Source organism: Balaenoptera acutorostrata, chromosome 5, assembly GCF_949987535.1.
Source record: "Balaenoptera acutorostrata chromosome 5, mBalAcu1.1, whole genome shotgun sequence".
Taxonomy (NCBI): Eukaryota; Metazoa; Chordata; class Mammalia; order Artiodactyla; family Balaenopteridae; genus Balaenoptera; species Balaenoptera acutorostrata.
The window spans coordinates 138,993,616-139,137,794 of record NC_080068.1 but is presented as its reverse complement, the minus strand read 5'-3'; the positions used below and the strand labels follow the sequence as shown (position 1 = coordinate 139,137,794).

The 144,179-nt window shown below is 42.1% G+C and overlaps 2 pseudogenes; one reads left to right on the top strand and one right to left on the bottom strand.

Moving 5' to 3' along the window:
• Window positions 1-25,568: 25,568 nt before the first annotated feature.
• Window positions 25,569-25,656, bottom strand: LOC114236490 (U6 spliceosomal RNA; annotated as a pseudogene).
• A 4,496-nt stretch (window positions 25,657-30,152) lies between these two features.
• Window positions 30,153-132,195, top strand: LOC130708211 (60S ribosomal protein L32-like; annotated as a pseudogene).
• The last annotated feature ends 11,984 nt before the right edge of the window (window positions 132,196-144,179 follow it).

The window sequence follows — 144,179 nt, the reverse complement described above, 5'->3', positions numbered from 1 at the left end:
GAAGATCATGTTACCTATACAATTATCTGGGGATAAAATGGGGATGTTTCATAACCTAAAATCTCCTTGATGTGTGAGGTGACACTTCAACCTCATCTAGAGACCCCCATATATTATTATTCTGTCCAGAGGGCATGTGTCTGATGTGGGAAGGAAGGACCGGAGCAGTCAATAGGACATCTCAGACATCACCCTGCTTTTGCCTATGCCTCCTGATTGCTTATATCCTTAAAATCACTAGTACAGCTTGATTTGGGGTAAAGTCTCAGATTTGTGTGAGTGTGATTTGACAACCTGATGCTTTAGGCTAACTCACTGGGGTTGCTCACAAGAGATTATAGGCCATCCTAGCCTTCTGACCCAGTCACATGGTCCTGTGACCTCTAGCTCTGTATCTTTGTGTCGTGGGTAGATGGAGTTTTTCAGGAATCCTACTGATGACTAGACACGGAGAGGACAAACAACTTCCCAGGTGGTACTGATATTGTTGTTCCGAGTTCCACGTCTTGAGAACCACTAGTTTAAAACCACTGATTGGACTCTCTGGGTCCCAGTCCCATTTTGGGGTCTTGCTCTGACGACAGTCTGGGAGACTTTGAAACCTCACTTTCCAACTACTGCTTACGGTTGCTTCTGGGTCTTGCCTTTTAGTACTCAAGTATAAATCTATTAGATTCCACAGAACCACTGAATTACCAATTTTCTAGTCCCAGCCTCTCTCAATGTCTTTTAGCACAGTTTAAGCCAGAGACATTTAATATCCAGGAGACCCACTTGGAACAAGCACTTGACAGACACTCAGCAAGCTTCTGCTGTTTAGAGACACTGATTATACCACAAGGCTGTTGAAGACACAGAGGACCCAAAAAATAGCACCCTTTTCCCTACAGCCCTGTTGTTCAGCACAGCATATTAGAGAATCTATAAGAAGAATTAATTATGCCAAGATCTAATAAAAAAAGACCAACCACATAGAGATACCCCAAAGTGGATATAAAGTTTCTCCCATGATCAAATTCCTAGTAAGAAATTAAAATTCAGTAATCAAATCTTGAAATTTCAAGTCCAGATATGTTAAAAGGCCAAGGATATAAAACTAGAAAAATATATTTTTTACCCTTGAGTTAAACATTCTGATGTTAAAGCCTCCAATTTCTTATTCTGCTGAGTCACTGGAACCTCCATCCCAACCCAGCACACATGTTAAGTACAATCCAGTTCAAGTAGCACCACCTCTGCTGAGACCTCCTTCATGGGCCAGAGCCTCAGCTGAAGGCCAAGTGGACTAAACTTTTTGTAACTGAACAGGACTGTATGGGGCCTTCCCGGGGCAGACCCTTCCCCCATACCCTCTGCTGTAGCTCCTCTCTGAAGTACCTGGATAACAGTATCTGATGCCCATTTCCTGAGTTGTTTTACAGGTGATAAAACCCTCACCAAATGGAAGAAATTAACTACTTGATGATCATGAGCCTGTAGCCCCCAGACCTACTGGCACCTAAGGATTGATAATGTTAACCCCTGTGACGCCACCCTGTTACCTCACCATCAGCCAATCAGAGAACTGTGCACGAGCTGATCACATACCCTGGGACGCCCCTCCCCCACCTTGCCTTTAAAACTGCTTTGCTGAAACCCTTTGGGGAGTTTGGGGTTTCTGAGAACGAACCACAAGCCACCCTTTCTCCTTGTATTGGTGCCTTACAATAAACGCTGCACTTTCCTTTGCCACAGTAGATTGGCTTTACTGCACGCAGGTGAGTGGACCCAAGTTTGGTTTGGTAACACTTTTCCTAGTGGCTTATTTGCCTCGGCTAAAATCTGGGTGTCTTTGTGTAAGGCCAGAGTGGAGGAAACATTTGCTTGAAGCCATCATGCAGGCAGCCTTCCTTTCGTGGAAGCAGTCACTTGCCTAAGGATGAAGCCACCTTAACTGGCAGGAGGGGCAAAAAGCTTTCCCCATTAACACAGCCCAGTGGGCTTTCATGTGGCTTCAGAGGCCCGCAGATCTAAGGTTCCATCTCTAGAGATTCCGATTGATTAAGGTTTGGGGCAGGGTCTAAGAACTGGTAGTTCAACAAGCACCTCAGGTGATTCTGATGGAAGTTGTGTGTGGCATTTGGTTGCAAATTCCTGGAATGTATTCCCAGTTTATAGCGTAGCATCTGGAACTTATTAGGAGCTCAATGAATATTGTGTACTGAGTAAAACACTTTCTGAAAGGTGAGAAAGGATGGCAGGGGATCTGAGGAAGAATTTCATAAAACTGTACTGATCGTCCAGCTTTGTCAAGGCTAAGAGATTCTTCTTCTTAGAACGTATTTGTTAGTAGGTTCTTGGGTTTTAGGTTTTGACAGTGGTGGGACTGGGAAGGAGGGGAGGAGGGGACATTAGAAAGTCAATTCCTTCTAAAATTACTGGGACTGTATATGTATATCACATCATCATGTTGTACACTTAGAATATGCTACAATTTTATCTGTCAATTATACCTCAATGAAACTGAAAAGAATTACTGGGACTGTAGGACCCAAGGGTATGTCAAGTTGTTTGTCAATGAATGTCACTTTCTATACAGACCAGTGCCATTAAATAGTCAGATAGAACCTGTCTTGGATGCAGAATGTCATTTATTGTCTCTAGAATGCTTTATAATCCTAATGTTGTATAGCTACTTCTGATTTTAGTGCCACCTTGACTTCCAACTCTGTTCTGTTAGCTCTTATCACTTACACCCTGATTTTTAAAAACTCAGGTATTCTGCGCAAAATTCTTTTCTCCCTTGAAGTTCCTTCCTTCTTGTTATGCTTTACTTTTTCTCTCTGCATCTCTCTTGCACATCTCTAAACTAGACAGTTACATCTCTGCAGCCAATTTGATTCTCTGAGAAATCACTGAAAATCCTTTGGTTAAGGAATTTAGCCACCAGTAATCCATATAGAATGAATTTCCAACTTTTACGTGCTCATACTATATATTTTTCAGAAAGTCACAGATTTTGCTTAACTTGACCTAGCCAGGAGTCCTCAAACGTAGGCTGAGGCATGTTTTTCTACTGGTAGGAAAGCTGTCACCAGGCTTAACGAAGATAAGAAGTAGTTGTGCAGCAAAACGTGACCTGAGTTGCTTGGCCCTCGGGTGTCCTGGAGGTTGATAAGGTAATCCTATTGCCTGTGAGAGAGCGTGAGAGCATGTGGCCTCCAGCTGCCATTGCAGGGGGGTCAGGTGAGGCTCCTGAGCCCCCCAGCTTTGCGTGCTTGGATACGTGCAGATGAGGCTGGCTGCTTCCACTGTAGCGTGAGTCTCGGCGCTCAATCACTCTGTCCCTGCCTTTTATTTCGGAGTCTCCCACTGTGAAAAGACAACTGGAATTCTAAGACGTTTTAGATACTGCATTCTTCGGAGGCACTCTAAATCTTTCGGACTAGTCTTCTTTCACCCGTGAAACAAAATCCCAGCACTAAAAAGAACTCTGGGTGCTGACGGTGTCCTGTTAGGACACGATCCCTATCTCCTTAGTTCCAGAGTAAACAGATGCATATCTTGTACCTTGGCCGGTCACAGAAGTTGGGTCTCAGCCACTCTGCTATCTGCTCTCTCTGCTGGGCTCCTGCAAATCTGTGCAAACCCTAACCCAGGAATAGTTCATTTTCATCCAAAAATTTGTTTTCCGTCTTCCCTCTGTATTACCACTTTATTTGCCCAGAAACGATCTCACTCTGTCCCTTCACTAGTGGGTCTCAAACATTAGCCTACCTCAGAATCACCTGAAGTTCATTGAAACACAGCTGACTACACTCCACCCCCTGAGTTTCTGATTCAGTAGGTTTGGGTTGGGGGTCTGAGAATTTGCATTTCTAATAAGTCCCCAAGTGATCCTGATTCTCTTGCTGGTACAGGGACCACACTTTGAGAACCACTGCCCTAAACCAATTTTACTGATTCTGATTAACTACTGGACTGGGATAAATTTAAAATACCATCAGGTTAAGTTAAAGAGCATCAGGTGGAGATGATGTTTAATTAAATTCTATTAAATGAATAAATTAGATCAATTTAAAATGCCAGCAGATAAATTTAGATACCACTGGGTCAATTTAAAATACCATCACTCATCCCTGGTGGCACAGTGGTTCAGACTCCACGCTCCCAATGCAGGGGGCCCAGATTCGATCCTTCATCAGGGAACTAGATCCCAAACGGATGCCACAACTAAGGAGCCCGCATGCCGCAACTAAGGAGCTGGTGAGCCGCAACTAAGGAGCCCACCTGCTACAACTAAGACCCGGTGCAACCAAATAAATAAATAAATATTTTAAAAAAATACTATTAGTCAGAGATGATAGTTCACCCACAGGTCCTAAGAAAAGGGGCAAAAAAATCAAGAGTGAGTGAGCGTTTTGAGAACCTCTTGCTTCCATAAATTCTTCAAAAATATATGGGAAGAGATGGCAGTGAATTGTGCACCTTTGCATGTTGATACAAGTACACCAGAACATAAGGTTATGGTGCATTATTATATCAGCTCAGCTAAATTATGAGTTGGAACATAACCCTTACAGTGTGATATAGGGCCAAGATGCTGATGAGTCCTAGCTCTTAATTCAGAAAATGGTTATTGAGGTTCTATTATGTGCATGACACCAGATTAAACATAGGTGCAGAAGTTAGATGACAAGATACAGTTCTAAGAGCTTGCAATCCATTAGGTAAGATTAGTCAGAACAATAGTACAAGGCATGGAAAGTGTCACGAGAGAAGTACAAATATATTATTTTGGATGTTCAGAGGAAGAAAGGATCACGTGAAGCTGGGGTTGAGGAAGGGAGAATGAGAAAAAGTGTAAAAGAAGAGGGGCTCTTTTGAGGGGACAGTGGACATCTTAGGTCAGGGACTGGAGGCTCTTTGTGTATTTGAGGACACTAATATAGCACCTGGGCAGGTAGGTGGTCACGGCGTGTTTGTGGGTACACATCTTGAAGGATGAGTGTGACTTAGGTAGGTGGAAAAGGGTGACAGTCTTCATCAAAAGAATGGGAATTTTTTTTTTTTTAGTATTTATTTATTTGGTTGCGCCGGGTCTTAGTTGCGGTTCGAGGGCTCCTTAGTTGTGGCTTGCCGGCTCCTTAGTTGTGGCTTTCCAGCTCCTTAGTCGTGGCTTGCGAACTCCCAGCTGCAGCATGCATATGGGATCCAGTTCCTGACCAGGGACCAAACCCGGGCCCCCTGCATTGGGAGCTTGGAGTCCCAACCACTGTGCCACCAGGGAAGTCCCAAGAATGGGAAATTTTGCGGGGGAAAAGTGAGAAAGCTGAAAGGTACAATTTCAGATGCGAAATGCCAGCTTGAGGAGTTTATTTCAAAGGCTTTTGGGGGACTGGGTGTTGTTTTTTGAACTGGGCAAACAATCTGGTAAATAAGAAGGATGAATTGTGGTTGGGTGGGTGTAACAGTTATGTTCAATGAACGTTTGCTAATGTGCTAGGTTCTGTGCTAAGTACTTCAAGGGGACTACCTTTACTCCTCGTAACAACTGATGGATAAATACATCATTGTTCCCATTTTACAGATGAGGACATGGGGACATAGAAACCTAAAGAGAGTTGCCCAAGGTGTCATAACTAGTAAATGGTGGGGAAGTAATGAGAGCCTGAGGAAGGGTGACGGTGGCAGGAGTCCTCAGCAGGGGACGTGCTCTGGGGACATAACAGTAGGGCAGAGGTAATACCCACAGGGCTAGGCAATAACCATGGTGAAGGAGAGGGAGCAGGATAGGTCAAAGGTGATTCAAGTGTTGAGGCTGGACAGCTTGGGAAAAAAACGTTCCCATCACCGTGATAACATTAGCATTGTAAATGAAGCTTCGTTGTTTTTGAAAAGGAGAGTGGAAAACAACAAAGAAGAGAGATGCTTAGTTGAAAGGGATGTGAGGAGAATGAGTTATTAGGTGAAGGGGGCCCCTGCTGTGTGTGTGAGGAACACAAATGTAGCGTGCACTTTGATCCCATTTACAGCCCTGGCAATGCTCCAGAATCTTCCCATTTCTCTGCCAGTATACCCTGTGGATTTACAACTGCAAGCGGTCACCAATTCTTTGCACCTTCTTCCTTAAAGATGTAGAGCCTATTTTCCCGTCCTTTGAAGTTGGGCTGTCCTTGACCATATTTAACAAGGTGTAAATGATGTTGTGCAACTTCTCACCCTGCTCTTTGAGAGGGCTGCACACTTCCACTTGCTCTCTCTATTTTTTTTTTTTTTGGAACTTTTTAAAAATTGGAGTATAGTTGCTTTACAATGTTGTGCTAGTTCCTGCTGTACAGCAAAGTGAATCAGCTATACGTATACATCTCTCCCCTCCTTTTTTGGATTTCCTTCCCATTTAGTTCATCACAGAGTGTTGAGTAGAGTTCCCTGAGCTATACCGCAGGTTCTCATGAGTTATCTGTTTTATACATAGTAGTGTGTATATGTCTATCCCAATCTCCCCATGTCCACCTGTTCTCTTGACGTGAGCCAGGTCACAACAAAAATACCACCCAACCAACCTTCAGAATCGTGAGCAAATGAATGATTGTTGTTTTAAGCCACTGCATTTTGGGGTCATTCATTATGAGGCAAAGTCTAACTGATTCACCATGTTACTTGATGGACCCCTTCAACAATATCCTCAACTGTGGATTTCCCAGCCATATACAGACCCCAAGGACTCAAGACTCAACGAGTTATACTATCACCCCACTGTAAACTCTTGACTTTCCAGTCCTGGAGGATTTAAATTCATTTCTTCATATGTTTAAAACAGAGCAGAAGAGGTCTGACTTAGTTTGTCGACTCAATGATAGATCTGGGAAAAATTTCTCCTGGGTCCCATTTTTAAACAGCAACACCACTTTGACTTCTCTGGATAAGAAAATTCCCCATAAATGATAATTGTTGTTGTCTACATCAGCGATTTCCAATCTTGAATGGGCAGAATTATAACCCGAGTATTCTTGGGCTCCATTCTCAGCGATGTGATTCAGTAAGTCTGGGGAGGGGCTCAAGAGTCTATATTGATAATAAGGACCCAGGATGGTTATGAGGCAGGTACTTCGCTGGTCACACTTTGGAAATATTGGCCTAAACATTGAAGACTGAATCTGAAATAGTCTATGTCTCCTCTCTGGCCTTGCTCTGTGATTTGCCCGTAATTACAGGTAACTGGAAACAATTTCTGGAACAGGCCAACTGGTAAACAAGTATCAGGATACTGAGAATGCCAATCTCCCATACTTATGCCACGTAGATGCCAGATTTACTCATGCAATTCCCTCTGTTTTCTTTGACATTTTTCTTCTAAGTGAGGTATATTGAGGGAATTCATAGAATGAGGGTTCTGTTTTGTAGGCATCTTTCATTAACTTTCATTAATCATTGACATTCTTATTCCTATCTACCAAGGAGGCTTGAAAAGTTACATACATAGCAAGCAGGGGGAAAAATTAATTGGTGTCTAGATTTCTTTAAGTCTGTCTCCCTTTTTCTAAGTGTCCTTCCTAAAAGTGTGGTTTGGATGAGAAGCTTCAAAATGTGTATAGAAGAGAGAGAAATACAGGGGTTAAGGGAGAAAATGAGGTGGAGGGAGAGAGAGAGTGGGGGAGAGAGAGAGAGAGAGAGATGGTTATGCTAGGTAAAAAAAAAAGATAGGAGAGGGTTTATAAAACTATGTAAAGGTAATGTTTACCACTATTAGTTTCTTTCAAATTTTCAAGTTTCAGGAAAATTCGTGCAGGGTAAGGAGAGGGAGTTAGCTGTTTCAGTCTAGTTTCTTACTTCCAGGATTCCTCATGAGTTTGAAAGTGAATTACAACTTGAGGAAGTGACCCTGTCCTTTGTCCGAGTTGACCTGGTGTCATTTTCCATGCTTCATGCCTGACCAATTTCACTGGACGACTCAATAGTCCCTGAAAGAAATAGCCATAGTAGAAATGGGAAGAGAGTTAGGAATCTTTAGAAGAGCGACTAATTTTCCTAATGCCCAAGCAGGGCTATTTTAAATTCACCTTTTGACTCGTTTCTCCACTTCACTAGAATATAGAACTTTTTTTCCTTCCATTGATGACTTTTTAAGGTTTAACGGTCTCTGTTGTTTGAATGAAAAACACAAAAACAAGGAGTACATCTCACAGGGGAAATACCCTGATTTTTCTCTATGGTAGAGGGATCAAAATGTGTGGGTGAAAACAGGGAGGAACAACAGAGTAACTCACCTGAGTCCTGGGCTCTCCTACAATGTCAAATCACATTCGGACTGTTTCTAGAACAGTCTGGTTTCAGAATAACTGGTGACCTTCTTCATCCAAACATCCATTCAATTTAGTGAAACAAAAATCAATCCATCTGATTGTTTGATTGAGTTGGCCTGTCCATTTGACTGAAACCATGGTGTTTCAACCTGAGAAGTGGTGGGTTTGGGGGTTAGTAGGGAACTCCAAATCAGAATCTACCAGGGAAATTGCTTTTCTTCTTTAAAATACACATGTTCAGGGCTTCCCTGGTGGCACAGTGGTTAAGAATCCACCTGCCAATGCAGGGGACACGGGTTCGAGCCCTGGTCCAGGAAGATCCCACATGCTGTGGAGCAACTAAGCCCGTGAGCCACAACTACTGAGCCCATGTGCCACAACTACTGAGCCCGTGTGCCTAGAGCCCGTGCTCCGCAACAAGAGAAGCCACCACAATGAGAAGCCCGCTCGCCGCAACTAGAGAAAGCCTGCGCGCAGCAACGAAGACCCAATGCAGCCAAAAATAAATAAATAAAATATATAAATTTATCAAAAAAAAAAAATACACATGTTCAGGCTTCTTCCCTCAGTTTTGGATATGCCTTTTGGGGTCCTCAAAAGTCACCGAGGTCATTCTGACAGGCCTCCCGACCCTTGTTGAGAGCCTTTGAGTTAAATAGCCATGTTCTGGCAATTTGAAAGGCTTAAGATAGTTCCCTGCTCCAGGGGTTTTAATAAAAAAAGAGTGAACCGATGGTTGATTTTCTAAAAGAGAAAACATGGATAATATTGCACTTATCCTAAATGACTGGAAGGCTAATTTCTTTTGGGGGGCTTAGGGGGCTGGTGCTTCAGCTCGCGTTTTAGGAAGGCATCGACGCTGACGGCACAAACATGAACCTTTGGTTCAACGGTATCCTCTACTTCTACTCTGAACTTGGGCTGAAGCTGCTTTCAGGCTGGCTCTGACAGTGAGGGGCTTTCTCTTTCGAATGTTTGTTTTATGATCTAAAAACCAGCCTCACCCGCAGAACAGTAAGTCCCCTGTATGACAAGGCCATCTGGGGATTTACGAACGGCTAAGCTGCATTAGGCACAGAGATTTATGATCAACTTCCCAGTCAATTAAAATTCCAGATATGACTAAGGCAGAATTCAATTAAGGTTAATTGGGGCTTCTGAAAACTGCTTTTCCAAAGGGAAACCATGATGGGATTGTGATTCCTAGTGGGTTTCGATCAGTTTTAAATAACTTTCCGTGCCTTTCTTTTCTTGGCAAAAGACGCCTCTTCTCCTTGCTGCCCCGCTCCTGCTATTATCATTCGATTTAGATGTTGATTTCTCTGTCATAAGTTATCAAGGTGACTTATTTGGTTTTGGCTTTGTCTTTTTCTTAAAAACAAAAAAACCTGGAAAAACAAAACAAAACTCCCAAGGCTCTCAGCAGACCAGAACCCTTCACAAAATCGCAGCCTGCACTGGGGCGGAACCCACCGTGGTCTGACATGAAAGAAATATAGTCATTTGGAAGATTGTGACAACATTTCAGAAGTAATTCTCCAAACTGGAAAAATAACCCATTTCTTTTCCTTTGTCATTAAGGTGGATGAACAGCTTCTCAAACATTGTCAGCGATGGGGGGAAATGAAGCCGGGATGGGGTGGTGTGTGGAAAACAGGTGCGGGCCAGAATTACGATGCAAGTCAGGCTTTCCATTCTCCCCGAAATTTTATTTTCTTGTCGTCAAGGGCTATTGTGACAGTTCTTAGCACAGTTGATTGAGCTGGGAAAACACATGGGACGGGGCCTTAGTCACCGAATGCAGAACATGTATTCTGTAGCTCGCAGAGCCATGTGGAGCAAGGGGTGAATAGTAATTTCAGCAGTTTGTTTTCTCAGAGTTTCCAACCTATTGTTCATCACTGGAGATTAATAACACCGAGCTAAAGAGACATTTTCTTTCTGAAAAGAAGAAGTGGAAATGTGTGAGTGGGGGTGGGGAGACTTCGCAACCGCTCAGATGTTTCGTTGTTCGTGAATTCTTCCAACTAGCAGACCTGTGCATTTGCCACGGCAGCTAGAAGCCCGTCAGATGCCGCCTCCTTCTTGAACTAGCAACTCTTTCCAAGTTTCACACACCCGTGCCTCCCCCTGTACAGCTGCTCGCCGGGGCACACATATGGGGACAATTTTGTCCGGAGCGTGACTTTGGAAATGGCCTTGCTTAGGAGAGCAGAGGAAGGAGTTAGGTGAGGCCAGTAGTAAAGGCTGTTGATTTGTGTAATTTCCCTCTTTGTGCATTTCAGCTAATGGTCAAACAATGCTGTGGACAGGCTGTGACAGGTGGCAATGAACAGGTCTGTGTAGTGTCACCTGTTTTAAATGAGCTTCTTCCCAATGCCTCTTTTATTTGTATGTGAGGGTAGTGTTCAGATTGCTTCTGCCCCCTCGCAGGAAGGACCCACATTGGAATTGTTTTCTAGGGATGGTCTCATTGGCACAGTGTTCCAACGCACTGCTTTTCTCTACAGACGAAGCACAGCCTAGGAAGGAAGGTCCCTATTTACAACCTTATCTTTGCCGATTTCCTCTTCCCTTTCTTTTTCTTTTTTTTAAAAATAGCGTTATTGGAGTATAGTTGCTTTACAGTGTTGTGTTGGTTTCTGCTTTATAACAAAGTGAATCAGCTATATGCATACGTATATCCCCATATCTCCTCCCTCTTTTGTCTCCCTCCCACCCTCCCTATCCCACCCCTCTAGGTGGTCTCAAAGCACCGAGCTGATCTCCCTGTGCTATGTGGCTGCTTCCCACTAGCTATTTATTTTACTTTTGATAGTGTATATATGTCAATGCTACTCTCTCACTTCGTCCCAGCTTAACCTTCCCCCTCCCCGTGTCCTCAAGTCCATTCTCTACGTCTGTGTCTTTATTCCTGTCCTGCCTCTAGGTTCATCAGACCATTTTTTTTAGATTCCATATATATGTGTTAGCATACGGTATTTGTTCTTCTCTTTCTGACTTACTTCACTCTCTATGACAGTCTCTAGGTCCATCCATGTCTCTACAAATGACCCAGTTTCGTTTCTTTTTATGGCTGAGTAATATTCCATTGTGTACATGTGCCACATCTTCTTTATCCATTCATCTGTCGATGGACACTTAGGTTGCTTCCATGTCCTGGCTATTGTAAATAGTGCTGCAATGAACATTGTGGTACATGACTCTTTTTGAATGATGGTTTTCTCAGGGTATATGCCCAGTAGTGGGATTGCTGGGTCATATGGTAGTTCTATTTTTAGTTTTTTAAAGCACCTCCATACTGTTCTCCATAGTGGCTGTATCAATTTACATTCCCACCAACAGTGCAAGAGGGTTCCCTTTTCTCCACACCCTCTCCAGCAGTTATTGTTTGTAGATTTTTTGATGATGGCCATTCTGACTGGTGTGAGGTGATACCTCATTGTAGTTTTGATTTGCATTTCTCTAATGATTAATGATGTTGAGCATCCTTTCATGTGTTTGTTAGCAATCTGTATATCTTCTTTGGAGAAATGTCTATTTAGGTCTTCTGCCCATTTTTGGATTGGGTTGTTTGTTTTTTTGATATTGAGCTGCATGAGCTGCTTGTATATTTTGGAGATGAATCCTTTGTCAGTTGCTTTGTTTGCAAATATTTTCTCCCATTCTGAGGGTCGTCTTTTTGTCTTTTTTATGGTTTCCTTTGCTGTGCAAAAGCTTTTAAGTTTCATTAGGTCCCATTTGTTTATTTTTGTTTTTATTTCCATTTCTCTAGGAGGTGGATCAAAAAGGATCTTGCTGTGATTTATGTCATAGAGTGTTCTGCCTATGTTTTCCTCTAAGAGTTTTATAGTGTCTGGCCTTACATTTAGGTCTTTAATCCATTTTGAGTTTATTTTGGTGTATGGTGTTAGGGAGTGTTCTAATTTCATTCTTTTACATGTAGCTGTCCAGTTTTCCCAGCACCACTTATTGAAGAGGCTGTCTTTTCTCCATTGTATACTCTTGCCCCCTTTATCAAAGATAAGGTGACCATACATGCAGTGGGTTTATCTCTGGGCTTTCTGTCCTGTTCCATTGATCTTCCCTTTCTTTTTAAAGGCAGACTGGAAAAACGAGAGGTTCTAAAATGGTAGAGAGGTTTAGGGGAAAAAGTTTCTGTAATCAGAAATCTGGGGTGTAATTATACAATTGCCAGAAGAAAGAAACATGAAACAAGTCTCCGGAGTAAGATTACTAATGAATTCTCTCTGTTCCTTATGGAAAAGAGCCACATTTGTAAAATTAAAAGTCAATGCCTCTTTGATGAGAGGATTTGCAGGCTCCGCTGTCCTGTTTTCAAATATCGTGTGCTTGGAAAGAGAGCGAGGCATCGAAACGTCTAGTCTAGGGCACTGGAGCAGAGCCGGCAGCTGCCCGCCCGCCCCCATCTCGGGGCTGTGGGAGCCTTTTTCACAAAGAACTTGATCGGTGCTACGTGCATGGATGTTTTGAGGAACGTGGCCTTGTCTAGACAACTTCAGAATCCCCAGTCAGTTCAGAGGAGAAAAACACTTTTGTTTTTTGAGTTTTATTTTTATTTATTAAAAAAATTTTTTTTTTTATTGAAGTAGAGTTGATTTACAATGCTGTGCCAATGTCTGCTGTACAGCAAAGTGACTCAGTTATCCACATAGAGACAATCGGTTTTTCAAAATATTCTTTTCCATTATGGTTTATCACACTGTATTGAATATAGTTCCCTGTGCTCTACATTAGGACCTTGTTGTTTATCTATTCTAAATGTAATAGTTTGCATCTACCAACCCCAAACTTCCACTCCATCCCTCTCCCTCCCCTCCTCCCCCTTGGCAACCACATGTCTGTTCTCTATGTCTGTGAGTCTGTTTCTGTTTCATAGATAGGTTCATTTGTGTCATATTTTAGGTGCAACATATAAGTGATATCATATGATATTTGTCCTTCTCTTTCTGACATACTTTGCTTAGTAAGATAATCTCTAGGTCCATCCATGTTGCCGCAAATGGCAGTGTTTCATTCTTTTTCATGGCTGAGTAGTATTCCATTGTATATATGTACCACATCTTCTTTATCCGTTCCTCTGTTGATGGACATTTAGGTTGTTTCCATGTCTTGGCTATTGTGAACAGGGTTGCTATGAGCATAGGGGTGCACGTATCTTTTTGAATTATAGTTTTGTCTGGGTATATTCCCAGGAGTGGGATTGCTGGATCATATGGTAGCTCTATTTTTAGTTTTCTGAGGAACCTCCATACTGTTCTCCATAGTGGCTGCACCAACTTACATTCCCACCAACAGTGTAGGAGGGTTCCCTCAGAGGAGAAAAGCATTTGAGCTATTCTAGTCTTCTGGCACGGTGCAGCCCAAACGAGTGGGTGACTGGATTTTTCAGTCACCCACTTTGGGGGCCACACTGGCTTTGTGGGTATTGTGAGTATGTGTTCCAGCTGACACGAAGTACAGTGTCACCAGCCACCAAGTGTCACAGCGCAGGAGGCCGTTGTCCATCTGGCGGGAGGGTCTCCACTGAAAAACACTTAGAATTTGAGAGGAGGCCAAGAAACAGCTACTTCATAGACCTGCCAAGTTACCTGAAATTCATCCTTTCTAGCTCCTCTTTGGGGTCACATGATAAATGCCACCAATTAGCAGTCACCTTAGCAAAGCAGAAGGAGGGCGTGGGCGTGTTGGGGGGTTGGGGGCAGTTTGCTGCAGTCAGCGCCTACAGCCAGAGAGAGCCAGCTGTTCAGTTTTCTGGAAATTTGTGAGCTGGCTGTTAAACACAGGTGTCATTTATAAGAATTAAATTATATAAACGTATTTCAATAAATTATTATTAGAAACAAAGGTAATACTCAGTACTCACCCTTTCCTAATTATTTTACTGCATTTAACAATGGTCTGTGCCTCGAGGCTCTTTGCACCTGTTGCATCTGTGTGGTGGAGATGCCGGGTAACCATGTGCTGGTGTCCGTCTCTTTCAAACTAGCCCGTCCCCCCACCACACCGCCGCCCCCGTTCTGTGACGTCATGTTGGTCGCTCAAAATGAGCCACGGTGGCAGAATTTACACCACTGAAAATGGCAAATCCGACAAATCAGGGTTTTTTCTGTTTTAGAGAGTGGATTGATGAACAATTACTGGTACAGCACTCTGTGTGTGTGTGTGTGTGTGTGTGTGTGTGCTTGTGCGTGTGTGTGTGTGTGTGTGAGAGAGAGAGAGAGGGAGGGAGAGAGGGAGCTGGGGGCGGTGGTGGCATCAGGACTTGTGTGCTGGGTAAGCAAAATGTTCGTTTTTAAGTTGGGGGAGCGTGTTAGTCAGCTCTTGCTGCTGTAACAAGAATACCATAGGCAGAGTGGCTTAAACAACCAACTTATTTCTCATAGTTCCGGCGAAGTTCTGGGAAGTCCAAGGTCACTGTGCCAGCGTGGTCGGGTTCTGGGGAGGACTGTCTTCCTGGTTTCCTCACGTGGCAGGGGAGAGAATGAGAGAGAGAGAGAAAGAGAGAGAGAGAGAGAGAGAGGGAAAGAGAGAGGGAGAGGGAGGGAGAGGGAAAGAGAGAGGGAGAGAGAAAGAGAGAGGGAGAGAGAGAGAGAGGGAGAGGGACGGAGAAAGAGAGGGAAAGAGAGAGGGAGAGAGAAGGAGAGAGAGAGGGAGAGGGAGGGAGAAAGAGAGGGAAAGAGAGAGGGAGGGAGGGAGAGCACATCCTCTAGTGTCTCTTCTTATAAGGGCACTGATGCCGTCACAAGGGCTCCACTTTCCTGACCTAATTCAAAGACCCCATCTCTAAAAACCATCACACTGGGGACTTGGGTTTCAACGTATAAATTTTGGGAGGACACAAACATTCAATCCATAACAGCAAGCAGGCAGGCTGAGATAGGCTTCCTGGAAGGAGCAGGAAAGCTATCCAGGAATAGTAGGCTTCCCGGAGAGAAATGGGAGGATCCAGGATGAACCCCCAGATTTTGCAGTTCTGTCTGGGGCAGGTGGGGTAAGAGGGGGCCTCCCAGACCTCTCCTCTGCTTTCTGCCCACCCCCCCACAAGCCCTCCGCCCCTCCCCAGGTCAGCGTCGGCCAGTGGTCTTTGCCCATACACAACTTCACTACTAGGGAAAACTTCTGATGGACCCTGGATCTGTGGTTCAGGTTATGCTACAGACTGAATGTTTATGTCCTCCCCAACCCCCAAATTCTTATGTTGAAGCCCTAAAGCCTGATGTGTTGGCGCTGGGAGGTGGGACCTTTGGGAGATTAGGTTTAAATGAGGTCATGAGGGTGGAGCCCCATGATGGGATTAGTGCCCTTAGAGGAAGTGGAAGAGGAGGGAGAGCTCCTTCCACGAGGCTGCACTGAGGAGAGAGCGCGTGAGCTCACAGGGAAGAGGTGGCGTCTCAAGCCGGGAAGCCAGCTCTCGCCTGACACTGAATCTGCCAGCACCTTGATCTTGGATTTGCCAGACTCCAGAACTAGGAGAAAGAAACGTCTGTCATTTAAGCCACCCAGTCTGTGGTCTTTTGTTATAGCAGCCTGAGCTAAGACAGATGATAAGCTTAATTTAGTACAAATAGGTTGGGGTGATTTCAAGGTTATTTGTCCACACACAATGAAGGGAGCGTGTGAGGATTCTTGGGTGCTTTGCACACCCACTCAAGTTTCAGGGGGATAATGAGAAAGACGCTGTGCTGGGAACCAGGAGGCCCGGGCTTTAAAGGCAGGCGTTGCACTTCTAGCTGCGGAATGAATTTCGGGCAGGAAGCAAACAGCCTCTGTTCATTCCTATATGAAAAGGCATATGCTCATCACGGTGTTGTGAGGGTCAGAAGGAAGTTAGCTTGAAAATTTATAAACCTGTGCAAACGGAAGGTGTGAGTAGCCCAGGGGCAATTTTTAAATTCACAGGCCCAGTGCTAAAGGCGATTTTCTTAATCTTTGGAACCCACTTACCTCTTTCTCCTCGTAGCCTTCCTTCTCTTTCCCTAATATTTAATTTTCCTGCTTCAACTCTCTTATTTATTTTGACCTTCTCTCCTCCTTTCTTCCTCACTCTGTTTTTCTCTCCAAGCTTCTTCCCCTCTCTCTTATTTCGCTAAGAATATAATAGGATGACAGTATTTGAGGTTCATTCTCTTGTGTAAAAATATCCATACCGCCTTATATTTGCTCGCTGAAACCTTCCCCCTCTTCCCGCAGTCAGGTGCGTGTTACTGTTGTGAGGCCCTGGGTGATTTTCTGACTTGAATGTCCCTCACCCTGGGAGTGGGGTGTGGAAATTGCTAGGGGATCTCCTCTGGGGACAGGCAGGCCGATTCCTGTAGCAGTGGCAGAGTCGAGGCTTAGAATCCTAGTTTTCCTTGAAGGAAGGATGGCAATTAACCTTGGCAGTGGAGCAGAACTTGCTTGAATTTGTACTTGTAAATCTGCACCTCTCCTTAAGCAAATATGACGGGAAGAATCCAGATTTTCATCAAAAGTAAATTAAAAATGGAGTCTTCACCTTACGAAAGAATTCGCAGGGAGATTTCCTTGGCGAGCGGCCCTTCCTCCCCTGTATTTAAGGCGCGTTTTGATTCAGAGAAATTCATTACCGACAGGGCTTTTTCTAGCAGGAGAGCCCCTGAAAACGTGAGACACAACTGGCTTAAGCGACAGCCCGGCTCACAGCTTCACTAAGTTTACCAGCCGTCATTGATCCTTACTTCTTTTAAGCCCAGGTGAACCTGTTGTTTTACTTCTGCCCACTGGGGCTTAAGACACTACCCGTTTATTTGGACTCGTGGCTCTGTTCTCTCTTCCCTTAGGCAGGGATTTTGGTTTCTGTGATGCGTGAGTGAGAAAGTAGGTCACTAATGAAATGCTTCATGCAACGGATAAATGCTCTGCCATCCGAACGGCACCCAAAGGATGTTTACCAAAGAGACAGTCCAGACGGAGAGCGAGAGGCACAGCCAGCCTAGGATGCTTTCCAGGAATTGTCCAGAATGTCACTGCAGTGTGGATGTCGGATCTCTGAGCTGCAGGAACTCTGGCCTGGCGGCAAATTCACACAAAACGTCCCAAAGGCACCAGTGATGCTGGTGGATGCACCACCTCCTTTGGGGCAGAGTTTGCCAGAGGTTAGCTGGGGGCGAGTGGAGCCATTGAAGCTGTTTTTCCAACTTCGTGTTCATCTCTGGTACATCCTGCTACCCTCTGATGATCTGGAATGTTGGGCTCCAAGGAGGAGATGCAGATTGAAGTGAGTGATGGAGCCGGCTATGTCCTTTCTACGGAGACCATGATTCCCCTTGAAGATGTTCTCCGTTCATTGCAGTTCCCTTCCCCTCACTGTATTAGTCTGTATTAGTCTCCCACCGCTGCTCTAACAAATGACCGCAAACCAGGCAGCTTAAAAACCGCAGAAATGTATTCTCTCACCGTTCTGGAGGCCAGAAGTCGGCACTCAGTTTCACTGGACTGAGGTCAAGGTATCTGCAGGGCCTCGCTCCCTCCAGAGGCTCTGAGTGGGCATCTGTTAACTTGCCTCTGGCTTCTGATGGCTGCTCAAAGCAGCCACACCGCCTGCTTTCGCTGCCTGTGTCAGATCTCCCTCTGCCTGTCTCTTATGAGGATACTGTGATGGCATTTAGGGCCCACTGAGATAATCCGGGATAATCTCCCATCTCAAGACCCTGAACTTAATCACATCTGCAAAGTTTTTGCCAAGTAAGGTGACATTTACAAGTTCTAGGAATTAGGTCCTGACACCTTTGGGGCCATTCTTCAGCTTACTACACCACCTCTCAATTTTTCAGCAATTCTGTGCTTCAGTGTTAGCAGAACACCAATCATCTGTAATTATTGAGTGGCATTGGAAAGCTCTTCCATGGACTTCCTGCCAACTAAGGACTCTCTGGCCTCATAGCACACAGGCACGTGTGTGTGTGTGTGTGCATGTGTGTGTGATTGTGTGATAAAATGCCCTGGCAAGGAGGGGCATTCTACCACAGACATTGCTTCCAATTGCCTCTGTGTGATGCTAATAATAAAACTGGGTCAGTTTTATTTTGGGCGAACCCCTCCCCACCCCCACCGCTGCCACCTTGGTACATTACTGCTCTGTCAGCTTCCCAGTAAAGGAACCAGCTCCTACTTTATGGATCACGCTAGGTTCAGAGGGGTGAGAAGATCTGCCCACAGAGCCGAGACCAGCACTCATGGCTCCTCGCTCACAGCTCAGGGCCAAGTCCTTGCCCCTTATGTCCCTCCTCAAGCCCCATGACTGGCTTCCACTTACTGAGCTCTGAAGGCTCCAGAGGTCCAGCTTGACCCTCATGCTCCTCTTCTGAGCTGTCATCTTCTGCTCTTTCTTGGGGGCTTTTCTCCTTCCCAATCTAAGTCTGGTTGCAGAGTGGGAGGTTCTTTCTCTACTTTCCTGTTTCCTGGGGCAGGTGGAACATCTGGTCCAAGGGCCTCCAGGCTGCTCACCAGGGGAAAAGAAACAGCCACAGAGACGTAGCAAAGATTCCAGGCATCTTATACCATTCTTACGGCCCTGAGTCACGATCCATAGTTCCGTGTTGCTTCTCTTTAATTGTGTGGGAAGTCCCTCTGGGATGTTCTCACTTTACCTGGCCAGTTTTAGCTACCCAGGTCTGATTAGGCTTGAGGCTGCCTAAACCGCTCAGACAGCTGGGGCTGGCAGATCCTTCTAGCCTTCCTTCCTAATCTTTCTAGGTGTGGGACTCTTAGGCTGGCCCTCGGTTTCCTGGGATGGCTCCTGGGAACTTCTGTGCACAGTTGCTTTGCAAAGTCTGTGTGTTCCTCTCGTGACCCCCCGAAATCATATGCACAGAGTCACGTAGAGGCCACTCTCCCTTGCTCTTTGGATTATACCCCAAGACCCAAAGTAGTCGCTGACAAGCTGGGGTAAAATACTGACTCACTTTTCCCAGGCCAGAGACGGCCCCTGTGGCCTTTGACACCGAAGGAGGCCAGGTGGCCATCATGACTCATTTGCCCTTCTGTGTCCTCCCCTACACCTATCCTGGGCCATTCCTAGGGTGGGGACAGATCTCAGCAGGGAACACCCCCAGGCTGTCTTCACTCTAAGCTGTGCGCAAATCCAAAAAGAAACTACCCATATTTACTGCCCCTGACCCCGCTGAAAGCTCCAAGCTGTAGCCCCTGAGGCCCCATGAATATTTTAAACTTTGATTCATCCATGTGGACACTCCTCTTTGGAGAACATGGGGCGGAGCACGTGCTACCTTGCAGCCCATCTTTCTGTACAGATTTCCAGGTACCTCTCCCCCTCCCTCCCTCCCTCAAGTGGTGACCTTGCGGGCTCTAGTCCTGATAACTCTCGCTTTCCTTTCTCTTCCGGAGAAGTGTGACATGTCCTAAATTGGCTCTTAAAACTCCTTTAAGATTTTATGTGGAATCTAGAAAAATGGTAGAGATGAACTTATCAGCCAAGCAGAAATGGAGACACAAACATAGAGAACAATCTCATGGTTACCAAGGGGGAAGGGGGGGTGGGAGGAATTGGGAGATTGGGATTGACATAGACACACTACTATGTATAAAAGAGATAGCTAATGAGAACCTACCATTTAGCACAGGGGACCCAACTCAGTGCTCTGTGTTGACCTAAATTGGAAGGAAATCCAAAGAAGAGTGGAAATATGTATACGTACGGCCGATTCACTTTACAGGAGAAACTAACACAACACTGTAAAGCAATTATACCCTAATAAAAATTTAATAAAGAAGAAAAAAAGAGATTTTCTCGTTTAGCCTTCCAGAAAGACCCTGGCCCCTGGAAGGCCTCCTCTCTCCTGTTTTCTCCGCTCTCTTGTGTTTGCCAGCTGTTCCTCACGGGCCAGTCCTTAAGGCTGATTTGACGTTGGTTGAATGCCAGCATCTTTTTCCGCTACTTTAAGCCCACGGTCCACCCTCTGACACAGCCCGGCACCCCCTGGGAGAACCCATCTTGCTTGACGGGAACCTGCATCCTTTAGGTCTTCTCCCTCCTTCCAGCTCCTGGGAGTTTCTCTTCACACCAATCTCCTGTGCTTCCCAGATGGGCCTCTGGTTCACAGCTCTGCATGGAGCTGGGTGGAAGGATCCAGATCGCCCCAGCTCAGGTTATTGTGGGTCGGGGCCCCCTCTTGTGTTACTTTCCCCTCCATTTTCTTCTCTCTCTGCTCCCCCCTTCCCCATGCCCTCAACGGAGCAGTCTTTTACAATCGCATCTTTAAAAAAGAAAATACTTCAAAATACGGAGACAATAAAAGACATAAAACCCGCCGAGGGGCTAGGAGGTTATTTCCGCACATGCGTTTTCTGACAATTTTGGCAAAGCTGCTTCCCAAACATCTGCATTAAACATTCCCCAACGCAGGTGTGTGCTTAATGAAGTCTTGGAGTAAATGACACAGAATTGCAATCACCAGGCGGCTTGGGACTAGACAGGCCCTCTACCTGGGTTTACTTCTTGGGAATCCAGGGTGAAGGAGGCCCTGGGACCTGGGCTCCGGGTCTGCACGGGGATAGATTTGCTTTTGCTCAGAAGCACTGAGGAGGCAGCCCGGCCTCAGGTCTTCGAAAGAGACAACACTAGCTTTTGAATAGCAGCGCAGCCCTGAATATCAACTCGCTCTTAATTTAGCCACTGCGCTATCATTCTTCTCCACAGATGAGAAAAACGAGGCAGGGAGTAGTCAAAGTTTATCTCCTGAGCACCTCTGTCCCCTCGTCTTCGAGATGAAGAGGACGGACTCAAGTTTCTCCTTATTCTCAAATGGTCTGATTCTATGAAATCACTCCTTCCGAATGTATACACTCTTGCTGATGAGTGCGTCTGCCTCTCTAATTTCCGAGGGATGTGAAGGGTTCTCTAGCAATCTGCAGGCTGAACTGAATGCCTCTTTGTGCTTTCCATCACGGTCTAAAAGAAAATCTTTGGAATTGTAGCAGGAAAAAAAAAACCCACAAAACCATCTGAAAAAATCTCAGAAAAAGAAAAGTGCCTTCACGGTAGCCTCTGTTGCACAAAAGGAAAAAGAGCTTGACGTTTTCCCAGGAGTGAATAAGCAGGTGCAGCGATTGTAAGGGTTAATGGCGAGGTTTCCCAAGAGCTCTGGGATAAGGATGGGGTCATGACTGAACTTCTCAATGAGCTTTTTAAGGGATGACGCACGGGCTGGAATCTAGGATGCCGCTGTGTTTCTCGCGTGAGGAACAAAAAGGCTGTTTTAATGCATCTCCTGTTCTACCCGCCTCTTCAGTAGCCTGTGGATCTACGTATGTACGTATGTACGTATCTCTCTCTGTCAATCCATATATATACGTATATATCCATCCATCCATCGGTCTGTCCATCTATCCATCCATCTGCCTTTCTTTCCCTTGATCTCACCTGCTTGCTCTGACGGCCTCTTCTCATTTTTGTCTCGTCAGGCTGAAATTACTTGTCTTCCCAGTAAGGATGAATAATGAAGTAGTGTTTTCCCACCCGCAGTATGTCAATCTTTCTCCTGAGTGGACTGTTCAGATAGTTTTCATCGAATTAAAATTCCAAGTCTGCCCTGAAAGTTGAAGCATCCATCTATAATGCTTCCTAAGGGTTTTCAGAAATTCCACTACAGCTAAACATAGCTGCTGATGGTGAGCTGCCTCTTCTCTGGAGGGTCCCCGAGGCCTTTTAGTATGATCATCAAGGAGGTGTCCCCAGGTCCCTGTTGGCAGTAAGGGTCCACATCTTCCCATTCAAATTCTCTTTGTCTCCCGAGGTGTGGATGGAATTTGGAGGCTGCAGAATCCCATGGAAGATGTGTTAATGCCGTCTCTTCCTTAAGGAGCTTGAGGTCTTGGAAAGAAGACACGCATTTCCTGAGAACAAACAGAGTCATGAAGTCTACAAAAAGAATTTTCAAAGGGCAGATCACCTCTTCCAGGTCCCTGGCCCTGCTCATTTGACTTGCTGGAATGTAGTGACCATAGCTGGCATTGATTGAGAGCGTAGACATTGTTACAAGTGTTGTACACGCATGAGCACACTTAATTCCCACAATAACCCAACGGGGCAGATACTATTAATAGCCTTATTTTACAAGAAGGGGGTTAATGAGGTAACTGATATCTTTTGGATGGTGAGGCACACATTCTGTTTGGGGATTAAAGAGACAAGGGAATCCAAAAAGTGAATTTCTGTCCTACCCACATTTAAAATTCCCTACTGGCAGGCAAAAATAATTTTAAAATAATTTAAAAAATAGGGCAATAAGGATAAATAGGGCAGGGAAAAAAATAGAGCAACTGCGGTTAGATTCCTGGTCTGCTGGGGTGGACATGAGTAGGGATACAGGACACCATCTCGAGATCATCCTCGGCCCCTGGTTGGCTGTTGAGAACATCTGTAAGACAGGCGGGTCGCTTCAGCTCTGTGTCACGGCCTTTCTGAGCTCCACGGGGCTGATTATGCCTTTTCTCCATCTCTAGTCACGCTCTCCCCGCTGGGGGTGCAGACTCACCGGATGCAATAGAATCTGGGTTTCCATCTATGCCTGACTTGCGCTGCCCTTTACTCCTCAAGTTTCTTTGCTCCTGAGGGGTGGAGAGGGCAGAAGGAAAAGGGAGCTCTAAGGACCAGCTGCCCACGCCTCTGATCTGTTTGCCTCTGCATCTGTTGGCAGGTGCAGGGTTGAGGAGGGGGCGGGGACCGAACCCAAGTCGCTCCTTCTGCAAGGCTGGTGGGGTCTCCGTCACATTCCATCAACACTGTAGGCGGCTAGTTGCCATCCTTCTGGACAGCACCATGAACTGCCTACGCTTTCCAAAAGGCTAAACTTAGCTTCTGTTTTTAAGCCTTTCTCCAGAGCGTGGAGAAAGCAGGTCTCTCCAGTGCAGGATATTGGCAGCTTGTATAAGTTTAGAGGCCACGCGGGGCGTGATTTTGCATATGTCCCTTCCTGATGCCAGTTGGCACCGCAGAACCCAGCACAAGCCCTGAGCATTTTCGTGCTGCTCCCTCGCTGTGCGCGTGTGCGCGTGCGCGCACACACACACACACACACACACACACTCACACACACACTCTCACACACACACTCACACCCTGTGCGTTCCAGACAGGCTGCTTCAAGCAGGTGACTAAGAAGAGACAACAAAAGCATTGTACCAATTGCTTTGAAAATGGCTCCTTTCAAAATGCCCTTGAGATCTGGGTGCAACTCTCTCTCTGGAATCTATGGGGAAATGCCATGTACCCAGCACAGTGTTCTGAGGCACAACAGTTCCTGTGTCGGCCAACTCTGCCCTCTGCCAAGCCTGTTTAGAGTAAGAGCTTTGACTGCCAGAGCCTCTCACGCTTCTCAAATTCAGGACACAGCCACTAGATGGCGCTAAAGGTCTGTGAAACATTTTTTTGGTAGGTCCTTCAATCGGTAATTCAGCCCTTAGCTGAAGAATACTTGTAGAAGAGAGAGACCTTGATCATAAATCCCACACGCAATAACAGGTTCATAATGCATCCTAGTGACTACACGTTGTATTTCTTTTTCTCCCTGAGAAATAAAATTTCTCTTTCAATGGAGAAGGATGTTCCTTAACAACTAACATGTGCTAATGTTAAATCTCTTTCCTAGGAAGCCTGCAAACTAAGCCTTTAATGTGCGCTGACCAAGACATCTGGGCAATGTCTGCGGCGGGATGCCGATTGATAGCTTGAGGGACTGAGAACACATAAGCCACAGTCTTGGCAGCCTGGATAGAGAGAGTTATTTTTCCCCTAAAAAAATGAACATTTGACTTGTCAGAAACGTTTTCTCATTGATCCACTGAGACAGAATCTGCAGGTTAGAGAGGCAAGTTTACGGAAAATCTCCTTCATCTTTGGAAGGGAAGTTAAGGGAAAAGAAGAGACTAATTTCTTCCGTTTAAAAAGTATTTACCTATTTGAGAGTGAGTTTAAGAATATAATATTGGTGGGACAGAAATACATTTCTTTTTTTTCCCTGACTCTTCCATCCCATGGCCTTCCATATTACCTGGGTAAGAGGAATGACAGAACATTAAAAAAATGCCAAATGAGAGAATCAACAGTGGAATCTATATGAAAACAGAGTGCAATACATTCACCAACATCTCAATTTATTCTTAATATCGGTCCTTTTGTTAGCAGTGCCATGCAGCGAAAAGGGCTAGAATTCCCTGATTATCATGCACCTTTTGGTAGCTTATTGGTGAAGCCTTTACGTGTCGATTGTTTGTCATGTGCACAATGTGAGATTAGGTAAAAACCAAAACCAAAACTGAAAAACCCACACACTTGAAACCAAATTTGGTGTTGCATTGCAATTCCTCTGAAATCTCTACCTGTCATAGATTCCCAGTTAAGTCTCCAAATTGCTTTCTGGGGTCTGCGCTAGAAGGGCAGCTGCCTTGCATCTCTCTTTCCTTCTTGCATGCCCAGCACCTGGCCTCACGTCTGGCACATGTGCGAGGTCTCAATCTACTTGCTCTGGGAAAGAAGGGCATGAAGGGCTGGCTGTGGGCCCAGCACGGAGAGAACATGTTAATTTCTATATTTTGTACGTGTCCCATTCTGAAATCTGCCTATTTCAGACTGACCCCTCCAGAGGCAGAGACTTACCTAGAGACCTTGCAAGCTTATGGTTGGAAAAAATAGGATCAAAACCACCGCACTGGGACTTCCCTGGTGGCGCAGTGTTAAAGAATCCGCCTGCCGATGCACAGGACACAGGTTCGAGCCCTGGTCCCAGAAGATCCCACATGCCGCAGAGCAACTAAGCCCGTGTGCCACAACTACTGAGCCTGAGCTCTAGAGCCTGTGCTCTGCAACAAGAGAAGCCACCGCAATGAGAAGCCCGCGCACCGCAACGAAGAGTAACCCCCGCTTGCCGCAACTGGAGAAAGCCCACGTGCAGCAACGAAGACCCAATGCAGCCAAAAATAAATAAATGGATAAATTATTAAAAAAAAATAAAACCCACCGCACCTCCATGACAAAAATGGGGACCATCTGCTGCCTTTCAGAGAAATCAAACCAAGATTCTCACACTTGAATGTGGCACAGTTATTATTATTATTTTTACTGAAGTATAGTTGATTTACAATGTTGTGTTAGTTTCAGGTGTACATCAAAGTGATTCAGTTATATATATATATATATATTCTTTTTCATATTTTTTTCCATTGTGGTTTATTATAGGATATTGAGTACAGTTCCCTGTGCTATACAATAGGACCTTGTTGTTTAAAAATATGGAATGCTCCACGAATTTGCATGTCATCCTTGTGCAGGGACCGTGCTAATCTTGTCTGTATATGTGCTGCCGAAGCGAGCGCTGGCACGATTATTTTTATCAGGTTTGTTTGTTTTTATTACTATGTATCATAAATAAGAGGCATTTACTCTGTCAATGTTTTTCTCCTCCGGAGTTGGATGGTGTCTTCCTGGCTTCCACAATGCTAAATAGCCATCTCAGATTTAGTGCCGGCCTGTGTGGCCATTTGTAAAAGGGACGTCCACGGACAATAAGGCACATGTTCATTTAGACCCTGAGATAAACAAAACAGGAACTCTTCATGCGGTGAGTGAAGTGTTTCTTCTCCCGTTGACTTGCTTTTTTGGTCAAACTTCATTTTCAGAAATAGAACAATATGGGAAGCAGATGCATGTGTTCTAGGTTTTGAGTTTCTCTTCGTGACTTCAGAAGACTTCTCTCCTCCCTCCCCACCTCTCCTCTCCCCTCCCCTCCCCATCTCCTCTCCCTTCTATGCTCTCCTCCTCCAGACAAAGAGATAGGTTTCTTTCTTTCCCTTCAAGATGAGGTAAATCATGGTCTCTGATCTTCAAACGGGGAACACTTGTGTCTCCTTGGGCTGCATCCCCCATTCAGTGATGGAGAATCACAGGTCAAGGCTGGGGGACGTACCATCTACCTCCCAACAACTGGGCCCCAGAAGCTGCGATATGACCACAGCAGGACCAGAAACTGCTACCTCTTCCCAGCTGCTGAGGCCACAGACCCAGCAGTGAGGGGGCAGAACTGGCCCCCAGCTTTTCCCTTAGACAGACGGCTGGCTGTCACACTCAGGAAGCAAACTGAATGCAGTGCAGATCGCATTTCAGCTGCTCTTTCTTCTGGGGGTTCCTTATTCTGGTCAGAATGTAAGGATGTAGCTTCAGGGAACGCTTTTCTTTGTGGTCCCTGAGTCCCCCTTCTGCTCTGGGGCAGCACCTCGCCTGTACCACAAGGGGTTTTGCTGAAGACTCAGCGGTATAGCTCTCTCCAAAGATATGGCCTTATAGATATCGTCATCCAAACCCCTCACAAAATTCTTGCTCCTTTTTGCCCTCTTTTCACATCCGTATCAGGATCCAGGGGCCAGGAGTTGTGAAAGGGGTTCTGGGATCATCTCCGTGAATTCTGCTGAGACAGGTCTGTCCCAATCATCTTGATATCAGATACCATTTTTTTTTTTTTTTTTTTTGGCACCACAGTTGAAATGGAGGCAGAAAGAGTCTCTTTCTAATATCGCATTCCTTCAGGACTGAATGAGATCCCGTTAGTGAAAACCAAATGTGAAGAGATCTCTGTCAACTCTAACATTCTGTGCAAATGTCCCTTCTGAGTATCGCCATTCTCTGCTAATCTGATAACGGAGTCTTCTTACAACCACTGCCAGGAAATAGGAAAAAACCCTTTCCGGCGTGACGGTGTACATTCTGGAAACAATGTTCAGCTTCCAGGGTAGTTAGTGAGTGATAATCTTTGGTAGGGGAGCCGTTAATTTCCAGTCCTGTGTCCGAGGCAGTGGGCAGTGGCCATGGGCTGAGACTGCGGCGGGTACTAACCGTCCCCAACAACTGCCCCGATTCAAGAGGGCTGAGGGCGAACAGTGGCACCACAAGCGACTGTAAAACAATGCTGTTCTTTTCAAGAGCCAAAGAGAGATTCAGTCAGCATTTAATATCTAAGGGAATGAAAGCAGGGGAGGGATGAGGATTCCAGGGAAGGGCATGCAAATGGAAAGGAGAGGGACTCCACGAGGCGTGTGTGTGTGTGATTTGTGTGTGTGGTGTGTGTGCATATGTGGTGTGTGTGTGATTTGTGTGTGTGTGTAGCGTGTGGGTTGTGTATGTGTATCTGTGTGTGTGATTTGTGTGTATGTGGTGTGTGTTGTGTATGTGGTGTGTGTGTGGCATGTGGGTTGTGTGTGTATATGTGTATGAGTGTGTGGTGTGTGTGTGGCATGTGGGTTGTGTGTGTATATGTGTATGAGTGTGTGGTGTGTGTGTAGCGTGTGTGTTGTGTGTGTGATTTGTGTGTGTGTGTGTGGCGTGTGGGTTGTGTGTGTATATGTGTATGAGTGTGTGCTGTGTGGTGTGTGTGTGTGTATGGTGTGTGTATGTGCACACATGCTTGTGTACCTGTAGCTGGGGAAAGGTGCCTTCAGAGCATTAATTAGACACCTAATTGCCCTGTTAGAAAGTTGATGGAAGAAAGGTCTTAAGAGCTGATTTTGAGTTAAGGGTTGATAAATAGTGAATGTTGAGTCATGTTGAATTCTGGCATCATATAGATGCCAGGGGTTTTCCCCAGGAGGTGGGCGTGGGGCGGTGCTTGGTAGACTTGGGGGCGTGTCACCTCAAGGTGGACGCCACTGGGTGACAAACCACCCTTGGCCATGGGTAGACCTTACAGTGGGGCAAGGAGAAAAGAACTCAGCTATTGTCAGCCTCCTGAACTCCGGGGAACTTGCCAGACCGCCCCCCGTGGGGCTGCAGCTTCTCCTTGTCACTGTCTGCATCTCTGGTCGTGTCTCTGCATCTTCCCCCTGGCCCCTGGAGCTTTTCCTCCCAGTCTCGCTCGGCCTTAAACCTTTGCTCTGTTAGCATGTGCCAGATCTTCCTGCCCTAAATCGATCACTTGCGACATTCTTCTTGTTCTGTTGTGTGCGACTCACGCCAGGGTACCAGTAAAGGGTTTTGGTCAGTCTAGTTAGAGGGAGAAACACGCTGATTAATAACTTGAAACACCCTCACGTGGATAACTTAAGAGTGAAAGCCTTCACAATACCATGCCTTAGAGAAAACCCCTGTTTCCATCTGCCATGTATTCTTCCATATTATTCCAGGCACCTAAGGACATGGGCAAAGAAGACATGCAATCATGTCTGTGTTATTCACAAAAATGGGATCTTACTACATGGACTCTTCTGCGTCGTATTTTTTTCACTTAACACATCTTGGACATCTTTCCAAATTGTGAGCCGTAGATCAACCTTAGAATCTCTAGGGGGCAGACGAGGATGTTATTTTGGGAAAACTGCTCAGGCGGTCCTGGAGCTAAGCCTCCCCACCCCAGGCTGCTGCCCTGCGACCCCTCTGTGATGATGCCCGCACTCCTCTGCTCGGTGCCCACAGAGGCTGCGCTTGATGCCTTGTCAGCGCGCTCACTGCCCCGTTTCTCATTTAAAAAGTGTCCTCTAACTTCTTTCAAAATCTCCCTTCCTTCCTCCCTCCCTCCCCCTTTCCTCCCTTCCTTCCCTCCCTCCCTCCTTCCTTCCTCCCTCCCTCCCGCCCTCCCCCTTTCCTTCCTTCCTTCCTCCCTCCCTCCCTACTTTCCTTCCTTCCTTCCTTCCCTCCCTCCCTTCCTTCCTTCCCTCCCTCCCTCCTTCCTTCCTCCCTCCCTCCTTCCTTCCTCCCTCCCTCCTTCCTTCCTCCCTCCCTCCTTCCTCCCTCCCTTCCTTCCCTCCCTCCCTCCCTCCTTCCTCCCTCCCCCTTTCCTTCATTCCTTCCTCCCTCCCTCCCTACTTTCCTTCCTTCCCTCCTTCCCTCCTTCCCTTTCTTTCTTTCCTTCTTTCTTTCCCCCTCCCTCCCTCCCTTCCTTCCTTCCCTCCCTCCCTCCTTCCTTCCTCCCTCCCCTTTCCTTCCTTCCTTCCTCCCTCCCTTCCTTCCTTCCCTCCCTCCCTCCTTCCTTCCTCCCTCCCTCCCTCCCCCTTTCCTTCCTTCCTTCCTCCCTCCCTTCCTTCCTTCCCTCTCTCCCTCCTTCCTTCCTCCCTCCCTCCCTCCCCCTTTCCTTCATTCCTTCCTCCCTCCCTCCCTACTTTCCTTCCTTCCCTCCCTCCTTCCTTCCTTCCTCCCTCCCTCCCTCCCCCTTTCCTTCCTTCCTTCCTCCCTCCCTTCCTTCCTTCCCTCCCTCCCTCCTTCCTTCCTCCCTCCCTCCCTCCCCCTTTCCTTCATTCCTCCCTCCCTCCCTCCCTACTTTCCTTCCTTCCCTCTCTCCCTCCTTCCTTCCTCCTCCCTCCCTCCCTCCCCCTTTCCTTCCTTCCTCCCTACTTTCCTTCCTTCCTTCCTTCCTTCCTCCCTCCCTCCCTCCCCCTTTCCTTCCTTCCTTCCTTCCCTCCCTCCCTTTCTTTCTTCCTTTCTTTCCTTCTCTCTTTACAATTAAAAAGCTAGTGAATATAACAGATATCATTAATGTGGAAAAGAACCACAGAAGGGCTGTTCTCTAGCTTTCCTTTCCTGCAGCTGGAACCCTAATGAGCTTTGATCACCTTGAGGGAGGAGGAGACATGTTAAAAATGCCCAGCGTCTGTGAATGCTGCTGTGCTGCCAGGCTGGGGGGAAGCCCGGGGGGAGGGGCCACTGCAGGGCCCCTGGGGACGGAGCTGAGGCTCCTCTGATTCCTCGGAAAAGTAACATTTCTCTTCTGTCACTGCCATTAGCTTGCTCACAAGATGCACCCGTGCTTTTGTCTAAAAGCGTAGAAGGAGAGCAGGCACAAAGAACCGGAGCGCCTCCGCTTCGCCTGTGATTTCACCGCATCACGAATGCAGCTGGCGGGAGCCGAGCCAAGCTCCCACCTGGCTTCCCCGTCCTCCGCCAAGACCTGTTGCCTGAAGGCTGGTATTTTCGCCTTTAATCACTGGCCTTATAGTTCGACGCTGGGGGTAGTGCCTGTAACTCCGCAATCTCCGTCCTCACGTGACATCTGTTACAATCCTCACGATCAGGGGCACCGTTAGAATTTCAGCTTTTCCCTGAAACGAGGGACCTAGTTCAGCAAATCGCTCTCTAACTTCAATATTCTGTCTGTCTGATCAATAAGGAAACATTTTTGACAAGTTTGATGTTCAGTTTTGAGGAGGAAAATGACCTCCTTGAGCTGGGAGAGGAAGGATTTTGTGTGCCAGGGCAAGAAGACCTTGGCTTTCACCCTGAGCTTGTGGAAGGAGATTTTAGGGTAATACGCCCTTGGCTTCTTTTGCCTCTGTGACAACTTCTATCAGGACCTTTTTTTATTCCTTCTTAAGCTGAAATATCAAAGCTAGTAGCAAACATTACAAACCATGACACCAGCAACCACAAAGAAGAAAAAACAAGCTTCTTGGAAGGGTAAACGACATCCTTTGATTTTCTTAGGGACACGGTTAGATTATGAGGTTTCAGAAGGAGTTATTCTGACCCTTGAATGGGATTTCCATTCGGGAGAAGGTTAATTCCCTCTCTTACCTCCCTCTGTCCAGTATTTTACTTTGTGACTCTTTCTTCTCGTCTTACCCGTGAGGAATTTGAGGTACCGATAGGCTTGGTAAGTCTCAAGGAGCAAGTGGCATTTGAAACCTTTGTTCAACTGCATATTAAGATAGAGTCTCTGTTAATCTCAATTTTCCTATTCCTACTGGGTTTGAGATCAGAAGATAGTGTAGATGCCCAGGAGAATTCCAGCACAGAGGCAGGAAACCCACCGAGGTTTGGGAGTGCTACCTTGCAGGGGCAGTGGGGCCTGGCCCTACCTTCACCTGGTAGTTCCTGGTACAGAGAACTCAGGTTTGATGCCCTGGATGGGCTGTCCTACTTTTTGCTCTTTTTTTTTTTTTTTCTTTTGGCCATGCTGCACGGCCTGTGGGATCTTAGTTCCCCGACCAGGGATCGAACCCGGCCCCCTGCATTGGAAGGCGGAGTCTTAACCCCTGGACCACCAGAGAAGTCCTCCTACTTCCTGCTCTCTAGGTGCTTGGGATGCAGGACAGCAAACCACGGTCAGATAGAATCTTAATTGTGGGCTTCCAATTAAATGGGATGTGCACAAGGCATTTTTTTCACTCCCAGAAGACATAGAAGGGAGTTTGGGAGGAATCCACATGTTGCTCAGAAGTCTACACTTCTGAGAGGTTTGGAGGAAGTGCCTTCTATCTTGGGGGCAGACCAATTCCAACTCTGAGGCAGATATATTGAAATGATTGATCGGGAGTGTGGATACCTATTCAGGGTCTGAAAAAGAAAGACAGGGCTTAACAACTAAGAAACGAATTGAACCTTGTTAGAAATCAATGCATTAAATGGAATTGGTAGATGAAGCCCCAGCCAATCGGGGCCTGGGGTTTGGGCACTTTCGTTGATCAGCTCTGAGTTTAGCTTTGTTCAATGATAATCTGATAGCAGTTCTGCATGCTGATTGGCTGGGGGCGGTTCTCTTCTACAATGAGAAACTAATCAATCATGTTACAGGCTTTTGTCTTGGCGAAAGGTATTTAGATTTCAGCCAGCTGGTAAGCTGCCTCAAGGCCACCTGCTTGACTGAAAAATAAAGCATCCGTCTCTTTCCCCTTGCAAGGAGAGGGGAGGAAGTATTGACTTGTGTGATAATTTTAGGTGGATGATTAAATTCGGCCTCTTAGGCTCCAGCTGAAAATTCAATTCAGATGACTGGTTTTTCTTTTCATATACCGTTGAGCAATCCTGTGTACTGCCATGGCTAATGTTGCTGGTGCTGATTGTTCTACAGAATCCCCGGCCACTCTCTATTTCACGTGGCTCCCGGCTACCAGAACACAATGAGGAAATGCGCTCTTACCACGTAAGTTAAGAATAAGACTCTCATGCAGGCATGCACAGAGAGGCTCTCCAAGTAACAAAATTGCTCTGTTGGAGAATATCAGAACAGTGATGATTTCTCTGATGATAGTTTATAAAATATACCAGTTTCTTCTGGTGCATTTCAAATTTACAGGGCAATTGGTCATGTGTCTGGTGTCATTTGGCCGAAACATCACAATCTCAGATGCCAAAGGAGCAAACGGGTTCCACGTGTATGAACTGGCCCCAAGTCAGAGGGACGTTCTTGACTCTCTCATTCCCCACATCAAATCCATCAGCAAATCCTGCCCTTCTATCTCCATAACATTTCTCCGAACTTGCCTCTGTGCATCTTCACAAAGTACCACCCAGTAAAAACCTCCATCATCTCTCACCTGGACAACCGCCATCACCTCCTAAGTGGTCCCCCTCCTTCCATTTTTGCCTTCCAAAATCCATTCCCCTCGCAACAGCTAAGGTACTCTTTTAAAAAAACAGGTCACGAGTCCCCCTTGACTAAAAACTTCTAATAGCTGCCCATCATACTTAGGTCAAAATGAAGCTCTCCAGTGGAGTCCTGAGGGCCTTAGGAGATCTGGCCTCTGCCCACCTGTCTGACCTCATCTCATACCTCTCTCTTCTCCCTTGCCCTGCTCTTGCTGTGTCTTGAAAACTTCAAGTTCCCTTCCATCTTAGGGCCTTTGCACTAGGTGTTTCCTGTGCCTGGAATGTTCTTCCCCTAGCCAAGATCTTCACGGAATGTCATCATATTTATTCTGGCTTCAGCTTAGATGTCAACTCCTCAGGGTCTGTCTTGACTAATGCAAAGTAAAGTAGTCTAGTCCTTTTGTATTACATTATCCTGTTTTATCTTTGAAATAGCACTAACCACTACCATACATGTTTTTCCTTGTGTGTTTGTTTATTACCTGTGTAAGATCTATTACAGTACTGACTGTTGTATTCAGTTTTGTAAATAGCAGGTGCCCAATAAATGGTTAGCTTGTAAATGAACGAGCAAAGCCTGGGAAAGAAGAGATTTCCCTAAGTGATACAGGAACAGGATGCTTTAGGTGTAGTCCTATCAAGAGTTAAGGGATGAGGCTCACTGGCTTTTTGCAGGCTTATTTTTGATCCATATTCTGAGCTTCCAAGTTATCAGATATTTTCTGAGACCCAATGTCTGTGATGCTGTTAAATGTACTCAAACAATGACAACCTCTTATCTTGAGGAGGTAAGAGATTGACCTCATTCTCAGCTGATCTGATCAACTGAAAAGCAAAATGTGCCGTTAATTTTAGGATCCATTATACGCGACATTTTCGTCTTGCTAAAGGTTAGGGGCCAATAGGAGAATTGAAGAAGCTTGCTAACCAATGTATCTTTATTCACATTTGGAACTAGTCAGCCCTGGGGACAGTTTTGTACTCACCCTGAGCTGAGGTCTAGGTCTTATTTTTCCAGGAAGGGCTGGTGTCTATGCTGTGTCCTCAAGTGTCTAAAATATCTTATTCATGCATAAACAAAGGGCAGGCATGATTCAGACAGGATGAATCCCTGAACCTCACAGACAGGAGAAAAATGTGGAGTCGTGATACTTAAAACATTTCTCAGCCTCTGTTGCCAGTGCTGGTACCCACTTCAGCACATTTCTGAAATGAACTCTGCTAAGGCTAGGTCAGTGACACCATAAAAAAGAATTTTGCAATTAAAAAGGCTTAGAGGGTTCACTGGCAAGATGGCTTTTTCTTTTCTTTTTTAAAAAACAAGTCACTTAAAGAAGTAAACTCCACAGAAGTATTTCCTTACATCAGTTTTACCATCAGTCAAAATGAAGGCATCCAGGCTGAGAAGAGCCACCATTTGAGAAACTCTAAAAGGAAGTTTTTTAGAACTCAGCCTTTGCTTGGGAAGCCATTTTTAATGTAATGAAGGCATCTGTATGGTGACTTCAGTGGTCCTTAAAGTCTGATAATCTATGGAGAAAGATTATAGGATTAGGAAATAAGATATAGATAAAACAGCTCATTGGAAAAGTCCTACCTTTTATGAACATCTATAGGCTTTACTATTTTAATTTACCAGATGGATGGAAGTGATTTAACATATTACAATAGAGGAAAACAATCACTTCCACCAAATCACATAATATTCAATGTACATTTACTACTTTTGACACATCTGGGTCTCAGGATTTAGATCTTACTAGCTGGTTTTTTAAAAAAAAATTTGTTTATTTATTTGGCTGCACTGGGTCTTAGTTGCGGCACGTGAGGTCTTTAGTTGCAGCACGTGGGATCTTTAGTTGTGGCATGCGAACTCTTAGTTGTGGCTTGTGGGATCTAGTTCCCCAACCAGGGATCAAACCCGGGCCCCCTGAATTGGGAGTGCGGAGTCTTAGCCACTGGACCACCAAGGAAGTCCCACTAGCTGTTTAATAAATTAGCCAAAATACCCCAAATCAGCGACAATGAAATGAATGAAAAAGGAGCAAGAGGGTCATTCGTGTCTGGGGTCCTCTTGGTGCTCTAAGAGGAAACAGCTATTTTCCTGAGCTACCCTGCGATGATAAGTGACCATAGGAGTTGACGTGAGTTCAGCCTCTCTCTTGAATGGAAAGCAATTAAGATCCATAATGAGAGATTATCCCAAGGGAGGAGTTTTAAATCAGACAGTTGACGGGTTCTTTCTGATAGTTTGCCATTACCAGGACCACACACATACACACAGAGCAAAAATGACCACATAACTCTGTGAGGGGACAGAACGGGAAGTTTAGAGAGTATCTGAGCTGGAAGATCTCAGAGAGCGTCCAGCCTGAACTCCCTATTATGCCAACAAGGGAACTGGGACCTGAAAGGGTTAAACGATGTGCAAAGTGCCACACTGATAATGGCAAAGTGAGGGCTGGTACCTAAGTGTGGTGAACCATAGTCTTTCTAGACAGAATGGAAAATTAGAAAAATGCCCCATTATTTCTAATGCTGATTATACTGTCTCTTCAATGTCCTTCTGCTACAAGGTGGCATATGTTTGAGCTATGACGTCTGCGTTTGAACACAGGATCTCTTACTCTTAGCTGTCTGAACTTAGGTAGATTATTTAACCACTCTGGGTTCCTGTTCCCTGATCTTTGGAAAGTACAAACATAGGCAGTGGTGAACTTTAAAAGCAGTATGTGCGAAAGCTAGTGTAGAGTAAGAAAGGTAGCTGTTCTTATTACATTAGAGGAAACGTTGTTTGCTAGTTGAGAGAGTGGGCACTGGGGTCAGGCTGACAGGCTTCGATTCTGCCTCCATTTCCTAGTTCTGGGACCTCCTTAGTTCTTTAAGCTTTGAGTCCTTTCACTTTTTTATTTTTATTTGGTTGCGCTGGGTCTTAGTTTCGGCAGCTGGGTCTTAGTTGCGGCAGGCGGGCTCCTTAGTTGCGGCACGTGGGATCTAGTTCCCTGACCAGGGATTGAACCCGGGCTCCCTGCATTGGGAGCCCGGAGACTTAACCCCTGCACCATCAGGGAAGTCCCAAGTCCTTCACTTTTAAAATGGAGAAAACAAAATACTCACTTGATAGAACTGTTGTGGAGAATTAATAATATACTTCACGGTATGTGTGTAACTGCATTGCACGTTGTAAAGTCTGATAAACATTGGCCATTATGATAATTATCTTAAATTTTGCCACACAGGATATAGGGCTGGAGTCAGTAGACTTTATAAAGGATCAAATAATTAATATTTTGGGTTTTGCATGCCATTTAAGGACTCCGTTGCAAATACTCAACTCTGCCCTTTGTAGCAAGAAAGGAGCCATAGACAACATGGAAATGAATATGCACGGCTGTGTTCCAATAAAACTTTATTTACAAAAACAGGCAGTGGGCTGGACTTGGCTTGTGGGCCATGCTTTGCTAACTCCTGATAAAGGGCAATTAAGAACTCCTGCTCTATGGCTTCCGGAAGAAGGCATCTGTTGATACAGGTAAAGGAGCAGAAATAGTTTTTCACGGAAAGAAGAACTAAATAAGTCTCCTTTAGACACATGTTTCCTATCTTCAGACCCTGTTCATGGCAGAATTTACAAATAGTAGGGCAAGAGTCTCTTTTTTTGCCCTCTGCCCGAAGCTTGCTTTCTCCCAGCAGACACGGGCAGTCAGGTTCATAAAGAGACAAAGAACCTAAGAATCACTTCACAGTCAGATCCACAATACACCCAGTTTCTATGCGGTCCTTAGATTTCATGTCATGATGTCAGCGTACAAGATAATGGATATTACTTGCAAATGCTGTGTGGTTCTGATATTGGCATGATTTGCACAGTTCACTGGGGGTTTTCAATTTTTCTTCCCCTGCTATTTGTGGAAGAGCAGGTGGTTTATGCTTTGCTTTGAGTCCTAGGACCCTTCATGAGAAGGTCTTCAGAGACAAGGTATTTTTGGCTTTGACACCACGCTGCGATCTTTCTCCTGTTGTTCCTGAACCCAGCAAGCGGAAGGTCAGTTGCTCCCTTTCTGGAGATGATTAAAGGTGGCACTTTGCTCCCGAGTGGAGGTGTAATCTTATTAATCTGGTACCAGAGTACATCTTGCAGGCAGAAAAAAGAGAAATTTAATCTTGGCTACTTTCACATGCAGTATCAAGACAATTTATTTCCTATCCACTGATCTAGGTTCTGGGACGGTAGGAAAGAAGCATCTTGGGCAGCTGCAAAAATTAGGGAATGAACTCTGCTAAATAAACATTCAGTGGCTTTATATAATACAAAGCATGGTGACGGCCAACAACAGTGTAAATAGTAGTGAGCTAATCATTTGGGTGAGGCTCCAAGACTTTCTCAATGATCCAGGGTTAAGTGTTCCCCACAGAGCCTGTGTGCAAAGGAAGCTGTTTATGGGAAAAAGGATCAGGTCCTTGTGGTCTCAGCAGAAACCTGTGACCAACATTTCCTGGTTAGTGTTGGGGGAAGGCAGTTAAAAAAATACCACGACAGGGCTTCCCTGGTGGCGCAGTGGTTGAGAATCTGCCTGCTAATGCAGGGGACACGGGTTCGAGCCCTGGTCTGGGAAGATCCCACATGCCACGGAGCAGCTGGGCCCGTGAGCCACAATTGCTGAGCCTGCGCGTCTGGAGCCTGTGCCCCGCGACGGGAGGGGCCGCGATAGTGAAAGGCCCGCGCACCGCGATGAAGAGCGGTCCCCGCACCGCGATGAAGAGTGGCCCCCGCTTGCCGCAACTGGAGAAAGCCCTCGCACGAACCGAAGACCCAACACAGCCAAAAATAAATAAATAAATAAATAAATAAATAAGAAAATCCTTTAAAAAAAAAAAAATACCACGACATTTAGGAGAAAAGGAAAGTTCTCTCATATTTCTTTTTTTTTTCTTTTCCATTATGGTTTATTACAAGATATTGAATGTAGTTCCCTGTGTTCTCTCATATTTCTTAAAAAAATTTTTTTAAAATAAATTTATTTATTTTATTTATTTATTTTTGGCTGCATTGGGTCTTCGTTGCTGCGCACGGGCTTTCTCTAGTTGCAGCGAGTGGGGCTACTCTTCGTTGCAGTGCGTGGGCTTCTCATTGTGGTGGCTTCTCTTGTTGTGGAACACAGGCTCTAGGCGGTTGGGCTTCAGTAGTTGTGGCTCGCGGGCTCAGTAGTTGGGGCTCGTGGGCTCTAGAGCGCAGGCTCAGTAGTTGTGTCACACGGGCTTATTTGCTCCACGGCGTGTGGGATCTTCCCAGACCAGGGCTCAAACCCGTGTACCCTGCATTGGCAGGCGGATTCTTAACCACTGTGCCACGAGGGAAGCCCTGTCTCATATTTCTGACATTAAAACATATTATTTCAGGACCTTCATAGACAGATATTGATAATTAATATTCCCAGAATCCTCCTTACTGTATATCTTTGACTCTCTTGGGGGTGGGGCATCAAATTTGTCATCTGTAATCAGAGTTCTGGGGAGTTAGTAGGATATTACCTTGCCAGTTCTCAATTATGGAAATTTTTATATTGTTTTCATTATGTGACCAGTGTTTCTATAGGTATTTTTTTAATTTTTAAATTTTTTATTTATTTTGTTGCACTGGGTCTTAGTTGTGGCAGGCAGGCTCCTTAGTTGTGGCTCACTGTTTCCTTAGTTGTGGCACGCAGGCTCCTCAGTTGTGGCATGCGAACTCAGTTGCGACATGCACATAGGATCTAGTTCCCTGACCAGGGATTGAACCTGGGCCCCCTGCATTGGGAGCGTGGAGTCTTAAGCACTGCGCCACCAGGGAAGTCCCTCTACAGGTATTAAAATATATTTATTTTCTTGGACATGATTTTATTTTTTTAAAATATTTATTTATTTATTTATTTATTCATTTATGGCTGTGTTGGGTCTTCGTTTCTGTGCGAGGGCTTTCTCCAGTTGTGGCAAGTGGGGGCCACTCTTCATCGCGGTGCACGGGCCTCTCACTATCGCGGCCTCCCCCGTTGCAGAGCACAGGCTCCAGATGCGCAGGCTCAGCAATTGTGGCTCACGGGCCTAGTTGCTCCGCGGCATGTGGGATCTTCCCAGACCAGGGCTCAAACCCGTGTCCCCTGCATTGGCAGGCAGATTCTCAACCACTGCGCCACCAGGGAAGCCCACATGATTTTATTTTTGTCTATCCAGACAACAGAGTTGTCATGCCTTCAAAATGGACTCATTTTATATTCTTCAATGTGCTTTCTGATTTCTGAGGGAATGTTTAATTATCTATTAAATTAATTTTGTATTAATGGTGATGAATTAATGTGCAATCTTTTCAAAAGACATTTACTCTTCAAACAGAGGATTCTGTGAGATATAGGTCTTTAACCCAGAGAGCTGACTCTTCAATCACATATTTGGTGTGGAGGAGACCTCTGTGTAGGGAGGTGGTGAGGACAGAGGGGTTGGAGAGTTCTCCCTCATCCTCTCTGAAGCCCTCAGACGTATCGCTGCTGCTCAGCTTTGAATAAAGCCAAGTGCTGCGATGCAGACAGGGTTGAGGCAGAGGGGAACAGACAATGGTGGGGAGCTCAGCAAAAGGGTTTCCTCCATCACGTCAGACATATCCAAAAAGTCCAAAGGATTAGGAGTCCTTATAGACTCTTAGACTTGGCGAAAAGGTTGGATTTGATGATCTTGAAGAGTCGTTTCAGTGGTGTGCTGGGTGGGAAAGCTGTCTTTTAGATGTTTGAAGAGAGAGTGTATGAAGGTAAGGGAGACTTGGCAGTTAAAGGCTGGATGAAAATAAGGCAATATTTACAGGCAGTAGCAAGGCCAAGTCATGAAAACAGCATGAGGAGAAATGATGCTCCTGACAGCCTTGCTGGTGGCACCACAAGTTCATGGAAGAGCAGGGGCTGGAACCCACAGCACCTGATACCCAGCCTTGGGACGATTTTCCACAGAAGACGAACATGAGCATGTTTGATGACAGAAGGAAAGGACCAGTGGAGGCTTGTTGAGGATGCTGGAGGGGCAGTGGTTTTTTTTTTTTAAATAAATAAATTTATTTATTTATTTATTTATTTTTGGCTGTGTTGGGTCTTCGTTGCTGCACACGAGCTTTCTTTAGTTGCGGTGAGCGGGGGCTACTCTTCATTGTGGTGCGTGGGCTTCTCATTGTCGTGGCTTCTCTTGTTGCGGAGCACGGGCTCTAGGTGCGCGGGCTTCAGTAGTTGTGGCACGTGGGCCTCAGTAGTTGTGGCACGTGGGTTCAGTAGTTGTGGCACCTGGGCTCAGTAGTTGTGGCTTGCGGGCTCTAGAGCTCAGGCTCAGTAGTTGTGGCGCACGGGCTTAGTTGCTCCGTGGCATGTGGGATCTTCCTGGACCAGGGCTCGAACCCGTGTCCCCTGCATTGGCAGATGGATTCTTAACCACTGAGCCACCAGGGAAGCCCCGGGGCAGTGGTTTTTGAGCAAAAGACACCTCTCCTCTCTGAAGGCTGAGAGGGAAGCCCAAAAGGTGGATAAAGAAACAAGGGAGGTGGATGGACGACCAATGCCAGGTGGTCATGCTCTTCAGAAGAATCCATTTTAATGGTGAATGAAACCTCTCTCTCTTCACACACACACACACACACACACACACACACACACACACATACACGCTAACAAATAGTGAACAGTGGAAATTTAATGATTCTTACTTGGGCTGATTCTTCCCCTTTTCAAGGAGTAAATCTTCAAATGATTGCTATGACTCGCTATCGTGGATTTAGGTAGGGAGAGAAAATTGTTCCCATTTTCCTGTTTAAGTCTCTTTTAAATTAGGACTATTTTGATGCAATTCTTTGCCTACAGAATGTAGATTATGGTGGAGCTGGCTATAGTTCATGGAGACATGAGATCACCACCCTCCTTCCCTTCCTTTCTTTCTCTTACAAACTGATTTCTAAGTGTTGGCCACATGCCAAGACTAGGATCTATAAAATAGCCTTAACGATTTTACCAGACTAGTAACCATTGACAAGATACCTCTTGAAGGTAGGATAATACAAATAATAAAAAACCTACCAGCTCTATGCTAGAATCAAGCTTGGGGGCCCAGTGGACAGCATGTACACTTTGTAAATTTTCTTCCAATGCTATTTGGGTTTAGCTTGTTAGGAAATGCTAGGGGAAAAATAATGGGTGCTTTACAATCACCATAAAAAGACCCCAATTCCTTTAATTTCACATTTCTTGTGATGACAAGCCTTCACTCCTGCTCTACCTGCTGACTCCCATCTGCAGTTCAGGACCGAGAGCTAAGAGCTAAGATGATCCTCCCCCTGTATTTATAATCTCAGGATAAACCATAGATGCTAGAAATGAATGCGTAAGTTCACGTTTATCCAAAGTTCAAACATCCAGAGAGCTCATATTAGCAATGTGTATTTCTAAAAGTGCTGGGCAGTGATGAACAATTTTCATAATTGTCACCCAAGGCTTAGAATAATCCTGAGAGGCCGTCTGGATTATCAAAGAGAGGTGCCTTTTGGTTCAGTCTTAGCGTTCGATTTCTTTCATTTGATTTTCTAATTTGCTGAAAACAGAGGATGGTTTATGAAACCTCAGCCAGAATATTTGATTAGCGGGGGGTGGGGGGGCGGCACTGAACGTCTAGCCATTTTGTCTGAATGGGAACAAAGGGAAAGCAAATCCTGCCTTATTCTCTTCCCTGAAGAGGCCACAGGGATGGTGAGAAAGTCCCTTCTTTAAAGTAAAGCTGCTTGTGAAAAGAGAAAGGACTTGTCTCGCCTACCTTGCTAGCCACCTGCGTTCAATCACAAAAGGAGACATCACCCCACAAGGGTTAATTCCCAACACCTGACTGCTCCACGAGACACTGCCAGCGGGTCTAGCCAGCGAGTCTAGCCAGCTTCCCTGGTCTAATTACCCACTGAACGCTGGGGTGGGAGTCCGCTCGGCGGGAGGCCCTGCCCTACCTGCTTGAACGCTTAGGCTGGAACACGCCTGGTTTTTAATCCTATACACAGCTCAGTCCTCTGCTAGTTGTTATTTTCCTTCCTCACCTCTGGACACTTCGGCTCATTCACTGGCAGCGTCATTACAGGAGAACTCGCCTTTGACAGAAATCTCTTTGAAATGGTTTTTTTCTTTTTTTCCTGTTCTGGCTTGCACTTGAATAATTCTCCATCAACAGCACGTCTGATTGACTTGGCATCACAAACCCTTCTGTATGCTATTTTTTTTTTTTCTTCAAGAAATATTAAAGTCTGAATACAATTGGAATAGCTGCCTGGTAATGATCTCATTATATATAAATACCAAAGTGCTCCCGGGGGACGTAAAGACTCCCAGGCTCAGGTAGGCGGCGAATACCTATTACCTTGCAGGTGTCCGCCCACAGCAGCCCTCCTCCACGCAGCCCCCCACGCATCCCTTTCAGCCTCAGGTTCAAGTTGCAGAGAACGAACGAATGGCTGATTGAAGATGGGAAGAGAGTTTTTTCCTTTTCCCCTTTGTGACATATGTTAGGAGATGAAAGGAACCCGGGCCGTGTGTTTACTTCTCATTTGGGAGTTTCACATGTTCTGATTGATCGGGAAGATGAAAAAGGGCAGAAGGAGAGACATTTGGTGCTGGCTGCGAAGCACATCCATTCTCAATGTGAAGTTGCCTCGTTTGGTGACGATAATTGTGATGAGGCAGGTACGGACGCTACTCAAAGATGGTTAAAAAGCCCAGGCCCGCCACTCGGTTTGAGTTCTTATGTAGCAAAGAACACACACAGATGGCGGCAGTCGGAGTGGGGCGTGGGATGGGAGAGACCCTCTTAATGTGGGAGTTTACTGGTGCTTAGCCCCAGTCCTGTTTTCTGGCTGCCAAGGCGTAAGCGCATGAGTTTAGCACATCACAGAGGGCCACGTGTAGGGTTCCGTGCCCGATATGGGCTGAGCAACCCTGGACAATTTTTACTCCCTGTGATTAGCAGCAAAAAAAGCAATTGGATAGGGGAGATGGTAGACCCCATTGCTCTCAACGTCCGTCTTAGGTTCTAAAGGGGCGTCCGTCTAAAGGAGGATTGCCATCTACCATCTTAGACCAGAAAGAGAGGGGTGGTGGTAGAGGAGTACCAAGCTGTTTCCTCCGGCATGAGGTTATAAAGCTTATTTTTTCTTTCTGACATCCATATTAGGAACTATCAAAAATGCAGAATAATACTATGAGCATAAGTCTTTGGCAAAAGGATGGCATGAATGGCAAAGATATTTTGCCTGTAGTTAAAAGTCTTTCGTGCAACGTACGTGGTATGTTGTAGAGCAGTGACAACAAATTCCTATTGACTGAGGGTTATGGCCATAAAATCTAAAGAAGGGAGTGTTAGGCAGATTAGACAGGGGCCTGTGTGGCCGGAGGGGAGCCCCTGGTATCGGGTGGGACCATTCTCACCATGCAGAGGATCGGGACAAATGTTCTCGGCCACAACTGGACCCATACTATACACATGCTGTTTGATACACTTCTAAGTTTTTCCTCAGTTCATTATGTGTTGACATTTGTAGTGTCTTAGCCTCAGGGAAAGAATCTTCCTTCTCTCCATCCAGTGTCACAGCTACTGTTGGAATCTGAGAGAACGTTCCCCCACTTGTGCTCTGATTTCCTTGGGTGATGGCGATTGAGGGTGAATTCAATTGTTTGCAGAAATTGAGCATTGGGACCCCAAATTCTCATATTTTTCTTGTTACCTGTGGAAGGATCTAAGAGAAATAAATCCCCATTTCAGTAATTACATAGCCCCTCCAATACCCAGGCATATCTCGGGATGCCTCCAGTTTGATGATGATGATGGTAAAGAAACGACCGTTCTTTGAGAGTTTAACACATGCCAAGCACGGTGCTGCCTGCTTTACACACTTTGTCTCATTTCTGGGAGGTGGATACTATTATGTCATTTGCAAGATGCTCTTACAGATAGTAGTTTGATGTCTAACGGGAGAAGGACTGGTTTGTGGCGACACATACTTGGGGGCTGTGGAGGCCTCCTGTGGAAGCAGGAGGGGAGATGGGTTACACAGAAGAGAAATCTCTGAAGGAATCCCTTGTTTTCTCAATCCCTTTGCATTTAGTTCACCAGTTTTCATGATGGCTTAAGTATTCAGCCTCTGTTGTTTGCGATACCACAGAAACACGAGGCACAATCCCTGCCTACAGGGCACCTATAATCTAGTAGGTGGATAAGAGGAGAATGTGAAAACACCACCAGGTGGGACAGATTTGGGTTTGGCCTCTCCTATTAGCTAGCCTTTGTGGGCCTAAGCTGCTGCCGCTTCTTCCCTTTTTTTTTTGGTCATGCCATGCAGCTTGTAGTATTTTAGTTCCCCGACTAAGGATGGAACCCAGGCCCTGGCAAGTGAAAGAGCCAAGTCCTAACCACTGGACCGCCAGGGAATTCCTGACCTACGCTTCTTTTTAAAAACTAAATGATTGGACTAGATAAGAAGTTTGCAAACTTTTTTTCTATAAAAGGCCAGATATAAGTATTTTAGTCTCTTGGGGCCCTACAGTCTTTGTCTGACTACTCAATGCTGCCGTCATAGCATGAAAGTGGCCGAGGACAGTATATAACAAATAGGTATGGCTGTATTCAAATAAAGTTTTATTTACAAGAACACCTGTAAATAAAAATCAGGTGGGCTGGATTTAGCCCATGGCCGACCCCTGGACCAGTTGATGGCTATCAGCCCTTTCTGGCTGGAAAATGCAATCGTTTCTTCACCTTCCGCATTGATTTCAGCCTTGGAGTGTGGAGACATTTCTTTGGCTTTTCTCTTCTTGAGGAGGAGTATATAAAAAATGGCAATAGAAGTGGTCCTGGAGAGGCACCAGGAGGGATTCCCAGCAATGTTTTGATTGAAATCGCAATGGGAGGAAGCCATTAAAAAAGGTGGGGAGAAAGGTCCCATTAATCAGAGATGGGCACTGCTATTTTAGTTGGAGATCTGGCTATCAGCTCAGCAGGAAGACAAGGAAGACAAGATGGGGTAGGCTGGAAAATTGGCTTTTCCAGAGGCAGAATGCTAAAGAATTCTTTTCAGAACAAAATTTTCATGCAATTCCTTATATAAGGCTTAGAATCCAAGGCATAGTCAATAACGAAATTTTGCTTGTGTTGGGAAACACAATCTAGCATAGCAATGTAACAATCCTCACAGTCTAACACAGTCTAAACGTAGATTTCATTTCTGTTGCAAATACCTGTGTATCTCCATTTGAAAACGCTCTCATGTGGTTTTGCCATATATTTGAATAACTGGGGTTTCCAAGACATTTAAACAGATGCACAGTCATAGGACTCTTCCTGTTGCAAGTGACGGAAACACCTTGTTCAATCTGACCTGAAAAATGGGATACGTGGGCTCAGAATACAGTGCAGTCCAGAGGGATGCTGGCTTCCTCTGGGGGAAGTGTCTGATCCAGAATGTGACACGAGGTCATTCATTTCTTGTCTCTTTCATTTCTTCTTTCCTTGTGTATCAGCCTCATCTGCAGGTGGACTCCTTTCTGGGTAATAGGATGCTATCCCAAGACTCACTTTCTTCTATGACCAAATACAGCAAAGGAACAAGAGCTTCTTTTTTGTTGAGAGCTATAGCACAGTCTCCTTGGCCCTGATTGGGCCATGTGCCCATTTCTAAACCAACTCCTGTGGCCTTAGCCAATTAGGGCCCACTACACAGCTAAGAACGGTAAAGGGGAGGTTCCCCAAAGGAGAGTTGGATTACATCTATTGACAGAGGTGGATGATTTCGGGTAACCACCAGCAGATGTCCAGTGTAGTGATACATTATAACTTTCAAAACACTTTCATGGAAACTGTCTCGTTTGATTTTACAACAGTTTCATGGGAATATGTTTGTCAGGTATTATTATTTCCATTTTCAGATGAGAACACTAGGGCTTAAATCACATGACTTGTTCAAAGTCACATAGGTGGTGAAAGATGTTGTATTACATTTTTTCCGTCATGTTGTGATGTTTGACCACTGAACAACAGAACTGTTACCTCTCTTGTTTTGGACTAGATACCTATTAACATCATCTAAAATAGAATTAGCATTTTGGGGCAGCTATATCACACTGGCTTATACTGATTCTATAGCAAAGTAAGAATCTCACTGGTTTTTCCACATGATTGCTGGTAAAATGTACCTAAAATGGCTTTTTGAACCTGAGTGCAGGGTTACCTTTATTCCTGTGATATCTTATATTAAATTTCCCCCATTGCTAGCCTGGCAAGGATTTTGGAGTCATGTGGAATCCGAAATATTAACTGTCTCTTCCAGCTTTGTGCCATCTTCAAGTTTAACAAATAGCCACTTCTATTTCATCTTTTAAGTAATTGCTAAAAAGATTGAACAATAGGATATATGTAACGTTGACTAATGACTGACTTTAATCTGGAATGAAATCTCCAGGTGACACGTCACAGGACTCTACCTTTGGATTTGTTCAATATTTTTATAACTGATATGGCTGGAGGCTCAACTGATATGTTAAAAAGGTCAGCCACCTCACAGATGGAATATATCTTCTCATTTGACCTCTTGTCCCATATTTCTATGAGCGACATTTTGATTGAGGACATCACCGTTTGAAATGAAAAGCCAAATGATTGACATGGAGTCAGTGGTAAGCATGATTTCGTGAACCCCCGTATCATTTATCCTGGATAGAGTCAGGAAAATTGTGGCCAATCAGTTAATGTTACAATCCAGAAATGAAAATAAGAAGGTAATCGCAGTGGTGATCAAGCATCACCATCTGAGAAAATGTAGGAAGAAACAGACAGTACGTATTCCCCTAGTGACCTAATTTTCTTTTTTTCAGATTAGAAAATTGAAATTCGAGAACTCACGTGGAAGTGATACCAAGAATTCGGCCAGAAATATTATCTAGGAGTCAGCTTCTCAGGCAGGCGTGTGGCAGGTGGGTTGTAGGCTCATCTGGTGGTAGGGATGGCAGTGAGGCTTTTACCCAAACATCCTCCCATCTTATAGCTTTGACTGGGGGTTAGTTCGAAGCACTTTGAAGGAGGATGAGAGATTTTTATGAATACTAGAAATAATTGTATCCATTATTATCATCATTTAAACAAGTTTGAGATACATCACCGTGCAGCTTAATTTCTCTAAAAAGACCCCCTTTAGGATTGGTCTCAGCCCTGGAGTGGGAGGCGTGCTTCTTGAGTCCCCCTCGGAAGGTCGGGGGGAGGCGCCCTCATCATTTTCGCCCTGGTCACTTTCTCCCCGAGGACCGATTCCACCGCCAAAAGCTTTGCAGCCCCTGTGTCCCAGCTGATGACCATCTTCTCCCAGACAATGACCAGAACACAGCTGTTCCTGCTCTGCCTTACTTCTCCCATCTCTGCTCCCTCTTCCCCACCCTAAGAGCTTGTAGAAACGCCACCCTCACGTAGGTATTTCCTAGAGAAATTTTGCTTTCAAACGAACGGATGGGTTTCACGGAAGATGAACAAAAGCGATTCTCTTCTCTTCTTTCCCATTAAGTGATTAGCCTTGAGATCTGGAAAATACCGTTTCTGTTTAAAAGGAGAAATATTTAGAGAGCAAGCTTCACCTTTTCCCAGCAGCTCTCAGAAAATGAGAAAACAGTCTCTTGTTCTCTTGTTCAGGGCTCTGACCCACCCTCTCCCCTCCCAGCGGCCCCCCTTCCCCATCACACACCTTCCTCAGCTACAAGCACAGGATATCGAGGTGCTAATAAGCTCGAAAAGGTTCCAGCCTTGCGTTAAGCCTCAGCCACGCTGCACTGCTTAAAAGAGGTTAAATGCTTGTGTGAACCTGTGTTTTCCACCCCCGGCCAGGCAGCCCTAAGCCGGGCTGATCCGGCCTCGCCTGGGCCTCTCTCCACAAGAGACTCGGGACGCGGCGGGATGATTGAGGTGGCCCCAGCCTCCCCAGCAGCTGCTGACTTGCACTTGGAAGTTCAATCCTCTCAAGGTAATTCCTCAGCTTAGGAGAAACTTCCAGCAATGAATTCTGACTTTGATGCAGGGCGAAGGCAGGCTCCCTGGCTTCTACAGACGCCAGGCCTGGGATGGGTGAGGAGCGTTGTGTTATCAAAGCAGTTTTACAACTAGGACTTTTGTGGTCTCATTAGGAGGTTTCTAGCAATTTCTAGAACACCATTCTGAATCTTCTTTCCCTTCGGAGGTTTTCCACATCCCAAATGACTCGGGCCCGTCTGGCCACCCCATAGGCTACAAGGTGGCCTGGCTTCAAATGTCAGAGTAAAACTTATGCTTCTGTCTCTTCTCGGCTGGAGCATCTCTCACTGCTTAGAGTGGCACTTTGGTACTAACATTGGAGGCCGAACTAACTGTAGAAGGAGATATGGGGGAACCATTTGCTATGGTACCTCGGTCACCTCCGGCAAGCTGGTGGACGTGGACATCTTGGCGAAAACAGATGGGGTACCAGGTTGGGAGAAATTCTCCTCAATGCAGGGAAGTGGCCCAGAGATTCTGAAATAACCATCTGCTTTTAAGATTTTGGGGATCATTTTTCTCAGGCGGTAACAACTTCCCTTCCTTTTTCTTCCTCACTCCCCAAAGCTGCTCCCGTCCCCAAGAGCAGGAAATCCCCAGCGGTGGATGCAGGGACCACCATGACAGTCCTCTGCCTCCTCACGGGGACGGCTTTGTTGTGGGAAGATCTGAATGTCCTTGTTGTCCCCTAAAGCTTCAGCTCCGAGTTTCAGGATGTGATTTGGCAAGTGCCAAATCCAATCGTCACTGAACCCTTGATCATCTTTTATGCCCCGTAGAAGTATGTTTTTATTCATCCATTTCTTCAGGAGGTAAGAAATGAAGCTGTTCCATTCTAGGCATGAATTAGCATTTATAACAATGCAGTGCAAAAAATGTAATTTAAATAGAACTGATTAGAATTTTGATAGGGCACCTAGGAACCTCTAGACAAATGCTGATCAGGTAATGAGTGGAACAAGTCATTTATTTCAGTGGTTCAGTTCTCCGTTCGATGATTGGGTCACAGTTTCCAAACATCTACGGCCACTGTTCATTAATTATTCACTTCTCGCTCAGTAATTGTCCAATTTAACTACAAACCGTGAGCTTATAGGCAAAGCCACAGAAGACAGCAGAGGGAAAAAGGAACAACCTAGATAAAAGTATATTTTCTTTTTGTAATAACATGCGCTAATTCAAGGACTCAGAGAGAGGGTTAGCTATTGTTAGACTTTGGCCTTTGTCTCATCTACATGCGGTGGACTAAATTGCTCACTATTTGTTAAGCGGGGACGTTTAAGCTCCAGAGTGCCGAGCTTTGCAAATGAGGCTGTACAAGTTGGCATTCAGCCTGTCTTTGTGGGTAGAGCCTCACCTTTGGGTCAGCGAGCAACCTGCCGTAAGTGGGACAGAGAAGTTTCAGGATGCTATATCATCCTGAATCACGTGTTTTTCTTCAGGTGCCTCATCTTGGAAAATGTTCTGAATCAATCTGAAAGGTTCATTTGCAGGGGTTTTTCTCCTTTGATATTTTGGAGGTTTTTCTTTTATTAAGAAGATGAAAATGTTTCCCTCTTATTTCATGAGTTCGACTCACATTCAGGAAATTCTGGGTTTGGTGGCTTCCCCAGTATATTATTACATCCCATGTTCTACTTTACTTATTATCTTCACTGGTAGTTAAAATTAGTTTATCAGCCCTCTTGTCTTGATATAATCTTGGTATTAGTAGGATGTCATTTGCTAGAATGCAGGTTAGAAATGAAATCCCAAGAAAGGCAATAAGTTAAACAATTGTTCCCCCCCCAAGTCAGAACAAAGCATTGTTTTAAAGGAAGAATCATCAGTTTATTATAGTTTTAAAAAAATGTTTATTTATTTGGCTGTATAGGGTCTTAGTTGCAGCATGCGGGATCTTCATTGCAGCACGCAGGCTACTCTCTAGTTGTGGCGCGCGGGCTCTCGAGCGTGTGGGCTCAGTAGTTGCGGCACGCGGGCTCTAGAGCGTGCAGGCTTAGCTGCCCCGCGGCATGCGGGAGCTCAGTTCCATGACCAGGGATCGAACCGGCGTCCCCGGCATTGGAAGGCGGATTCTTAACCGCTGGACCACCAGGGAAGTCCCTTTATTATAGTTTTAATGTTGCCCTCCTTGTCCTGGGTGTTTCGTGGGTGAAGAACCTCCAGGCATGAGGCTCTACAAAGTGGAGCGTTCTTTGAATGAGCACCTGATAACTGGGGCAGGTGGGAGATCAGGGCTAGCGTGGTCCTATGGTCTGGCGGGTTAATGGTTGGCATTGCGATTTGTGTGAGTGGCACTTGTCTTTCTTCAGGCTGCAGCCTGAAAAGAGAATGTCTTCCTTCCTTTGGGTCATGACCGGGTCCAAAGCAAGCATCTAAGGCGGTAGCCAGTGGAGGAGGCACCTACACTGCTCATCATTACAGAGTTAATAAAGCTGGGGTCTAGGTGAAACCCACATGCTGGCCATGGAGTGACAAGCATGTGTAGAGAATTTCTGTTGATGAAAACAACAGTAAATATCTCTGGGACAGAGTCTTCATTGCCCAAACTTACTGTATCCTTGGGGAAGAAAAAGTAAAAGTTTGTTATTGCCGGAAGAATTTATAGCAGCCTGGCTCTATGTTTGCAGAATTCAACCGTCCTCTGAATACCTGTTTCTTTGAATAGGTGTCAGGCCATTTTACAGCCGAGTAAACTAAGGCAAAAAGTGGTGAAGAGATTTGCCATACTCACAAAATAATTCTGAGACCTAGGAGAAATGAGAACCGATGGTCCACCGCAAAGCAATTTAAAACCACCTAGGCCTATGTGTATCCCTGTGCTTTTCTTTTAATTAATTTATTTATTTATTTATTTTTGTCTGTGTTGGGTCTTTGTTTCTGTGCGAGGGCTTTCTCTAGTTGCGGCAAGCGGGGGCCACTCTTCATCGCGGTGTGCGGGCCTCTCACTATCGCGGCCTCTCCTGTTGCGGAGCACAGGCTCCAGACGCGCAGGCTCAGTAGTTGTGGCTCACGGGCCTAGTTGCTCCACGGCATGTGGGATCCTCCCAGACCAGGGCTTGAAGCCGTGTCCCCTGCATCGGCAGGCAGATTCTCAACCACTGCGCCACCAGGGAAGCCCTGTGCTTTTCTTTTAAAATAAAGTAAAAAGGAATTAGGTGTACTATTAGAGATGGCTGGTACTGTTTTCGGCAGTAATGATTTTGGTTCTCATGAACTTTGCTATTTAGAGATATGCTAAGAGAACTTACTACCTTGGAACAAGCAAATGGCAAACAGATAAAATATTGTGTTTGGGGTAATTTATTTTCTCTGGCTTTGTTAACTGAGCAATTAACTAGATTATTTCCCTAATGTGAACAAGGACTCTATTCATATTAAAACAATTAATTGGACAATTGTTGTAGGGTGAACATTTACTCTCTTATTTTTTTCCCCTCCTCCTGTCACCTCTCCCTCCCCACATGTCTGGCTCTCTCAGAGAGAGCAGTTTCAGCCACATAATATCTATGTGAAGATTGGAAGCTCTCAAAAATCATAGCAAGGAACTATAGCCACACATTTATTCTCAGCAGATCTTTGCATATCTTTGGATTTTTATGTTTTGCTTACTTTCCAATGACTGAGTTCCATGCTATAACATCTCCGTTATTTTGGTGGGTGGATTAGAGCTCATTGTCTCTCACAGCAGCCTTCGGCCACCCTGGGTGAGACCTCCACAGCTTGCTTACCTTATCATAATATTGGAAAGCAATTTCTCTTGACTGCTGTGAACCGACACTAGAATTCCGAAATGCTGCCACAGTCATTAAGTGATTTCCAATTAGTTAATTGGTTTCACAGGCTGCTTCTTTCTAACCTGTACCTTAAATGAAAAGCAGAACCATCCATTTTTGAAAGGGAAAATAATCCTGGGGCCTTTGGCTTTTAAGATCCTAAAACGAAGCATACTTTGTAAGAAACGTCACTGAAAACACCAGTCCTGCAGAACAGAAAATATTATTATTATTATTACAGAAAAGAACGGACCATCTCTCCTGGCTTTGCCAAATGGTCGAGGGTTTATTTTGCCCACTTTCACTTTAAATCAAACGAAGTGAGGTAGATTATCAGAGAGCAGCACAGAACATGGAGAGTTTCGAGAGCAACATGGATTCTTCTCTAGGGAAGCTTCCTGGGCCTTCAGGGCCATATCGGCCTGGCTGCTCTGGGTTGCTACGAACCCTCGCTGAGCAGTAGGGCAAAGTCCTTGCGAATTGGTTCATCAAGAAGCTGCTTTTTGGAAAGGGAACTGTATATGGTTAGGTATGTGGACTGACAAAAGGAATGGGGTGAAAGAAGGTGAGAGGTTTACGTAGAATCTCTCTAGTCAACACGTGTTGTTAACGGTGGGGGCCATAAACAGGAGTTTTGAGCAATAACTGATTTGCACAGTAGAATAAATATTTATTCAATAGGGTAAATACGGTAATAATTACCCACTAGGGTAAATCAATCATCTATTTTCCCTGATAGAGAAAACTTGACTTTAATAGTAGATAGAATGCATAAAATATGAATGCAAAATTTCCTCTCTGTTAATTAGACAAAAACGCAGTCAATCAAATAAGAAGCATCAGAGTCTAGCGGTTAAAAGCATGAACTCTGGAGACAGACTATCTGGGTGGAAATCCTGGTAGTCACTTTCTAGTTGTGTGACTTGGGGCAAGTTGCCTGACCTCTCTCTGCTTGTCTCCTGGGGAATGGAGGAGAGGTGTAATACCATCCTCACGGCGTTGTTATGAAGGGTGAACATAAAGGGTTAAAATTCATCAGTCCCTTAGATTTGGGTTTGAAACATAGTTTGTTAAAGAAACCAAATTTTATCGTATGCCATGTTTTGAAAGATCCATCTTTTGATTTCTCCATTGAAAAAACCCTCTCCTCTTCTGGGTAATCTCACCCATGAGAACCAGTACGCAAAGGAGGGCAAGAGCTGAGATGCTGGCGGTCCCTTGGGTTGGTCAGTCCATCTGTCAGTCAGCTATGTTCCCTGCCATTAGCTCTTTAAGACAATTTCTCTCCCCCAAATCAGTCAGCCTGAGCTTTTTGTTAAAGAAGAATGTTTATGTTAGAGAAGTAGATTAAATTGGAATAGCAAAGGGGTCGGTGACTGCAATACCGGGTCAGAAAGAGACAAAGAACTTCCGTGTGTGCAAGTGTATATGTGTGTGTGTGCGCACGTGTGTGTCTGTGTGAAAGACAGAGACAGAGAGACATGGTGTCAGAGAAAGACAGAGAGGGACACACAGACACATTCACACAGACAGACAGACACAGAGACACAGACAGAGACAGAGAGAACGTGTGGAGAGCAACAGAAAATCTGGTGAGTGGGAGACCATGCGCAGGGAAAGTCAGCCCTTTGCTGAGAAGGAATTGAGAGACGTGAGGAATACTGAAGGCCAAGAAGGGAGCTGAGGACAGAAAGCCCTGACTGGTGATCGTGCCTTTCTGTCTGCTTTAGAAGCAGTTGGTTCATCATTTCAGCAGCCTGGAGTCCTTTAGTAATGACTTTATAGATTAAAATTTAAAACCAAATTAGATGTGTTTACAAAACAGCACTCACACTGAATTGATAGCAAGCTGCTGAAGGTGGGCTCACAATTATCCCAGAGCCCGGGGTGTGCTGTTCTGGTAGACGGTCCTGGTGCTTGTTGAAGTGGGTAAGACCACAGCCCCCCTTTCTTCTGTGTCATTTCCCGCCCTGCCTAATGATAGCACTTTAAGGTGATATGCTGACAGGCACAAGTAACGCATTTAAGGGCACATGTTGCCTGGCCTTGATAGTAACCCTGGTAGAAACTTGTCTGCTTTTTAAAAAATATATTTTTAAGTTTCCTTGTGCAGCCTGTTCATTCCAGTCGAAACGATGGTTTGAGAAATACTAAGTCCAGAATCTCATAATGATACAGGAGTTTTGAGACCATGTGTTTTTTTTTTTTTGAATTTTTGAATTTTATTTTATTTTTTTATACAGCAGGTTCTTATTAGTCATCCACTTTATACACATCAGTGTATACATGTCAATCCCAATCGCCCAATTCATCACACCACCACCCACACCCCCTGCCGCTTTCTCCCCTTGGTGTCCATACATTTGTTCTCTACATCTGTGTCTCTATTTCTGCCCTGCAAACCGGTTCATCTGTACCATTTTTCTAGGTCCCACATATATGCGTTAACATATGATATTTGTTTTTCTCTTTCTGTCTTACTTCACTCTGTATGACAGTCTCTAGATCCATCCACGTCTCAACAAATGACTCAATTTCGTTCCTTTTTATGGCTGAGTAATATTCCATTGTATATATGTACCACATCTTCTTTATCCATTCGTCTGTCGATGGGCATTTAGGTTGCTTCCGTGACCTGGCTATTGTAAATAGTGCTGCAATGAACATTGGGGCGCATGCATCTTTTTGAATTATGGTTTTCTCTGGGTATATGCCCAGTAGTGGGATTGCTGGGTCGTATGGTAATTCTATTTTTAGTTTTTTAAGGAACCTCTATACTGTTCTCCATAGTGGCTGTATCAATTTACATCCCCACCAACAGTGCAAGAGGGTTCCCTTTTCTCTACACCCTCTCCAGCATTTGTTGTTTGTAGATTTTCTGATGATGTCCATTCTAACTGGTGTGAGCTGATACCTCCTTGTAGTTTTGATTTGCATTTCTCTAATAATTAGTGATGTTGAGCAGCTTTTCATGTGCTTCTTGGCCATCTGTATGTCTTCTTTGGAGAAATGTCTATTTAGGTCTTCTGCCCATTTTTTGATTGGGTTGTTTGTTTTTTTAATATTGAGCTGCACGAGCTGTTCATATATTTTGGAGATTAATCCTTTGTCCATTGATTCGTTTGCAAATATTTTCTCCCATTCTGAGGGTTGTCTTTTCGTCTTGTTTATGGTTTCCTTTGCTGTTCAAAAGCTTTGAAGTTTCATTAGGTCCCATTTGTTTATTTTTGTTTTTATTTCCATTATTCTAGGAGGAGGAGGATCAAAAAATATCTTGCTGTGATTTATGTCAAAGAGTGTTCTTCCTATGTTGTCCTCTAAGAGTTTTATAGTGTCTGGTCTTACATTTAGGTCTTTAATCCATTTTGAGTTTATTTTTGTGTATGGTGTTAGGGAGTGTTCTAATTTCATTCTTTTACATGTAGCTGTCCAGTTTTCCCAGAACCACTTATTGAAGAGGCTGTCTTTTCTCCACTGTATATCCTTGCCTCCTTTGTCATAGATTAGATGACCATAGGTGTGTGGGTTTATCTCTGGGCTTTCTATCTTGTTCCATTGATCTATATTTCTGTTTTTGTGCCAGTACCATATTGTCTTGATTACTGTAGCTTTGTAGTATAGTCTGAAGTCAGGGAGTCTGATTCCTCCAGCTCCGTTTGTTTCCCTCAAGACTGCTTTGGCTATTCGGGGTCTTTTGTGTCTCCATACAAATTTTAAGATGATTTGTTCTAGTTCCATAAAAAATGCCATTGGTAATTTGATAGGAATTGCATTGAATCTGTAGATTGCTTTGGGTAGTATAATCATTTTCACAATATTGATTCTTCCAATCCAAGAACATGGTATATCTCTCCATCTGTTGGTATCTCTTTAATTTCTTTCATCAGTGTCTTATAGTTTTCTGCATACAGGTCTTTTGTCTCCCTAGGTAGGTTTATTCCTAGGTATTTTATTCTTCTTGTTGCAGTGGTAAATGGGAGTGTTTCCTTAATTTCTCTTTCAGATTTTTCATCATTAGTGTATAGGAATGCAAGAGATTTCTGTGCATTAATTTTGTATCCTGTAACTTTACCAAATTCATTGATTAGCTCTAGTAATTTTCTGGTGGCATCTTTAGGATTCTCTATGTATAGTATCATGTGATCTGCAACAGTGACAGTTTTACTTCTTCTTTTCCAATTTGTATTTCTTTTATTTCTTTTTCTTCTCTGATTGCCGTGGCTAGGACTTCCAGAACTATGTTGAATAATAGTGGTGACATCTTTGTCTTTTTCCTGATCTTAGAGGAAATGCTTTCAGTTTTTCACCATTGAGAATGATGTTTGCTCTGGGTTTGTCGTATATGGCCTTTATTATGTTGAGGTAGGGTCCCTCTATGCCCACTTTCTGGAGAGTTTTTATCATAGATGGGTGTTGAATTTTGTCAAAAGCTTTTTCTGCATCTACTGAGATGATCATATGGTTTTTATTCTTCAATTTGTTAATATGGTGTATCACATTGATTGATTTGCATATATTGAAGAATCCTTGCACCCCTGGGATAAATCCCACTTGATCATGGTGTATGATCCCTTTAATGTGTTGTTGGATTCTGTTTGCTAGTATTTTGTTGAGGATTTTTGCATCTATATTCATCAGTGACATTGGTCTGTAATTTTCTTTTTTTGTAGTATCTTTGTCTGGTTTTGGTATCAGGGTGATGGTGGCCTCATAGAATGAGTTTGGGAGTGTTCCTTCCTCCGCAATTTTTTGGAAGAGTTTGAGAAGGATGGGTGTTAGCTCTTCTCTAAATGTTTGATAGAATTCACCTGTGAAGCCATCTGGTCCTGGACTTTTGTTTGTTGGAAGATTTTTAATCACAGTTTCAATTTCATTACTTGTAATTGGTCTGTTCATATTTTCTATTTCTTCCTGGTTCAGTCTTGGAAGGTTATAACTCTCTAAGAATTTGTCCATTTCTTCCAGGTTGTCCATTTTATTGGCATAGAGTTGCTTGTAGTAGTCTCTTAGGATGCTTTGTATTTCTGCGGTGTCTGTTGTAACTTCTCCTTTTTCATTTCTGATTTTATTGATTTGAGTCCTCTCCCTTTTTTTCTTGATGAGTCTGGCTAATGGTTTATCAATTTTGTTTATCTTCTCAAAGAACCAGCTTTTAGTTTTTTTTTTTTAACATCTTTATTGGAGTATAATTGCTTTACAATGGTGTGTTAGTTTCTGCTTTATAACAAAGTGAATCAGTTATACATATACATATGTTCCCATATCTCTTCCCTCTTGCATTTCCCTCCCTCCCATCCTCCCTATCCCACCCCTCTAGGTGGTCACAAAGCACAGAGCTGATCTCCCTGTGCTATGCAGTTGCTTCCCACTAGCTATCTATTTTACATTTGGTAGTGTATATATGTCCATGCCATTCTCTCACTTTGTCACATCTTACCCTTCCCCCTCCACATATCCTCAAGTCCATTCCCTAGTAGGTCTGTGTCTTTATTCCCATCTTGCCACTAGGTTCTTCATGACCTTTTTTTTTTTTCCCCTTAGATTCCATATATATGTGTTAGCATACTGTATTTGTTTTTCTCTTTCTGACTTACTTCACTCTGTATGACAGACTCTAACTCCATCCACCTCACTACAAATAACTCCATTTCGTTTCTTTTTATGGTTGAGTAATATTCCATTGTATATATGTGCCACATCTTCTTTATCCATTCATCTGATGATGGACATTTAGGTTGCTTCAATTTTGTTTATCTTCTCAAAGAACCAGCTTTTAGTTTTATTGACCTTTGCTATTGTTTTCTTTGTTTCTATTTCATTTATGTCTGATCTGATCTTTATGATTTCTTTCCTTCTACTGACTTTGGGTTTTGTTTGTTCTTCTTTCTCTAGTCCCTTTAGGTGTAAGGTTAGATTGTTTACTTGAGATTTTTCTTGTTTCTTGAGGTAGGCTTGTATTGCTATAAACTTCCCTCTTAGAACTGCTTTTGCTGCATCCCATAGGTTTTGGATCATCATGTTTTCATTGTCATTTGTCTCTAGGTATTTTTTGATTTCCTCTTTGATTTCCTCAGTGATCTCTTGGTTATTTAGTAACGTATTGTTTAGCCTCCATGTGTTTGTGTTTTTTACGTTTTTTTCCCCAGTAATTGATTTCTAATCTCATAGCGTTGTGGTCAGAAAAGATGCTTGATATGATTTCAATTTCCTTAAATTTACTGAGGCTTGATTTGTGACCCAAGATGTGATCTGTCCTGGAGAATGTTCCATGTGCACTTGAGAAGAAAGTGTAATCTGGTGTTTTTGGATGGAATGTCCTATAAATATCAATTAAATCTATCTGGTCTACTGCGTCATTTAAAGCTTCTGTTTCCATATTTATTTTCATTTTGGATGATCTGTCCATTGGTGTAAGTGAGGTGTTAAAGTCCCCCACTATTATTGTGTTACTGTCAATTTCCTCTTTTATAGCTGTTAGCAGTTGCCTTATGTATTGAGGTGCTCCTATGTTGGTTGCGTATATATTTATAATTGTTATATCTTCTTCTTGGATTGATCCCTTGATCATTATGTAGTGTCCTTCCTTGTCTCTTGTAACATTCTTTATTTTAAAGTCTATTTTATCTGATATGAGTATTGCTCCTCCAGCTTTCTTTTGATTTCCATTTGCATGGAATATCTTTTTCCATCCCCTCACTTTCAGTCTGTTTGTGTCCCTACGTCTGAAGTGGGTCTCTTGTAGACAGCATATATATGGGTCTTGTTTTTGTATCCGTTCAGCAAGCCTGTGTCTTTTGGTTGGAGCATTTAATCCATTCACGTTTAAGGTAATTATCGATATGTATGTTCCTATGACCATTTTCTTAATTGTTTTTTTTTTTTTTTTATAAATTTATTTATTTTTATTTTTGGCTGCATTGGATCTTTTTTGCTGAGTGCAGGCTTTCTCTAGTTGCAGCAAGCGGGGGCTACTCTTTGTTGCGGTGTGCGGGCTTCTCACTGAGGTGGCTTCTCTTGTTGCGGAGCACGGGCTCTAGGCGTGCGGGCTTCAGTAGTTGTGGCTTACGGGCTCTAGAGTGCAGGCTGAGTAGTTGTGGCACACGGGCTTAGGTGCTCCGCAGCATGTGGGATCTTCCCGGACAAGGGCTTGAACCCGTGTCCCCTGCACTGGCAGGCGGATTCTTAACCACTGCGCCACCAGGGAAGCCCCTTCTTAATTGTTTTGGGTTTGTTTTTGCAGGTCCTTTTCTTCTCTTGTGTTTCCCACTTAGAGAAGTTCCTTTAGCATTTGTTGTAGAGCTGGTTTGGTGGTGCTGAATTCTCTTAGCTTTTGCTTGTCTGTAAAGCTTTTGATTTCTCCATCAAATCTGAATGAGATCCTTGCCAGGTAGAGTAATCTTGGTTGCAGGTTCTTCCGTTTCGTCACTTTAAGTATATCATGCTACTCTCTTCTGGCTTGTAGAGTTTCTGCTGAGAAATCAGCTGTTAACCTTATGGGAGTTCCCTTGTATGTTATTGGTCGTTTTTCCCTTGCTGCTTTCAATAATTTTCCTTTGTCTTTAATTTTTGCCAATTTGATTATTATGTATCTTGGCATGTTTCTCCTTGAGTTTATCCTGTATGGAACTCTCTGCACTTCCTGGACTTGGGTGGCTATTTCCTTTCCCATGTTAGGGAAATTTTTGACTATAATCTTTTCAAATATTTTCTCAGGTCCTTTCTCTCTCTCTTCTCCTTCTGGGACCCCTATAATGCAAATGTTGTTGTGTTTAATGCTGTCCCAGTGGTCTCTTAGGCTGTCTTCATTTCTTTTCATTCTTTTTTCTTTATTCTGTTCCACAGCAGTGAATTCCACCATTCTGTGTTCCAAGTCACTTATCCATCCTTCTGCCTCAGTTATTCTGCTATTGATTCCTTCTAGTGTATTTTTCATTTCAGTTATTGTATTGGTCATCTCTGTTTGTTTGTTCTTTAATTCTTCTAGGTCTTTGTTAAACATTTCTTGCATCTTCTCGATCTTTGCCTCCATTCTTTTTCCGAGGTCCTGGATCATCTTCACTATCATTATTCTGAATTCTTTTTCTGGAAGGTTGCCTATCTCCACTTCATTTAGTTGTTTTCTTGGGGTTTTATCTTGTTCCTTCATCTGGTACATAGCCCTCTGCCTTTTCATCTTTTCTGTCTTTCTGTGAATGTGGTTTTTGTTCCACAGGCTGCAGGATTGTAGTTCTTCTTGCTTCTGCTGTCTGCCCTCTGGTGGATGAGGCTATCTAGAGACTGTGTGTCTTGAAAGCAAAATGTTTTCAGGAACAACGAGTTCCTCTGCTACCTTCTCCAGCAGCAAACCCTGTTTCCTACCACATAGTTGTTCCAGAGAGAGGGAGAATGTTTTATTTCAATTTTCTGCAATAGAACGCAGTATTTTCTCCTCATATACTTTTTAGAACAGGAGCTGCTCTTTCAAGTTTGCTGATCACTATAAAGGCAAGAAGACATCAAAGGGAACGCTTCTTGGTTTGAAGACACAGCAAGGCTTTTTCTTGTAATGAAGTGCATTGATAGATTTATTTCTGTGGTCCATGAAGCTAGTTATGACTCAATAAATATTAAATCAATCAATCAGCCACATATCCTCTCCCTGCCCTCAAGGAACTTATGATCTGCTGAAACACGATGAGTATCATGTACCTGTATCTTTTAATATTTTTTTTTTCTTTTAATATTTTTTGACTTTCACTTATGGGGAATAAAATCTCATGAATTCCCAACCAGGGAGACTGAAGAGGTTTGGGCTCCTAATTCATTTATAAGCCAATGAGAAGATTTGGTTGGAGATGTTACCTGAGCCTGAATAATGCTTGTGAAATGGCTCCTTTATGAAAGAAAGTTAAGTGCGAAAATAACATGGGGGCTGAAGAAAGTGTGGCTGCTTGTGATGGTCCAGAGGGGTATGTGTTGTGTCTCCAAGGGTAGGGAGAGCGGGGCAAGCACACTGGGACAGGACTGTGCCATCTGTTAATCACAGGATTTAAAACCACAGTTCACTTACCTGGGATTCCATGCTAATATGAGTGGCTTTTCCATTTCAGAAGGCAGCAGGAGCCCGCAGCAGAGTCTGTGGGCATCTGAAAGCCTGATTAAATGTGGTGAGGGTACGCATGGAATATTTTAGTCTTTGGGTGTTATTTAGATTGAGACAGGAGCGTCTTGGGGGAACAGAGATGCATTAAAGCCACACACGTAATGGATCATCTTTTACTTCCAGAGAGGCTGCATGTTGCTGTGTGGGCTCCAGTGGCCCCCGGTAAAGCTCTTGGCTTCTTCCTGACTTGTGCTAAACCTGCTCTCTGGGCTCAAGATGCATTAGAATAAACAAAATGCACTTGTTTGAATCGATGCTGGGCATTAAGCGGCTCCTGGGCTTTACATCAGGGTCTCTGGTAGGCGTAGTTATCCTCTGGCTGCGTGCGCTGGGGTTTGGGTGACAGGATATTTATTTATTTATACTGGAGGATAGTTGCTGTACAATGTTGTGTTAGTTTCTGCTGTACAGAAAAGTGAATCAGTTATACGTATACATATAGCCACTCCTTTTTAGATTTCCTTCTCATTTAGGTCAACACAGAGCATTGCGTGAAGTTCCCTGTGCTATACAATAGGTTCTCATTAGTTACCTATTTTATGCATAATAGTGTGTATGTGTCAATCCCAATCTCTCAGTTCATCCCATCCCCCCATCCCCCCTTGGTAACTGTAAGTTTGTTCTCTACATCTGTGACTCTATTTCTGCTTTGCAAATAAGTTCATCTGTACCATTTTTCTAGATTCCACATATAAGCAATATTACACGATATTTGTCTTTCTCTGTGTGACTTCATTCTGTATGGTAGTCTCTAGGTTCGTCCACATCTCTGCAAATGGCACTATTTTGTTCCTTTTTATGGCTGAGTAATATTCCATTGTATATATGTACCACATCTTTATCCATTCCTCTGTAGGTGACAAGAAATTTAAAACTAAAGGGGCCAGACGTTTAACACCTGGAGGCACTTGGTCTTGTGACTGTTCCTCGGTTCTCGAGCCTTTAGGAAGCTCCCGATCGAATAGGAGGGAGGGTGCCGTCCTCCCTCAATGTTTTATGCCTTCTCACTGCTCTGCCTCTTACCTTGTCCCTTACTTAACTCATTCTTCAAGAGCAGCTAAAATGTCACGTTGGTCTTCCTTGGTGCCTGCCTTTACTAATGCTTATCCCCCTTCCTGCCCCATCCCCATAAAACACTTAAGAAGCATAGTATCATAGAAAAGCATGGATTTTGTTCCAGATAAGTCTGAGTTTATGTTCCTGGTCTCACAGTTACTAGGTGTGTTTACCTGGTAAGGCTTCTCGTCCTTTTTTAGCCTTACTTTCCCTTAACTGTAAAGTGGGGATAATGCCACTTACCTTAGGGTTTGTAGGCACATTAAATGATGCCACCAAGTACAAGGCCAGGTAGAAAATATTCCATTGATCTTAGTTCCTTCATCCTTCATAGTTTGTCCGGCCAACTGTAATTCTTAATCTTTTGGTCATGGATCTGTTGGAGAGTCTGATGAAAGTGATGGTCTCTGCTCCCAGGGGAAAAAAAAATACATGCACAAATTTTCATACAATTTAAGGAAATTCAGGGATCCCTAGAGTCCAAACAAGAGCCCCTTAAGGATGGTGATCCCGGGACTTCCCTGGTGGTCCAGTGGTTAGGACTCCGTGCTTCCATTGCAGGGGGCACGGGTTTGATCCCTGGTCAGGGAACAAAGATCCTGCAAGCCACGAGGCATGGCCAAAAAAAAAAAAAAAAAAAAAAAAAAGGGCGGTGATCCCTTGGTTAAACCCCTCCTCTACCAAATAGCCACATTTGTAAGACATTTGCAGAGGCTGAAAAGAGACCTGGCACTTAGGAGGGGCTGAACAAACACTGGTTAACCTCATCTCTGCCTAAATTGCAATCACAATATACACCATGCCTGGTGGAAATGTAGCTGTAATTTTTCCTTCTGTTTAGTTTTGAGAAGCTGTCACGGACAAGTGACAGAAATACCTCTGAGTGGAGAGTCTGGTCCTTGACTGACATGTCTTCCAGCTGGCCTGCCGTGCCTGTTTTCAACAAATTTGGCCTTTTCAAAGACCTTCCCTTTCTTGTCCCACTCCGCCCTGCAGTCCTGTGTGTGCCGCTACCCAGCCAGGCGATGTGTGTTGCTGACATCTCTGTCTTCGCTCTCTGTACGGAATGTAGAGCAATTATCCTTTGGTTGGTCCCCGTGTCTGTATTTTGGCAGGCTGCCCTGCCTTCCATGTGATAAGTGTTTTGCAGACGGTGCAGCCTGACCTCTGCCAAGCCTAATGTCACCCTCATCAGATGCCGCCTGTGTCCAGGGGTTACCTCCACCTGCCCCTTCCCTTCTGAGTCTGCTGGTGCAGCTTCCCCTGGCACTACGTTTAAAAGCACAAAACGATGTGCAAGTCTGACTGTGATCCAGTGCCTTGGAACAATGTTAGCAGTGAAAGTGAACCTGGGTAATTCAGGCACCTCCAAATGTTTGTTTTTACAACCTGCAGTACCTAGATTGGTTTGCTTGGCTGTGTGCAGCAAGTAAATGAACTGGATAATCGCCATATTTCTATTCCACTTTGTGCTGTGTAGCATGTGCCTCTGGAAACAAAAGTTTTCTCTACAACAAAGTCAATCCTCAAGAATAACGATGGCCCCTGGGGGGATGAATCAGTGTGTGCCAAGGTATGACTAATCAAATTGACTCAGAAAGCACCTTTCTCCCATTTGATTTTCACTGGATATTTTCACTGAAGAGCCAGCAACAGGGACAACAGCAACAAAAAACTATAAAAACAACCAAACAAACAACACCCAAACCAACATCACCTCCCTCCTAACCATCTCTCATTGATCTGCCCCATTCCAACTGTGCAGGTCAGGCTTTATTTATTGTCTGGCTGCATTGCAAAGGTCCGCACTGGAAAGCTCAAGGATTCTAAGGATCACGGTTTCTCAAGCTTTAATGGGCATTCAGATCACCTGGAGGTCTTGGTACAATGCAGATTCCGATTCAGTGGGTCTGGGGAGGGATCAGAGATTCTGCATGTCTAACAAGCGCCCGGGGACGCTGGCGCCCCTGGTCCATGGGCGAACCTTGGAGAATCGAGACAGCAGCCTTATCCTGTAAGGCACGTGCACACAAAAGTCAAGCCCATCCCAACACGTGCCAACCTACGTGGCCCGTTAGGCCCTCGGCTTGGCCTGCTTTTCATCACAGCCTGCTTCTATTTCTTACAGCAAATGCAAGTAGAAAGGCTCTGGTCTTGAGAGAAGAGCAAACAAATTTTCATGAAATCAAGGCAGAATCCACCTAAATATAACACATGGCCCTCACAGACACCTCCTTGCCTGTAAGTCCTCATTGGCTTCTCGCTAGTTATTTAAAGTTCTCGGTAGGAAATTGTTCATCACTCAAAATTTAGGACAGCTTAGAAAAGTGCAATGAATGTAAATTTTCAGAGTCTGGAGTACTTGTCACAGCAAAGAGCAAATTCTTGGAGTTTGAGTTTAAGACAAGGAAAACTCTAATCACAGCCACTCATTTTTTTTTTTTTCACTCCTATTAAATACCATTCTTTTTTGGTTTTACGTCTCTTAGAAAACTACCTGAACTCTTTGCTGGAAGGAATCGGATACATTATGTAAACATTTGTTCTTTAAACACGGAATGTCTCCTATGTGTGAAAAAATTGTGGTAGTGACTTTGCTTCTGAGTTAATAAAACAAGCCATTAACCTCTGTGAGTTTCCATTTTCACATGTGAATAATGAAGGGCTGGCCTGCGTGATCCCGGTTGTCTGGGATCGTGCATTCTAATCACTGAGATACACTGAAGCAGAACATTCTGCCTGTTTGTGGCTTTTTACTGTCCAACATGAAGGCTTTTCTTAGCTCTTTCTCTTTCATGGCGGAGTGGGGAAGGCACACGTCCTTCTGTGTGTGTCTTTCATGGTTTATAGGGTGATAAGTGAGGAAAGGAATACGGTTCCTTATAGGCATGTTGCTTTTTTTTTTTTCTCTTTTGCGTGGAAGAGTATTCCTATCAAAGAAAAATCCCACATAGAATTCCTATATACAAAAGTGAGAAAGGTGAAGGGGTCCGAAGTCCATCTGCGGCCCGACGCTTTGGCCCTTGGGGAGGTTCCAGAGATACCCCAGGTCCCTGCAGGAGACGGATGGAAAACCGTTGCTCTAAACTGAGTTCTCTAAGGTCCAAATTCCCAACCACTCAGCTGTTCCTATGTAAATAAAGCTGGTGATGGGAAATCTAATTTAGGAAAAAAATGTGTAAGGAAGAGTGTGGAAATCTGAGTAGGCCTAGGTAAATAGAAATAAGGAGGATAGAGAGGCTGTGTCCTTCTTCTTCTTCTTCTTCTTTTTTAAAAATATTTATTTATTTATTTGGCTGCGCCGGGTCTTAGTTGCAGCACTCAGGATCTTCGTTGCTGCCTGTGGGATCTTCGTCGCGGCATGTGGGCTTGTGGTTGCGGCGTGTGGGATCTAGTTCCCTGACCAGGGATCGAACCCAGGCCCCCTGCATTGGGAGCGTGGAGTCTTAGCCACTGGCCCACCAGGGAAGTCCCTAGGCTGTGTCCTTCTGAGGATGGTGAGGGAAAGAGGTGCGACCTGGCCACTGTGTGTAAAGCTGACCAGAGTAGGTCTTAACACCTCATGGTTCTTCCCATGCAAGGGGTGGATGTGAGTTTTGTAATGGAGAGGCTGGCTTTTGGACTTGTTCTTGAAACAGGAATGAGGGGCTGGCAGGGACTGAGAGAGAGAGAGAGAGAGAGAGAATCTGAATGAGAGAGAGAATGAATGAGAGAGAGAGAGAAGTGTAGCCAGCCTGCGCTCCCTGGATCTGGTGGGCAGAAAATGAAGCAGAGCCGCTGGGAGCCCATGATGGATGGCGTGGAGGGGACTTTCCTGTCCTTGCAGTCTGTCCATTTACATTGAGTTGGTTTGAAAGTCCCAATCTGCAAACCACAGGGGCTGAGTTTAGACTCTCAGTCAAGTCTCTGCCTTCATTGCCTTTGGTGTCTGCAAAACGCTTAACCACTGAGTGAGAAGAGGAATCCTAGTTTTGACTTAGGCCAGTGGAGCACAAGTCCTGCTATAGCCTGCGGGCAAATGGCTTTTTATTTCATCTGTATATAAGGTAAAAAACCTCATATATATATATATATGTATGTGTGTATGTATGTATATTTTTTTTCCTTTTCTTACAGGATGACTAAAAGTGAAGTGTTCCTTTCCTGATGTTGCGAAGGCTGCTGTCTAGTTGAGTTGCTTCTCTAGCAAGAACAGTCGGTGTCATTAACTTTTGCTCCGTACTGTGTGAGCTGTGGAACACGAAACTGACTTGATTGATCACGTTGCCACTTCAAAACGGAGGCAGGTAGGTGAGTGGGTTGAGGAACCACTTCGGAGAGTTAGTGCCTTTGCGTAGGTATCACAGCATCGCCCCTCGGTGGATGGATTACATTTTGGATCGGCCTGTGTGCGAGGGGCTGGGTAAAATCAGGATGGAAGGAGAGAGACGGGGCGAAACTAAAGGGAGAAGGCGACACTGCCTCAGCCACGTGGCAGCCATAATTGCGAGATGGGCTATGTTTGGGTGCTTGTCTGAAGGTGGGGCATGACGTGTGCCTGGGGGCGGAACCAGGATGGAAAAGGGATTGAATATCCTGTTACATAAGGAAGAGATCAAAGACCGAGTGTATTTAATGGCAAAAGAGAAATTCTACTTTTGGGTGTGTCCTGTTTTTTGTCTTCAGTTCTTAAAAGGCTGTTGAAGGGAGGGGTATGGAATCTCCTGTATGGCTTCCGAGGAAAAATTGGAGCCTCTTTGGTTCCATTTGCGGGTGAAGTGTTTAAATGGAATGGGTAGCTGCTAATGGAAGTGGGTTTCTCCTCAGGTCGCCATTCAAGCCAGTGCCTTAAGGGAAGGGCGTGATCTGGGACGTAGTTGGCTTGGTTGACCTCTAGAGGTGCTTAGAAGGCTGTCAGGCAAAGAGTCCATCACATTTCATAATTTTCTCCCCATCTCCAATAACAACTCATGAACAATTTCTGGCCTTGCTGAAACTAGATACCCTGCCATGGACAGAATCTAGTTTCCTGTGGAAGTGGAGTCGTACAGAATTGGCTTTTTTTTCCCTTTAAGAAATAAGAAGATTAAAAATCTCAGTTTCTGGGGGCTTCCCTGGTGGCGCAGTGGTTAAGAATCCGTCTGCCAATGCAGGGGACATGGGTTCGAGCCCTGGTCTGGGAAGATCTCACATGCCGCGGAGCAACTAAACCCGTGCACCACAACTACTGAGCCTGCGCTCTAGAGCCCGTGCTCTGCAACAAGAGAAGCCACCGCAATGAGAAGCCCACGCACTGCAACAAAGAGTAACCCCCCCTCGCCGCAACTAGAGAAAGCCCACGCACAGTAACGAAGACCCAACACAGCCAAAAAAAAAAAAAAAATCTCAGTTTCTGTGTCCTTGTGGTACAGGAGAAAGAACAGAACTTGGAATCTAGAGTGGGATCTTAAACATTTTCTTGTTGTGTGATCTTGGGCAAAGTTTCAGATTTTTAATTTGTAAATGGGCGCTAATGCTATTACCTTTGCATGGTTGTTAGAAGCATTAAGTGAGATGATATTGGTACAGTGCCCGAGACAGGGCTTGGTACACAGTAGTCACTCAACAAATGGATTTATTTCCATTTATTTCCTTTAGTCTCCCAGACAACTAAAATAGAACAGTTGGACTGTAAGAAAAGTAAACTACAGGCCAATATCCCTGATGAATATGGATGCAAAAATTCTCAACAAAACTGCATTCAACAGCACATTAAAAGGATTATACACCATGGTCAAGTGGGGTTCGCCCTTGAGATGCAGAGATGGTACCACACATGCAAATCAGTAAATGTGATTCATCACATTAATAGGATGAAAGATGAAAGTCATATGATCGTCTTTCTTTTTTTTTTTTTTTTTTTTTTTTTTTTTTTAAAGGATTTTCTTATTTATTTATTTATTTATTTATTTATTTATTTTTGGCTGTGTTGGGTCTTCGGTTCGTGCGAGGGCTTTCTCCAGTTGCGGCAAGCGGGGGCCACTCTTCATCGCGGTGCGGGGACCGCTCTTCATCGCGGTGCGCGGGCCTTTCTCTATCGCGGCCCCTCCCGTCGCGGGGCACAGGCTCCAGACGCGCAGGCTCAGCAATTGTGGCTCACGGGCCCAGCTGCTCCGTGGCATGTGGGATCTTCCCAGACCAGGGCTCGAACCCGTGTCCCCTGCATTAGCAGGCAGATTCTCAACCACTGCGCCACCAGGGAAGCCCATGATCGTCTTTCTGAGATAACTGGCCATGAGGCTGCTCAGTGTCTGCTCAGAGTCACTTAGGGTGAATGCAGGTCATGGATCCAAGACCCATGGGAGGGACGGATGAATGGTGGGGTGGAGGGATGGGATGGCAGAGCGCTGGATGCCAGTGTGTGGGTAGTTCAGACTAGAGCAGGGATCTCCTTTTGCGGTCCCATTTGCCTCAGAGCAGCGTGTGTGTGTGTGTGTGTGTGTGTGTGTGTGTGTGTGTGCACGTGCGTGCGCGTGCACATATGTTTTTCTTCCGCTTCTCCTAAGCTCAAGCTGTCTATTGCATAATTCCTCTAGTCCAGTGTTTCTCAAACTCCAATGTGCGTACAAATCTCCTGGGGATCTTGAGAAAATGCAGATACCAATTCAACGTATCGGTGGAGGGGCGTGAGATTTTGCATTTCTAACAAGCTCCCAGGCAGTGCTGAGGCTGCGGGTGTGTGGACTGCACTGTGGGTGGAAGGGTTTTAGTGCGTGACAGTGCGGCCTGTAGGAAGCCTGTGAAGCCACCTCTAGTCGGGTGATGACTTTGGAGCCTGCCTCTCCGATCCTGCCGGGATTCCTGGAGAATGCTTTCTTAGCATTGTCTTTTTTTTCTGCTAAGACCTATTATTTATGGGTACTATCCAGGTATCTCTTTTTCTCCAAAGATGAGGTCTACCCGCAATCTATAAAGCCCATATTTGGGCTTCTTATAGCAACACATCTTTTTCTCAGTGTGGTGCTAACACTGCTGGTGGTGAAGCCTTAGGTACAAACCTGTTTTAGGAAAGAAATTCATGTTGTTAGAGGGAGCTGAGTACTTACAAGGCAGATAACGTTCTGCAGCTTGCTGAATTGATGAAGAGAAGCACCGGAATTCAGACTTAACCGATTTTTCATTCTTTGAATGAAGTCTATCTTCTGAATTACATGAGCCGTGTGAAGCAGGGAAAGACAGCAATGGTTCTAGAAACAAAAACAGAGTTCTTATCTTTTAATACGGGAGAGAATGCCTCGGGATATTATTATTTGTGATTTATGGGGTGCATAGCAATATGACCAGTGTCTCAACACAGCAGACAGAGGACTCTGAACCTCTGCCTTTGATGAACTCTTGTAGCTTCCCAGGGGCAATTTTCCACTGTAGAATAGCTGCTGCATCACAAAATTTTGGCTTAAAAAAATCATACTGAATGAGCTGCTAGGAAACTTGGTTTCTGTTTTCAGTCTTACTACTGACTTATTCTGATTTTGTCCAAACTCCTTCAATCTTCTGACCTGTTAGTAAATATTGCTATCAAATATTTGCTTTTGACATACCTTGGGATGTTTATTAGCTAAATTAGTCTCAAGTATTTGTGAAAACTTGCTTTTCCTTCTGAAGATATATCAGATTTCCCTGACAAGGGCAAACTATGTAAATGAATAAAACCAACTAAACAAACAAAACAGAGAAGACAACCAGATCACCCTTTGTAAGAAAGGAGTAGAAGAGAAGACAAATTTCCTCCCCCCCTCCTTTCTTCCTTTCTTCTGACTTTTTAAAAACTTTATTTTGAAATAATTTCAGATTTATAGAAAAGTTACAAGAATAGTATAAAGATTGCTCAAATGTTAACATTTTTACCACATTTGCTCTCATTCTCTCTCTCTTTCTATCTATATCTATATATCTGTGTTTTTTTCTGACCCAATTGAGAATAAGTAGAAGACAAAGTAGATGCCCCTTTATGCTTAAATACTGCAGTGAGTATACTGAGGATGTACTTACTCACAGTATAGTTATGAAAATCAAGAATTAAACTGACAACACTATTAAATCTGTGGACTTTATTCAGATTTTGTCAATTGCCTTAATATGTCCTTTATAGTAAGACAAAAAAAAAATCTTTGGTCCAGATCCAAACCAGGCTCCTGTGTTATATATAGTTGTCCTGTTTCTTGTCTCATTAACCTAGAGCATCAACTCAATCTTTCTTTCTTTCATAGTGAAGCTAAATTCTTTTTTTAAATTGAAATATAGTTGAAATACAATATTGTGTTAGTTTCAGGTGTGTACTACATAATGATTTGGCAGTTGCATACATTACGAAATGATCCCCAAGATAAGTCTAATCTGTCCCCATATAAAATTATTATAATGTTATTGACCATGTTTCTTGTGCTGTATATTATATTCATGTGGCTTATTTATTGTATACCTGGAGTTTGTACCTCTTAATCCCCTTCACCTATTTCACCCACCCCCAGACTTCCCTCCTTTCTGACAACCACCTGCTTGTTCTCTGTATCTATGACTCTGTTTTCATTTTGCTTTGTTTGTTTTGCTTTTTAGATTCCACACTTAAGTGAGATCATGCAGTATTTGTACTTCCCTGTGTGACTTATTTCACTTAGCCTAATACTCTTTTGATCCGTGCTTACTATTGCAAATGGCTAGATTTCTTTTTTTTAATGGCTGAGTAATATTCCATTGTGTATATATGTATATACATATATGTGTGTGTGTGTGTATGTGTATATATATGTATGTATATATATATGTATACATATATATACACACATACACACATATGTGCATATATTCCTTAGCCATTTGTCTGTTGATGGACACTTAAGTTGCTTCTATATCTTGGATATTATAAATAGTGCTGCAATGAACATTGGAGTGCACATATCTTTTCAAATTAGAGTTTTTGTTTTCTTTGTGTAAATACCCAGAAGTGAAATTGCTGTATCATATGGCAGTTCTATTTTTAATTTTTTGAGGAACCTCCACTCTGTTTTCTATAATGGCTACACCAATTTACAATCCCACCAACAGTGCAAGGGTACCCTTTTCTCCACATCCTTGCCAACACTTGTTATTTATTGTCTTTTTGAAGATAGCCATTCTGACAGGTGTGAGGTGGTATCTCATGTTTTTTTTAGAAATTATTTATTTTATTTTATTTTATTTTTGGCTGTGTTGGGTCTTTCTTGCTGCACGTGGGCTTTCTCTAGTTGTGGTGAGCGGGGGCTACTCTTCATTGCAGTGCGTGGGCTTCTCACTGTGGTGGCTTCTCTTGTTGTGGAGCATGGGCTCTAGACGTGCAGGCTTCAGTAGTTGTGGCACGTGGACTCTAGAGCACAGGTTCAGCAGTTGTGATGCACGGGCTTAGTTGCTCCGCAGCATGTGGGATCCTCCTGGACCAAGGCTCAAACCCGTGTCCCCTGCATAAGCAGGTGGATTCCCAACCACTGCGCCACCAGGGAAACCCTATCTCGTAGTTTTGATTTGCATTTCCCTGACGATTAGTGATGTTGAGCATCTTTTCATGTGCCTGTTGGCCATCTGTACATCTTCTATTCAGTAGGTGGCCTTTTTGTTTTGTTGATAGTTTCCTTAGTTGTGCAAAAGCTTTTTGGTTTGACATAGTCATATTTGTTTATTTTTGCTTTTGTTTTCCTTGCCTGAGGAGACAGATCCAAAAAAATATTACTAAGGCTGATGTCAGAGAGTATACTGCCTATGCTTTTTTTCTAGGAGTTTTGTGGTTTCAAGTCTTACATTTAAGTCTCTAATCCATTTTGAGTTCATTTTTGTATACGGTGCAAGAAAATAGTTCAATGTGATTCTTTTGCATGGCAGCTGTTCAATTTTCCCAACACCACTTACTGAAGAAGCTGTCATTTTCCTATTGTATATTCTTGTCTCCTTTGTCATAGATCAATTGACCATATAAGTGTGGGTTCATTTCTGGGCTCTGTATTCTGTTCCATTGATCTATATGTCTGTTTTTGTGCCAGTACCATATTGTTTTGATTACTGTAACTTTTTAGTATAGTTTGAAATCAGGGAGCATGATACCTCCATCTTTGCTCTTCTTTCTCAAGATTGTTTTGGCTATTTGAGGTCTTTTGTGTTTCCATACAAATTTTAGGATTATTTGTTCTAGTTCTATGAAAAATGTCATTGGTATTTTGATAGAGATTGCATTGAATCTTTAGTTTTCTTGAGGTAGTATAGCCATTTTAATAATATTAATTCTTCTAAGCCATGTACATGGTATACCTTTCCATTTGTTTGTGTTGTCTTCAATTTCTTTCATCAGTGTCTTATAGTTTTTCTGAGTACAAGTCTTTTACCTCCTTGGTTAGGTTTATTCCTATGTATTTTATTCTTTTTGATGCAATTATGAATGTGATTGTTCTCTTAATTTCTCTTTTTGATAGTTCATTGTTAGTATATAGAAGTGCAACAGATTTCTGTATATTAATTTTGTATCCTGCAACTTTACTGCATTCATTTATTAGTTCTAATAGTTTTTTTGGGGGTGTATGTGTCATCTTTAGGATTTTCTGTATGAAGTATCATGTCATCTGCAAACAGTGACAGTTTTACTTCTTCCTCTCCAATTTGGATTCCTTTTATTTCTTTTTCTTGTCTGATTGCTGTGGGTAGGACTTCCAGTACTATGTTAAATTAAAATAGTGAGAGTGGATATCCTTGTCTTGTTCCTGATCTCCGAGGAAATGCTTTCACCTTTTCACTATTGAGTATGATGTCAGGTGTAAGTTTGTCATATATGGCCTTTCTTATGTTGAGGTATCTTGCCTTTATACCCACTTTGTTGAGAGTTTTTATCATAAATGGATGTTGAATTTTGTCAAAAGTTTGTTTTTTCCTGCATATATTGAAATGATCATATAATTTTTATTCAATTTTGTAACTGTGGTGTATCACATTGATTGATTTGTGGATACTGAACCATCCTTGCATCCCTGGAGTAAATCCCATTTAATCATGGTGTATGATCCTTTCACTATATTGTTGAATTCAATTTGCTAATATTTTGTTGATGATTTTTACATCTATGTTCATCAGTGATATTGGCCTGTAATTTTTTCTTTTTGTGATGTCTTTGTCTAGTTTTGGTATCGGGGTGATGCTGACCTCATAGAATGAGTTTGGAAGTGTTCCTTCCTCGCAGTTTTTTTTGCAATAGTTTGAGAAGGATAAGTATTAACTTTTCTTGAAAAGTTTGGTAGAATTCATCTGTGAAGCCATCTGGTCCTGGAATTTTGTTTGTGGTGATTTTTTTTTTTAAATTAATTTTTTAAAAAAAATATCCTTTTTTTTTTTGGTTGCGTTGGGTCTTCGTTGCTGTGTGTGGGCTTTCTCTAGCTGCGGCGAGCGGGGGCTACTCTTTGTTGTGGTGCGTGGGCTTCTCACTGCAGTGGCTTCTCTTGTTGTGGAGCACAGGCTCTAGGCACTCGGGCTTCAGTAGTTGTGGCATGCGGGCTCAGTAGTTGTGGCTCATGGACTCTAGAGCGCAGGCTCAGTAGTTGTGGCACATGGGCTTAGTTGCTCTGCGGCATGTGGGATCTTCCTGGACCAGAGCTCAAACCCATGTCCCCTGCATTGGCAGGCGGATTCTTAACCACTGCGCCACCAGGGAAGCCCTTGTTGTCAGTTTTTAAAATTACTAATTCAATTTCATTACCGTTAATTGATCTGTTAATATTTTCTATTTCTTCCTGATTAAGTCTTGGGAGATTGTACGTTTCTAGGAATTTATCCATTTCCTTTAGACTATCCATTTTATCAGCATATAGTTATTCATAGTGGTATTCTATGATTTTTTTGTATTTCTGTGCTGTCCATTGTAACTTCTTTTTCATTTCTGATTTTATTTATTTGGGCTCTCTCTCTCTCTCTCTCTTTTTTTTCCTTGATGAGTCTGGCTCACGGTTTCCAATTTTGTTTATCATTTCAAAGAACCAGCTTTTAGTTTCATTGATCTTTTCTATTGTTTTTTAAGTCTCTATTTCATGTATTTCTGCTCTGATCTTTATGATTTCTTTCCTTCTACTAACTTTGGGTTTTGTTAGTTCTTTTTCTAGTTCCTTTAGGTTTAAGTGTTAGATTGTTTATTTGAGATTTCTCTTGTTTCCTGAGGTAGGCTTGTATCACTATAAACTTCCCTCTTAGAACTGCTTTTGCTGTGTCTCATAGATTTTGGATTGTTGTGTTTCCATTTTCATTTGTCTCTAGTAGTTTTCGATTTCCTCTTTGATTTCTTCAATGACCCACTGGTTGTTTAGTAGCATATTGTTTAGCCTCCATGTTCTTGTGTTTTTTGCAGTTTTTTCCCCTTATAGTTGATTTCTAGTCTTATGCCGGTGTAGTCAGAAAAGATGCTTGATATGGTTTCAATCTTCTTAAAATTATACTGAGACTTGTTTTGTGGCCCAGCATGTGATCTGTCCTAGAGAATGTTCCATGTGCTCTTGAAAATAATGTGTATTCTGCTGCTTTTGGATGGAATGTTTTAGATGAAATGTATCTATTAAATCCATCTGGTCTAATTTGTTGTTTAAGACTAGTGTTTCGTTATTAATTTTTTTTGGTCTGGCTGATCTGTCCATTGATGTAAGTGGGGTGTTAAAGTCCTCTACTATTATTGTGTTACTGTCAATTTCTCCCTTTATGTTTGTTAATATTTGCTTTATGTATTTAGGTGCTCATATGTTGGGAGCATATATATTTACAATTGTTATCTTCTTGTTTGATTGATCCCTTTACCTTATGTAATATCCTTCATTGTCTCTTGTTACACTCTTTGTTTTAAAGCCTCTTTTGTCTGATATAAGTATTGCTATTCTAGCTTTCTTTTTGTTTCCATTTGCATGGAATACCTTTTTCCACCCTCTCACTTTCAGTATGTGTGTGTCTTTAGATCTGAAGTGAGTCTTTTGTAGGTAGCATATATATGTCTTGTTTTTTTAAATCTGTTCAACCTATATCTTTTTATTGGAGTATTTAGTCCATGTACATACATTTAAAGTAATTATTGATAGGTATGTACTTATTGCCATTTTGGTAATTGTTTTCTGGTTGTTTTTGTAGTTTGATTTTCTTCCTTTCTTCTTTTCTCTCTTACCTTGTGATATGATGATTATTTTTAGTGTTATGTTTGGATTCCTTTCTCTTTTTTTTGTGCATGTATCTATTATAAGTTTTTGGTTAGCCATTACTATGAGGTTCATAATAACAACGTATATCTATATCTAATTATTTTAAGTTGATGATATCTTAATTTCAAACACATTCTAACCACCCTACATTTTTATTCTCCACCCCCATGTTTACTATTTTTGACATCATATTTTATGTATTTTTGTTTTGTGTATTCCTCAACTAGTTATTATGGATATAGGTGATTCGACTACTTTTGTCTTTTAAGAGAAGGTCAATTCTTGATCTTAAGAGATTTCATAGAATTTGGATGGACAAGTATTATTTTATTTAACAAGCAACCATAGAAGGCAGCTAGGAAGTCTCAAGGTTGATTTCTGAGAATATTAAAGTTGGTTTTCAAAGTTATAAAAATAAGACAATTATTATAAAAATTAAAATAATACAAAAATGAATTGTCAAAACAAGAATCAACCCTTCACTCTCATGTCTGCTTAAGAGTAAACACCATTAGAGATTTTTGTATATTTTTTCAGATCTTTTACTATGCTCATAAAATATGTACATTTATAACTTGTGTTTGTGTTTTAATAAAATGAGATTATACCATGTGTATTGTTCCATAACTTTCTTTTTAAAAAAATTAGTATGTCATTGGTACCTTTCCCTGTCAGGCTATGCAGATCTGTGAGGGTAGACTTTTGGCATCCTTATTGGGAAAGCCTGAACCCCAAAGTTTTTCATCTTGCTCAGAGTCTTCCATCTCGCTTTTGGTGGTAGCTTTGGTTTACTGTTAAGTTCATAAATGGCCTTGTGCACTGGGAGAGAACATTTTTTTTTGAAGCACACAAGCAGAGTTTGGGGAGCAAACTCCTTCTTTGGATTCTTGGCCCTTTCTGCTCTTCTCTTTCATGGTGTCCTCAGATTCTTATTTACTGGCTCCTCACAGAGGATGTCATCAGGGTGGTTGTAGCCTGGGAAGACTTTATCACAACTTGGGTAATATAGCTTTATATTATGTAAGTGTAATGTTGACCCATTTCAAAGGTCAAAATGAAACATGAAAAAAAGGTTTAAAATGACACTTTCAATTCATTGAAATCTGTCTGTTTTGCAATGAAACTAGAGTTCATGATTACATGACGTGATATATAAATACACACACACACACACATATATATCTTAATATCCACACGTGCATGCACACATTTTGTACAAGTGTTTGTGATCACATATCTGGGCATCATCCCCTGTGGGTGTTAATTTCTAACTGTTTAGATACTCTTTTATCTGTATCCCAGATTAGAAGCGCAGCTGTTCTCCAGTCTTAGACACACTTGCTTGATCTTGGAATGACATTAGGGGGTTTCTTGCGACTGTTTTGCTGAGATCATTAAGAAAATCAGTCTTAAAGATTGGTTTAGGCTGGTTTTCCTTTGGTTCTTGAGTGGACTTTCTCTGGACCTTTCTGACCTTTAACTCTATTCATTCTTTGCTTATCCTGATCCTATGGTGCCTTTAAACCCCAGAGGGCAACTAGACAGTGATGATCCAAAGTTATTTATGAGCTTGATGGCTGTATTAGTGGTTTTCCCATTTTGCCTTTCTCCCTGCAGCTTTTAACCTGAAAGCATTTTGGAACAGGGTCTGTTTTCCTGTAACTGCCTTCTTGTACTGGTTGAGCAAAATCAGAGCAGTGACTGAGTCCTCAGCACTGTTATGGCACTACAGAGTAATAACATTTATCACACGTCTTTTTCAGCCCTTTAGAGAGTGACATTTCACAGTGTAATTTTGCTTCACAGATTTTTCCCTTGTGAGTTTTAACTTTCAGGGTAGAATTCTCTCTTATGGCTTCACCTTTTCCCTCTTTTGCGTATCTGTAAGAAGTTGCACAAATCAGCCTCCTCTCAGCATAGCAAATGGAATCAGGTCGTGCTCCCAAGTGCCCTTCACCTCGAGATTCCTGACGGTTTCTTCCATATTTGTCATGAACAGGCCCAAATTGCCTCACCTCTAGTTGGCCTTTCCGCTTTATGAAACAAGCAACTAATAGCAACACAGCTCTAAAAATTCCCGGATGACCTGCATTTTGCTCTTTTTATTATCCCTTAAGAAATGTCTCAGTAATTGAAATCTAGAGTAGCAGAGTTTTGTGATCTTGTCATTTAGCGTTTTACTTATGTTTGGTTTATTTATACTGTGCCTTTAAACCCCAGTGGGCAACATCTGCCTAAGGGACCTAAAGAAATGAAACCAGGAATATTGTCATTAATTCAAAGGCAAGAAGTTAAGCAGAGGTCTTAGTGCCCGTGGTGGTCTGAGAGTCAGAAAGAGGAAAAGGAGGAGGAGAATGCTGGAACATTTTAGTAGGCAACAGCAGAGATGCGAGATATCTATGCCCAAGATTTATACTGCATGCTACATTTTATTTATTTATGGGGACATGGGTGTCTGTTTTTGTCCCTCTACAGTAATTTATCAGTGAGTTCATCTTGATTTAGTAGTGCACTGAGGACCCCCACTGCTAATTCCCCTTGATTTCATATATTTCTATTACCTTAACTCATAAAGCTTCAGCGTTGCTACTTCCTCTATCGTCCATCTGTGTGTCTTTGCAAGTCCAACTTGTTTTGATCTATAGCATGAGCCCTCTTTCCCCACTTCTTTGTCCTGTCTTCACAGATTGCTTTCCTCAGTATGACATTTCAGTCATTTGATTTTCCCCAACAGGTTCCCTGGTGCCAACCAGGTCATAATTCCCTAACATCACTTCAAGACCTTCCTGGTTATTTCCCTTGCCTCCTAGTATTTGTGGATCGGTACCTAAGAGATTTACTGATGATTTGTCTCCTCTTTTAGGTTTTTGTTTGCTTAGATCCAAACCACAGGTGGTAACTTAGACGGCCTGAGGATATCTGGAATTGTGTGAAATGGGAGCTTTGTTCTGCTTGGTAGGGAGTGCTGGAATGTTCTATCACAAGCGTTGTCACAGAGGGCCATGTCTGGAATTGCTTTATAGAGAAGAATTCTGCTAGCCTTTGTAAATCAAATACCATCTACCTAATTTCCCTGAGAGCTTCTAGATGGGGAGAGTTGGATTATCAATTTTCAAAGTGGTTTATCCTTTAAAAAGAGGAACACACCTGTAAGAAACTCATATTAATTTCGGTTGGAAGGGGATAGAAGACTTTTTTTCTTGTGTCATTTATTTTTCATTGGTACTATATTTGTGGGATCTGAGCCACACACACATATGCAGACGGACACCTACGTATATATAACGGAGAGACAGAGAGGAAGAGAAAAAATTCCCTTTTGTTAATTCTCATGATATTGGCATTAAAACACTGAATGCTGCATTATCACGAGAACTTCAGCTGTCCCGATTTACATTAGTGGCATCTGTTTCTGGTGTCAGACAAGAGAAAGCTGTACAGAATTATTTTTTTCTGGTCTTTTTAGCTTTCTTTAAACAGTTTCTATGATTCCACATGGAGAGAGGTTTTGTGGCTGTGTATGACATTAGAAAAGTAGCCTTGTTAGGAAAAGTAACCTTGTCCTTAAATTGAGTATAATTCAGGAATTTCCCCATTATTTAAAATTACAGTGCTGTGAAGGGCACTCATAATTCTCTATTCTGTTGCTTTACTCTGTAAAGCGTGTGTGGCTGGGTTCTTTCAGGGCTGTTCTAGTTGAGGTCTGTGAAGTTGATCCCACCTCATATGGTGATGGTGGATGAAAGACTTTCTGCCTGTGGGTAGGGAATGCCTGTTAATGCCACCGCCCCCTGCCCGCCCCCACCCCCCCCGTGCTATTACCACCCCCCCCATTCACTGCTGAGGGTGCATTGACCATAAGACACTGCGGTGTCTACTTTTCCATTGTTCCCTCACCTGTAAAATAAAGGAGTTCAATGAGTCACCCAGTCCTAAAATCAAATTTAAAATGGGCTTCTATTGCAGTTGGAGGGCTTTGGGTAGCTATAAGGAAGAATTTCCTGATGCTGAGGATATCAAATTGCTTGAATGGTTGTATAATCACATTCTCAACAGACCTTAAGAAATATTTTAATCTCTGTCAGATATCTGAAGGCAGAGGAAAGAACCATTTGACATCAGGTCCATAACTCAGTTCTGTAGTAAGGGAAACCACAACAGGTAATACCACTTTGTAATTTCTGATAATGGTACATGGATTTCTGCCCAATATTAATGTTCTATTGATTCAAAAATGTTCCTGGAATCCAGTGAAATGAATCCAAGCTGATAGACAGGATGACTAAGTAAATAATAGCGAAGCAGGAACCAAAAATGTCAAGAGAAAAAATTATGGGGAAAAAATCCTTAATGAAGAACGTATGTTTAATATCAGAGGTAAATAATAAAAAGTCAAATTAACTTACTTAAAAAATCCATTTTTGAAAAGGAACAAAAATTACAAAAAAAGGAGAAAAAGTAGAATTAAAACCTGATCTTTGAACAAGAGACACCATGGGGTCAGATTTGAGGGCACAAAGGGAAAAAATAGTATTAACATTATTTGTTTCAAGACATTAGTAAGTGAAGTCATAGGCAAATGTGATCTGTATGTCCAAAAGGTCCACATGACTTTTCTGGCACCAGGGTTAAAAATAATACATATATGCCTGTTGGAATTACCAACAAGTAGAGTGCAGTAGCAGAAACAACGTTTGTCACTCATCTCCAGCATTTTATATATTCCACCAATCCTTACCAATGGGATTTATGAAGTATTACAAAGAATTTAATTATCCTATTATAATAGTATATACACTCTGAAATTAGGAATATGCTGCAGGCGTTGACTGAAAATGCATAGGCTGATGGCTTTTAACAAGCATGGAAGACAAGATTCAAAAGCAAAACAGACTCCTAAGTGTTGAGCTATGGCTTCTTCTCAAAACGCCTGCTCACAGATTTTTTTTTTTTAAAGCTGAGAGAAAAGTACTGATTTACCATTTCTGTAAGGGGCATAATTTATCTGCACTGATTAAAATGATCAAGTATGCAGTGACAGCTCTTTACATTCCAGGTAAATGCTTCCTTTGTGCTTTTCAGACAAGAATTTCTGACACAATGTGGGAAAAGCTGAAGAAGTCAGTCTTTGGGGTGTGTTTTTATCCAGGAGGTGGCTTGAAATGGATTAATGGCAAATCACAGTAAATTATTTATCAGATAATAGGTGTGATAATTGTTCTTATTTATCATCAGTATAACTTGCCTTGTTCTCCTGTCATGCTTTCAATCAAACCCTCCCCAAAGATTTGCAGGTTAAAATACACAGCCAAAAGTTCATTCCAACAGTTTTTACTCATAATGGCGCACTGATTATCTCCTAATTGAAAAATGTAAACTAGGGGCTCTGCAAGTAATGCGAGTGACCCTTGCATTTCTAACTCAATGAGGAGAGTCATTCTGTACCTCATTCCTCCTGCCACAAGGAACAGCACAATTTTCAGTACTTTTGATGGTCTCCTGAATTAATTGGAAATAACTTCTTTGTTTTCCATGGAGAAGGGGAAAAACCCACATATCCAAATTTGCTGAAAAAGTACGGATGTAGAATACCACTGTCTACTGTCCTGATGGCAGCTAATCCGTCGAAGTTTAATTGTAGTTATCCACCAGGTCTGGGGTTGGAGAGGAATACTGATTATTGCTACGTGCATTTCCATAGGCAAGACTGTGTCTTGAGCCTGTTGCAAAGTTTCAAGGAAATTTATTTCTACCGGCAGCTGTAATGGATCTTTGGTCATGGACTATTTCTGGACTTGGTGCAGTGGGAGAAAATAATTCCAACTTACCCATGCAGAATTTCTCAAAAGGTTGCCAGGGTTTGCAAAAGGGGACTGACACACTCTCAAGCACCCCACGCTCTTTTTATCAGAGGCACCTGTGGTCCAGATGGCCCTGGGTTATTTTACTATGGTTTACCTCTTCACCCAGAAACCCATACGCAGCTAGGCAACCCAGTAACGGTTTCCCAACTTCCTTAACAAGAGCAGTGACTGCTACAAGCCAAGAAGTCTACACACTTCTCTGTGTCTCACCCTTTCCCCCCTTCACTCCCCTCTCCTCCTTTCTTCTCCCCTCACTTGTTTTGGGTGTGACCCCAAGGTCGTAGCTCAGATAGGACCCTCTCTTAATGCTCCATTTCCCTCTGGCTTGCATCCTGTCACACAGCTCACAGCCTCTTTCGGGCGTGTTGCTTCGTTGTGACCCTACCAACCTTGTCTAATTCACGTGTCTATTCCTTCCTGGTCAGTCTGCTTCTCCTGTACAATCTGGGGATTTTCACGTATATTTGGGTTGGATCACGGCCTTTCCGAAGTTGCTCAGCAACCTTCACAGCTCCCATCTACAGACCTCCTGCTGATACCCTAAGCCACGCCCTTCTACACCCACTTGCTCTGTTCTTGTTATCTGGGCTCCAGCTCCTCTTGCCTCTTACCGTGTTTTCACATCTTTGCACAACTCTCTTCAGATCGTTTGTATTGTTTTTCTTGTTCCCAATCTCGCCCTCATCCTTGGAAACTATTTATTCCTTCTTTTCTAATGTTCCACAGGGGTGAGATGGATTTATCTCTACTTCCTCAACTAAGTTAGTGTAAGAGCCTTGATCCTTCTGCTTTACCTCTTGTGGAATTTGACACTATTAGTGTCAAGTCCCATGGTAGAGGCCACTTTCTGACTCTCAGTAAACTGGCCAGGGGGCCTATTTTCCAAAAGGGTCTTGATAGTTATCTCTGTGATTTTATCAGTTCATTGAGAAGTTGCCCTGCCCCATCTAGGAAATAGAAGTTTTTTTGTGCACTGGGTAGTGATGAAATATCCCTAGGGTGCCTTACGGAGCTCTTCTAGTCCTGGGACTGATGGAGATTCAGTGACTCTGACGTTGTGTACAAGGCAAGCAGTTGTTTTGGTGATCAAAGTCTTTGAACCCCCAACTCAGGACACATGGATGAACAATAGAACAGAATATCTGAAATCTTGAAAAATCTAGGATGTCGTATTAGTTATTTATTGCTGTGTAACAAACTACTCCAAAACTTAGTGGCTTAAAACAACAAACATTTATTATCTCATACAGTTTTTGTGGGTCAGGAATTTGGGTGCAGTTTAGCTGGGTGGCACTGGCTCAGGGTCTTTCAAGGGGATGAAGTCAAGATGCTGGCTGAGGTTACAGTTATCTGAAGGCCTGACTTGGCGCTTCTAAGAGGACTCGCTGACATGGCGGTAGGCAGAAGGACTCTTTTCTTCACCACATAGGTTTCTCCACAGGGCTGCTTGAGTGTTCTCACAATGTGGCAGCTGGCTTCCCCCAGGGCAAGTGATCCCAAAACAGCAAGTTAGAAGCTGTAATGTCTTGTGACCTAGCCTTGGAGGTTGCACTTCATTATTTCCATAGTATCCCATTGGTTACACAAATCACCCTTATTTATTGTGGGACGGGACCACCCAAGGGCAGGATACCAGGAGGCAGGGATTATTGGGGACCATCTTGGAAGCTGGCTACCACAAATGTGTAGAATCTTTTTTTGTGTCTTATTCTGCCCTTGTTATCCTTCCAACCATGTTTAGACGATTATGAAGAGCACTGTACCTTGCTCAGCTCAGCTAAAAGACAGACACTGGGGCATATTATGTCCTTTGAGCGCGTGAATCAGAAAACAAAGGACTCCAACAACCATCATGGTTAAAACAAAGTGTTTTAATTCCTTCTTTCTTTTGTTCTCTCTTCCACCAAACTTGGTGCTTCCCAGTGTATACTTCCCAGAGTACTAGTCCTGTAAAGTACTCTACCAAAAATTATTTTGCAATCAAAGTCACAGATTCACAATTTTCATGAAGACTCTGAGACTTCTTGCAATAGAGATACTTATTTCACTGTTTAACCCAGCATTTCTCAAGTTTATTTGTCCGTAGGTTTTGAAATTTTGTCATACCTGAAAACGTCCGCTAAACCTAGTGTTCTTTAAAATATACATTTTGAAACACTGGTCTGCAGAGTTAGATGCCCATAACCAATATTATTCCAGAAAAGATTTAAGATGCTTGTAATACAAAAGCAGTACGTTGAACCTACCTGGAATTGTATAGTTGAGTAGTCCCATTAGATTGAGCCCTTGAAGGGCAATCTTATATCCACAACACCTAACTCAATACCTGAAACTGTTGGTTTGCTGGGGAATCCTCCTTTGACTATCCCCTTTACTGTGCTCTAAGAGCGTGCGCTTTGATGTTTCTTTACCCCTGTATGAAATCTCTATTGGAAACTGGCCCTCAAAGTCTTTCAAAGAGTGTTAACCTCCTTCCCCCAGGAGGAGAAAATTTTCTCCACCTACATATAAACTCCAAGAAGCATTGCACTGCTGAGATTAAGGATCTCTTAGCTGGTGTATTTTATGGCTGAATTGTTTGTCTTGGTATGTAAGCCTCTGGGGCATAACCATTTCTCCTATGAGTCTGGTATAGCACTCCGCACACTTTCAGCGCTCAACCCAAAGTAAATCGTCATCATAATAGTCATAAACATAAATCAAGGGAGCACGATTCAACTTATTTATAGCCTTACAAGAGAAGCACAATAGAGAAAATGCAGTTATTTTCCATCATATTATCCTATATCATTTCCAAGCAAAATGTCATATTGTCCACTAGTGTGTAACCAGGTAATGAAGGATTCTGGCGTAACCTGCAAATTCCATGAGGCCAGAGTTAAATGATGTGAGGCTAGAAGCTCATGTTTTCTAAGTTTCTATAATTAAAATCTGAATTTCTAGGGCTTATTAAGGTAATATTTAACATATAATTATCTTGACATTTTAAAAGGGAAAAGTGTTTAAGACAAATTATGTAGTAATATTTAATCACAAAAATCTACTGGTTCTGTTCATTTCTTCAAAGGTCTGTTCTCTGGTTTCTAAGGTGAAAGCTTAAAACTTAATAAAGATTTTAATGTAATGTTTAATCTAATGGATAATAGTGGATTAGTTAGTGGGTTGTCCCTCCCATATAATATACAGGGTACTTTTACTGCATTGAAATCCGGGCCAGCCTTACAGTGGGGCTTGTTATTCCATATGACTGAATATCAAACTATAGTAGCCACGTTTTCCACTTTTTTTTTTAACTTGAGAGATTTGGAAAACACACCTACACACACATGCACACCCTGTCCCCCATACTCACTCCCCTCATAAATGTGAAAATAACAATCCCAAATGTATCCACCATCAAGCAAGGTACTTGAACATTTTGATAGACTTCTTTTCAGGCTTTATCCTAAGCATCCACTTTAAAAAATATCTGAGTAACACATGACTGTATTTTCCTTTTCTGTTTTTTATGAAGGCATTTTATTTTATTTTATTTTTTTTAGATGGTGAGTTCCATATATTTTTTTAATTAATTAATTAATTAATTAATTAATTAATTTTTGGCTGTGTTGGGTCTTCGTTTCTGTGAGGGCTTTCGCTAGTTGCGGCAAGTGGGGGCCACTCTTCACCGCGGTGCGCGGGCCTCTCACTATCGTGGCCTCTCTTGTTGTGGAGTACAGGCTCCAGACGCACAGGCTCAGTAGTTGTGGCTCACGGGCCCAGCTGCTCCGGGGCATGTGGGATCTTCCTAGACCAGGGCTCGAACCCGTGTCCCCTGCATTAGCAGGCAGATTCTCAGCCACTGCGCCACCAGGGAAGCCCCCTATGAAGACATTTTAGATAAAGCTGAAGTCCTCTTCAATGACCATCTAAATCTTGCCCTCTCTCTTGTTAGTGGCACTCCCTTTTTGGTGGTATTCGTAATCATGAGTTTGGTTTGTATTCTTCCAGATGATTGTTTTTTGTGCTAACATACATATCTATGTATTTCTATGAAATATGTAGTATTGTTTTGTAACATGAAAAGCATTATATTTTATGTATTTTTATGTGAGTTACTTTAAAACAAAACCATCAATGGTGATGTACACACACATTCATACTCTAGTTTATTCATTTTATCTACTATATAATATTCCACCTCTTAAAAATACATTTTATTTAACAGTTCCATGATTTCTATTGCAGTGAACACCTTTGCATATACTAGAGTGTTTTTTTTAGCATTTAAAAATTTTATTTATTTATTTATTTATTTATTTTTGGCTGTGTTGGGTCTTTGTTGCTGCTCCTGTGCTTTCTCTAGTTGTGGTGAGCGGGGGCTACTCTTTGTTGTGGTGCATGGGCTTCTCATTGCGGTGGCTTCTCTTGTTGTGGAGCACAGGCTCTAGGCGCATGGGCTTCAGTAGTTGTGGCTCACGGGCTCTGGAGCGCAGGCTCAGTAGTTGTGGTGCACGGGCTTAGTTGCTCTGCGGCATGTGGGATCTTCCCGGACCAGGGCTCAAACCCATGTCGCCTGCATTGGCAGGTGGATTCTTAACCACTGCGACACCAGGGAAATCTGCCCCCCCAACTTTTTTTTGTTTAATTAGTAGATATCTAGAAGTTTAACATCTGGGTCATGGGTATGAACATTTTAAATTTTAACAGGTGGTGCAAAGTGAATGTTCTAATTGACCAGGTCACCACTGGTAAATAGATCCCTCTGTCTATAAAACCTTGCCAATGCATGGTATTCTCAAATGTTAACATTTCTTCTTATCTGATCACTGTAAAATATCACTAGTGATTTAATTTGTATTTCCCTGGTTGTTAGTGAGGGCAAATTTATTGTCCTATGTTTCTTGGCCATTTGTATTTCCTCTTCAATGAATTGCCTAGTATATTCTTTATTTTCCTACTGGATCATCTTTTTCTTATTAACTTTTAGCAGTTCTTTTTATATTCTGGATATAAATATTTTGTCTTTCATATTTGTTTTGAATATCTTTCACAATCTGGTTCTTGTCTTTGAACTTTGTTTAGGCGTCTTTTGTTTAAAAGTAGTTTAAAATTTTCAGGTAATCGATTTTATTTATATGTTCTTTAATGGTTTTTACTTTTTTTAATTTTAGGAAGACAGGTTTAGTTCCTTTTTTGTTCTTTAGTACAATGGGTATGCAGTAATTCTGGATCTTAGCTTGATCAGATGTGAAATCAATGTAGAGTTGAAACTCAGTCAATACTGGTCCTAATGGACTTAATCAATGGAGAATCTCAGAAATATCTAATACGTGTACCTCATTTTATCAAAGTGAAGGTACCATTTTCTTTTCTCATCAGTGATTTTATGCCTGAGCTTATTATATTTAGCAGTTGGATTCTCCTCCTTTGATTTTCAACATTGTCTAATTAGACATTTGGCAGTCTCCACTGAATGGCTTTCTCATTCTGTCACAAAAATTTTAACAGCAGTTATTAAGTGAAACAAGAGAAAGCTGTGTTCACCAAAATATACTCCAAATTCAAGGGAAAATGGGTGTCAGAACTGGAATTAACATGGTTATGTCACATGAGAAAAATCTCTCTTGGACTTTCCTGCTTTACGTACACCTGGCCCCCTCTGTTCACACATTAAATTTCCTGTGTCCCAAACACCTTACAGCACATTTATCCTTGTCTGTTCATTGGCTTATGTTCAGAGTAAGGTATCAAATAGTGAGACTTTTAGAAGTTTGACAAGGTCTAAATTGACTGCTGCCCCAAATTTTAGCAATGGAGATAGAATACAGAATCTTAGTGAGATGGACAAACTCCTGGCATACCACTGTACCCTGGGGCCAGCCTTCAGATTTGTTATACATGCTAATTTAAGAACATGTGGTGGATAGTGACCGCTTTGATAGTTTTAAGCTTATTTTAGATATTGTTGGATTGACAGGGTGGCATCAAAAACATCTTTTTCAAATGGTCATGAAGAACCTAGGGGCAAGACGGGAATAAAGACGCAGACCTACTAGAGAATGGAGTTGAGGACACGGGGAGGGGGAAGGGTAAGCTGGGACAAAGTGAGAGAGTGGTAGTGTATATATGGACATATATACACTACCAAATGTAAAATAGATAGCTAGTGGGAAGCAGTCGCATAGCACAGGGAGATCAGTTCGGTGCTTTGTGACCAGCTAGAAGGGTGGGATAGGGAGGGTGGGAGGGAGGGAGACGCAAGAGGGAAGAGATACGGGGACGTATGTATATGTATAACTGATTCACTTTGTTATAAAGCAGAAACTAACACACCATTGTAAAACAATTATACTCCAATAAAAATGTTAAAAAAACAAAACAAAAACCCCCAACTTTTTCTAAAAAAATTATTTATTTATTTTATTTTTGGCTTTGTTGGGTCTTTGCTGCTGCACGCGGGCTTTCTCTAGTTGTGGCAAGTGGGAGCTACTCTTTGTTGCAGCATGTGGGCTTCTCATTGCGGTGGCTTCTCTTGTTGCGGAGCACGGGCTCTAGGCATGCGGGCTTCAGTAGTTGTGGCTCACGGGCTCTAGAGTGCAGGCTCAGTAGTTGTGGTGCATGGGCTTAGTTGCTCCGCGGCATGTGGGATATTCCCCGACCAGGGCTCGAACCTGTGTCCCCTGCATTGGCAGGCGGATTCTTAACCACTGTGCCACCAGGGAAGCCCAAAAACATCTTTTTCAAGGAAAGTTTAAATGTAGTTATATGGCTAATATTATATAGGATGTTCTTAATGAAGAGCTTTCGTATGTCTTACATTGTTTAATCCTTACAACAAACCTGATAGGTATTATTTTTTAATAACAGATTTTTCAAGAATAATTCAAATAACATTCAATTACCTTTTGAAGTGTTCAGTTCAGTGGTTTTTAGTATGCTCATGGAGTGGGGAAACTGTCACCACAATCAATTTTAGAATATTTCGTTACCCCTCCCCAAATTCCCATACCCATTAGCGGTCACTTCGTCATGTCTCTACCCCCCAACTCTAGACAACCATTAATCTACTTTCTACCTCTATAGATTTGCCTTTTATGGACATTTCATATATATGGAACCATTAATACATAGCCTTTTGTGACTGGCTTCTTTCACTTAGTAATATAATCTTTTCAAGGTTCATCCATATTGTAATGTGTATTAATACTTTATTCTTTATTAATGCTGAATAATATTCCATTGTATGGATATACCACATATTTCTGTGGGAGATTTTAAAAATTGAAGTACAGTTGCTGTACAATATTATATAAGTTATAGGTGTACAATATAGTGATTCACAATTTTTAAAGGTTATATTCCATTTGTAGTTATTATAAAATATTGGCTATGTTCCCTGTGCTGTATAATATATCCTTGTAGCTTATTTATTTTATACATAGTAGCTTGTGCCTTTTAATCCCCTACCCTGATTTTGTGCCTCCCCCCTTCCTCTCCCCACTGGTAACCACTAATTTGTTGCCTATATCTGTGAGTCTGTTTCTGTTTTGTTATATTCACTAGTTTGTTTTATTTTTAAAATTCCACATATAAGTGATAACATACAGTATTTGTCTTTCTCTGACTTATTTCACTTAGCATAATACCCTCCAGGTCCAGCCATGTTGTTACAAATGGCAAAACTCATTCTTTTTTTTTTTTAAAATAAATTTATTTATTTTAGGCTGTGTTGGGTCTTCGTTGCTCTGCGGGGGCTTTCTCTAGTTGTGGCGAGTGGGGGCTACTCTTTGTTGTGGTATGCAGCTTCTCAGTGCAGTGGCTTCTCTTGTTGTGGAGCATGGGCTCTAGGCACACGGGCTTCAGTAGTCGTGGCTTGTGGGCTCTAGAGCCCAGGCTCAGTAGTCGTGCCGCATGGGCTTAGTTGCACCATGGCATGTGGGATCTTCCTGGACCAGGACTCGAACCCTTGTCCCCTGCATTGGCAGGCAGGTTCTTAACCACTGCACTACCAGGGAAGTCTGGTAGTTCTATTTTTGGTCTTTTGAGAAACCTCCATGCTGTTTTCCATAATGGTTGCTCCAATTTACACTCCCATCAACAGTGTGTAAGGTTCCCTTTCCTCCACATCTTTGCCAACATTTGTTATTTGTAGATTTTTTGATGATAGCCATTCTGACAGGTGTGAGGTGGTATCTTGTTGTGGTTGTGGTTTTGATTTGCATTTCGCTGATGACTAGTGATGTTGAACATCTTTTCATGTGCCTGTGGTCATCTGTATATCTTCTTTGGAGAAATGTCTATTCAGGTCTTCTGCCCATTTTTTAATCAGGTTGTTTGTGTTTTTGATATTGAGTTGTATGAGCTGTTTATATATTTTGGCTATCACCCCCTTATTAGTTATATCATTTGCAAATATTTTCTTCCATTCAGTAGGTTGTCTTTTCATTTTGTTGATAGTTTCCTTTGCTGTTCAAAAACTTTTAAGTTTAATTAGGTCCAGTTTCTTTATTTTTGCTTTTGTTTCCTTTGCCTTAGGAGACAGATCCTAAAAAATGTTGCTATAATTTATGTCAAAGAGTGTTCTGCTTATGTTTTCTTCTAGGAGTTTTATGGTGTCATGTCTTATATTTAGGTCTTTAATACATTTTGAGTTTATTTTTGTATATGGTGTGAGAAAATGTTATAATTTTATTCTTTTACATGTAGCTGTCCAGTTTTCCCAGCACCACTTATTGAAGAGACTTTTTCTCCATTGTATATTCTTGCCTCCTTTGTTATGGATTAACTGACTATAAGTGCATGGATTTATTTCTGAGCTCTCTATTCTGTTCCATTGATCTGTGTATCTCTTTTTGTGCCAGTACAATATTGTTTTGATTACTGTAGTTTGTAGTGTAGTCTGAAGTCAGGGAGCATAATACCTCCAGCTTTGTTCTTTTTTCTCAAGATTGTTTTGGCTATTTGGGGTCTTTTGTGGTTCTGTATAAATTTTAGGATGATTTTTTCTAGTTATGTGAAAAATGGCATGGATATTTTGATAGGGATTACATTAAATATGTAGATTTCTTTAGGTAGTATGGACATTTTAACAATATTAATTCTTCTAATTCATGAGTACTGATATTTTTCCATTTCTTTGTATCAGCTTCAATATCCTTCATTAGTGTTTTACAATTTTCAGAGTATAAGTCTTTTACCTCCTTGGTTAAGTTTATTGCTAGGTATTTTATTCTTTTGATGAAATTATAAATTTGTATGTATGTATGTATGTATGTATTTTGGCTGCACTGCACAGCATGCAGGATCTTAGTTCCCTGACCAGGGATCGAACCCATGACCCCTGCAGTGGGAGCATGGAGTCTTAACCACTGGACCACCAGGGAAGTCCTGATACAATTTTAAACAGGATTGTTTTCTTGCTTTCTATTTCCAATAGTCCATTATCAGTGTATAGAAAAGCAACAGATTTCTATATATTAATCTTATATCCAGCAAATTTACTGAATCATTTATTAGTTCTAATAGTGTTTGGGTGGAGACTTTAGGGTTTTCTATATAGTGCATGATGTCACCTGAAAATTCAGTTTTAATTCTTCCCTTCCAATTTGGATACCTTTTATTTCTTTTTCTTGTCTGATTGCTGTGGCTAGGGCCTCCAATGCTATGTTGAATAAAAGTGGTGAGAGTGGACATCCTTGTCTTGTTCTTGATCTTACAGGAAATATTTTCAGCTTTTCACCATTGAGTATGATGTTAGCTCTTGGTTTGTCATAAATGGACTTTATTATGTTATGTTCCCTGTATACCAACTTTGATGAGAGTTTTTATCATGAATGGTTGTTGAATTTTGTCAAATGCTTTCTCAGCATTTATTTAGATGATCATGTGATTTTTTTATCCTTCATTTTGTTAATGTGGTGTACTACATTGATTGATTTGCAGATATTGAACCATCCTTGCATCCCTGGAATAAATGCCACTAGATCATGGTGTATGATCCTTTTTATATATTGTTGAGTTTGATTTGCTAATATTTTGTTGAGGATTTTTGCATCTATATTCATTAGAGATATTGGCCTGTGATTTTCTTTTTTTGTGTTGTGTTCTTCTAGTTTTGGTATCAGGGTAACTGTGGCCTCACTGAAGGAATTTGGGTGTTCCCTCCACTTCAATATTTTTGGCATAGTTTGAGAAGGATAGGTATTATCTCTTTTTTATATGTTTGATAGAATTCCCCTGTGAAGCTGTTCAGTCCTGGACTCTTTTTGCTGTGAGTTTTTTAAATTACAAATTCAATTTCACTACTAGTGGTTTGTCTGTTCAGATTGTCTGTTTCTTCCTTATTAAGTCTTGGAAGATTGTGTGTTTCTAGAAATTTATCCATTTCTTTTAGTTTGTTCAACTTTTTGCATATAACTGTTCGTAATATTGTCTTATGATTTTTTGTGTCTCTGTGATATCAGTTGTTATTTCTCCTCTTTCATTTATTATTTTGTTTATTGATATGCCACATTTTGTTTATCCATTAATCAGTTGATGAAAATTTGGGTTTTCCCCACTCCGATAGGTATTATTACCCTCATTTGGTAAATGAGGAAACAGCCTCAAAATGCTCAAGTGATTTATTCTTGGTCATATAGCCAGTCATTGCCAGAACTATAAATTAAATCCATTGCACACTTCACTATATAAGAATATCTCTTTTCATATTCTTTCACTTTCTCCTTGTTTTCTCTTAAAATTAAGGACACCCTGGTATTTATGTTTAGAGGTATTGCTATTAATTTGATTTCTTTGCTGTTAAGTCATTTTCATCAATCTCCCTGGGTAGGGACTAAGTTCTTGGGCACCATGAGTGTAACAAACTTTATACACATCTACAGACTCAACACAGACATTCCCCAAAGAGTTAATACTTTGGAATCCCACTCGTAATTGTCATGCCAACCTGTTAACTTTTGATAGTTTAGTAGTTGATGACAGTTAAAAAATTCCTGGCTGACACGTTAGTTATCATTTGAAAGTATGGAGAAGTAAAATGTCTTGAAATTTTTCCTAGTTCCAAATTTAACAGATTTAGAGAGCCCTGCTTCCTTGTTCAATACATTACATGTCAAAGAATGTCTTAAATGTAAAAACAAACTTGATGCTAATGGTGAACAATAAAGTTTGTAATTCCATACTTACTTTAAGATGACTTCATAACTGGTATTGAGCATAGTTATAATGGAATTATTGAAATTGAATCTGGACAATGCAATAAAAATCTCTCATATATGGAAGAAAACATCAATTAATTTAAACGACTCTCCTTGGGGCGACTCTCATCATGCTGTGCCATGTACATTATTAATGTTCAGATGAATTGGCCAAAACATTTGATGTTCAGCAATATTCCTTGAAACTAATGATTTCTGTTATCTGGTTGTAGGGCAAGTAGGAGAAAGTGGATACATAGTCTTAAATGTTGTAGGGACTTTACATCAGCTAATTTTCAAGCCTCTCTATTTATGGTTGGAGAAACTAAGTCCTAAAGAGATGAAGGTCTTATTTAATTATTTTTTTATTTATTTATGGCTGTGTTGGGTCTTCGTTTCTGTGCGAGGGCTTTCTCTAGTTGCGGCAAACGGGGGCCACTCTTCATCGCGGTGCGCGGGCCTCTCACTATCGCGGCCTCTCTTGTTGCGGAGCACAGGCTCCAGACACGCAGGCTCAGTAATTGTGGCTCACGGGCCCAGTTGCTCCGCGGCATGTGGGACCTTCCTGGACCAGGGCTCGAACCCGCGTCCCCTGCACTAGCAGGCAGATTCTCAACCACTGCACCACCAGGGAAGCCCCGAAGGTCTTATTTAAAATCACAAAGTGAACGTCAGTCTTCTTATGCTTTGCCTGACTAACAACTATCCTTAAAACTCAGCAGATTGGAAAATAGTAAGCAGGTTCCTTAAAAAATTAAAAATAGAACTGTAACATGATCCAGCAATTTTACTTCTGGGTATTTACCTGAAGAAAACAAAACTACTAATTCAAAAAGATGTATGCACCCAATGTTGTAGCATTATTTACAATAGCCAAGATATGGAAGCAACCTAAGTGTCCATCAGATGAATGGATAAAGCAGATGTGGTTTACACATACAATGGAACGTTACTCAGCCAAAAAAGAATGGCATCTTGCTGTTTGCAACAATATGAGTGGATCTAGAAGGTATTATGCTAAGTGAAATAAGTCAGACAGAGAAGGACAAATATAATTTCACTTATATGTAGAATCTAAAAAACAAAACAAACAAAACAAAAACATACCATCAATATAGAGAACAAATGGGTGGTAGCCAGAGGTGAGGTGAGGGAGTGTGGGTATAACAGGTGGAGGGGATTAAGAAGTACAAACCTCAGGTTATAAAATAAGTCATGGGGACGTAATATACAGCATAAGGAACACGGTCAATTATATTGTAATTGCTTTGTATGGAGACAGATAATTATTAGACTTGTGGTTATTTCACAAGGTATGCAAATGTCAAATCACTGTGTTGTACACTTGAAACTAACACAGTATTGTATTTCAACTATATTTCAATTAAAAGAAGACTAGCAGATGCCTCTGGCAGGGCACATCCCTGACATCCTTCCTCAGTGCTCCTTTGATTTTCCAAAATTTCCGAGAATATTGTAATTATTTGTTATGGGAACTTGGTTAAATGTGAGTTTGGCTATCTTGTCTATGTGTTCCCAATGTCCAGATCACACCTGAGAACACAATAGATGCTCTATAAATATTCATGTTTCTGTGATACTCTATCCAATGTCCTTTCATGTTTTTCTATCTCATGGTCCAGGCTAGAGTTTTTCTATGTTTTTAGTGATGGGACAGTTTCCTCCCTGCTAACATCTTACAGAAAACGCCAATGTGTAAGACAGATAACAGAAGAGCTGGCTTGGCTGGAGCAGGAGCCGGGGAGCCAGATGCCTGGCTTTTTGGTCTTCCCTCTCATGGCTCTGCAACAGGGGTTGGGGGTGAAGAAAACATGTCTCAGAGGGGTGCCAAAGCTCCAGGAATCACAGCTGAAAACCCGCCATTCCAGATGCTCAAAGAGAACTAGAATTAAGATCATAACTAGGAATAGCTATTGCATATTCATTAGTTCATGTCCTGTCTGAGAAAGGTAATCATCTGTTAGCTTACACAAAACGCTAAGACTCTAAATTTTGCAGGAAGCTATATGTTCATTCAGTTCACTCACCAATCGTGTAATGAGCACCTATTATCTACTGGGCTCTATTTTAATAGCTATGGATCCAAAAGAGTGAGCAAACAGACCAAAATATTTTCTTTCTTGGAGCTGACATTCTGATAGAGGAAGATAGACAATTAAAAAAGACATAGGGCTTCCCTGGTGGCACAGTGGTTAAGAATCCTCCTGACAGTGCAGGAGGTTCGAGCCCTGGTCCGGGAAGATCCCACATGCTGTGGAGCAACTGAGCCTGTGTGCCACAACTACTGAGCCTGTGCTCTGGAGCCTGTGAGCCACAGCTACTGAACCCATGCGCCTGGAGCCTGTGCTCCACAACAAGAGAAGCCACCGCAATGAGAAGCCTGCGCACCGCAACGAAGAGTAGCCCCTGCTCACCACAACTGGAGAGAGCCTGAACGCAACAAGGAAGACCCAGCACAGACAAAAGTAAAATAAATAAAAATAAATAAATTAAAAAAAAGACATAATTACACAGTATGTTGGATGGTGATGGTGATAGGTTTATAGAGAAACAGTGTTGAAGGGATATAGGGTGCGTGTGTGTGTGTGTGTGAGTGTGTTTGTTGGGGTGTTGCAGTTAATGGGGTAGTAATGGGAGGTCTAAGTGACCTTTGCCTACACACTTGAAGGAGGTGAGGGAAGGAGCCATAGGCTTTTTGGGAACAGTACGTGTAAAGCCCTAAGTGAAAGTATGCCTGGCAATCTGTATATCTTCTTTGGAGAAATGTCTATTTAGGTCTTCTGCCCATTTTTGGATTGGGTTGTTTGTTTTTTTTGATATTGAACTGCATGAGTTGCTTGTATGTTTTGGAGATTAATCCTTTGTCAGTTGCTTCATTTGCAAATATTTTCTCCCATTCTGAGGGTTGTCTTTTCGTCTTGTTTATGGTTTCCTTTGCTGTGCAAAAGCTTTTAAGTTTCATTAGGTCCCATTTGTTTATTTTTGTTTTTATTTCCATTTCTCTAGGAGGTGGGTCAAAAAGGATCTTGCTGTGATTTATGTCATAGAGTGTTCTGCCTATGTTTTCCTCTAAGAGTTTGATGGTATCTGGCCTTACATTTAGGTCTTTAATCCATTTTGAGTTTATTTTTGTGTATGGTGTTAGGGAGAAGATATACAGATTGCCAACAAACACAGGAAAGAATGCTCAACATCATTAATCATTAGAGAAATGCAAATCAAAACTACAATGAGCTATCATCTCACACGGGTCAGAATGGCCATCATCAAAAAATCTACAAACAATAAATGCTGGAGAGGGTGTGGAGAAAAGGGAACCCTCTTGCACTGTTGGTGGGAATGTAAATTGATACAGCCACTATGGAGAACAGTATGGAGGTTCCTTAAAAAACTAAAAATAGAACTACCATATGACCTAGCAATCCCACTACTGGGCATATACCCTGAGAAAACCATATTCAAAAAGAGTCATATACCACAGTGTTCATTGCGGCTCTATTTACAACAGCCAGGACATGGAAGCAACCTAAGTGTCCATCGACGGATGAACGGATAAAGAAGATGTGGCACATATATACAATGGAATATTACTCAGCCATAAAAAGGAACGAAACTGAGTTGTTTGTAGTGAGGTGCGTGGACCTAGAGACTGTCATACAGAGTGAAGTAAGTCAGAAAGAGAAAAACAAATACCATATGCTAACACATATATATGGAGTCTAATAAAAAAAAAAAAAGAAAAGAAAATGGTCAGAAGAACCTAGGGGCAAGACGGGAATAAAGATGCAGACCTACTAGAGAATGGACTTGAGGATATGGGGAGGGGGACGGGTAAGATGTGACAAAATGAAAGAGAGGCATGGACATATATACACTACCAAATGTAAAATAGATAGCTAGTGGGAAGCAGCCTCATAGCACAGGGAGATCAGCTCGGTGCTTTGTGACCACCTAGAAGGGTGGGATAGGGAGGGTGGGAGGGAGGGAGATGCAAGAGGGAAGAGATATGGGGATATATGTATATGTATAACTGATTCACTTTGTTATAAAGCAGAAACTGACATACCATTGTAAAGCAATTATACTCTAATAAAGATGTTAAAAAAACAAACAAAAAAAAGAAAGTATGCCTGGTATGTGTAAAGGGGGTTTCTTTCTTCCATCTCTTTTACGTGAGAGTCCCTAGATTACAAAGAGCCATAGAAGAATTTTGGTCAAGGAAATGATTTGGTTGAATTTCTTTAGTTCAGTTCCTATACTTAGGCAATAGATAGGAAAGTACTTTCATGATGAATGATCTAAGAATAACTTGCCTGCTATCATGGAATTAAATTGTCTTTGGCCAATTATGTTGACTCACATATATACTGATTTGAGATGTAAATGAATTCCCTTCCCATTTGTCTCCCTATTCCTGTGCAGATGGGAAGAGTTAAGAACCTTCTTTCTTAGGGGGTCTTTAAAATAGGCCAGAGTCTCCTGAAGGCAGATCAAACTCCCAAGTCTCATTACTACCCAAAGAATCTTTACAGTAGACTGCGCCCTTCCAGGGGATCTGAAATTCTATTAGCCACGAGGAAGTTCTTTGGTGCTGTCATCCCTTCAGTTTTCCCTGGATCAGATGCAGAGAAGATAACGGGGCGTCATAGACCTTAAGGGATGTGGGAGACCTGTGCTGCGTCATTTAGACCGTAAGCAGCATCATTAGGGCGATGACGAAGGAAACGAGTCCTGAGAGGTTGCTGTGTGATTCCATGACCACCTTTGCTACAGACCGTATTTTCTAAAATACCTCACTAGTTTCTTTCAAGGGAGGTTGTTATCTGCTACTCTAAACAACTTGCTTTGTAGCCAAGTCGCTTGTGGAGAGGACAGGTTATGAGGCTTCTGGAACAGGCTGGTGATGGTGGTGACAGAATCGCAACCAAGGGCCTTTAAGAGCTGTTCACACTTTAGATTTTGTTTGAAGCCCAATCCTGGCCCCATGGAGTATAGTGTTTATGTTTTATTTAATGATAGCCCGATACTGAAAAATGGATGCTGTGTAACTTTCTAGTGGGAGGCTGGGGAAGGGAGTCAAAATGATGGTGCAGAAGGGAGTTTGACGTGGGGGAGGTCTACCCTGCCCTATCATTACCAAGTTCCTACTCTTCAATTGTTGTCACCTGTTTAAATGCCTGTCCTGTGGCTCTCCTGAGGACCAACCTTCAGTACAGACTTGTTACTACTGGGGAGCTGTTGCTAGTGGTGTTTCTGGGGGGCGGGATAAGGAGATAGATGGGGGAGGAAACGTGATGTGTCATGAAAAATGACCCCATGTTTTTACAAATGCACCATCCCTTATGCAAGAGATGAATTCTTTTTGTTTAAGATATTCCACCTGAGCTTTTTTTTTTTTTAACATCTTTATTGGAGTATAATTGCTTTACAGTGGTGTGTTAGTTTCTGCTTTATAACAGAGTGAATCAGTCATGCATATACATCTATCCCCATATATCTTCCCTCTTGCGTCTCCCTCCCACCCTCCCCATCCCACCCCTCTAGATGGTCACAAAACACAGAGCTGATCTCCCTGTGCTATGTGGCTGCTTCCCACTAGCTATCTATTTTACATTTCGTAGTATATATAAGTCCATGCCACGCTCTCACTTTGTCCCACCTTACCCTTCCCACTCCCCGTGTCCTCTACTCCATTCTCTACATCTGCATCTTTATTCCTGTCCTGCCCCTAGGTTCTTCAGAACCATTTTTTTTTTTTAGATTCCATATATTTGTGTTAACGTATGGTATTTGTTTTTCTCTTTCCGACTTACTTCACTCTGTATGACAGACTCTAGGTCCATCCACCTCACCACAAATAACTCAATTTCGTTCCTTTTTATGGCTGAGTAATATTCCATTGTATATATGTGCCACATCTTCTGTATCCATTCATCTGTCAAAGGACACTTAGGTTGCTTCCATGTCCTGGCTATTGTAAATAGAGCTGCAATGAACATTGTGGTACATGACTCATTTTGAATTATGGTTTTCTCAGCGTATATGCCCAGTAGTGGGATTGCTGGGTCATATGGTAGTTCTATTTTTAGTTTTTTAAGGAACCTCCATACTGTTCTCCATAGTGGCTGCACCAATTTACATTTCCACCAGTAGTGTAGGAGAGTCCCACACCCTCTTTTCTCCACACCCTCTCCAGCATTTACTGTTTGTAGATTTTTTGATGATGGCCATTCTGACCAGTGTGAGGTGATACCTCATTGTAGTTTTGATTTGCATTTCGGTAATGATTCCACATAAGGTTTTTATTGAAGGAACTCAATGGTAAATTATTTTTTAAATAGAGTTTTTTTTTCTAATTAAAGTATTTTATGAAACTGGATTTTCGTAGTGCAGCTTTCGTGAAAGCAGGAAGCAACTGTAAGGCACCTTGTTAGATGTCACTTGAGCTCGGCTTAGGGATGTGAAAAGTCCCTAGCTGTAGATACCAGAGAGATCAGATTTGAATCTTGGATCCACCATTTGCAAGCTCTGTGACTGGATAAATCACTTCACTTCTGAGTCTTCAGTTGATTCATGTGCAGAAATGGAGGTAATGATTCTTCTCATGCTGGGTTGTTGTGATGTAAAGTCTCTGACACACGATACAGGCTCAACAAATGTTACTTCATCCTGCTCTTTCTCCGTTGGCGCATGAGCACACCCATTTAGGCCAAACTGAAAGCATCATCTTCGTTTATCAGAGAAATTGGCCAGTGATGGTACAGAAACCATTTCTTCCTCACACTAATTTTTAGTGCCTTCCTTGGATTTTGGTGATTTATCCTCAAGTCGGAAATCACCTGTGTTAGTTTTCTTTTTTTAAAAAAAATTATTTATTTTTGGCTGCATTGGGTCTTTGTTGCTGCGTGCTGGCTTTCTCTAGTTGCAGTAAGCGGGGGCTACTCTTCATTGTGGTGTGCGGGCTTCTCATTGCGGTGGCTTCTCTTGTTGCGGAGCACGGGCTCTAGGCGCACGGGCTTCAGTAGTTGTGGCACGCGGGCTCAGTAGTTGTGGCACACGGGCTTAGTTGCTCCGCAGCATGTGGGGTCTTCCCGGACCAGGGCTCGAACCCGTGTTCCCTGCATTGGCAGGCGGATTCTTAATGACTGCGCCACCAGGGAAGTCCCCACCTTGGCCTTCAGTGTTGGGTTTTTGGCTCTCCATGGAACATATCTGTATGCTAAACATCTGAGAATACTCTGTGTTTGTATTTTTTATCAGGGCAAATGACAACATAGTGATTTCATTTTGCTGCAGGAGCTATAATGATCGAATAGGTGGATTCTCTGCTGAACTTGCTTCCATATTTTCTAGCATGGTTTCTTCATTGGTCAGTAGAATGAGGTTGCTATATTTCTCACTATCTGTGGAAAGGGCTGTAGAAGAGAACTAATTCCTCCTGCTCTAGTAATTCTCTAATATCATTTTGTGACCAGTGGCCTGATTTCTGTACTATTGTTCTCGAACTTGTATCCCTAAATTAGAATTGTCTTTCCAAAGAGTTACCTGGGAAGGCTCACCGTTAACTCCAGTGATTCCACGAATGCTGATGTGTGATTGTTCGAACCGTTTCTGGGCCTTCCCTTTGGAAACTGCCTTCAGAGGCAAAACCCTAGTCACAAAGAAAAGAGTTTGCTCATATCAGGGACTTTAAAATCTAAGAACAACAGTATTGATCTCTTTGAAAATCAACACTGAATGTATAAACTGTGATTTGTTTGCTAAAAAAATCAGCCTCATTACTTTATGGTCACAGCTGACAAGGATAGAAAAGAATATTTATAGGGACTTCCCTGGCGGTCCAGTGGTTAAGACTCTCTGCTTCCACTGCAGGGGGCATGGGTTCCATCCCTGGCCAGGGAACTAAGATCCCACATGCCGTGCAGCGCAGCGAAAAAAATAAAATAAAACAGGCCTATTTGTTCTCTCATAGTAAAAAAGCAATATAAAGTAAAAAAAAAAATTAAAAAAAAGATTATTTGTAATAACATCTTAGCACAGCTACAGTCAACAGGTCATGCTAGAAATCCAGAGTGTCAGTTTTTCCTGGATCATCAGCAGTGTGTCCTTTTCTAGTCATTATGTCATTCATTGGTACTTGTTTTGCTTCCTCCTTGAATTAAAAATGTTTTTTTTTTCTGTTAAGTCTTTCTCCCATGATCCCTGAACTTGCAGTCTCACTTGTTTCGGGGAAGCTTTTATATCCCCAGTTCCAGGCATATTCTTTGATGGTTCAAAGCCCTCTGTTTGCTTTTCTCTTTTTCTAGCCAAGACCATCTTTACTTCGCACTCCTGAAGCCATACTTGCCCAGCCATGATTCTTCTATCAGGGGAAACTGCTAATCACTTTTGCCTTCCTGTGATATGCCCTGGGTTTGTTCCCACGCTCCTGCAGTTTTGTGTTTGAAATCTGAACTCATAGTAAGAAAGGACGTGTGTAATGGGGTTAAGATTGTCTAGTAGCCTTTTACATGTTATATTGGGGGGTGTGTGTGTGTGTGTGTGTGTGTGTCTTTTCTGGGTTCTTTTTACATATGTATCGCTGGTCAAGTTTCTACTAATTACGAAGGCTAAATAAAGCCTCCTTTTCAGAGGGAGATTATTTTGGTAGAGCAGGATTTAAGAGTTTGGTAGCATGCAGCATTTGCAAGAAAAAGGAAACTCAAAGTCCAGAAGATTGATAAGTGACCCAGTGAACCCGAGCCCCTGGACACTGCACTTACTTTTTTGCTTCAATAAAGTCTGCTTCAAAGCAATCTCAGTCCTTCATCAAAGAGATTTCCAGAGCACTCCCAATGGGTTAACATAAATCTTACTGTTCTCAATTTTTTTTTTTTCCCTTCCAAGTTGCCTTTCAAAAAAAAAATCAGTCCCGTGTCTCCATTTCTTTACATCTTTTATCCTCGGGCTGCTACCACTGGCTGTATGGATTACATATTAGCAGTTAAGAATATTCCACAAAGTCCTGGCTTGTTCTCACCCTGCCGTGATTACAGTCACCGATGGCGATGAAAGGAATTTGAAAGGCACGGCCAGGCAATCCTGCACGGGCTCAGCACAGACCCTCTCTGCGGCTTATCGCGCTGAGGGTGTTCTTTGGACCAGCCATCAGTCGTGTTTGAAACTTACCCCTGATTCCTGAGATATGAACCCCTTTGATAGAAGTTAACAATACAGCGCATGCAGCATGGGCTAAGGAAAATATTTTTGACTTCGAGTTAAAGAAATGCTTTGCTCCAGCTCCGATTTTTACACTTTCTTAGGGTCTCCCTTCTCTTGGGCATCCTCCGTGGCCCCCTGCCAGCTAAGTCAAGTTCAAGCACCCACTGATGCTTCAGTGGCTGTCATAACAGGAAAAAAGAGGCTCCCGGAGGGAGACGGACAGGAATAAAGAAGAACAGAGAAAGAGACGGAGCGGAGAGAGGAGAGCGAAGATGAGAAAAGAAGAGCATATGGAGTTGAAGGCAGAAGTGATTGGGAAAGAGCCAAGTCCTGAGGAAGCTGGAGGTGTAGACAGAGCGCTCAGTGTCAAGGTCAGGGGCATCTAGAGAGAGGAAGAAATGCCGTGTGCCCAGATGTCTGTGTGCTTTACAGTGCACAAGTATAAAGGAGCCAATCTGGGAAATGTTCTTGGGAGCTGGAGGTTCACTTGTTACTCAGACCCCACCCTGTGTGATTCCTCTGTTGTTGTTGTTTTTTTTTAAATTTTATAGCTACTTTATTTATTTATTTATTTATTTTTGGCTGTGTTGGGTCCTCGGTTCGTGCGAGGGCTTTCTCCGGCTACGGCAAGCGGGGGCCACTCCTCATCGCAGTGCGGGGACCGCTCTTCATCGCGGTGCGCGGGCCTCCCACCATCGCGGCCCCTCCCGCTGCGGGGCACAGGCTCCAGACGCGCAGGCTCAGCAGTTGTGGCTCACGGGCCCAGCCGCCCCGCGGCACGTGGGATCCTCCCAGACCAGGGCTCGAACCCGTGCCCCCTGCACCAGCAGGCAGACTCCCAACCACTGCGCCACCAGGGAAGCCCCTCCTCTGTTGTTTTTAAAATCTAGGCTTTGCTTTAAAATATTTGAATTTTTATCCCTGCTTCAGGGTAACAGGGCAGATCACTCCTCTTTGCTGATGGGGGTTTAGCTCTGAGGCCTGGGGCTAATATTTAAACATCAAAGAAGCCAAAGGAGCCCTCACAGCCATCAGGCAGATTTCATTTTCAGTTACTTCTAGCAGAAAGAGAAGAGAGGAGTCGTCTGCAAAATTATTGGGCCCAGGACCCCCATCCCATTGAGCATTATTTTGAATGGACAGGACACTGATTGCTCAGTGCTGTGGGAAAGATGTTCATCAACTGAACAACGTCCAAAGCAAGTGCCACCTGCATCCCTGTGTTGAGGGTTGAAGATTGGAATTAAAATGTCGCCCTTTCTTTTCTCTTCAGCAGCACTTTGGAGGTACTTCCCTGGAGGGTTGATTTGTTCCTTCTTTCACTGGGTTGGAATAATTCCATTAAAAGTCTTTAGCTAACTCAAGTAAAACACTCTACCAAGTGAGTGGCATTTGGCAAACTTGTTCCCTTTTCTTGATTATTCTGGTCTATTGATCTGTGTCTCTGGAGAAATTCTGGAAACTTCCAAGACGTTTTTTGGAGTTTAAAATATTCTCTCCCTGGTGATAAACTTGAATCAGAGACTAATAAGATGAATTCCTTCCTTGCCTTGGTGATCCCAGCTCTTTCTTCACACCCATCAATCCTCCCGCTCTTAGAGAACTCAGAAACAAAGGAGTATATTTGTCACCAGTGGGTAATAAGGCAACAGAAAAATTCAGATTGGTCAGACAGAAATAAATGCCTTTGCAGGAAAAGTAAAAGACACACAGTTGGTTGTAGGAAATTGGAAAGAAAGAATTTTACATGAAATGGTGGAAGGAGAAAACTCATGCTGTTAAAAACCACAGAATTATTGTTATCCTATGGTAAATGGTAAATTCCATGAGGTCTGGATCCAAATAATCTGCCACTGGGAACAAGGAAAAAAATAGAAGTGTCTTTCTTTGTATTTTACTTAGAAAACATCCTGATTGGCATTTGAATTCCTAGAGTACATGAGGAAAGAATGCAGTAAGCTTTTTCAGAGTCCACTTTCTTCTGGAGAGAAGATAGCAGAAAAATGAATGATGGGTCACTTCTAATTTATAATGATGGTTTCATCTCTCTCAGGTATTACTTTAGTTCTTGGATGATCGGTTCTCCCCACCTGAATCCTGATTGCTTTTTGAAGATGAGAAAGGTCACAGAGGCTATACAGTCCATTTCTAGTCTTTCACAACTTACACACTGCTTTTAATACTAGTTTAAAATTCTTTGGATAATGGAGATTCCAGTTTGTTTTAAATTTTTCCTTTACTCCATGGCTTGATTAACAAACACTCATAAACAAAACTGATTAATTCCTATCGCTTTTTAAGTTGTTGTTTGTGTTGAAACCCACACTTCAGCTAAGTTATTTTGAACATAACTAGAGGCTAACTTTATTGGAATAAACCAAACAGCCAACATGAGAAATACTGCCAATGTGTATATGTCTTACATAACGAGAAACATGGTGCTTAACAAGAAACACATAATATGTCTTATAATATTGAAGTAAATTATCTCTTTGTGCTTGCTCTCAGATTTGGCACTGTTTTGTTTTCTAACTTATGCTGTAGTTTTAGGTATTCTGGAGCTCTGACCACTTTCATTCATACTTATATAAAAATTGGAATGCTCCCCAAAAGAAATGGTAATGTCTGTGCTACTGTTTTTAGAAAGACAATTTGATCTTTATTAAAGAGTAAGGATAAAACCCATGTATTAATCATCAGCATTGCCTTTGTTCCAAATTTAAGATTATTGTCTTCCTCTTTGCTTCGGCATCTTCTTTGACCCACACTGCTCTCTCTCTCTCTCTCTTTTTTTTTTTTTTAATAAATTTATTTATTTTTGGCTGTGTTGGGTCTTCGTTGCTGCGTGCAGGCTTTCTCTAGTTGCGGCGAGCGGGGGCTACTCTTCCTTGTGGTGCACGGGCTTCTCATTGTGGTGGCTTCTCTTGTTGTGGACCATGGGCTCTAGGCACACGGGCTTCAGTAGTTGTGGCATGTGGGCTCAGTAGTTGTAGCTCACGGGCTCTAGAGCACAGGCTCAGCAGTTGTGGTGCACGGGCTTAGTTGCTCCGCGGCATGTGGGATCTTCCCGGCCCAGGGATCAAACCCATGTCCCCTGCCTTGGCAGGCGGACTCTCAACCACTGCGCCACCAGGGAAGCCCCCATGCTGCTCTCTTTTCGACAGGGAAGATAAGGACAAAGGGCACGATCTATGAGGGCAGGATATAGGGCAAGATACATGTGTTCTTTGGGGCAGGAACCATATCTTCTTCAGCATTTATTCCACCCACAGACTGCCTCTCTCTGCCAAACACTTAGAGCCTAGCTTGAAAATCATTTGATTTTGTTGATGGGATAAATGAGTAGGAAGATGGAGTTTGTGGCCAAGTCTAGACCAAGAGTTCCCAAAGTGTGGTTCTGGGTAACATTAGTCTAGATATATAGCCCATACAAATATTCTAAGAAAAAATAGATTGAGATTATATTTTCTTTAGGAGAGTCAAAATGTTCATTAGTATATTAAAGAGTCTGAAAAACATCCAATAGGAAAGAAATCTGTAGTAAAGCAATAAACCCAGGGTTTCTCCAATCTATTTGACCATGAAACTTTCCCCCCCCTCTTTTAAAAACCTTCCTTCTTAATGTCCCACAGAACCAGTGCTCTGATGACACCCTAGATGAAGATGGATTAAATTAAGATGGAAAAATCTTGCCTTCTTTGAGCATTAAATTTAAGATGTATTTACTGAATATATAACCATGCCTTTAGGTATCACAAGAAGTCCCATAATAAGAAAAAGGAGACCATGAAGTAAGTAAAAGCCTTCATTTCCCATCAGGTCAGCAAACAAACAAACAAACAAAAACCAGCTGAAACAAAAATCTTGATGAAATATTGCTTAGGGAGGAACCAGGTACCAATTAAAGATATCTTAAAGATTATAAGTGTCTATTATGGGAAGCAATGGTAGGCCTGCCTAAAATATTTGGTATTGCCGAGTCACAGCCTTCATATAATCGTGCAGAGAGAAACTGTGTACTCTCCTGGAATGAATAACAATTTAGCCTGGGCAAGCAGTAGAGATTGATGATTTTACGTATCTTTGATTTTTTTATGTTTTTCTAGAGTACGAGCAGACTGAAAAAAAAAATCAGGCACTCTAAATGTTTCTTCTTATGTTTGTAAGGCTTGTGAAGAGCTTTACCACCAAGAGACCAGCGTACATCTTCCTGGTCAAGCTTTGTCGTGACTTGCTCTGTTCTGAGTAGCATTAGAGCTCTTGTTTGAGACAAATGGGCTCCATCATTTCTTCACCACTCAGACATGTGGCAGGAAGATGGCACTGACGTGAGCGAAGCTTTGACATGGCAGTCACCGTCCCTTTATTTCTGCTCTCCCTTCTTTTTGGGTAATGAATCGGGGTGTCGTTAGCTGCCTGCCTTGTGTTCATCACTGTCAGAGCTGGCAGGGTAACAGATAACAGCAGAGATTCAAGGCCACCCAGGGAATGAAGCCTGACAGGACCTCATCTATCACTCCCATTTTAGGGGGTCTCTGTGGTAGAGCTAGCGTCAAAGCTGTAATCGAAGCTCACCAGGTCTTCAGGGGCCGGGCAGGATTGCTCCGCCAAAAAAGCAACTTGAGCTGTCAAATCTGCTTTGTAAATGAAGTGCTTTTCTAGAGACAGTGTGTTTATAATTGTCATCCTGTATGTACTCCCTCAACATCCAAGAGCTTCTCTCCACGTGTTCCCTCTGGTTATTTTCAGACAAATGAAACTTACACCATGGGGAGGAAAGGTGTGCCAGAAGATGGATGTCTTTGACCTTGGGCATACCTAAGCATACTCTGCTTCTGAGGTTTTTGTCATCTCCTCAAGCAGCTCAGTTATTAAGGCTGGGTAGAAATGGCCTGACTAGGGGGCCACCTCTTCTCTTGTCCTTTTCTCTGTGTGAGTCTATCCTCATGGCTACTTCCTTCCTTCCTTCCTTCCTTCCATCCATCCATCCATCCATCCATCCATCCATCCATCCATCCATCCATCCATGTCAGCGACCTCCAGATTTCCATGAACAGCCAGCTCAGTTCTCCAGTCTCCATTCCAGAACAGTATGTCCAAATCTCTACTTGCATGTTCCACAGGCACCTCAAATGCATCATGTCCCAGACAGGATATATCACCTCTACTCCAAACCTGCTTCCATCTGCATTCTCAATCTCAAGAAATGCATCACCTTCTAGCAAGAAAAGGAAGAGAAGCATCCTAGATCCCTTGTTCAGCTTTACCCTCCTCCAAAATCCAATTAAAATTAGTTCTGTTGGAACCAACTCCTAAGCAGTCGTCCCATCGTCTCCATCTCCTTGTTTCACCTGGACTTTTCAATAGGCTTCTTAATGTTCTCCCTGCCCGTCTCCGTCCACGCCATAGAGAGGTTCCCAACGTGCAGAGCTGATCATGTCAGTTTCCTACTCAATAATGCCTCCCCAGTGCCTATGGGATGGGCTCCACCCCTTCCCGGGACATTCCAGGCTCTTCATAATTAGACTCCTGTCTATCTGACCACTTTCGTCTCCTGGACTCTGCCTTGAGCTTATGATCTAGAAATACTGAATTAGCTGCACGTCTTAGAAGATGCCAGTTACTTTAATGTCTCTGTACCTTTTCACATGCTGTTTTCTCTTCCAGGAAGGTCCTCCCAATACATGCCCGCTCAGCAAATACTATTCATTTTTAAGTCTCAGTACAGGGAATTTGTCATCTGTGAAAACTTCTCTAACTCCTTTCCACTCACTGTTACGATTTTTCATGCCTGCTTTTCCACTGTAAAACAAGTATTATTTATCGAGTGCCTCCGATTGTCAGGCACTATATTACTTTCTTTACATATTTGTATTTAATTCTCAAGTCTGTCTATAAGGTAGATGCTATTTGACCAATTATACACATGATAAAATTGAGGCTTAGACTAATGAAATAGTTTCCCCCAATTCATAAACCTAGTAGACGGTGGATATGAGCTTTAACTCCAAGTTTATGTGACTTTGAGAGGCTGCTCTTTCTATTGTTTTAAACTGGATCTGTTCATGTCTTGAGAATAAGCACCATATGTTTCCATTTTTTTTTTTTTTTTTTTTTTTCCTTGTTTTGTGTCCTCAATTGGTTTTTCACTTCAGTTACTTTTTTTTTTTTTTAATTAATTAATTAATTTATTTATTTATTTTTGGCTGTGCTGGGTCTTCGTTTCTGTGCGAGGGCTTTCTCTAGTTGTGGCAAGTGGGGGCCACTCTTCATCGCGCTGCGCAGGCCTCTCACCATCGCGGCCTCTCCCGCTGCGGAGCACAGGCTCCAGACGCGCAGGCTCAGCAACTGTGGCTCACGGGCCCAGCCGCTCCGCGGCACGTGGGATCTTCCCAGGCCAGGGCCCGAACCTGCGTCTCCTGCATTAGCAGGCAGGTTCTCAACCACTGCGCCACCAGGGAAGCCCCCATATGTTTCCATTTTTATTTTCCTAGTGCTGAACACAGTGTTTGGTACAGACTAGATACTCAACAGTTACTGAACAAATAAAACTCATAAAGGATTCCATATATTTGTACTCCCAAGGTACCTTATACACATTATCTCTATTTTTCAAAACAACCCTGTGATAAGCAATGATATTACCATTTTTACAGTTGTGGAAACTAAAGCTTGAGCAGTTAAATGACTTGACTAAGGTCATATAGGGGGCAGAAGCTGTGTTTTCTCATTCCATAGCCCACGTTCTTCTCAACACGTTCAAGCACTGATGAATTATGTCTGTTCATTTTGGTCAGTCATGGCATGAGAAGTTCTTCAAGCCTTCACTATTTCTGCCTGATTTCCTAGAAAGCCTCACACTTATTCTTGAAGATTTTTCAGGAAAAGAAAGTTATGCTGTATTCCTTGTTGAATGCCAAACTTCCATGCTGGCTGCCAATGAATGGATTCTCTGATGACGATGAAAGAATCAACATCAAGGAAGGGATAGAGAGAGATGAAGAGCGTACGGTTCAAGTCCAAATTCATTACTGTTACCGTGCCCTTCATGGCATTCTGTGGTTTCATTGTATTCTTTCCATGGAGCTTTTTCTAACACAACTTGGCAACTTCCGTCCCCTTCTCTCTAGTGAGCCTGGCCTCTCAAATCCCCTCTCACACATCCAGCCTGTCGTTCCTGCTCTCTGATTTTACTTACACCCTCTGCACTGCCTGAAGTGCCCTTCTCTGCTGCTGTGCGCAGCTGAACCCATACAGCTCCCAAGGACAAGCTCCAGTTCCATCTCCTCTATGAATAATTTCCCATAGCTCCATCCTGCCCGCCCCGACCAAGCATAATGTTGTCTGTACCTTATATTTTAGTCTTGGTTACATAATTTGATTGCATTGCTCTATTCTGTTTGGCATCCTGTAATTACTTCAGCATCCAAGTTTTATTCCCAGGAATATTGCAAACTCCTTGACAGGAGGGGACCGCGCTATATATTTCTTTTATATTTCACACAGCGCATAGCGCAATTCTAGACAGGCCCTCCATAAATATTTATTGAATTAAATTGGCTATGGCACAGACTACATGTAAACCTATACAGAATTCCTTTTCATAAATGATAGGGGCCTAGACAAGAGGATTATGGGAGGGAACCACTGAACGTATTCAGTCTGGGCAAGGACACAGGAGAATGCGGGGCTATGATGCAGGTTCCAGAACAAAGAGTAGTAGGTAAGCTGGGATTTGGAGCCAAGGGTGGGAAGAGGAAGGCTCTGCAGAGTAGGAGGAAGGGGAGTAGTAACTGCGGTGAGAGCAGTGAAGAGAGCTCCGAAACAAGAGAGAGGCCTCCTTAGCAAAGAGGCTGCCGGGAACTTCTGTTTTTAGAAGTTATTAACAAGTTAAATAATTTGGCAATGTGTTCTTAGGTAGTCAAGAGATTTGCTAACCAAATATCTTGCTGGGTCAGCAAAATACCACTGCTCTCCATAATTTCTGCACAGGTGGAATGAAGTGTTTTCAGAGTTTTATTCATTAAAAACACCTCTATTTCTTTCTAATGCTCCTGTCTCTTGATTCTCTCTCTCTTTCTCCCTCCCCACATCCCACCCCCAAAACACACACACACTCACACACATACATATCCTCTCTTTCAATTGGATAGAATATCCATTCAATTCAATTGGATAGAATTGAATTGAATGGATATTCAATTGGATAGAATATCCAATTGAAAGTGACGATATTTGGGATGATAATATTCTCTCTTAAGTGACTAGATTCTTGAAAGATTTCGTGATTTTCTTTTCTTTTCTTTTTTTACTTCTATCTCGAATTTACGTGTTTGGGGCTATGTAGGAAGCTCATGTGTGGAATTTGACTTATTACAGATGATATTGATCCTAAAATTACTGTTCAAACACAAAATGACATATCAAACCGTTCACAACATTGATGTTTCCTGGGAATATTTCAATATAATAAAAAAAAAATCTGCCAGTTTTTTTTCTCTTGGCCTCATTTCTGTACTTGGAGCTTATGGTTTATTGCCAGGAACACTTTCCTGAACAGTTCTGAGAAGATAGAAAACGAATATGCCATAAACACAGATTGGGATTAAATGGCAACTCAGGGGGCTATTTTGTCAGTTTCCTTGCTTTCTGGTAGGAGAGAAATTATAAAACATTTCCATTCACTTTTGATTGCAATTGAAATCCTTAAATATCTCCAGGGAAACACGTACCACCAGCCCACTAGGAAACAGTTTCTGATGCCCCATAAATACTATCCAATATCAAGAAATTGTTCTCCAGGAGGAAATGCTTTTCCACCTCTGTCTCTCTTTCCTCCCGCTTCTTTTCCTTGTTCTTGGTGCGTTATTGTGAAGCAATGATTTGTTTCCATTTGAAAGCTTTCTGTTTCTGCTGAGGAGATAGTTTTATGGGATATCACAGATATTGCTGGCTGGCCGACCCATCTCAGAGCCACACCTTCATCTCCCAGTTGAGTGTGACCACATGACAAGGTTCTGGCCAGTGAGAGTAAACAGAGGATGCTGTTTACACACTCCCAGAACCATAAGGTAATAAATTGGTGTTATTCAAGCCACTAAAGTTTGTGATACTTTGTTACATCAGTGCAGCCACGGAGCAAAACAGTGTAGAGGTTTCTCAAAAAACTAAAAATAGAACTACTGTATGACCCAGCAATTCCACTCCTGGATATAGATCCAAAAAACCCAAAAACACTAATTTGAAAAGATACACGCACCCCAAATTTCACAGCAGCATTATTTACAATCGCCAAGATATGGAAGCAATCTAAGTGTCCATCAACAGACGAATGGATAAAGAAGACATGGCATACACACATAAACACACACACACACACACACACACACACACAATGGAATACTACTCAGCCATAAAAAGAATGACATTTTGCCATTTGCAGCAACATGGATGAACTGGAGGGCATTATGCTAGGTGAAACAAGTCAGACAGAGAAAGACAAATACTGTATGATATCACTTATATGTCAAGCCTAAAAAATACAACAAACCAGCGAGTATAACAGAAAAGAAGGAGACTCACAGATATAGAGAACAAGCTAGTGGTTACCAGTGAGGGGCAGGGGGGAGGGGAAACAGAGGTGGGAGAGTGGGAGCTACAAACTACTGTAAGATAAGTGTAAGATAAGTTCAGAGATAATATTGTACAACACAGGGAATCTAGCCAATATTTTGTATTAACTGTAAATGGAGTGTAACCTTTAAAAATTGTATTAAAAAGATATATGGAGGAAAAACAAAAAGTTTTAAAAAATGCAAAAAAAAAATTGTTACACCGGTAATAGGAAACGAATACACTAGGTTTGCCTGTTTCCCTACCCCATCTCTTTATTCTGAATAACTCCCCACCATCTCCCTCTTCTCCCCACTCCACCTTGTGCTATGAGGTCTGTTAGTCTGGTAAATCCATTGGAATTTTAGACAATAAAATAGAAATAGGCACTTACTTAAACTCCTGTTCCTTTGTGTAACTACTCTCAGGTGCTCAGTAAAGACAGCCACTTTCACACGTGAAGATGGCACTACTGAGCCCCTGTGGTCACAGCCCTCCTCACTTTGAACTTGTGTTACTGTAGCAACCTTCTCTGTGTTCTCCATACTACGTTTTATCTCTCTAACTGGATAAAACTGACCTTTCTAATACACCACGTTTATCATGGAAGTCTCTGATCAGGAACCTACACTGGCTCTCTTTTTCCCTAATAAACTGAGACAGTCTTCTTTTTAGCTTTCAAAATCTGATCTTACTCTGGATTTCTAACCTGAGCTTGAACTTTCTGTTTGATTGGGTTACTCTCTTCCTATCTGCTGTATCCCAAACCATAGCAAACCCTTGTCTAGCTTGGAATTATCTTCCCTTTGTTTTTTTCTTTTTTCTTTTCTTTTAAAATCCCCTCCCTCCCTCCCTCCTTCTTTCCTTCTTTCCTTTCTTTCCACTGACACTCTGTACATTCTTGAAAGTTTCACTTCAGTTACCAAACATCCTGACTCTTCTAATAACTGGTGACTTTCTGTTACCTGATCATTGAACTGTACTTGGTACCACCTATGTGGTTTTATTTGTGAGTTAAAGGTTATATTCCTGTAGTTCCTTTTGCCTGTGATTCAGGACAGAGCACATGGTAATAATGCACATGGATTCATACTTAGTTGATCTCATTCTCTCTTGCCTTCTGGACTCCTCCCTCATTACTGTGTAACCAATGGCAAAGATTCTCCATAGCGCTAACTGTGGACCGGGAGCGTGGGTTCAGAGGCTGTTAATGGGACCATATCTGAAACCTGCTGCAATCAGGATTGTGTTCTATCCCCCTGAGCAAACTGTCTGTGGAAATGCTTGGCAAATACTGGTTACTTGATCGACTGAACAGACATTTTAGAACACGCTCATAGTCTTGTTCATCACATTTACCTTTAAGTATGTAAGCATCACCATCACCACCACCATCAGCATCACCACCATCATCACCATCATCATCACCATCATCGTCACCATCACCATCATAATCACCATCATTGTCACCATCACCACCATCATCATCACCATCACCATCATCATCATCATCACCATCAGCATCAGCATCACCATCATTGTCACTATCACCACCACCATCATCATCATCATCACCATCATCATCACCATCATCATCATCATCACCATCATCATCATCATCATCATTTAAAGCTTCCAGTATTTTCTTGAAAATGTAACCCAGGTATCAGGTCTGAAACTTCTACCTTACTGGGGGTCATCTGTCCTTGATATTTAAATAAAATTTGGTTTATGTCTCCATTCCAGTGGAATACTCAATGTTTCTTCCATTATCTGTAGGCTTCCAGGGAAGTGACATTTTTCATAATCACTTCTGGCTGCGAGTTCCTACTTTGGTTCCAGGTTTGATTTCCAGTCTGCATTCTGCCCTCTTGGATGTTGTTTCTTTTCCTGTCTGATATTAGCCTGCTGCATATTGCCCTTATCCAATGTCTTTTCTCCTCAAAGTCCCACCAACTTAAGCTGCTGAGTATTGCAGATTTTATGAAGATTTAGGGGTTGATGGTGGTTGATCTGGAGGGTTAGAGGGTCTGTGTTCATTGATTCTATTAAAAGCATATTAGACATTCCTGTTCTACCCTTTAGATAGACCTGCCTTAAAAATTACTGATCATCTCTTCTGCCATGCCAGGGGAGCCTCTGTCCTCTTTAATTCCTCCTCTCTCCTTGTAGATTTTGATTCTTATCCATTTCTGGGGAAAAACCATTTAGATATTCTTTTGTCCTGCCTCAGAAGATTCAAGCCAAGCCTTGTGGGCTTCAATTTTGTAATCAAACACGTCTATATAGGTGTGTTCCTAAACAAAGATTGTTTCCTCCTTGAGAAAATTTCTGCTAGTACTGCACTAATTGTTTTTTCTCTTGTACTATTAATGGAAAATGTAAATCAGAATTAATTATGAAAATCATAAAATGTTACCATTCCATATCTTCCGGTATTTAGATTGTGGGTGATCATTACTTTCTTTTTTTTTTTTTAGAACTTTTATTTTCAACATTTTTGTAATGAATATGTATTTATTTGCAACTAGAAAAATGTGAACAAACTACTTTAATCCAAAATGAATACAAATAAAAGAAAAAATATTAAAACTGATGAATATATAGGTACATATTATTTATATTTTGAAATATTTATGTGTACTTTAGTTTTAGAATCGAAACTTCTAAAAGAGGATATATTTTAAGCAAGTTCTTTCTAAGGAGTTAATGCACTGTGGGTCTCCGATAAATGTGAAATGATATCTACTTGATTCACTCCCTCAGCTGACATACTGGCACTGCTTCAAGACATTAAACCATTTTATGAGGAAACTTGATGGGTACAAGTTATTGCCCCATTACCGGTGTAAGACACAGAATAAAATACCCTTCAGTTGGGCCAATGGGAATAACGCCTGTAAAGCAAGAATAACTTTGAAGAGAAGGAAATAAAGTGATCAAAATGGACACCAAAAATATTGAAGGAACACAAATATTAGAGAAAAATACGATGAGACAGAGCAAGATAATGACTATGAAACATGGGCCTTTTTTCTGTTTTGTCCCTGCTGCTATCACTTTGTTAAATCAACAATTCAGTTTGGGCCAGATGCTCTAGTGATTAAGCTTTAAATAAGGATATTGAAATAATCAAGACAAATGATGGAGTCATCCATTATCATAATATATTTTCATAATGCCAAACAATCCCGCATTTAATCAAGAGATTGTCAGGACAGGGAAGAAGTTGATAATTTGCAGTTGTAATGTAATAAAAATGTTATAATTCATGGATGAGACACCCAGACTACATCATGTATTATGAGTTTAACTTGACTTATAACTCTTTCTGGAATTTAAACTGTCAAATCCGACCATATGCGTTGACTTTTATAGTGATTTAACGAGTTGTTTGGTGAAAATAGATGTTGACAAAGTTACAAAATTTTCTTTTTTCTTTCTTTTTTTTTTTTTTAAAGATTGTTGTTCTCTCTTTGGATACTAGAGCTGGTTGTTTTGCAATAATCTAAGAGTTTCTCTTTCCCCATAATCCATGGATAGGATCTTGGCCTTGGCCTTGGATGGATTGTGGTCATTTTGCATGTTTGATCTTGGTGGATGGATCAAGGCAAAAAGAGCCTAACAGAACATGGTGATTAACCTCTGGTGGCAGCAAGATAATAGTGTTAAGTTTGGAAATAGGGGACCCAAAGCCCTAATATCTCAAGTATCACCTGATTCCCCAGGGAAGTGCCTCGTCTTCTGGATGTGGTTTGGCTTCAGCTTAGTGCTGCTGTTGCAGCTATTCAGAGTGCTGGTCTCGATGCTGGACTTGAAGGGTGAGTGATTATCTTGTAAGGACAAGCTCAATTCCTATGGAATCTCACAGGAGGATCTCAGCTACTGCTTGATGCTGTTGATACTGAAAAAATGAAATAATGCCGAATTGTAGTAGTAGCGTAGTAAAGTGTCTTCTCAAATGAGCTGTAATTTGAGCAGTCACACATTATCCACTCAGAGAGAAAAGTAAGGAATTACTAACTGGCTTATTATGTACTCTTTAATTGGTTCTGCTAACTTTTAGTTACGGCATAAGGGAATAAACAGGGAGTCCTGTTTTGGGCTTTGGCTAGGCCGGAGAGACATCATGAAATTTCCCTACATGATAAAAATGATTAGATGTACCACCATTTAGCAAACATAATAAGGCAATAACCCGTAATCTATTAAGAGCTGCCTAACGGTCCTGACTGCGTGGTCAGTGAGCCAGTATGAACGTAAAACTCCCTGGGAATAAAGAGATCTGATGTGTGGGAGGGAATGACCTCCTTTAGGGCACCGAGTACCCTGAAGAGTGATTTACTCTCTTGTCCTACAAAAAGCCATTTGCCTCACAGGGGTGATGTTTTTCTTAACCGTGAGTTTCAACTCAACTGCTACTGTTACCTGCTTATGTAAAGGGAAATGAACATTTGAGGTAACTACCTAAATCCTATGGACCAGTAAAACGCTTTTTCTTCAGTTGCCTTGATATTTCAGTCAAATGTTTTTTGGCCTCAGTGCTGATTGCCTTAATTTTGCATTTCGCTTTGGATGCACAGACTAGACTGTGTCATAGGAGGGAAAAATAGTAAAGCTGTAGAAGGAAAAGTTTTCCAAAGTGTTTGAGATAACCCATAATGCTATGTTAAAAGAAAATTTGCTTGTGCTACGCAGCCCAATGATAATTGATGCATTTTTATCTTTTAATATTTACTGTTTAAGCCAAGGTTTTAATATTTAGATCAATAAGCATGGCTTATTATCCAAAGGCTAAAACAATGGAGTTTGATGTTTTTAGCATCAGAACCTGGCCACTTCTACCACCTCCTCTGCTGACACCTTGTCTGAGGTACCACCACGTCACACCTGGATGGTTGTAAAAGTCTCAAAGCTGGTCTCCCACTTCCATCCCAATGCTGTGCTCCATTTGTCACACAGCAGCCAGAGTTTTCCTATAAGATGCAAGTCAATTTTTGCCATTTCCCCACTAGAAACTCTCCATGGCTTCTCATTTTCATTCAGAGCAAAGACCATGGTCCTCACCATGGCCAAAGGCTCTGCAAGATTGGTCCCCAGTCACCTCTCTGCCCACTTCTTGAGTCCTTGCCGCTGTTCCAACCACACTGTCTTCCTGGTCATTCTCTGACTGCTGGAAGCACCGTCTCCCCTTGTGATCTTTGCACTTGCCATTTCTTCCACCTGGAATGCATGGCTCAATTGTTCAGTTGCTCCAGACTCTCTGCTTAAATGGCTTCCTTATCAGAGAAGCCTTTTGCGACCACTCTCCATAAAGGAGATGATACTCTCAATACCCCTTTCTTTCCCTTATTCTTCTTCATAGAATTATCATCATCTGATATTTCCTGTATTTATCTCTGGATTTGTTTATTGCCAGGCTCCTCCCATCCCTAAGCATATGTACGAGGGCAGAGACTTTATATTTTTGTTTACTTTGCATGGCAGATTGAATTTTCCAAGATGGCCACAAGATCTCCTGTCTTCTTAGAATGTGAGATTGACACTCCTCCAGCAAGAGATGTCGGGGAGGGGGGAATGGGCTACGCTCTTCCACTTGAATCTTGGCAGGCCTGTGGCTACTGGCAGAAGCGATGCTATGTGATTTCCAAGGCTAACTCATAAAAGTGATACAGCTTCCTCCTGGTCCTCTAGGGATTGTCAGTCTTGGAACCCAGCCACCATGCTGTGAGGAAACCCTGGCTACAAGAATAGGCTGTGTTTCTTCGATGCAGTGATATCAATTGATGAGGTCCAGCATCGACTACCAGACATGTGACTAAGGAAGCTTTTGTGATGACTCCAGGCCCCAGTCACCATCTGACTGCAACTATATCAGTGACCCCAAGAGACACCTGCCTCGTCAACCTCCAGAATTATGTGGCATAATAATAAAATGATTGCCATTTATTTAGATTTTGGGATCTCTCATTTAGCAGCAATAGACAACCAGAACACTATGTCCCCCAGAGCCTGAAATAGTGCTTAAAACATACTTCCTCAATAAATATTTTCTGATTAGACAAATGGGGAAGAACTCTAGAGGTGAAAAGTATCCTGGTTTCTGGTTAGAAACTTCCTTTAGCCTTCTCCATTCTAATGGCAACTTTTGATTAATGAATTTACATGTTGTACATCCCTTGTATATTTAGAAATTTCAGGCTAGCAATTCTGTTTGAATTTTTGAGAATAGATAGCTCACAAGATCTGAAAAAAGGAAGGTTAAGCTTAAGCTTAAGAGGCTTAAACATATGGTCTTTTTTTTTTTTTTAGCGTTTTCTTTTTTTGAGTATTTAGTTACATGTACATATCTTTGACAGAGAGAATGTTAGTAAGTCTAGAAAAAGACATTCATGAGGAAGAGGCTAAGGTCTTGGTGTTATCTGTTGATTGCCTTTATCTTTGCCGTACAGGTGTTCCCCACTTTTCGAAAGTTCACTTTACATCACTTTGCTTTTATGAAAGACTTACATTGATACCTATTTTCACTAACCTAGATAAATCTGAAAAGGATTTGCATGTTTCTGAAAAGAAGTAAGAAGCAAAAATAGCGTTCAGTGTTTGTTTCGCAGGGGCTGTTGTAGAAGCAGTGGAAACCCTGAGTGGCAAGAGTGGTGCTGCCAAGCTCCTTCCCCGGGAATCTCAATTTATTTTGTGCATCGTTAGCAAGATGTGTCCTAAGGTACTTGCTTCTTTGCTTTACGCCTTTTTGGCTTACAAGAAAGGTTTTTGTAGGAGCAGCTCTACTTTCAGATAGCAGGGCAAACCTGTACTTCTTCCCAGTTGTAATTGCTCACATAGGGAATAGAAAAGCTTTAGCCTAGTTTACATTTTATACTATTACTATAGTAGAATTTCAGACAAAAGCAAGAAAGCAAAGCAAAGCCAAAAAAAAAAAAAAAAAAAGAAACCATTTTCAAAGTCACCATAACTCACATGAAGTAAAATTGTCTTAAAATGGGCTCTTTTCTTACTAAGAAAGACCTATTACACCTGAGCTGTACTGTTTTTCCTGTTCAGTACCCAGTGTCAAAGCAATGGGGAGTTCTCAGACTCAACCCTTACAAATGTCACCTGTGTTCAAGCGTAAAAGTCACCCGGCTAGATTCAGTCACTTTAGATACGAAGGAATCAAGCTTCTATCTTGGGACATTTCAAAGAGGTCCCGGAATGGCATTTCTTTCTTCATTCTTTGACTGACATTTGCTCGCTCTTCGTAGGCCTTCGCATCACGACCAACAGCTTTTCCATCACCCATCTGGCTGTTGAAGCATGAAACGGGGTTCCTGCAGAGATGTGAGGTAGGAGGCCAGGGTTGGCTGTGGGTTTTTTTCTCCGAAAACATGCAGGAGCTACGTAGGAAAGGGCCGCCTCATTTGCAGTATCATTCCGTTCTGTGTAAATCGCCCATCTCTGTGGCTCAGAGAGGAAACCTGAACAAGGAAGGGTACCTCAGGGTAGGGTAACCACCTCATAACTAATGCTTTCAACTCTCCCACCACTTTCTAGACCTCATCTCTGGGGAGAGCGGAGCCCTTCAGGCAGAGATCCTCGTGTGTCCCATGGCCCTTCGTCTCTCTATAATCTCGGTGATTTTCTCTCGTATTCCTGGGGGCTGACAGCAAGTTTGCAAAACAGCGTGAATGAAGAAAGTCACGTTAGAAATTTAGTGTGGGCTTAAGGCAGGGCTCAAGGAGTCGGACTTTAAGACCAGGCATTCAGAGACTGTGTAGCTATGGCGCAAGATTTGGGATGAGCATTGCTTATGCCCCAGGTGAGCTACCCCAGCTGCCTCTGCGTGGAGCAGAGACAAATCTTTCCTACCAAGTGCCAACTAAAGGATGTCGCTTGTCACGCGGCTCTACATGGATTAGCCATTAGCCACTGCAGTCGCTGACCTCCAACACATCCGGAAAGGAATTCAGGGTGGAGATCCGAAATGAGGCAGTCTGTGCTCTCGGAAAAACTGGCAGAATAGGCCTTCGGATAGTTGGATATTTTGGAAGGCTCAGGGTCTCTTATAACCTAATCTCAGAAGTGACCGATTGTTACTTCTGCCATCTTCTTTTGGTCACACAGACCAATCCTTTTCCAGCAGGGGAGGGAACTGTACAGGGTGTGAATATCAGGAGGAGGGGCTCATTTGGGTCCATCTCGAAGACTGGCTACCATATCTTCTATCCTGGATTCCATGTTTTTTCTCCTTGGTTGCCTGCTTCCTTTTGGTGGATTACATTTTTCTAGTGGCATCCTGAAAAAGGGTGCCTGGGCAGTAATCTTTTTCAGATGTGGCATTTGTGAACATGTCTTTTTTTTAAAAAAATTATTTATTTATTTATGGCTGTGTTGGGTCTTCGTTTCTGTGCGAGGGCTTTCTCTAGTTGCGGCGAGTGGGGACCACTCTTCATCGCGGTGGGCGGGCCCCTCACTATCGCGGCCTCTCTTGTTGCGGAGCACAGGCTCCAGACGCGCAGGCTCAGTAATTGTGGCTCACGGGCCCAGTTGCTCCGCGGCATGTGGGATCTTCCCAGACCAGGGCTCGAACCCGTGTCCCCTGCATTGGCAGGCAGATTCTCAACCACTGCGCCACCAGGGAAGCCCTGTGAACATATCTTTATCCTCATCCCTGAATAATGGTTTGGGTTTAGAGTTCTAGGTTGATAACATTTTTATTCAGAATTTTGAAGGCTTTATCCATTATCATGTAGTTTCCAGACTTCTTATTGTCAAGTCTGATGCCGTTGTGAATCTTCATTTTCATGTGCTCCCTGTCTTTGTGTTCTTGAAACTTTTAGGCTTTTCTCTTTATCCCCTTTACTCTGGAGTTTCATATTGTGTATGGGTTTTTTTCTTCTTCATACATTTGTGTATTGTCCTGGGTATGTGATGGGCTCTTTTAATTTGGAAACTCAAGCTCTTCAATTCTGTGAAGTTTTTGTTTTTATTTATTTGGTAACTTTCTCAGTTATCTCTTTCTGGGGTCATATTTATTGCATGCTTAACCTGTATTGATTCTCTGCTTTTCTTAGTATTATTTTTTCTACTTTCTACCAATTTTTCTTTGATCTACTTTCTGAAAGATTTTCTCAACTTTATCTTCCAAAACTTTTATTAATTTTTAAATTTCTGCTTTTATATTTTTTTAACAGCATTTTTTTTTAATTAATTAATTAATTTTTTATTTTTGGCTGCGTTGGGTCCCCATTTCTGTGCGAGGGCTTTCCCCAGTTGCGGCGAGCGGGGGCCACTCCTCATCGCGGTGCGCGGGCCTCTCACTATCGCGGCCTCTCTTGTTGTGGAGCATAGGCTCCAGACGCGCAGGCTCAGTAGTCATGGCTCACGGGCCTAGTTGCTCCGTGGCATGTGGGATCTTCCCAGACCAGGGCTCGAACCCGTGTCCCCTGCATTGGCAGGCAGATTCTCAACCACTGCGCCACCAGGGAAGCCCTGCTTTTATATTTTTTAACTTCCAAGAAGTCCTTTGTTGTTTGATGAATGTTTCTTTCCTTTTTTTTTTTTTTTTAAACAGTTTGTCCTTCCATTCTACTTTTATCATCTTGTCTAATTTTTTCCCCCGTTGGATGCTTTCTGAGAATGTTTGACTTAATAATCCTAGACTGTCTACTAGTGCTGAAGAGTGATGCATGACAGTTGATTGGAACAGTATGTGCAGAGGCAGGGCTTGTCAAGATGTGGGCTTTTATTGAGGGTAATTTGTTGGTGTTCTTTCCTTGATGGATATCTCAACTCTCAGTATTTATAGGTCTTTTTTTTTCTCTTGTATTGTTTAGTTTCCTCAGTGAAAAATTACCCAGTCTCTTGCTTACGGTGTGTTTGTTGGGGGATGGGTAACAAACTAGGCTGCTGGATTCTAAGAGCAGAGCAGGGTAAGGAGGATGGGAGATCTCATCACACCTTATGCATGATTTCACCCTGTTTTCCTCAGCTCTGGCTGGCATCCCTGAGTCTGGAGCTTGTCTGCGTTTAGGCTTTCAGTAAATTGGCAACATGGAGGGAGACAGGCAGTTACCTCATTGTAGCAGCTAAGGGAGGGGACTCAGGGCAAGGGGTTTAGCTGCTTCATAGACAGACTTTCAACCAGTGCGGCTCTGGTTTAGACTCAGCCTCCCCCCGGCCTTCACAAGCACTTCTGGTCTCCCGTCTGGGGAACATGCACTTTGCTGTTACTGCACATGGAGGGGCATTTATTAGAGCATCGGTTCTCAGAGTGTGGTCTCGGGGTCTGAAAAGTCCAAAGAATTTTTATAATAATACTAAGATGAGATTTGCCCTTTTCACTGACATACTCCCGTGAGCGTACGGGGGAATTTTCCAGAGGCAACATGATGTGTGATAATGCAACAGATTAAATGCAGAAGCAGATATGAGAATCTGGCTGTCTTCTGCTAAGCCAAACATTACTGAGGTTTATAAAAATGTGCAACAAAGCCACTCTTCTCACTATGTTTTCTTGGTTTGAAATATAAACTTATCTTTCATAAAATACGTTATTCACATTAACATGTACTGGATTTATTAATATTGTTAAGTGAATTAATAAATAAATACTAAAAGTTTCAGCTTTTGGGAAATATATATATATTTTTTATGTATGTATGTACACAATACCTTTATATATAAATATGTAAAATATATATGTATATATTTCCCAAAAGCTGATACTTTTAGTATATAACCAACATGAACAAAAGCTCTTCGAGGTCTTCAGTACTTTTTAACAGTATGAGAGGGTCTTGAGACCAAAACGTCTGAGGTCACTGTATTAGAATAATACTCTTGGATTCTTTCTTCTCGTGCCTTCACTCCTCCCCAGGTGACAAGAGTGACTTAATCGGAGAGTTTGGGAGAAGAACTGGGCAGGCACGGCTCAGCCCTTTCCTCTCACTTTTCTTTTACGTGATCCTAACTTCTTACACTTAAGATTTGCCTGTCTGTAACAGAGCATGTGTTCTTAACGGTTTTTGGCCGGGGGTCAGCTTAGGGCCTGTGGCACTGTCCTGTGATGAGACATGAGTTGCCCCATCATGGCTTGTGATTCTGATTGGGTAAATCTGTCTAATTCAGGGGTGGAGCTGGCAAGTCTATCTAATTCAGGCAGAATAAGCTATGTTTTCTCAGAAGAGCTTTATTTGTGATAAAGGAGGCATTTAACTTTTAAAGAAGTTTTGATTTTTGAGAGATTTTAGACTTACAGGCAAGTTGCAAAAAATAGTATAGAGCGTTCCTAGATACCCTTTGTCCAGCTTCCCCTAATGTTAATGTTTTATGTAACCACAGGACAGAGATAGAAAGCAGGAGATCACCGTACATTACAATAAACTAACCCACAGACCTTTTTTGAATTTCATCAGTTTTTCCACCAATCTTCTTCTGGTCCAGGATCCAATCCAAGATTTCACATTAAAAGTGACATTTTGATCTCCTGCTGCCCGGTTCCTGCATCTATGTCTTAACCGGTTGTATATTCAACTGAGAAAAAGCTGGGGGACAGGAGTTATTTAACAGTCAGCCTTGTCTCCCAGCACCTCCCAATGTTGAATCTTTCTAGAATTCTATGGTATGAAGAGATGAGTTCTTGTCTTCTTCCCCATGTTCTCCACTATGGTACTTTCTACCTTCTCCCTTTGACTCACTCAGTTGCCTCAAGTCCACATCTTTTCCAGCTTCCAGAACTTTGTTGCTAACTCTCTTCTGCTCTTGTCTGCCCTCGTGTTTCCTGTGGTTTGCTTTTTGGGTGACTTACACTCTTGCCCTCAGTCTAGGGTCAGTTGCCAAGCCCCACCCATGCTCTGAGAACTTGGGAGTTAATAAATTCTTATTCCTTTAATATTATTATTGGTTGGGTTTTAGAAAGAAGCAGCGATAAATAATAGTTTTAATCTCCTTGTTTAATTAGAATCTGACCCTTGATATATAATCCCCAATTTGTACATTATTTTTGCTTTTCAATGGAAAACCTCATTTAAATACTTTTAATGACTCTTGTACTTAAATGAAGCCCTATAGTCACTTTTAAAGCAAAACCATGACAAGATTAGGGGAAAATTGGGTAACTTTAAAACTAATTTTAGGTATATCTATTGTTTGTAATCAAACACATGTAGGCCCCGATTAGAATGCCTTTTGTAGCTTACCTTGAATTTCTTAGCTTGGAATCAAAAGACCCATGCCCAGGGATGGGTCTTATCCTTTAGGCTTGGCTGGCATCATGGTGCCTGCAGCTACTCACTGCTCAGAAATCAACTGTAGGTCTCTCCTAGTCACCTCTTCCTTCAGTTTCTAAAAAGGAAGAATTGCTGGAAGGAACAAACACTATCTTATCTCTGGTTCCCAGTTCCCAACTTTCTCCTATCATTTTCTCACACTCAGCTGAAAAGGAAGAGTGAGATTATGGCTATGTTATACTTTTCAATAAAGTATTTGGCTATCCTTAATTACTTTTCCTTAAGAGTAATCAGGTTCTCTACATTTACAGTATTTATAAGAAGAGTAAAACATTCTCTTCCTATCTCTTATATTAAAAATTTGCCTTGATACAGCTATTCCTTGTCTTTATACTTTTGCTTTTTATTTTAATTTACTATTTATTTATTATTGAGGTATAGTTTATTTACAACATTATATGTTTCAGGTGTACAACATAGTGATTCACAATTTTTAAAGATTATATGCCATTTATAATTATTATAAAATATTGGCTATCCCTGGGCTGTACAATATATCCTTGCAGCTTATTTATTTTATACATAGTGGTTTCTACCTCTTAATCCCATACACTTATCTTGACCCTCTCCTCTTCTTCCCTCTCCCCACTGGTAACTACTAGTTTGTTCTCTGTATCTGTGAGTTTGCTTCTTTTTTGTTATATCCACTAGTTTGTTATATTTTTAGATTCCACATGTAAGTGGTATCATACAGTATTTGTCTGTCTTTGTCTGACTTATTTCACCAGGCATAATACCCTCCAAGTTCATCCGTGTTGTTGCAAATGGTAAAATTTCAGTCTTTTTTATGGTTGAGTAGTGTTCCATTGTGTATATATACTACATCTTCTTTATCCATTTGTCTGTTGATGGACACTTAGGGTGCTTCCATATCTTGGCTATTGTAAATAATGCTGCTATGAATATTGGGGTGCATGTATTTTTATATTTATAAATAATGTGCTATATTATTTGTCGTATATTTAAAAGTTGCATCCATGACTTTCTCATAGGGTAGAAGGTGAGGGATGGGAATGGGGGTGGAGAAGGGAATGTAGGGGACAGTTTCCTTGACTGTGATGCTTTAGTTCTTAAAAGATTAAGATCTAGAGCACATATGACAAAATGGAAATGGGTGGAAATGGGTGTTTATGACATCATTGTTACTCTTTGGCATTTTAAAAATAATTTTTTCAAATTTATAACCATTTTTTTTTTAAAGCTGGATGTAGCTTGATTTTACTGGGAATCACAGTGACTACCTGGTCTTCTGTCATCTGAGAATGAATCATCTTCCATAAGTGAAAAGATTGTATCCAACTGAAACTTAACTTTTAGGTGTAAATGTTATTTCCTAGGCCGCACCTACCTTGGTAAACCTTGGGACGGTAGAAACAATAATTACAAAGCAGTACTTCTATGTATCTGTTCTCACTTGGTCTGCAGAAATTTCAGCCCTCTCAAATTTGGTAAAATGGTCTAGAGATCTCTAGGAAATGTCTGTGTCATAAAAACTTCAAAACCATCTCCTGTCCTGGCTAGCTACAATAATGACTCCAGGTATGGCAGATGTCTTACTCAGCTGTGTCACCAGTGTCCACCCAAGACACCAGAGCTGCCAGTGTTCGAGTTGCTTGGTGATTCTGGCAATGAGGGCACTGACCTCTGCACCCTTGAAATCTAGGTCATTGAATCGATTTCCACCCCTGGTGACAAGGTGTACAGAGCTGCTGCTACCAACACCTCACCATCACTGGCTCTAGTGTGGCTGATGTTTCACAGTCTGAAGGTCCCTTGGAGGCTTCAGAGAAGGAATTATTTTGGCTCTTATTGGTGCAACCTGCAGTGGGTGTGGGCTGGAGGACAGTCTGAGCGACAGTCACCTGCTATGCTCTCATTCACTTCTCTCTTCCAAGCTTGGGCCATTGACTCTGTTATTAGAATGAGTTTTTTCCTGGGAAGAACCTTGATCATCATTTAAGTAGACTCCTGGTGAGCCTGTCCCACTAGCCCCTGTGCAATGTCAGGATAGTAGAATAGATTCGAGGTGAACACACCTTAGACTCAAACTGGGACTCTGTTACAGGTTCTAAAGCGTGTATATTTTTAAAAACATGGTTAAAAAGGGACCTTACCTAATATGGAATATTTACCATCCTGACTTTAGAAATTATTTTTATTCTTCTAATGCAGGCAGCAGCAAAAAAAAAATGTCCTGGGTCTCTGAGAGTCATCTGTAAAATCAAAGCATAATAATGACTTTAGAATACATGCAAAACAGGACTCAAATATAAATATTGCTCAGGTCCAGAAGCAGGAAGTACAATACAAAACTGGCTCTATTAGCATGTCAGAAAGCTATTATGAGTTAAATTTAGTTAATATGTTATAAGAAAAAACATGTCAATCAGAAAAGGAGGTAGATGATCAGTGATGGAAGTCCACAAAGTCACGGAGGGAGATTTGCCATTACTTCCCAGCTCTGCCCAAGAGAAGTTCTCCTGGCCAGTGGACTTCATCTGTCTGGGGACAGGAACAGCTTTTTTGAAGTGATACAGCTGGCAAGTCCCCACATAGAACAATCAATCCCATTAAACGTCAGAACTTAAAGCCAAGTACTGTTTATCTGATTCCATGGTCACTAAGTTAAGAGGGTACAACTCAAGGTCCCTTTGGCAGTTAAATTTCTTGTTTTAAAGACATAATTTGCATTTAGATTTATGTACTAGTCCTTTGCAGTCAAGGTTAATTTGAGTACATCCATTGAAGAACGATCTACTTACTTTCAGGTTGTGAAAAAAATCAACTAGTTGAGCTTGCAAAGTTGAGAAAAAGATTCTGGAGAACTACGAATTCACTGAAGTGCCAACATGAGGATTCTTGGTAGTAAACTCCCACCTTGGTAGCACCCTACCATGGCAGATAGCCCACAACAAAAGTAATGCAATTACATTAGAATACTTAGAATACAGAAAAGAGGGGCTTCCCTGGTGGCGCAGTGGTTGAGAGTCTGCCTGCCAATGCAGGGGACGCGGGTTCGAGCCCTGGTCTGGGAAGATCCCACATGCCGCGGAGCGGCTGGGCCCGTGAGCCACAACTACTGAGCCTGCGCGTCTGGAGCCTGTGCTCCGCAACGGGAGAGGCCGCGACGGTGAGAGGCCCGCGCACCGCGATAAGAGTGGTCCCCACTTGCCGCAACTAGAGAAAGCCCTCGCACAGAAATGAAGACCCAACACAGCCAAAAATAAATAAATAAATTAATTAATTAATTAAAAAAAATACAGAAAAGAATCAGTCACAATTTCACCGATATTACAGTTTTGATGTTACTGTTAATTTTGAGTGTATTTACGTGTAATCATTGTGTGTGTGTGTGTGTGTGTGTGTGTGTGTGTGTGTGTATGCGTACGTGTGTGTTGTATATATAATTTAGGTCCTGGCTTTTTTTTTTTTTTAATTAAAATGGTAAATTTTATTTTATTTAAATTCTTTTTTTAATTTATTTTTTTGGAACTTTATTGTATTTATTTTTTATACAGCAGGTTCTTATTAGTTATCTATTTTATACATATTAGTGTATACATGTCAATCCCAATCTCCCAATTCATCACACCACCACCAACACCACCCCGCCACCTTCCCCCCTTGGTGTCCATATGTTTGTTCTCTACATCTGTGTGTCTATTTCTGCCCTGCAAACCGGTTCATCTGTACCATTTTTCTAGGTTCTGCATGTATGTGTTAATATACGATATTTGTTTTTCTCTTTCTGACTTACTTCACTCTGTATGACAGTCTCTGGATTCATCCATGTCTCTACAAATGACCCAATTTCGTTCCTTTTTATGGCTGAGTAATATTCTAAAAAATGGTATATTTTATTTTATTTTAGTTTTTTATTGAAGTATAGTTGATTTACAATGTTGTGCTAAATTCTGCTGTACAGCAAAGTGATTCAGTTATACATATATATACATTCTTTTTTTAATATTCTTTTCCATTATGGCTTATCATAGGATACTGAATACATTTCTCTGTGCTATACAGTAGGACCTTGTTTATTATCCATCCTCTATATAATAGCTTACCTCTGCTGACCCCAACCTCCCACTCCATCCCTCCCCCAACCCACTCCCCCTTGGCAACCACAAGTTTGTTCCATATGTCCGTGAGTCTGTTTCTGTTTCATAGGTAGGTTCATTTGTGTCATATTTAAGATTCCACATATAAGTGATACTATATGGTATTTGTCTTTCTCTTTCTGACTTACATCACTTAGTATGATAATCTCTGCATGTTGCATGTTGCTGCAAATGGCATTATTTCGTTCTTTTTTTATGGCTGAGTAGTATTCCATTGTATATATATACTACATCTTCTTTATCCATTCATCTGTCGATGGACATTTCCATGTCTTGGCTATTGTGAATAGTGCTGCTATGAACCTAGGGGTGCATGTATCTTTTTGGATTAATTTTTGTCTGGATACATGCCCAGGAGTGGGATTGCTGGATAATATGGTAATTCCCTTTTTAGTTTTCTGAGGAACCTCCATACTGTTTTCCATAGTGGCTGTACCAATTTACATTCCCACCAACAGTGTGGGAGGGTTCCCTTTTCTCCACACCCTCTCCAGCATTTGTTATTTGTAGAGTTTTGTTTTGTTTTGTTTTTTTAAAGACACTATTTTTTAGAGCAGTTTTAGGTTCACAACAAGGTTGAGACGAAGGTACAGAGAGTTCCCATATTCTCCTGCCCTCACACATGCTTAGCCTCCGCCATCATCCCCCACCAGAGTTATACATAATTACCCAAAGTCCATAGTTCACATTATGGTTCACTCTTTTTTTTTTTTTTAACATCTTTATTGGAGTATAATTGCTTTACAATGGAGTGTTAGTTTCTGCTTTATAACAAAGTGAATCAGCTCTTAGTGTTCTACATTCTGTGGGTTTAGACAAATGTATAATGACATGTTTCTACCATTATAGTATAATGCAGAGTAGTTTCTCTGCCCTAAAATCCTCTGTGCTCTGTCTAGTTACCCTGTCTTCCCCCTCCTCCATCCCTGGCAACCACTGATTCTTTCACTGTCTCCATAGTATTGCCTTTTTCAGATGTCATATAGATGGAATCATACAATATGGAGTCTGGCTTCTTTCCCTTAGTAATATGCATTTAAGGTTCCTCCGTGTCTTTTCATGGCTTGATAGCTCATTTCTGTTTTTTAAGTTTTTATTGGAGTATAGTTGCTTTCCAATATTGTGTTAGTTTCTACTGTACAGCAAAGTGAATCAGCTATTTATGTCAGAGAATGTTTTGCCTATGATCTCTTCTCTAGGTCCTGACTTTTTAATTAAGCGTTTCTTGATGTGTTTCACAAATTTTTATTGAATTGCTGTTATTTTCTAGGTGTTTCTTAGGTGCTGGGTGGATAAAAGCTTTTGCCTTCAAGGAATGTACCTTCTTAAGTGAGGGACAGAAAAGAAACAAAGGAAAGCTCAAACAGGTGGCATGTCTGGTGGCAATCAATGACAGGAAGAGTAAGTAAAGCAATGGAAGGAGGGAGAGAGTGATGGATGTGCTCCAGGATGGGGTGGATCAGGGAAGACTTCTCAGAGGAGGTGACAGTGAATAAAGGTCTCACTCAACTCTCAAGAGGATGCAGTAGTAAATGAAAAGAGGGAAGACCTAGATTGAATAAGACTTGGGATTACTGATGTCTGTTACTAAAAGCCAATTTATTTCTTCAGACTTAGGAGTGGGTGAGATATATTATGGCTATTAAATCTTTATTAGCACTGGCATTTTAGAATACTGGACATATTTATTATCTCAAAATGCAGGCGTGTATATTTGTATGCACGTTCATTGGAATAAAAGGGGAAGAGTAATGTGTAAGTGTGAATGCTTCCATGTAAGAAAGATTCATCTGGCCCTCCTGAAAGATTCCAGATCTTTCAAGAATCTTACACTCTCGCTGTATATTAAACACTAAAATAAAGGAACTGACTTTAGTGCCGTGACATACTAGGTATAGTCCCACTCCTCCAAAGACTTTCCTATCACTTGTAAGATTTTCACTTTGTATTCCCCAAATTCGAGTCTAGGTTCATGTCCTTGATAAGGTTTTCACAGTCAGTCAACAAACAGCTGAATCAAATTTATTATGAGGTGATTTTTGACTCTGCTATTTCCTGCTAACCTCTTTTACCTAATCAACACTTATCATGCTCATATTATGTGCCAGCTATTAAAGAATTGAGGCCAGAGATGGAAGACAAAATCCTTATCCTGACAGAGGATCATTTCCTCTCGCAGGGGAAACGATCAACGTGGCAGGACAGATGCTGTGGTGGCGACAGTGCGGGGCGTGGAGAACAGGGGCCTGGGAAGGCGGCCTGTGCGGCCTCTAGGGTCCTCATTTTAAAAGGAGACAGGATATCAAGGACATGTGCCAAAATTTAGTTAGCAATTTCCTTATTTGTTGTATATGATGTTTGCTTCTAATTTTTCATTGATACAAAATAGAAGCAATTTCACTTCTAGGTGTATACCCCAAAGAATTGAAAGCAGGGACTCAAACAGATATTTGTACACTAGCACTATTCACAATAGCCAAAAGGTAGAAACAGTCAAAATGCCCAATAATGAACAAATGGATTAACAAAATGCCATATATATATATATATATATATATATATATATGAATATTATTCAGCCTTAAAAAGGGAATGAAATTCTGATGCATGCTACAATATGAATGAACCTTGAAATATTATGCTAAGTAAAATAAGCCAGACACTGAGAGACAAATATTACATGGTTCCACTTATGTGAAGTACCTAGATTAGTCAAATTTAGAGACAGAAAATAGAATAGTGGTTACCAGGAGCTGATGAGAGGGGGGAATGGGGAGTTATTGTTTAATGGGTACAGAGTTTATGTTGAGAATGATGAAAAAGTCCTGGAGATGGATACTGGTGATGGTTGCTCGACAGTGTGAACATACTTAATGCCACTGACAGTGCACCTAAAATTGGTTAAAATGGTAAATTTTTATGCATGTATATTTGATCACAGCTTTTTTTTTTAAAAAAAGATAAGCTGAGATGACATTCCAATGTATATAGGAAATGCATATGTCCTAATATGTAATACAGATTTCCCAGAATTTGGATTATTTCCTTATTCTAGAACCCCGAAGAAATCTTACTGGATCAGAGTTTATGGCATTTAGTAAATATCATCACATTATTTTGTGAGAACAACTGCGCAAGTTTACAGTTCTCCCAGGTACATATACAAGTACTGATCTCATTATTCCTATGCCAATCCCTATCCCTGACTAAAGGAAAGAAAATAGTTTTGAAAATTCACAGTACCAGTGAAGAACTAAACCTTGGGCTTAGGATCCACATTAAATTATAAGTAAAAAAATGCCTTGTTTTAATATGCACTTCTTTATTAGTGAGGTTTATACTCTCTTGGTATCTTTTTTTTTAAATTTATTTTTATTTTTTTTTAACATCTTTATTGGAGTATAATTGCTTTACAATGGTGTGTTAGTTTCTGCTGTATAACAAAGTGAATCAGCTATACATATACATATGTCCCCATATCTCTTCCCTCATGCGTCTCCCTCCCACCCTCCCTACCCCACCCCTCTAGGTGGTCACAAAGCACCTAGCTGATCTCCCTGTGCTATGTGGCTGCTTCCCACTAGCTATCTATTTTACGTTTGGTAGTGTATATATGTCCATGCCACTCTCTTTTTTTTTTACTGGATATATTTCCTATTGTGTGGGTTCTCTGGGTTTCTTAGAGTATTTAAAAATTCATTTCTCGCTTTGTTTAAGACAGCTTAGCAAAACACATATACAACAACAGGGTGTTTTAAAAGTGAAGAAAATTGGAGCAGAGGGAAACTAATGGTAGGAAAATAAAATGACGACAAGGTAAGTTATTGAATATGAAGTTTGCCAAGGGATCTGGCTGGAGGAAGGCAACACATTTGCCAATGAGTTTTCTGGAAGCCAATGGAAAAGAAGAGAAACAGGACCCATAGTTTCATGAGCTCAGCTGACATTTTCTTGGTTAACACCACATTCATTCCTGGTATAGACTGAAACACATTCTTCCCGTGGGTTCACATGCTAGACTGCATCAAAAATCACAGGAGCAATATTTTCCATCCCCTGTGATTTTTGCAAAACATTTTCACTCCCACACAAGAGGTGGAGTCTATTTTCCCCTCCCCTTCAACCTGGGTTGGCCTTGGGATGGCCACCCTTGATTAACAGAACGTGGCAGAGGTAAGGCTACGTGGCTTCTGAAGCAAGGCCATCTGTGAAAGGCAACACAGCTCCCCCCTGGCTCTCTCTCCTGGGACAGATGCCTGGGAAGCCTCGAGCCCACCTGCGAAAAATCTGGCCACCTTGAAGCTGCCATACGGTAGAGACCACGTGTTGGAGATGAAGAGGCATATCCAATCAGAATGGAGCTGAGCCGGGTGGAGAAGAGCCGTCCCTGCTGAGCACTGCCCGGGTTGCAGATTCATGAGCAAAAATAAGTTTTGTTTGTTGCTTTAAGCCCCTGTGTTTTAGGGTGATTTGTTATGCAGCAATAAGTAACTGCAACAGTTTATTTAAAGAGAATAGAGAAACTTCAGCAGCGCTCTTCCTCGGCGCTGCCTAAGGAGGTGGCAGCCGTCTCCTACTCGGCGTCGTGGCCGCCCTCAGACCCCTCTTGAAGCCCAAGATCATCCAAAAAAAAAAAAAGGACCAAGAAGTTCATCCGGAACCAGTCAGACCGATATGCCAAAAGTAAGCAGAACTGGTGGAAACCCAGAGCCATTGACAACAGGGTGCATAGGAGATTCAAGGGCCAGATCTTGATGCCCGACATCGGTTACCGGAGCAACAAGAAAACAAAGCACATGCTGCCCGGCGGCTTCCGCAAGTTCCTGGTCCACAAGGTCAAGGAGCCTGAAGTGCTGCTGATGTGCGACAAATCTTACTGTGCTGAGGTTGCTCGCAGTGTCTCCCCCGAGAACTGCAAAGCCACTGTGGAAAGAGCAGCCCAGCAGACCATCGGAGTCACGGGTCCCAACGCCAGGCTGCGCAGCAAGAAAACGAATAGGCAGCTCGTGTGCACATTTTGTTTGTGTTAATAAAACCATAAAACTCAGCCGAAAAAAACAAAACAAAACAAAACAAAACCAAAAAACCTTCAGTAACAATCTTTTATAGCATCAGTGTGCCAGACACACATGGGCTCAAGAGCTGTTTTGTCAAGGGCTCTGTAAACGCTGCAGTCAGAAGCCACAGTGCCTATCAGTGGGCTTTGGAAACAAAGCAGTTTGAATGCCTTTGAACTTTCCTGCACATTTTCGGAAACACGTGTGTCACTTTTCTTATCGGTATTCTTACAATGTGCTCATAAGTAATCTTGAGTACAGACAAATATTGAGAGTTTCTTCTTAAAGACCATTTAACTTTCATAGAGAACATCTTATGTAAAACAGTTTCCTGGTAGAGGCTTATATTCATTTAATGGCAAACTATAGGATATTCTAGACTCTTTTTTTGTTGAAGGATTCAGGTAAACCAGAAATAGATTCCAGATACCTGCTAAGTGCTCAAACCAAATGTGCATAATTCAAATCTATTATTCGAAAGGTAGACGAGTGTTTGGGAGGTTTGATTCTCTCTCGTCCCTCTGATTAATGCCATGGTTAAGCTTCCATGATTGGCAAGCTTTCCATGGATGGGACCCAAAGGAGGGCGAGAAAAATCTGGGTCTACCCAGGAAAATTGTGACTGACTGAAGCTTTACATGGGACCTTCGCCTCTGTGATGCTATTTACTGCTCTACCAGAACTTCCACTGGATGACAAATTCCTTTAGGAAAAGGAGGCAGGTCTTACTACAGCTGTGGAAGCTGGCAGAGAGCCAGAATGTACCTAGCAGGCTGTTATCATTGTTAAAAATGTGAGCATGGACTCGGGGTCCAGAGATCCTGGGCCTAAATCCCGCTGGTACCACTCACTAGCGGAATAACTTCAGGCAAACTATTTAACCTCTCTGTGCCTCAGTTTCTTCCTCTATAAAAATAGGAATGCTCACAAGGGTTAAACGATTTAAAAGTCCCTAGAACAATGTGTGGCATAGGAGAAGTGTAAGTGTCAGCTATTGCTGCTACTACTGCTACTTCTACTATTACTACTACCTATTAGTAATGGGCACCAGTGAAGTTTGCTGAGTGAATAAATGAGTGAATGAATGCCACTCTACTGTGTCCTAGATTTTCCCCTTTATGTTTCTGTAATTAAAAAAAAAAAAATTATTTATTTATTCGGCTGTGCCGGGTCTTAGTTGCAGCACGCGGGATCTTTGTTGCTGCGTGTGGAATCTTTAGTTGCGGCGTGTGGGATCTAGTTCCCTGACCAAGGATCGAACCTGGTCCCCCTGCGTTGGGAGTGCAGAGTCTTAACCACTGGACCACCAAGGAAATCCCCTATGTTTCTATAATTTTTCTACTTTGTAGCTCCATTGACCATAGTCTTTGAAGACCTCATCCTACCCAGGGCTACTGGACTCTTACATAGCCACAAGCTGAAGATTTGTCCATATAAATATTTGGTTTGTTCACTGTTTGGCCTTCCAGAGCTCCAGGGCTCAGGTCCTCTTGTCCCTTCTGAACTTGATCCTTTCAATGAAACTTCTTATTGTTCATTTTTCATGCACAGTAAGAATATATTTAAGAGTGCACGGTACACCCCCTTTTCTGCCAGTTGTTCAGACTTCCCTCTTACTCACATGTCGTTCCTTGTTCTCATTCTTCCTGGATCCCTGATCATTTGCCTCCATCAGTGGGTCATTGATATCCATTTCTCCAGTTTACATGCTTTGATCTGCTCTGTTCAACTTTCAGCTTGTACCCCTTGGGTCTTTCCTGCTCATCCCCACCTGCAGGCTGCAGATGCTGTGCCTGATTCCTCACCCTCGGTGACCAGGTCAGCCAGTATGCCCTGACAGTTACACCACAAAGAGGTCTTAATCACACACCTCCAGGCCACCCTCCCAACTTCCAATCCCATCAGGTCTGCAGACCCACCTCATCCCATCTAGAGAGCATTTATCTGAACCCCGCCCATCGTTTAGAGATACACACTGGAAAACACATTGCATTTCTATCTCCTATTAATAGTGCATTGTGTTTATTTAGCTGTCTGTCTGTTTCCTCTACTTATATTAAAAGCATTCTGATGGAAAGGATTGTATGTTGTGTTGTATGTGGTGGAGGTTGTGTCTGTTGTAGATTTGTGTTCTAGGGTCTTGACATAAATCTCCCTCTTTTGTGGATTCAGGATCTGTTGGTGGAGATGAGCAGAGTAAAAAGTTAACTTGTGGTTGAGTTTTTGTCATATTTTGTCCAGCTTTGTATCAGTCTGCTTAATGCTTACTTGGTTTGCTCGTAGGTTTCCACTGTGTACTAAAGAGAGCATTGGCTTGGGGGTCAGAAGACCTTGATTCATGCTTTAATTCCTTGGACAATTCGTTTCAGTTGAGTCTCAGTTTTCTAATTTGTAAGAGTTGGGCCATAATATCTTTCAGAACTGTTTGAGGGTTTAATGCAATAATTCTTATCAGGCTCACTGCTAGTCTATAGGAGGGCTTTGTGAAAATGAGGAAAAGGTGTTCCCACATCCAGGCAGACACAGTTTTGTCCCAGGATTTGCCCTCTGTGAGTGGAATGTGATCTGTGTTCCCCACACATCCTCTTAGCTGGGGGGTGCCCTGGTACAGAGCTGTGTGCAGAGACTGCACGACTTTTAAAAGTGTAGTTTATAAGGATAAAATGTCATACATGTATTGGGAATTATTATTTATTATTAGTTCTGTTTCTCAGACCCTATCCTATCTATCTGCCTATCTATCTACCTACCTACCTACCTATCCATCCATCCATCCATCCATCCATCCATCATTCTATATATCTATGTATCTCTGTATCTACATATGGATGTGTGGATGTATAGATGTATCTATCTCTCTATCTCCATCCATTGAATCATTCCACCTCTTTTCACAAAGGATTTGAGGTGGCATTGATTAAATTACAGAATCACAGCTAATATTTGCATAGTGCTCTTTCACTGATCTAAATTACTTCATGTCATCCTTATAATGGTCTTATGGGGGGAGTATCCGGTCTCTCACTTTACAGATGGGCTGGCTGGGTCTCAGACACACATAAGAAATGTCGGACTCAGGATGGAAGCCCAGATTTCTGGTTTATACCCATGTTCTTTTACCAGTATCATGCCATCCAATCTGCTTGTCACTATGATAAAGTACGATATGACAGAACTATTTTTTATTTTCTGTACTATATCTCAAAAATTGGAACTGCTCTTCAGTAACTGAAACTGAAGAAAAATCAACATCTATTATTATAAACACAATGGAGACCTACAGAATTGGTTTTCTCTTGGTTTCTGTACTGTGTCTAGATGTTAGGGAATTTAATTTAATTTCTACGTGAGAGAAGCAGCACATTCAACCAAAGGGTTGTGGATTACATAGAAATGAGCTAGGCTTAAAAGGGACTCAGATAGCCAGAGGAAAGGCAGAAGAGGACAACATTAATACCTGCAGCTTAAGTAATCACTCACATCATTTATTGTGGCTACTGTATTTTGCTGTATAAATATATCACATATGATCTTATACAAGGGGGATTTCTATAAGAAGTATTATGATTAAACACAATTGGATTTCAGATAAATCTCATACATCCGTTTCATATCTCCCTTTGTTACGGGATTTCAAAATGCTTGTGAAACACTAAGGAAATGAAACCATATCTAGCCTCTTATCAAACGAGCAAGAGTATTGCATTGATGGTTATGAGACATAGGAGCAAAGAGGTATTTCAAAATTGCATGTATGCCACTCAGAACCACAACCCTGGGCTTCAGAAATCACCCATTGTTAGATATTTTCTTAGAAAAGATGGTTTCCATGATTCCTTTGACTGTAATTACTCATATAGTTTCAACCTCATTATTATTGTTCAGAGTAAGAATTGTATTTTTTATTTCAGTGATATCAGATTTGGGGAAACGTCACAAAGTAAAATGATCTATTTCCATAATTCTAGGCCTTGGGTATTTCCCCCCCCCCCCCCCCCCAGAGGATGAAGGTAATGGTTACCACCTCACCCCTGGAAAAATACCAAGTCGAGTGGCTTTCAGAACAAAGAGAGCCTGGGCTTCTTGTGACTGCTGTTGAAGTACAGGAAGAAAGAGATTGGCCCCTTCTTGTAGCTCTTTTTGGGGGACAGGACAAACACCCACACTCTAGTCTAAATTTGTCATTGGTGTCTCAGGAGACATGATTTGATTTGTGGCAACGCTGAGTCCAGATTACAGAGAGCAAGAGAGCCCATATGGTGCTTGGCATTTCAGCAAGAAACGTGAGTTAGATAGGAACTTATTGATTTTTTTTTCTTTTTTACAGCAAATTTAGAAAGTATATTGAAATAAATAACAATGTAAATACCACATAGTAAAACTTCTGGGATACAAAAAGTTGCTTGCAGAAAGCAGCTAAAACAATCTGTTGAGGCACATTGAAAGCCTTAAGATCTCATATTAGAAAAAGAAACACTGAAAAATTATTAACCTACACTTTTTTTCTAATTTTTTTTTTCTTTTTTTTTTTTCCCAATCTCCCAATTCATCACACCACAACCCCCATCTCCCACTGCTTTCCCCCCTTGGTGTCCATATGTTTGTGGAACTTATTGATTTTAGTCTCAAATAGTTCTCATGGAATTCTTTTGAGGATATAAGCGAGCTTTAGGGTAGTTTAATCCAACATTTTTGTTTTCTATGAAGAAATTGGCTCCAGAGTGGTAAGATGAATTACCTGGTGGTGACGCCAAAACCAAGGCCTTTAGGACAACCGCCAGGAGGTCCCTCACTGCACCATTCAACCACTTTCTTCCTTCTTCAAGGTGAAGACAAATATATTTATTAAAAATCAGTATAAATAAGATTTATTTAGTTTTTTTTTCTATTTTGGGCACTGTGCTTTCTTTATTATTTCATTGAATCTTTCTGTAACCCTACGACTCTAAGTCCTATGCTATTGTTACTATTGTTCACCTGCCTTACAGATGAGGAAACTGAGGCTTACAGAGGTGATGAAGGACCTTGATCTGAATCACACACCTGTGAGAGCCAGGATTTGAACCCAATCTTATCTGAGAGACCACACTCTCAACCGCCACCTGAAACTAACCCCCTTTGCTGTATTCTCTTTACTCTGGGTCTCCTTGGGAAGGAGTTTCTGTTGTGTATTAGCTGAAGTGATGGAGCCCAGGGGGAGAGACAGCACTTCACTCTCTAAGTGGTCATTCACTGTCTCCTTTCTCTTTTTTATACTCTTCTTTGTCCTTCTTTCTATAACCATCTTTCCTTTTACATTCTCAAAGCCAGAGACAGTGCACGTGCTGACTGAAGCATTCCAACTCGAATTCCCATTTCCACCTCTGGGTTTCATCTGAAGTTTTTCCTTCTTCTTTTATTTATACATTTGATTGTAAAGGTCCTTAGGCTGTGTATACTTTTGGCACACACATAAATATTAAAATAATAATATTACTCACTTAGATTGTAGGAGATTTATATGTAGTCATTCTTGACAAAGAGCAGGCAGTTTGATTGTTTTTGTGAGAGAGGTTAGAAGTGGGTTCCTCAGCTTTTCTCAAACTTACGTGCATTCTTTCTATTGAGGACAAAGGAAATGTATTTTCCCTCTGACTTTATTGAAGTTTGGTAGCATGGAGAATACTTGTTGCATTAAGAGCATTTCCCTATTTAGTTGAATGGTTTGCTGCCTTTGGCTCTGTGTTTAAAAAAATGCACTGTTTGTGGGTGAGGAACGTAACAATGAGATACTTTGTGCCTGAAAGCATTTCTACAAAGTGCTAGAGCCTGATTTATGGTGCGAACATTGCTTGGAGGATGGTAAATATGCAATATGGATTCAACGTGGATCCCAGCAATCCAAACCGTGCAATTTCTTTGCGTCCAGGGTCACTTAGTGACATTTGTCTCTCTGTAGCTGGGATACTGGTTTGCTTCTAAGCATGGTTCAGGCATGTCCAACATAGCTAATGAACCAGGGGCTGGACGAATTGAAATTTTCAATTTATTTTCTTGGGAGCTGTGTAGCTTCCCAAGAAAGTACACAAGCGGGGTTCCCTGCTGGTGTGCAGACGTGTCTGGGCTTCTCTGCTGACCTGGAGGGGATGCCCACTGAAGTCTATTTGCAGGGGCACCGAGGAGACTTCTGGGAAAGCACCCATCTTAGGTGAGGGAGATCTGGGCCTGGGAGATTGATTGTTTTGGGTTTTGAGGACTGTATCCTACATGTGGCTTGGATTTGTCTCCTTGTCACAGCTCTTCTGCCCACGTGGCTGTACGCCCAGAGTTGTTTGGTCAAGGCTACCAAACAATGGGACACAAATCATGCTGCTTAGGGGCCTGGGAGGGACTGCCCACAGCGGGGAGTGGTCTATTCTCCCTTCCTCCTCACTGTGGACCACCGCCCACTTGGCTCTATTAGGCCCCTTGGTTGTCTCATTCCAGAGGATTTGGTTCATTGACCATCACACCTGTCTTCCCTGCTCTGCAGAGAGCTCTGTGAGAGCCGGCTGACTTCTGTCTTGTTCAGTATGGTATCCCCAGCACTTAGCCTCTTAGAGGAGCTCAATCAGCATGTTGTTGGATGGATGAAGTTTGGGTGGAGGAAGGTAGGGGTGCTCAAGGCTGCATTGGGGTACCTGGCAGAGCTGGGGGTGAACTGCTGGGCCTTGTGTGGGAATGGGAAGGGCTGGGGAGTAGAGCTGCCCTGGGTGGTGGACTGACCATTAATCAATCGACCTTTCCAAGTCAGAGAGGAGAAGTAAACTGATACTTGTTTTTTTCTGGGTTGTTGGAGTTTTTTGTTTGTTTTGGGTTTTGTTTTGGTATGAATTTCACATTTGGATTCTGTCTTAGTTTCTGCCATATGATTTCAAGTTTACAGCAGCCTCTTAGTTTACAAGAGCAGAGCCTTTGATTGACTTCACTGAGTGAAGCCAGTGCCAGTCACCGGCCTTGGTGACTGACGTCACTACTGTATCTGCCATTTATTCCTCCTCCATGTCCCAAGTTTCAGGAATGTCTCTGGTTGTCCGTGCTGCTCACCTTCTGGAGCCAGGATCGGAAGACTTTAACATCCTTGTGCCAGCCGTTCCCAGGTTACCAGGTGTCATTCTGGTGCCACCTGCTAAGTCCTGCCCTTCTCTTGTTTATTTTCTTTTCTCTCTACTCTTTTTAAATTCGTGGATCACATGTCTCAGTGCTCCTTAAACCTATAGCCAAGTACGGTTTTAACACCTGTGGTAAGAACCCGTCACAGTTACTGATTAACCCAGTGACACATGCTAATGAGACTGGACATGGACACAGGGAGGGAACGTATTCATAATGAGTCCATTAAATCTCATTTCCATCGGAAACTTGAAAACCTCAGAGGGATCAAAAGTTCTATGTGATTTTTCTGAGAGAAGAGGATTGTTCTGGCATTAAGGACAATGTTCTGGAGATTACTAGACCGTTGGAAACCTAATTCATTCTTGCACAGGGACATATAGTGATGGCATTTTGTGGATGTTGTTAGGACAGTAAGGTCAGAGTTAACTTAAAGAAGCACCCAGTGTCTTGCTATTTTCCCAGAACCTCTCTTGCTCTGTGTGATTCTGAACCATTATGCATCCATGTACCTTTTTCCATCTGGCAAACTCCTACTCATTTTTTAAGACTCAGTTCCTTAGTGAAGCTTCCACAAGTTCCCAGACACAGTTAGGCGCCCCTGTCCCCTACCACATGCTTCTATAGCATCCTTCAGCACACATATATATTATAGTATTTACCAAGACATAGGGCAGGAGTTGGCAAGCTTTCTGTAAAGGGCCAGATAGTAAACATTTTCAGTTTTGCCAGCCATATGGTCTCGGTTGCAACCATTCAACTTGGCTGCTGGGTGTAAGTAGTCATAGACAATATCTAAATGAATGAGCATGGCTGTGCTCCAATAAAGTTTAATTATGGATTCTGAGCTTTGGATTTCATGGACTCTTTCGATGTCATGAAATATTCTTCTTCATTTGATTTTTTTCCCCCCAAACATTTAAAAATGTGAAAATCATGCTTAGTTCCGGGACCATACAAAAACGGGCATGGGTTTGGCCCGTGGGTTGTGTTTGTCCAGCTCTGATATAGAGCTTTTATTCAACCACATGTCTGTCTCTTCCATTTGACTGTCAGCATTTGAGTTCAGGTAGTAGAATCCTAAGGCGTAGGGTAGTTCCCGGCACCTAGGAAGGAAGGACTCAACAAACGCTTGCTGAATGGACGCCTGTGCCAGAGTATGAAGTAATACTTCCCCAAATGTGTTGAGCACTTATGGTGTCAAGCATTGAGCTGAGCACTTTATATGCATTTCTCTTTTAATCCTCATTTAATTTTGCTATCTAGAGACATTAAAGTCAACAGTTATCATTAGACTGTGTTAAACGTGTCTTTGTAGTCACATTTAATCCTCTCAACAACCCTTTGGTGAGTAAGTACTGATAATATCCACTCTTACAGCTGAGGGAAATTAAGCTTGGAGAGATTCTTTGCTCCAAGTTACCGAGCTAGGGAGTAGGGTGGGGTTAGGAAAGAGCCTGGGTGACCAGACTTGAGGGTTTCCAGTTCATAACCCCCATGCTGTAGAGCATCAAAGCTTGGATGCCCTCTTGATGGACTTGAGTATCAGGCAGCTTCTGGGACCATGGTGATGCTGAAACAGGCATGGGGGATGTCCTTTTCTCCTTCTAGCCGTTTGGTTATGTTTTAGGACTACAATGATTCTGTTCCTAACTAGCTGTGTAATGTTTGGAATGTGGCTTAACTTTTCTGGGTCCATGTCTTCCACTAGTATAGCAAAGAGTTCGAATTGTATGCTGTCAAATGTGTCCTCTTACGATAAGTTTCTGTAATTTTGTTCTCTGCTGTTTTCTGCTTACATATTGCTATTGTCTGTCTCAATTCTCCCAACCTTGACTACAGAAATCTCAGGTCCCATGGGGTTGCTTGGACTTAGAGGGGAGGAAGGGAGAAGGGAAATATTCATCTAGCCACAAATACATTTTTAAGTCCACAAAACAGCAGCTTTTAGGATATTTGTTTTCTGGCTTTTTTTTTTTTTTTTTTTTGATGGAAAGGTAGCTTTTCCAAGAAAAACAAGTAACATTATTGTCTATAATAAAATGACAATAGTGATAGCATCTTCTATTTCCAAGGCACCTTTTAAAAGTGCCTTTTTGAAGGCATTATCTAATTCATCCTTCCAATATTCCTTTGAGACATGTAAGAAGCTTTTTTATTAGAAGATTCTTTTATGTAGCTACAGAATGAACCTTTCTTTGTTGTAAACCGAAAGGCACTGAGTGTCCCAGAGAGATTTCAATAGCAGGCCACTGGGTGAGTGGTCACTTCTCAGATGGATGGTCACAATTCTTAAGGAAAAGAAAAAAAAAAAAAAGCCAGGCTTCTGCCAGGGCTTTTAGAAATTAAAAAAAAATTTTTTTTTCCACTTAATATAAACGTGACCTTTGGTATTTAAAAATTTGATATCCTTGTTTGGCTGGTGAATATGAGTCATTTGAATTAGTGGAGGTGGATATACCTAACTCATTCCCAATAAATATTTGCTGTAGGAGTCAAGGGATGTTTGAGACAATCTTCGGAAAGGCAGGAATTGTATCTATGGGGAAGTTCCATGTCCTGTGGCCATGTCACTGGGCCCAAGTGAAATGTAGAGGCAAGATCATAGGAGGTTTCTATTAGATGTGCTTAAGTGGCATCTCTCTGGGGCTCTAGAGGGATAGACCTAAACAAGTAAAATAAAACAAAAATTCAGAATTCTCCATAAATAAGCATGTCAAACAATCTTTTCTGAATTCAACTTTTACATTTACATAAAATATAACACTTGCACGGTGTCTTTGCAAGTGCAGACATTGGCTTTTAACTTTGTTTAGCAGTGATTACCACAAGTATATCCTGACAGCCAGGGAACGCCATCGATAACATGACAAAAGAGATAGAATTTGTTATGGGGGCCTGCGTACTCCCCGTTTTGCATCCAGGTGCCCAGATCCCTCATACTGCCCTTGACTTCTCGCAAGCCCATAAGAATGCTCTACCTATACCAACTCTCCCTTAGGGTTCTAACCCTTCAGGACATCTCCACTTCTCTTCATCCTGTTCCCCACTGCCTTCACTTCCTTAGAGCATTCTGCCCTCTCTAAGTAGGAAATCAAGTTGATAAGTAAATTTACACTATGGTATAAATCAATGCTAGGCTTTTGGATTTTATGAATAAGAGAAATTTAAAAATTTTGAATTGCCATCTTTTCTATTCAACTTCTATCACCAGAATTTTGTAAACTAAAGGGTAGCTTATTACCTTCAAATTAGGATGGATATAATCTTACAACAGAAGATAGTTCAGCCTAATAGAAGATAGTTGGCAACTTCATACTGACATGTTAAAAAAAAAGGATATTTTTTAAAGGATAGAATGTAATAAAATTACAACATTCATTTTTATTTTATAAGTTACATGTAAAATTGGCAACTGAGCAATCCACATTAAGAGATGAAGATTGTCTAACATGATCTGGGACATTTTTTTTTTTTGAAATAGTCATTGTCAAATACCAAATTTTGCCTGGAGGAGCTTGACAAAATGGTAAGCTATGTTTTTTAACTTGTTCAGATCAATTTGAAATGTTCTAGGTAAACTAAGAGGAGCTCAGGAAGTATTGCCCTCAAGTTGCCCATTCCTTTTCTGCAACTTCTCTTTGCAAGGCTGGTGAGAAATCTGAGAAATTAAGCTGTAAGCAGGGTGTCTGGTTAGCACATTTTCCAAAAACAGACTACAGAGCAAGCATCATGCGGCATCTGCTGACACATAGGTCTGTGCAACCTGGGCGCCCCATTCTCCCAACCTGGAGTCATCAGAAATGTACTTAAGAGGGAGGCTTCAGATTGGTAAAAAATTTCTGCAAGCACAGGCCACACGCCTACCAGCCTTTGGGAACTGTTTGTGTAAAAGGCATCACTAACCTTCCAAGGGTAATTTGCATTTGAAGAGCTTATTAACCAAAGAAATGTCCAGTGCCTTAGTTTTAGTGTGCTCAGAGATCCTTTTGGGAATCTGATGAGAGCCCTAGCCACTGTCCCCAGGAAAATATCACAAGCTCACACAAGAATTGCACATTTTAGCAGGCAATTTCAGGAGATTTATGGATTTACAAAACTCTACTCTAATAAATAGAATTTGGGAAGCATAAGGATGAAGTGAAGCTTTTCAGAAGTCTGGGAGAACTGTTAGGGACATTGTAGGTAAGTAGCCCTGTTTTTAATGTCTCAAGAGTCTTCTTAATTATGCACCTTCTTTCTTGAGATAGACATCAGTAGGATGAGTATAATTGTAACCTGAACAGAAAGATATCTTTTTTGTTCTTCTTGCAAATTAAAGGATTGCTGAGTTACAGCAAAATACTCCCAGTTTATGCTTTGCACAGAAAAATATAGAAGACATAATTGCCTTTTGATCTTTGAAACCCTCTTGGTGTCCAGCCACTTAAACCTACCTAGATGGTCATGAAGAATTCATGCTCCAATGTAATGCAGTGACACTGCTGGCATTATAGTTGTCCTTATGCTAAACTCTTCTATCTTGTGACTGTAATGTTGGGAAGGGACAAACATACTTAATATTTTCATAGTACCCTTGGACTCAAATTCCTCCATGTGTGACAAAATATGTGCTTATTAAGTTCTAGAGTTTTGTCTCTGATATTTCTGTTGGCGAAAGAAATACAATTAAAGAGAGATTGCATTGCTCAGTGTGCTGTATACATTATTCATGATGCAGAAACATGAGTCCCTTTCCCTTGCTGTGCTAATGCAGACCACCCATAAGGTAGAGTCGTTATCTATAGGCTCTTCTTTTTCATACCCATCTGTTCAATATGGTCAGA